The 144,179-nt window shown below is 42.2% G+C and overlaps 2 protein-coding genes across 11 annotated transcripts; both read left to right on the top strand.

The window, feature by feature from the left end:
• Positions 1 to 48,115: 48,115 nt before the first annotated feature.
• Positions 48,116 to 103,947, top strand: FMR1 (FMRP translational regulator 1). Of its 10 annotated transcripts, none has more exons than XM_029067166.2 (17): positions 48,116 to 48,273; positions 64,251 to 64,303; positions 71,998 to 72,091; positions 75,415 to 75,486; positions 75,747 to 75,895; positions 82,412 to 82,505; positions 82,592 to 82,708; positions 86,630 to 86,800; positions 86,902 to 86,980; positions 88,995 to 89,104; positions 89,766 to 89,900; positions 90,543 to 90,605; positions 94,450 to 94,536; positions 95,759 to 95,954; positions 97,734 to 97,913; positions 100,189 to 100,271; positions 101,518 to 103,947. In XM_029067166.2, the coding sequence occupies exons 1-17, from the start codon at positions 48,223 to 48,225 to the stop codon at positions 101,626 to 101,628; spliced, it is 1,845 nt and encodes a 614-aa protein (XP_028922999.1). In that variant the 5' UTR covers positions 48,116 to 48,222; the 3' UTR covers positions 101,629 to 103,947. The 10 variants fall into 10 exon arrangements, with proteins under 10 accessions (XP_028922999.1, XP_028922998.1, XP_028923003.1 ...); XM_029067165.2 differs by having other exon boundaries at positions 101,467 to 103,947; XM_029067170.1 differs by having other exon boundaries at positions 101,472 to 101,553.
• A 7,888-nt stretch (positions 103,948 to 111,835) lies between these two features.
• FMR1NB (FMR1 neighbor) lies at positions 111,836 to 135,339 on the top strand. The gene is made up of 6 exons (XM_029067206.2): positions 111,836 to 112,136; positions 121,393 to 121,503; positions 123,577 to 123,717; positions 124,893 to 124,989; positions 133,225 to 133,355; positions 135,180 to 135,339. Exons 1-6 carry the CDS (start codon positions 111,836 to 111,838, stop codon positions 135,194 to 135,196), a joined length of 798 nt encoding a protein of 265 aa, XP_028923039.1. The 3' UTR covers positions 135,197 to 135,339.
• Positions 135,340 to 144,179: the final 8,840 nt, after the last annotated feature.

The following is a 144,179-nucleotide window of genomic DNA, read 5'->3' as shown; positions in this document are numbered from 1 at the left end:
AGTCACAGAGCAATTCTGAGCAGTCAATCCAGGAGAACTCTGGCTAGGATTATGGCAGCAATGGAGAGCAATAAGATTCCTCGATGACGGCTACAATCTCATCTCTCATCTTTCTTAATTAATTTGGTGACGACAGTGGCAAGTTGGAGATCCTGAGTTGGATCCCCAGTGGTCCATGTGTTGAGGAAGAGTTTGGGTAGATGTTTAACATGCTCCCACCAAGCTTTTTTTTTTAAAAAAAATTGGTACTTGTTAAATGCTTACTACGTGCCAGGCACTGCTGTAAATGTTGGTGTAGGTACAAGCTAACCAGGTTGGACAGAGTCCATATCCCACATGGGGCTCTCAGAGTCCTAATACTCATTTTACAGATGCAGTAACTGAGTCACAGAGATGTTTAATAACATGTTGAAGATTCCACAGCAGAATGTCACCTAGTGGTTAGACAATGGGCCTGGGAGTCAGAAGGAGCTGGGTTCTAATCCTGATCTGCCACTTGTATGCTGTGTGACTTTGGGCAAGTCACTTCACTTCTCTGTGCTCCAGTTCCCTCATCTGTAAAATGGGGATTCAGACTGTGAGCTGTATGTGAGACAGACTCTGTCCAACTTGATTATCTTATATCTACACAAGTGCTTAGAACAGTTTCTGGCACATAATAACAATAATAATAATAATGATGATGATGGTATTTGTTAAGCCCTTACTATGTGCCAAGCACTGTTCTAAGCACTGGGATAGATACAAGGTTATCAGGTTGTCCCACATGGGGTTCACAGTCTTAATCCCCAATTTACAGATGAGGTAACTGAGGCACAGAGAAGTGAACTGACTTGCCCAAAGTCACACAGCTGACAAGTGGTGAAGCTGGGATTAGAACCCATGACCTCTGACTCCCAAGCCTGTGCTCTTTTCACTAAGCCACGCCATTTCTCTAGTAAGGACTTAACAAAAAACACAGTTATTATTACTATATCACTATTATATTATATATATATATATTTACTTTATTTTGACTATACAATTATTTGGTGGAGCCGGGATTAGAGCCCAGGTCCTTCCGACTCCCAAGGCCATGCTCTATCCATTAGACCGTGCAGTTGTAACCCTCAGCCAGTATGATCATTTTTCCCAGCACTTACTGCTGTGGTGAATTCCTCAACTACTGGGACAAGAGCCATGTCTCTGCATGTTGGACCGTCTCTCTAGGTTTCATAGAGGCTCTTCTTCAGTAGCGGAAGGTGTGTTGAGAACACTGATGTTTTGTTGCCGTCTTCAGGATTCCCTCCTTGTCTCTGAGGAGGCTGGAACCAACTTCACTCATAGAGCTGGCATGATGGCAAAGACAGGGCCGTAAGCCATCTTTGATTTATTGGTGGTCTATATAGCCCTGAAGCTCTTTTGCCTTGGCATCCCACCACCAGTTGCTCATCAGTCAATTGGTGGTATTTATTAAGTGCCTACCATGTGACGAGTACTGTACTAGGCACGTGGGAGAGTAAAGAAGAGTTGGTAGACCTGGTCTCTGCTCACAAGGAGCTTACAGTCTAGATTGGGAGACAGGAATAAAGTTACAGATGAGAGAAGCAAGGAGGATAGGATTTGTGTGGATGAGTAGTTCTGTTTCGATCAGATCAGATTTGAGATAACAATAATGTTGGTATTTGTTAAGCGCCTACTATGTGCTGAGCACTGTTCTGAGTGCTGGAGTAGATACAGGGTCATCAGGTTGTCCCACATGAGGCTCACGGTCTTAATCCCCATTTTACAGATGAGGTAACTGAGGCACAGAGAAGTTAAGTGACTTGCCCAAAGTCACACAGCTGACAGGTGGCGGAGCTGGGATTAGAACCCATGACCTCTGACTCTTAAATCCATGCTCTGAGCCACACTGCTTATGTTGCTGGGATATCCAAATAGATGTCTTGAAGGCGGGGGGAAATATGAGACGGCAGAGAAGGAGAGAAGTCGGGGCCTGAGAGGTAGATTTGGGTAGAGATGGAGATGGTAGATAAAAACGGTAGCTGAAGCTGTGGGAGCGAATGAGTTCTCCAAGAGAGTGGGTGTAGATGGAGAGTAGACGGGGACCCAGAACTGACGTTCATGTTCCTTAACTTGATTTCTTTGTCACAACAGAGATTTCTATAAACCTCCCTCCGGTCTGCATCCCAGTGTGCTCAAAGGTGCTGCAAATACAGTAGATGTTCTGCTTCAAGCAGACATTTTATTTCTTACTCATTCACATCAAACCAAGTGCGGTGATTTCACTTGGACATGCCCATTGTCTTGACAGCTGCCTTGTGCATAATATCATGGAGAAAAGCCTGTTTTTGTTCATATTAGAGACTGTGGAATGATTTTCCTGTTCCAGCGGAGCTACTGTGCGTGATATTGCAGCAGAGGTCCTTGCAGAAGCTGAGTACAGTGCTTATTTGTGGTTTAGAGGCCACGTTTCAATGCGCTAGTGCTATAATCAATGAGAGGTTTTGAGAGTACGATAGCTTTCATTCATTCGTTCAATAGTATTTATTGAGCGCTTACTAGGTGCAGAGCACTGTACTAAACGCTTGGAATGAACAAGTCAGCAACAGATAGAGACAGTCCCTGCCGTTGGACGGGCTTACGGTCTAATCGGGGGAGACGGGCAGACAGGAACGATGGCAATAAATAGAGTCAGTTGGGGCAGAGATCTCACCAACAGTTTGCACAACCTCATGGTTGCTCTGATCCGTGCATCCTTGTTTTCCTTGTGCCACACTCTCACTCTCATGCTATCCATAAGAATCCCTGCCATTGTTTGGATGGTGATTGCGTTAGGAATCTTTTTCCTTTTCTTTGGCAGGTGGACGTTGTTTGTGATTATGAGATGGTGTTTACCATAGCCATTCATAAAAATAGGCCATTGTTGTGGAAATGGCCAGTTTGTCAACTCCTTGAGGCACAGACTGTGGCTGCTTACTGTATTGTACTCTCTTAGGTGCTTAAAACGGTGCTCTGCACACAGTTAGTGCTCCATAAATACCATTTTTCTCCCATGTGTTAGGCATCTCTTCCAACTCAACATTAAAACTGTAAATAGGATCTGCACTCCAAACTGTTGTGAGCACTTTGCTGTACTGCAATCCTGCCGGCTTTCTTAAACGTTGCGCTCCATACCCCGACGGGTACGCAACTGTCGGATTGAGAGGCCGCAGCACGACCTAGTGTTGAGAGCCCGGGCGAGGGAGTCAGAAGGTCATGGGTTCTAATCCCAGCTCAGCCACTTGTCTGCTGCGTGGCCTTGGGCAAGTCACTTCCCTTTTCTGGGCCTAAGTTACCTCATCTATAAAACGGGGATTGAGACTGTTGAGCCCCATCTGGGACAGGGACTGTGTCCAACCCAGTTACCTGTATCTATGCGAGAGCTTAGTATAGTGCCTGGCACAGAAAGAGCTTAACAAATACCACAATTATTATTAACAATAATAATAATGTTGGTATTTGTTAAGCGCTTACTATGTGCAGAGCTCTGTTCTAAGCGCTGGGGTGGATACAGGGTAATCAGGCTGTCCCACGTGAGGCTCACAGTTAGTCCCCATTTTCCAGATGAGGTAACTGAGGCACAGAGAAGTTAAGTGACTTGCCCATAGTCACACAGCTGACAAGTGGCAGAGCCGGGAGTTGAACTCATGACCTCTGACTCTGAAGCCCAGGCTCTTTCCACTGAGCCACGCTGCTATTATTATTGTTGTTATCATCAAACCACCATCACTAAAATGAGCTCTTTGCATTTGCTCTTGAGCCTTAAATATTCCTATCAGAAGTTCACTGGTGTGATGGAAATAGGTAGAAGGTATTGTTGGAGGTCCTCCATAAAGCTGTAAGGCATGGACGCCATACTGACGGCATATGAAACAGCTCATCCAGTGCCATCTGTGTTCTCTTAGGAAGATAGTCCTCACAGGATGGCAAGATTGCATCTCAGACAGTGAGCCGATGTCCCATAATGTTGTGTGATCACAAGCCCTGAGGGGATGATGATCAGAGATGAGCTGTACAGTGTTAGAGAGCTTGGCACTGGAGCAGAGCTCCAGAGAATAATGTGGTCATCTCATACTGAATGTCACCTTCAGGGCAGGCTCTGTTGATACCAGTGCCAGGGACAGGTTTCCTCTTGGCTTCCGACTGCCATTTGTCCGTCTAGTGCTCTGAAGACACATTGCCGCGGGGAAGAAGAATCGCACTAGGTAATGATGGTTACAAGGTCTGTAGAAAAGCCAGAGCTGACCTTCCCATGCATTGAATGCACACACGCACATACATCAAAGCACACTGAAAGTGACGAGACCACAGTTTATCCGTTGTTTCCAAAAGGAGATTCCATCACCGATGAGGAAGGATGCAGAGGACCCAGTGTGCTGCCCTTTCCCTACTCCTGTCACCATTTCACCTCTTCGCCTATTACAGACCGGAGGTAGCGGGACATTCAGGGATGGCAAAGAGGTCTAGTGGGGATTCCTCAAGTTGGTGGATCAATGGACCAATCAGCCAATCACTGATATTTATTGGGTGCTTACTGTGTGCAGAGCAAGTACAAAATGCTTAGGAGGGTACAACAGAGTTAGTAGAATCGTTCCCTGCGCACAATGAGATTGCAGCCTAGAGGTGGAGATATATATTAATATAAATAAATAATTTATATATCTGGACATAAATGATGTGGGGCTGAGAGTGGAGTGGATACCAGATGCCCAAAGGTCACAGATCCAAGTGCACAGATGAATCAGAAGGGAAAAGGGTGGATCCTAAGCAACTGCCTATTTTGTCCACTGGATGAAGCTGACCTGATCAACACCACAGACCACCATTCTTCTCCATAAGACTAAATTACTTTTTACTTACTTTTCTTATTTTTCTTGGACTTAAATCTAAACTTAATTAAAACTGGTCCCAATTTTCCCATTCTAGAAGACTCTAAAAATCAATTTGAACCAATATAAGCATAAATTTTATTGAATTGAGCCCTTAATTGATTTTACTTTATGTATGCTTCTCTGTTCCTTCCTATTTTACTTTTTTGCAAATGCCCAAGTAGTTGGTTATTCTGATACTTTTATATCCTATTTACCTACAAATGAGGAGAGCAACCTTCTTGTTCAGCCAATTTGTGATAGTAAAAATATCCATGTGAAATGAAAAATTCCAAATTTTGAAATAAATTCAAATATGCTACCAAATGAAGCAGCAACGGCTGTATACACTACTGAATATAATGTATTCTAACAAATCCTTGGTTTAGAATTGCTAATTAGTATCTAATTTATGTTCGTTGAAATATTTCTCAGTATGTCCCTGTTCCCCCCCACTTTCTTTCCCTCTTCCTCCCCTTAGTTTGGCTTGAAGGCCGTTTTTTTTTTCTTTTGAGACTCCAGGAATATCCTTCATCTCCAATCTCTTAGGCAACAGTTTTTACTTATCAGACTATAAACTCTGTTGAAAAGGACAGAGTCATCAAAGTCTAAAACTTGTCTTTACCTGGTATCACTTTTGCTTGTGAGAAAAAGACACTGAGAAAATCCAGTTATTTGAGAAGGCAAAAGTATTCTTAATATTATTTTGCCACAGTACTTCAGAGTAAGCAGAATATGAAGGATTTATTAATGGGAGACATTTCTAAGCATAATCAATCTATTTTAAGACCAACATTGATAAGTGAAGCCACTGAACAATTGCATCATCTTTGCAATGATGTTTACCCTAGGAACACCATTCTTTAGCGTATCATGTTTATTGACTACCTAGTGTGGGCAATGAAACTCTACTAAGAACATTTGATAAAAGTAAAATACCCTGTCCCTGTCTTCAAAGAGTTTAATAATAATAATAATAATAATAACGTTGGTATTTGTTAAGCGCTTACTATGTGCAGAGCACTGTTCTAAGCGCTGGGGTAGACACAGGGGAATCAGGTTGTCCCACGTAGGGCTCACAGTCTTAATCCCCATTTTACAGATGAGGGAACTGAGGCACAGAGATGTTAAGTGACTTGCCCACAGTCACACAGCTGACAAGTGGCAGAGCTGGGATTTGAACTCATGAGCCCTGACTCCAAAGCCGGTGCTCTTTCCACTGCGCCACGCTGCTTCTCGGTGTGTTTACAGTCTAAATGCAAGAGAAGACTAGAAATGATTTATTTCATTGTTCAGATTTTTGAACATTCCTACGAAGGGTAAAATAAACATGGAATTTGGAGTTAGGAGATGTGGATTTTAGGCCTAAACTTTCCATTTACTACTTCAGAAAAATTTGACATGGATTAATCTCCCTGTTCCTCAAATCATGTCTATCCTATGAAAAAAGGGTTGGGCAGGAGTGGTAGTTTAACAGTGGAATCCTATCTACCCCAGATAAATGGTTGATAAAAAATATTTCAAACTGACACTGCTTCTGCGTGGAGCAGAGATATTGACCAAAGCCTTTGTTTATAACAGCTTATGGAGGCTCGCTTTAATGGGGTCCTTTTTTTTTTAACATTATTTGTTAAGCACTTACTATATGCCAAGCACTGTTCTAAGCACTGGGGTCAATACAAGTTAATTAGGCCAGATACAGTCCCTGTCTCACATGGAGCTCACAGTCTAAGTAGGAGGAAGAAATTTCCCAGTCAGGAGGCGTGAAGAGCCCCACAGTGACCCCAGACAACTGGAAAATGGTGTAATAGCTGGCCTACCCACAGAAATGATATAACCAGCTATGTTATGTAACCAGCTCTCCCCTTTTGGCCAGGAAGTGAGTTAAGTATGAGTCCATCTTAACACCCACTGCCCTTTATGACTCTCTTCTCCGTAGTTACCATTGGAGTCTCTAGTACCGAAATGAAAACCCCAAATATTTAGAGGGGAAAATAGGTTTCTGAATTCCTTTGAATTCTTCAAACTGTTCTAAAAGCTTGCCAGATTTGCACCAGGGCACCATTACGATTTTTAAATACAACATCTGCAGCCTAACCAATAATATCAAGTCATCTGAGAGGGCAAAAGTCTTTTGATATGGCTTCAGCCTATGTCTATTAGCTTTTTTGTCTACAATTAAGCATTAAATGAACTCCCCGGATCACTTTTTTTAAAAAGGCTTGTTCTCCACACATCTCTTCAATTCTTCAATAGTTACATATAGTTACAATAGTTACCCTTTCCTCTAAGCGTCAAGCAGAAACTCCTGGCCATTGGTTTCCAGGACTCTCCCTCTTCTCTGTCCTCTTCACCCCTTATTCTCTACCCCAAGCTCTGAGCTTCTCCCAAGAGAAACTTCCCAGTGTCCCAGTCCTCTCACCTCTCCTGCCCCCTCATTCATGCCCTCCTTTGGGCCTGGAGTGTCCTCCCAGTAGTCGAGATCCTTCTAGAATTCCTTATTCTCCAAATTGCATTCCCATTTAATTTTCCTCTTCCCAGTCTTATCGTTTCATTTCCCACCCCAGCACTTGTGTACTCACAGTCACTGGGAGCAAAGTGCTAGAAAAAGAAACAGGGGTGAAAATTAGACCTAGTCCCCGGCCCCTGCGGTGCTCACAATTGACAAATAAGTGTGGTAAACACCATAAAAAGCACATACATGGCAAGAGCAATGACAAATATAATAAGAGCAATAGGCCGTGGTGGCTAAAGGAGCTGAGTTTCAGATTTCTGTTGGCTTAGAGGTCTTCATTTGTAACAGTCACCGTCTTCCCCAAGTTCTCAAGGTTGAGAAGGCCTCACTCTCCTGGTGTCTCTTCATCTGTTTGGGGCAGGAGCACGAGCTGCTGGTAAGTCTCCATAGGAAGTGGGCTGGACAGTTTGTATCCTGGCCTGCAAGTCTCTGGTCCGGTAGTGAAAGGGATGATCAGGGACCATGTGCTGCTAGTGTACGTGCTGTGACTGTACCTTCTATTATTTAAGCACTTAGGTATTTAGTTTTCCATCTCTTTTTCCTTCTATCGGTAAATTATTTTGTATTTGATTGCAAACTCTTTGAGGGCAGAGAGTGAAGCTTTTACCTTGATTGTGCTCTTCCATTCTTAGAACACTGTTTTGCATAAAGTCGGTATACAACAAATGTTCTCTCTCTTGAGAATAAATGAAGAAATGATAGAGATCAGCACAAACAGTCCCTTTTTGGGGAGAGGAAGAAAAGGTCAATCTGCCTTAGAATCTAATGACAAAAATTTGAGATGATGATTTATGGAAATGTATGAAGACTAATTACACTCATAAATGGACAGTGTTTGATTTTTAACTTGGCAGCAGTTATGTTGTAAAATTCAAATGTAGAAGTTTTCTTTACTCCCCCCAGTTGAGCATGTCTCCACTTGCTCATCCCCAGTTGCAAAAAGGTTAAAAAAGAGGCTGGATACTGAGTACCAATACCAAGAGTTGCCTCAAAAATACCACTGTTTTAATTAACTTGTATGGAAAAATATTATAAAGTAAATTGAAATAGGCCTTATCACTTCTTTGCAAAAATCATACCGAGACTGCAGGCTAAAATATAATTTAACCCTCCGCATTGGCAACATCCTACTGTTAGGTTGTGTACTCGTGCAGTAAGAAATTAATTATGTCCCCTCGTTGACACATAAGGCATTGAAAATTACATTAAATTAGAAATACCATTTTCAATTTCTGCATGAGTTTACAACTGCATTCATTGCATTTTCAATATGTTCTTACCTGAGCTTCTTCCCCATCAAATAAGTAAATTTACACAGGGTTTTTTTATGTGGTTGAAAGATTTGTTTCAGAAAAATAATTAAGATTATAGTTATTTGTATGTAGCAACTAGCAAAAACGTAAAGGAAAGAGGCACATGTCTGTACCTTTTAGGCACTTGTTATTCACCCCACGCTCAGTCTCACAGAACTTATGTATAATTATTTATTCATCTTAATGTCTGCCGCTGTAGACTGAGAGTGCCTTGTGGGCACAGAACATGCCTACCGACTTTAAAGAAGCAGCGCGGCCTAATGTATAGAGCACAGGCCTGGGAGTCAGAAGGACTACCGCTTGTCCGCTGTGTGCCTTGAACAAGTCACTTAACTTCTCTGTGCCTTAGTTATCTCAACTGTAAAATGAGGATTAAGGCTGCAAGTCCCACGTGGGACATATGCTGTTGTCCTACCTTTCATTCATTCAATCATATTTATTGAGCACTTACTGTGTGCAGAGCACTATACTAAATGCTTAAAAGCTGTTTGCTAAGCACTTACTCTATGGCAGGCACTGTTCTAAGCGCCGAGGTAGACACAAGGTAATCAGGTTGGACGCAGTCCATGTCTCAGATGGGGGCTTGCGGTCTTAATCCCCATTTTGCAGGTGAGGTAACTGAGGCACAGAGAAGCGAAGTGACTCTCCCAAAATCACACGGCAATCAAGTGGCAGAGACGGCACTAGAACCCAGGTCCTACCTCCCAGGCCTGTGCTCTATCCATTAGGCCATGCTGTTTCTCTCAGTTAGCTTGCTTAACTGATTAACTTGTATCTACCCCACATAGAGTGCCTGGCACATAGTAAACATTAAACAAATAGCATTTAAAAAAAACACACACAAAACTAAGCAAAACTCTATTGTAGTGTATCCTCCCTAGGGCCTGGTATAGTGCTTTGCACACAGTAAATGCTCATTAATGCATAAAATGCATTAGTGCATAAAATGCACACTGGGAAGCAGTGTGGCTCAGTGGAAAGAGCCTGGGCTTGGGAGTCAGAGGTCATGGGTTCGACTCCCGGATCTGCCACTTGTCAGCTGTGTGACTGTGGGCAAGTCACTTCACTTCTCTGTGCCTCAGTTACCTCATCTGTAAAATGGGGATTAACTGTGAGCCCCACATGGGACAACCTGATTACCCTGTATCTACCCAGCGCTTAGAACAGTGCTCTGCACATAGTAAGTGCTTAACAAATACCAACATTATTATTAAATATCACTGATTGATTATATTGCATTGTACTCTCCCACACGTTTAGTTCAGGGCTTTGTACACAGTAGGTATGCACTATGTACCATCGCTTGATTATTTGACTGAGGGAAAAGAGGCTAAAACGCCACATGCTGCAAACGCAAACCATGAAAATAATTATGGTATTTATTAAACACACTTACTATGTGCCGGGCACTGTGTTAAGCGCTGGGAGGGACAGTCTTTTTATGTACACAGTGTGGTTGGGATTGTGATCTCTACGTTGGCCTTTTAATAATGTTGGTATTTGTTAAGCGCTTACTCTGTGCAGAGCTCTGTTCTAAGCGCTGGGTTAGATACAGGGTAATCAGGTTGTCCCACGTGAGGCTCACAGTCTTAATCCCCATTTTACAGATGAGGTAACTGAGGCACAGAGAAGTTAAGTGACTTGCCCACAGTCACAGAGCTGACAAGTGGCAGAGCCGGGAGTCGAACCCATGACCTCTGACTCCGAAGCCCAGGCTCTTTCCACTGAGCCACGCTGCTTCAGAAACAGACAACTCCTAGGTGAATTTCACCATCATTGGCATTGTCTTCAAATGCCAAAGACAACCTAATAAGTATATATTTTTGTATATTTTGAGTTCTTTTATTCGAAGAGGTTGTTTAACTCAGACTCTGTTCTATCACCTAAGTGATGCTTGAGTTTCCCATTCTGGGTCTCTCAGCTGTTTTCCCGTCTAACTGGAGTATGGAACTCTGGGCAGGACCAAGTGTCACCTGGGACACTCAAAAATGGTTGAAAAGAAAAATTGGACTAGATATTTGTAGGGAATCCTTCCTACCCCATGATTCTGTGCTTCGTGAGATTGAACCATCCAGTTCACAAGAAAAACCCTTTTAAGAGGTTCACATCATCCATCCTCCAGTCATTTCGAGAGAACACTGTATTTAAAAGCTTAAACTCAAGAAGTGTTCAGATTTATGGCGCTGCCAAAATCAACTTGAAATAAGTCATCACAGGTCTGAATTAAAGCTAATTTAATGCCACGAAATGATCCAATCCATAACTCCTTGAAAATGTCCTTTCAGTCATGAAGTCTCTTCTGCCTTGTCACAGTCATTCATTCAATTGTATTTATTGAGCATTTACTGTTTGCAGAGCACTGTACTAAGCGCTTGGGAGAGTACAGAAAAACAATAAGCAGACAAATTGCCTGCCCACTATGAGCTTACAGTCATTGGCAGAGAGGTGATTTGAAAACAGGGGTGATTTGAAACTGGGCAAGTCTTGCCCTGACATGCTCCCGTGGTTCTTCCCCGATCCCAGCCCCACAGCACTTAGGTATATAGCTGTAATTTATTTATTTGTATTGATGTCTTCCCCCCTCTCCCCAAGACTTTAAGCTTATTGTGAGCAGGGAATGTGGTTCTTGTTGTATTGTACTCTCCCAACTGCTTAATATAGTGCTCTGCATACAGTAAGCACTCAACAAATATGATTGAATGAATGAATGAGTCCTTTCCCAGTATCGACCAAGTGTCCTAATCAATATCACTATTCTAATAGCCTGTAAATCAATCCCTTAATAGAAAAAAGGGGTATAAATGGTATTAGGTCAGAAGCAAGGTTGCTATCTGCTTGTGACCTTCTACAGAAGGCATATGTAGCTGCTTGAGGTATTTGCTCGAGTATCTTGTCAGGTTGAACCATAATCAATATCAAATGACAATTTTGACAACCCAGTTTTGCTGGGCAGCTCACACCTTTGAATTAGGTACCTATCTGTGGCTCAGTGGAAAGAGCACCAGCTTGGGAGTCAGAGGTCGTGGGTTCTAATCCCGGCTCTGCCTTTTGTCCGCCGTGTGACTTTGGACAAGTCACTTCACTTCTCTGGGCTTCTGTTCCTCATCTGTAAAACGTGGGACAACCTGATCACCTTAGAACAGTGCTTTGCACTTAGTAAGCACTTAAATACCATCATTATTATTATTACATCTTTAATTTATATATTATAAATTACTTATTTATATTAATGTCTGTCTCGCCCTCTAAACTGTAAGCTCGTTATTGTCGGAGAATGTGTCTGCCTTATTCTGTTGTATTCTCCCAAGTGCTCAGAACAGTGACTGTATATTGTAAGGGCTCGATATATATACACCATTGATTGCTTGATTGATTAATTGTTGGTGAAAAATAGCTGACAGCCAAATGCCCAAGATGGGAAGCATGAAAGCAGGAGAGACTGAATAAATGATTTAAATAAGTAATCTAGAACAATTTGAAACAAGTTGGTATAGTGGTAGTCTGTTTGGAAACCACAATTCAAACCATTCATTCAATAGTATTTATTGAGCGCTTACTATGTGCAGAGCACTATACTAAGCGCTTGGAATGTACAAATCGGCAACAGATAGAGACAATCCCTGCCCATTGATGGGCTTACAGTCTAATCGGGGAAGACAGACAGACAAAAAACAAGAGCAATAAATAGAATCAACGGGATGGACATCTCATTAAAACAATAGCAATAAATAGAATCAAGGTGATGTACATCTCATTAACAAAATAAATAGGGTAATCAAAAATATATACGATTGAGCGGATGAGCACAGAGCTGAGGGGAGGGGAAGGGAGAGGGGGAGGAGCAGAGGGAAAGGGGGGGAAAAGGGGGCTTAGCTGAGGGGAAGGGAAGGGGAGGTAGAGGGGCAGCAGAGGGAGAAGAGGGAAAAGGGGAAGCCCAGTCTGAGAAGGCCTCTCGGAGGAGGTGAGCTCTAAGTAGGGCTTTGAAGAGGGGAAGAGAATTAGTTGTGAGTCAGGTATGCAGCCATTTAATTTGAGAAGGACGGAGACTTTAATGCATCACGTTGCCTAAAGAGGCAGCTAATATACAAAGATGCCAGAGATAAATGTCACTCCTCTTTATAAAAGGACCGCCAAATGATGTTCATGATGTTCAAACTAGCCTGCCAGTCAGCAGTCAGGTAGTTGAGATGATATTGTCTAAGATTTTAGGAACTTATTTAAAGGATTTAGAACATCCAGCTGATATGTTCAGAACCATTCTGAAAAGAAAACTGTCATTCTCTCCCTTTCTGGACTTATCACTATCCTTGTGATTTATGTTTTTATTTTTTTCATCTTTCCTTTACCAATCATTCTGTCCTGTGACCTGTTCGTAGATTGTGAATCCCTTGGGGACCTGGGACCGTGTCTAATTCTCATCCACATTTCTCTCCCTGCTTCACTCCTCCCACTACCTTGCACATAGGAGGTGTTCAGTAAAAACACAAATGAATGAAACAAAAAACCTGAATACACTAACAGATTTATATTCATTCAGAACTATAAAGTATTTGGCTCCAATTTGGTAATCCAGGTCCTTAAGAGGTCCACCTGAGAATGGGCATCTTGGGGTGTCCTCAACTTTACAGTTTTAATGTACTGTAAAGTAAAAATCACTGAACTTCACTTGGTATTAAAACAAAGTTAGCATATTCTTTGAATTCCATAAAACTCCAAATAATCAAGCCAACTATAATATTTCTGTTTTTTCATCCTTTTTTTTTTGGATAACTTAATTCCTAGATTTTGGATTCAGTTAGAGCCAATCAAAATATCATTAAAAGCCCCAAGTGGAATCAGAGAAGTCTCAAGAGTCATTGTATGCCGCTATTCTTGGAAAACAGTAGCACTTTGGTAAATGACATCTTATATTTTCTACCACTTTCAAACATTAAAATTCGAACCATTCTTACAGTCGTAAAATGATATTGATCTTTAATCTGACATCTCTTTGCCAAACTCCTAAAATAACAGCATTAATACCAGCAAGCCTAGCTTTCTTGTGCAAGCATATTAAATCACCTGTCCTTTCAATTTGAACAGTGTCTGAACAAAGCAATAGCACAGGGAAAAGGATTCTGAAATGTTACCGGAAAGGAAGCTTATTGCTTACATGGTTTGGGGGAAGATTGTGTGGGGAGTAGAGAAGCATCAGTACAAAAAAAAAAGTCAATTATAAAAGAGAAAATAAATAAGCCTTTTTAATCATTTATCAAAGTTTTAGTCATTTTATAAACTTTTACCCAGCAGGATATTCAAAATGGATGAGAGAGGAAAAAAACAATAATGGGTATTACTCATTAGCTCATTTTAACATTCTTAGGGTACAGCTTATCAGAAAGGAGACTTTTTGTCCTCTACTAAAGATTCTATTTAGTTGAGCTGTTAAAACACTGGCCATGTTTTCCAAGATGTATCCAATGGCAAATAGAAGAATTTTGAGGGAACCCAGAAGTGCCTTAACAGTTTAGCCAGGTCTCTCATGCACATTACCACTTAACTTTAGGTGGATTTGATCACCGTCGAGTTTCCAATCAGAAATGCTCCTGCATATGGGCAAACCTTAATTAACGAATATCATATGGAAAAGGCATTTGTAATGTTTGAGTCCAGTGGGAATGCCGCTCTCCTAGGGATTTTGCCAACTTGATTAGCAGGGTGTTTGCAAGCAGCCTCTCCCCAATAATAACAATAATAATGATAATAATGGTACTAGTTAAGTGTTTATTATGTGTTAAGCACTGTTCTAAAAGCTGGGGTAGTTACAAGTTAATCGGGTATCCGACGTGGGGCTCACACTCTTAATCCCCATTTTACGGTGAGAAAACTGAGGCCCAGAGAAGTGAAATGACTTCCCCAAGGTCACACAGCAGGCATGCGGCAGAGCCGGGATTAGAACCCAGATCTTCAGACTCCTGGGCCCATACTCTATCCTCTAAGTCACGCTGTTCCCCACTGATGACTGTCCCTCCAGCTTAAAATGTTTTGCATTTAGATTTTCTGTTTTGTTAATGTGATTTTCCCTCCAAAAATATTAGTAACAAAATGATATACTGATCTTATCAACCAACAGTACTACTTCAATACCTGAATGCGAGCCAGGTCCAGAATTTACAATTATGAGGACTTGGCACAGACCTTTCTGAGACTTCTCGAGGAACTCCACCCAAGTCTTCTTAGTGATTATGTGTAGTATACCAAGTCCTAGCAGAGTTTTCTCTGCTGGTGTGAATAGCAGACAGAACTCTACCAATTTCACAGGTCATCAGGGCAGTCCAGAAAGACTGAGCCCTCTGTGTGATCATTCAGTTTCCCTCTAGGACTTTTCCATTCCCTGTGTATGTTAAATAATCCTGATTTTACAAAAGTACATCATTTCTCATTTCAGCCAGTTGGACTCAAAATTCCTAGCAAGAATTTGTGTAGGTGGGATGTTATTTCCTGAGATTACACTCCAAACATTCCTCCTGTTGTTCTTGGAATATGTCCAGTTGATAGTTGTTGACTGAGATTCCTGATTGCTCTATGCAGCCTCGCACACCCACTTCAAAATTGCCTGGGTTCTGAGGGCTCCTCTCAGGTTCTCCAGGGTGACCATGATTTGAGAAGGGAAAAGGAGTCCCTGACTGGCCTTCAAAGCAGAGGATTCTCAGTGGTGCATGATTCCACCAAAAAAGATGAAGAAGCATCATGGCATAGTGGAAAGAGCATGGGCCTGGGAGTCAGAAGGTTGTGAGTTCTAATTAATTCATTCAGTCATATTTATTGAGCGCGTACTCCGTGCAGAACGCTTGGGAGAGTACAATATAGCAATGAAAAGACATATTCCCTGCCCACAAGAAGTTTCTAATCCCAGTTCCACCACTTGTCAGCTGTGTACCCTTGGACGAGTCACTTCATTTCTCTGTGCCTCAGTTACCTCATCTGTAAAATGGGTTCGAGACTGGGAAGCTCGTATGGGAGAGGAACTGGGTCCAACCCGATTTACTTGTATCCACCCCAACGCTTAATACAGTGCCTGGCACACAGTAAGGGCTTAACAAACGCCACATTATTCGAAGGTAACACTGCCTGCCCAGCAGAGACATCATTAACCTTAAATCTCTACAAATGGTTTACCCCATGCAGCTTCAGAAAATTCAAGCAGATTTTTTTTTTTTTTGTATTGGAAGATTCCTTTTAAATGAAACTCTGCCCTAAAGCTGATGGTGAGTGTGGGGCAGAGGATTTCACAGCGTGATTCTAAGAGGCAAGTACTTACAATCTAGATTAAACTGAGTAAGTCTAATTAGTGTAATGGTTATTGACGTGATTTGAGGACCACATCGCTGTTCATCCTAAAACTTCTCCATCTTTCCATTCTTTATAAAAAGTTCCTGAATTAATAGGATCCATCACACAAGGGACCCTCTAAATTTAAATATACTAAATCAAAAGTGGAAAGAAAAATCTTTCTAGGATATGGATGTGAGATATATAAATGGCACCGCTTTTGAAGGGACCCTGAGTCAAGATTAAAAGAATAAATAAATTGTGGTATTTATAAAGCGCTTACTATGTGCAAAGCACTGTTCTAAGCACTGGGGGATACAAGGTGATCGGGTCATCCCCCGTGGGGCTCACAGTTTTAATCCCCATTTGACAGATGAGGTAACTGAGGCACAGAGAAGTGAAGTGACTTGCCCAAGGTCACACAGCTGACTAGCGGCAGAGCGGGGATTCGAACCCATGACCTCTGACTCCCAAGCCCACACTCTTTCCATTGAGCCATACTGCTTCTCTGATGACCTCTAGGAAAGTTAATAGATCATGAATTAGTAGCTATAGCATGAATACCAGCAGATTTCTGGAGACAATCTGGGTTTTAGGTAGCTGAAACCCAGAGCATACCGATCTCATCTGAACTTCAGGGTGACATCGGTGATATTGAAGTTCCTCAGAAATGAGTGACAGCCAGATGAAAAGTAGAACTTCATTTCAAATGATAGGTCCTAAAATCAAAGCCGCAGATAAATCCCTCCTTGTCCCTTCAAGGCCTTCATCAAAGCGGCAAACCATTTTATCCCCTGCCAAGGGTAGGCGATAGTTATGAATGACATGTAGAAAAAACGGTTACTCTGAGTTAAGTCTGTGAAAGAAAGACTCCCTTTTAACCTACCCACCTTATGTTCAAATCGAGAACGTTTAGGGTAAGCGACCGCTAAGTTTCTCAGTTAAAAATAACACTTAAAAGTACCATGAACTTCAGGGCTTCTAGATTATTTGCTAACTTTCAGGCCTTGAGGAAACAAGTTGCCTCCAATGTTCAGTAACCACTGCATGGAAAAAAGGAGCTCCAGATGAAATTCCTCTTGCCATACGTTCATTCCTATTTTGAATTGAAATTTCTGTCATTCGGCCTCATTGTGATTAGAGAAGATTTAGGGCAGAAGTCTTTTCTTGTCTGTCACACGCTTTCAAAAGCGGTGCCATTTATATATCTCACATCTATATCCTAGAAAGAATTTTCTTTCCACTTTTGATTTAGTACGTTTAAATTTAGAGGATGCCAGCAGCCTGCAGTCTAATGAAGGAAGACAGATTGGCATAAATTACTTACAAATAATGCGCGGAGGAAGAAAAAGGGATATAACAGGTAGTAGCACAAATTGTCAGGATGAAATAGCTGAATAGACAATTGAGTATGAAATTGAATAGTCCGTCGTATAACCATAAGTGTAGAAATGAGTCTAAATAAGTAAATGCTAAGGGTGGCTGTCGGGTTGCCACGACTTGGGGTGTTGGGAATTAATAGGTTAAGTGCACTTGGAGGAGAGGGGATTTTAGCTCTGAAGATAGAGGGCTGAGGTATGGTGTATTTGAAGGGAAACGGAGTTCCAGAGAAGGGTATTGGGTGAGTAAGGAGAAGAACAGAGTCAATAGCTATTACCATTAGAAGGTGGGTTTGGGTGGAACAGAGTGCCGGCAGATGATTAGCAGGTGAAGACAGTCTGATAGCCTTGAAGCCAATGGGAAGAAAATTCATTCATTCATTCAATCGTATTTATTGAGCACTCACTGTGTGCACAGCACTGTACAAAGCGCTCGGGAGAGTACAATACGACACTAAACAGACCCATTCCTTGAGGGTTCTGCTTGATATGAAAGGAAATGGGTAACTATTAGAGTTTATTTGAGGAGTAGAGAAAGGAACACTCAACAGTGTTAAAGACGGTGATTCAGGCAGGGCTGTGTAATATAGACTGAAGGCGGGAAAGGGCAGAGTCTCAGAGACCAGAGAGAAGACTGAGACAGGACTCTAATCCTTGTATCACGAGAGCTTTCCCTCTGTGGTGGCTCTTTGGGTGGAGAAGAAGGATTTAGCAATTGAACGTGAGAGTTGAAAGACGGTGAAGGGTCAAAGATGGCACCAAGGTCAAGGATTTCTGGAGCAGGGAGGAGGATGCAATTCCTTTTGCCAACCTCCAGAAATCAGTGAATCATATTTATTGAACGCTTACTGTGTAATAAGCACTTGGGAGAATACAATATAACAGAGTTGGGAGATGCGTTCCCTGCCCACGACGATTTTACAGAGAGTATCATTTGGATATTTTGAAGAGCTCTTACCAAAGACTGACCGTAATAGAGCACTGCCTCATATAAGAGGCCAGAATTATTCACGTGAGACCACAGTCATTTAGACATAAACAAAACTACATCCTAAGGTGACAGGCTTTTATATGAGGGTAGAAGAACCGGGGAAGGGAGCAGTAGGAGTAGGAAAAGCAGGTAAGTGGAGGGGAGGAGAAAAAGTGAAGTGATGGGGAGTGGATAGCTATGGTTGGTCTCTGATCTCTTTTCCCCTACTTAGTGGTCCATTTCCAGTTTAACCAGAAGGAAAGCATCTCGGTGGAAAGGCTATGAGTCTGTGAGAGTAGAACAAAAAATACATTCTGATGAGTTAGCTGCCCCCTCCTGCCCAGATGCTCCTGTTTCCCCTTTCCTATTCACACCCAAACAGGGTCCTGTAGTTTGGATGAAAGAAGAAAACAAGCAAGGAAAAGTGGAAAGAATTAGAAAGACGTAGTTTTAACCTAGTCTTAATTGTTGATTTGTGCCGGGCAGCAGTGGCACGGGAGAGAGTCCAGGGCAGAGACTGAAGTTTACTGCGTGGAAGAAGGCAGTGGTAAACAACTTGCATATTTTTTACCAAGAAAACTCTACGGATACACTGTCGGAACGATTGCAGATGGAGGTGGGGTTTTCTGGGAGAGGTGTCCGTGGAGTCACTTTGGGTCGGAGACGACTCGACAGCATAAGACAATTGTTGATTTCTAGGAATCCAGTCCCTATATTTGATTCCTATAACACTGAGAAGATTTTCAAGTATTCCCCTAGGCCTCACTATCTCTGTCTCTAGAATGAGGATGACATTTGAGTGTATTGGGACAACCCAAAGAGCCTATCAGGTATGCATCAATTTCAGGTTAATAGATAGCAGAGTAGTAGTCGGACAACTTCCCAAACTTGAAATCAGGAAATGTTCACCTTGCAGCAGGGTTTGGCGACACACATTTGGCCCTCCTGAGGAGTGGAAAAATTCGTCTCTCCATCCTGTTCCATATAGTGTCGTGCGTCATGCTTCATGTGCATGGAGCATCCCGTATGATCCGATGTTATCGTGCTGCGTGAGCAACCAGCTTCCCTTGACATCGCCTTTGCTCCCTAGTCATGGTGTGCTCCTCCCAGCCCCACGGCACCTATGTACACATCTGTAATTTATTTATTCATATTAATGTCTCTCTCCCCCTCTTGACCCTAAGCTCGTTGTGGGCAGGGAATGTACCTTTTATATTGTAATATTGTACTCTCCCGAGCGGTTCGTACAGTGTCCTGCACAGAGTGAACGCTCAGTAAATACGATCGACTGATTGATTCACGGGTCCTTGCTCCTAGAGGGGTCACATCCTAGCCGCTTTTAACCGTCCCCCATCACAACTGCCCACCTCCATCCTCGCTGTCTTGGAGCCTGGAATCAGTTTCCTCTCCCGCGGCCCCACAGAACCTTTCCTGGCCTTGCAGGGTTGAATCCAGGAAGCCATAAAATAGAATCCTATTAGTTTGAAAAATGCTTCGTTATCTGGGACTCTCCTCTGATTTATTCCATCTTTGAACATACGTTGCAAACTCACTGTGGCTTATAATTTCAAAGATGAAATTATATTTGACAACCTAAACTTCACACCGTACCCACACACTATGATCTATGCAAATAGAATACAGTCTAAAATACATGTTCACAAATTTCTTCGACCGTTCTCGTCTTGGATAATGCCACGGTATAAAAGAAAATCATGTTTCACTGGGTGATTCCACATCAAAATGAAAATCAATAGTCTTGTCTAGCATCAAAACTGAAGTTTTTCCAAATATTTTAGCTGGGTGTGAATTGCTAATCTAACTCCAACACAATTCTAGTAGTCTTGACTTCTTTCATTTTGAAAAAAAGAGTAAAATAAATATGAATCAAAAAGACAAATGAATTTTGGCTGAAATATGAGGTTATTTCAGATGATAAAACCATAAAAGGGCTTCGTCTATAACACCGAAAAAAGCATAGATTCCAAACAATAACCAATTGAAAGACTTTTCAATACTGATGAACATTTTCCTGAACATCAGCAGCGTGGCCCAGTGGAAAGAGCCCGGGCTTGGGAGTCAGAGTTCATGGGTTCGAATCCTGGCTCTGCCACTTGTCAGCTGTGTGATTGTGGGCAAGTCACTTCACTTCTCTGTGCCTCAATTCCCTCATCTGGAAAATGGGGATCAACTGTGAGTCTCCCGTAGGACGACCTGATGACCCTGTAGCTACCCCAGCGCTTAGAACAGTGCTCTGCACATAGTAAGCGCTTAACAAATACCAACATTATTATTAACTTCTTATTAAAAGCTATACCTGAAAGAAATGGGCAAATATTTAACAGGCTAACACCAAAGTCCATCTTAAAGTAAGGCCATTACTATAATTCACTAGTGAGAACAGGTAAAAATTAGGTTTATTGCAACAAGCAGCACTTTGTGTGCAGTTCATTCAATCATATTTATTGAACGCTTCCTGTGTGCAGAGCACTGTACTGGGAAAGTACAATTCAGCAACAGAGACAGTCCCTACCCAAAAATGGACTCACAGTCTAGAGAAAAATAATGGTGTTTACGTGCTTACTATTTGCCAAGCACTGTTCTAAGCACTGGAGGAGATACAAAGTTATCAGTTTGTCCCAGGTGAGGCTCACGGACTTAATCACAGTCTTGGGAAGCAGCGGGGTTCAGTGGAAAGAGCCCGGGCTTGGGGATCAGAGGTCATGGGTTCAAATCCCGGCTGTGCCACCTGTCAGCTGTGTGACTGCGGGAGAGTCACTTCACTTAATAATAATGTTGGTATTTGTTAAGCGCTTACTATGTGCCGAGCACTGTTCTAAGCGCTGGGGTAGACACAGGGGAATCAGGATGTCCCACGTGGGGCTCACAGTCTAAATCCCCATTTTGGATGGGAGACTTGGAGCCTCACGTGGGACAACACGATGACCCTGATCTCCCCCAGCGCTTAGAACAGTGCTCTGCACATAGTAAGCGCCTAACAAATACCAACATTATTATTATTATTCTCTGTGCCTCAGTTACCTCGTCTGTAAAATGGGCATTAAGACTGTGAGCCTCATGTGGGACAACCTGATGACCCTGATCTCCCCTAGCGCTTAGAACAGTGCTCTGCACATAGTAAGTGCTTAACAAATACCAACTTTATCATGATTATCATTAAATGTTGCTCACATTACCCTGCAGCTTAGTAAAATGAACAATGCAGCAAACTGGAGAGCAACTTGTCTTTGGATGCCCTCATGTGGTGAGAGTCAATATTGCAGGGGAGATCTTGCTGGATTGTTTCATAATCACCAATTATTAGTGTTTCATAATTACCAACTAGTATAATAATAATAATGTTGGTATTCGTTAAGCGCTTACTATGTGCGGAGCACTGTTCTAAGCGCTGGGGGAGATACAGGGTCATCAGGTTGTCCCATAAGCGCTGGAGTATACAAGGTAATCAGGTTGTCCCACAATTCTGTTGCCACACCGTCCATTCCAAGCGCTTAGTACAGTGCTCTGCACATAGTAAGCGCCCAATAAATACTATTGAATGAATGAGGCTCACAGTCTTAATCTCCATTTTACAGATGAGGTAACTGAGGCCCGGAGAAGTGACTCGCCCACAGTCACACAGCTGACAGGTGACAGAGTCGGGATTCGAACCCATGACCTCTGACTCCCAAGCCCGGGCTCTTGCCACTGAGCCAATTATCACCTCCAACAATCACCTACTATTTGGAAAACCGTGGGTGATGGTCAATTTTAACCCTGATGATGTCCTTTATTTCTGAGAGGTGATAAGAACCTGGATTGGAGAAGGCCCTCCCCCAAATCTCTGCCTGCGCCCTTTCTTTCTATAAGGTTTACCCCTTTCCAGTGGGGGCCCCGGCCACCTATGAAGTCTTATCAATCAATCAGTCGTCGTATTTACAGATTTAGTGTTTATTTAATTTTATTATCTATTTGTTATTTATTATTTGTTGATTGATAATCCTAACCACTATTGGTACCTAGTGGTACCCCTTCACGGCATCCTATCGAGTGGGGGATCCATCCACCTATGAAATCTTATCAGTCAATCGTCCTATTTTTAGATCTATAGATTTACTGTTAATTTAATTTTGTTATCTATTTGTTATTCATTATTTATGGATTAATAATCCTAACCACTAATGGTACCTAGTGATACCCCCTCACAGCATCCTATCGAGTGGGGGACCCAGCCATCTTTGAAGTCTTATCAATCAGTCAGTTGTCATATGTATAGATTTAGTGTTAATTTAATTTCATTATCTATTTGTTATTTATTACTTATTGATTAATAATCCTAGCCACTAATGATACCTAGTGATACCCCCTCACAGCATCCTATCGAGTGGGGGACCCAGCCATCTTTGAAGTCTTATCAATCAGTCAGTTGTCATATGTATAGATTTAGTGTTAATTTAATTTCATTATCTATTTGTTATTTATTACTTATTGATTAATAATCCTAGCCACTAATGGTACCTAGTGGTACCCCTTCACAGCATCTTATCGAGTGAGGAACCCAGCCACCTATGAAGTCTTATCAATCAATCAATCGTCGTATTTATAGATTTATAGATTTACTGATCATTTAATTTTATCATCTATTTGTTATTTATTACTTATTGATTAATAATCCTAACCACTAATGGTACCTAGTAGTACCCCTACACAGCATCCTATAGAGTGAGGGACCCAGCCACCTATGAAGTCTTATCAATCAGTCAATCGTCGTATTTATAGATTTATAGATTTACTGTTAATTTAATTTTGTTGTCTATTTGTTATTTATTATTTACTGATTGATAATCTTAACCGCTAAGGGTAACTGTGGTACCCTTTCACAACATCCATGTTGCACTTTTCTTTTTAACTTTTGAGTTATGAAATATTTGATTTGGAACACTGAATTATTAGGTAATCATGACATTTATTAAGCACTTATTTAATAAGCACCATGAGACGTGCTGGGGTAGATGTAAGTATAGCAGATAATAGTAATAATAATGTTGGTATTTGTTAAGCGCTTACTATGTGCAGAGCACTGTTCTAAGCACTGGGGTAGATAGGGGGTAATCAAGTTGTCCATCGTGAGGCTCACAGTCTTCATCCCCATTTTACAGATGAAGTAACTGAGGCCCAGAGAAGTGAAGTGACTTCCCCAAAGTCCCACAGCTGACAAGTGGCAGAGCCAGGATTGGAACTCATGATCTCTGACTCCCAAGCCCATACTCTTTCCACTAAGCCACATTTAATAATAATAATGGCATTTGTTAAGCATTTAGTATGTGCCAAGCACTGCTCTAAGCTCTGTAATAATGATGGTATTAAGTGCTTACTATGTGCCAAGCACTGTTCTAAGCACTGGGGTAGTTGCAAGGTCATCAGGTTGTCCCACGTGGGGCTCACAGTCTAAATTCCCATTTTACAGATGGAGTAACTGAGGCACAGAGAAGTGAAGTGACTTGCCCGAAGTCACACAGCTGACAAGTGGCAGAGTCGGAATTAGAACCCACGACCTCTGACTCCCCAGCCCGGGCTCTTTCCACTGAGCCGCGCTGCACTCGCAACATTTACTAAGAAGCAGCGTGACATAATGAGAAGAGCAAGGGTCTGGGAGTTAGGAGAGCTGGGTTCTAATCTCACAACTGCCACTTGACCTCGGCCAAGTCACTGAACTTCTCCGTGCCTCAGCTGCCTCATCTGTAAAATGGGGATAAGATGCATCTTTTACCTCCCTCTTAGACTGTGAGCCCCTGAGATACCGTGGTTCAGTGGAAAGAGGCCGGGCTTGGGAGCCAGAGGTCATGAGTTCCAATCCCAGCTCTGCCACTTGTCAGCTGTGTGACTGTGGGCAAGTCACTTCACTTCTCTGGGCCTCAGTGACCTCATCTGTAAAATGGGGATTAACTGTGAGCCTCAGGTGGGACAACCTGATTACCCTGTATCTCCCCCAGCGCTTAGAACAGTGCTCTGCACATAGTAAGCGCTTAACAAATAGCAACATTATTATTATTATTCTCTGTGCCTCAGATACCTCATCTGTAAAATGGGGATTAACTGTGAGCCTCACGTGGGACAATCTGATCCCCCTGTATCCCCCCAGCACTTAGAACAGTGCTTTGCACATAGTAAGCGCTTAACAAATACCAACATTATTATACCTGCTCTCCCTCCCTCTTCGACTGTGAGCCCCATGTGGGACAGAAACTGTGTCATTCATTCGTTCATTCAGTAGTATTAATTGAGCGCTTACTATGTGCAGAGCACTGTACTAAGTGCTTAGAATGGACAATTCGGCAACAGAGAGAGACAATCCCTGCCCATCGACGGGCTTACGGTCTAATCGGGGGAGACAGAAAGACAAAAACAATAGCAATAAATAGAATCAAGGGGATGAACAGCTCAGTAACAAAATAAATAGGGTAATAAAAATATGTATAAATGAGCACAGTGCTGAGGGGAGGGGAAAGGAGAGGGGGAGGAGGAGAGGGAAACAGGGGAGAAGAGGGTTTAGCTGCGGAGAGGTGAAGGGGGGGTAGAGGGAGCAGAGGGAAAAAGGGGGGAGCTCAGTCTGGGAAGGCCTCTTGGAGGAGGTGAGCTGTAAGTAGGGTTTTGAAGAGGGGAAGAGAATCGGTTTGGTGGAGGTGAGGGAGGGCATTCCAGGACCACGGGAGGACGTGGCCCAGGGGTCGACGGCGGGTTAGGGCAGAAAGGGGGACGGTGAGGAGGTGGGCGGCAGAGGAGCGGAGCGTGCGGGGTGGGCGGTAGAAAGAGAGAAGGGAGGAGAGGTATTAGGGGGCAAGGTGACGGACAGCCTTGAAGCCCAGAGTGAGAAGTTTTTGTTTCATGCAGAGGTTGATAGGCAACCACTGGAGGTTTTTGAAGAGAGTGACATGCCCAGAGCGTGTCCAGTCTACATTACAACAATACACAGTCATAGTCCCTGCCCACAGTGAGCTACAGTCTAAAGTGAGGGGGAGACGAAATCAATACAAATAAATCAAATTTGAGGCACAGAAAAATTAAGTGCAGCACGAGAGGCCTAGTGGACAGAGTATGGGCCTGGGAGTCTGAAGGACCTGGGCTCCAATTCTGACTCTGCCACTTACCTGAGTGACCTTGGGCAAGTGACCTACATTCTCTGTGCCTCAGTTACCTCATCTGTAAAATGGGGATTAAGACTGTGAGCCCCTTGTGGAACATGGACTGTATCCAATCTGATTGTCCTGTCTCTACCCCAGTGCTTAGTACAGTGCCCGACACGCTCAGTGGAAAGAGCACGGGTTTGGGAGTCAGAGGTCATGAGTTCGAATTCCTGCTCTGCCCTTGTCAGCTGTGTGACTGTGGGCAAATCACTTCACTTCTCTGTGCCTCAGTGACCTCATCTGTAAAATGGGGATTAAGACTGTGAGCCTCACGTGGGACAACCTGATTAGCCTGTAGCTACCCCCAGAGCTTAGAACAGTGCTCTGCACATAGTAAGCGCTTAACAAATATCAACATTATTATAATGGCACTTAATAAATACGATTTTTTTCAAAAGTGACTTGCCCAAGGTCACACGGCAGACCAGGAGCAGAGCTGGATTCTAACCCAGGTCCTCTGATTCCCAGGCCTGTGCTCTTTCCACTGAGCCACTCTGCTTATTATGTGCTAATGAGGTGCCAAGCACTGTTCTAAATTAGCAGCAAGATAATCAGATCTGCCATAATCTAACTTTTATTTTTGCTTAGTGCAGATGATCCTGGGCCTTTCTCCAGGTGGTTGAATCCTGATAAGCATAAGCACCTTAGCATTCACACCCCAAGCAGCGACCTGGCTTAGGGAGGCAGGTAGGAAGAGCCCTGGAAGAGAGCTGGGTTAATTCTGAACTAAAATTAGCGGAGGTTAAAGGGGAAAATGCCTAATAATTCTTTCAGGTTACCTCGTTACAAGGGAATCGATCGATTCATAGGAGGATTTGGGGTGATGGGGAGCAGGGGGCTGAGGCAAAGGAAAGAAACAGATGTGGAAAGCTAAGAAATCTGTGGGAAATCTGGACTGCCTCTGGTCCAAAATCTCAAACCCGAAAATTGAGGGAAGAGCCGCAGTGGCAGAGGGAGGGGCTGAAGGACTAATGGGGGTTAATGGAGGGCCCCTTGATTTAGTAGGAAATTCAAAACTGTTATTGATTTATTTATATTAATATCTATCTCCCCTTCTAGACTATAAGCCCGTCAAACGGCAGGGACTGTCTCTATCTGTTGCCGACTTGTTCATTCCAAGTGCTTAGTACAGTGCTCTGCACATAGTAAGCGCTCAATAAATACTATTGAATGAACTATAAGTTCCTCGTGGGAAGGGCTCTTGTCTCCCAACTCTGTTGTACTCTACCCTCCTTCCAATCTCAGCTACTCCACGTGTCTGCTGTGTGACCTCGGTCAAGTCACTTCACTTCTCTGTGTGGCTCAGTGGAAAAGACCCCGGGCTTGGGAGTCAGAGGTCATGTGTTCGAATTCCGGCTCTGCCACTTGGCAGCTGTGTGACTGTGGGCAGGTTACTTCTCTGTGTCTCAGTTACCTCATCTGTAAAATGGAGATTGAGACTGTAAGCCCCACATAATAATGCTGGTATTTGTTAAGCACTTACTATGTGCAGAGCACTGTTCTCAGCGCTGAGGTAGATACAGCGTCATCAGGTTGTCCCACGTGAGGCTCACAGTTAATCCCCATTTTACAGATGAGGGAATTTAGGCCCAGAGAAGTTAATTGACTTGCCCACAGTCACACGGCTTACAAGTGGCGAATCTGGGATTCGAACCCATGACCTCTGACTCCCAAGCTCGGGCTCTTTCCACTGAGCCACGCTGCTTCCCACATGGGACAGGGGTTGTGCCCAACCCCATTTGTTTGTATCCACCCTAGCACTTAATACGGTGCCTGGCCCATAGTAAGCGCTTAACAAATACCACAGTTATTATTATTCATCGCAGTGCTCCAGACACAGTGAGGACTCAATAAATATGGTTGATTGATTGATTGGGAAGGTTGTTCCTTGGATTTAGAGACTGTTTAGAATAGGTTAGATTAGTGAATTAGGTAGTGCTTTTTGGCAGTATGTAGAATTATCACTTCTTCAGTACTTGTGGTTTTTTCAACTCTTAAGGTGAATAGGTGAGAAGGACTCAAGCTCATTCAGAGTTATACTACCCAAACCAGAGAGTAAGGTTTAAAGCCTCTCTCATTTTCATAAGGTTCAGTCCTTGGGAGAATAACTCGACCCCTTTGCCTTCCCGGAATTTACCATCCCAGCAGCAACTCTGGCTGCAGATTGACCTTGCACTTGTGTGGCCACCATCTTGAAAATGGAATAATAATAATAATAATGTTGGTATTTGTTAAGCACTTACTATGTGCAGAGCACTGTTCTAAGAGCTGGGCAGATACAGGGTAATCAGGTTGTCCCACGTGAGGCTCACAGTTAATCCCCATTTTACAGATGAGGGAACTGAGGCCCAGAGAAGTGAAGTGGCTTGCCCACAGTCACCCAGCTGACAAGTGGCAGAGCTGGGATTGGAACCCGTGACCTCTGACTCCCAAGGCCGGGCTCTTTCCACTGAGCCACGGGAAATGTCATGTCTCAGGAGGGCAGCACCAAAGACCCTCGCCTCAGAGCACATAACATTTTAGGATGGCCCTCACGACTAGAAAGCTGATTTTGAATGGTTTGCCCTCCAAATCCAAAGAGAATGCTATATAGGAATTTGCAACAATGGCCATGTCTTCCCTGGGGCAAGCCTACAGCAAGTTGAAAGAAATTTCACAGTTTCTGCATGTTTGTGTCTGAATCATCAGTCAGCTAACAGCTGGGTGAATTTGCTCTATTACTGTTGGTTCTCTTAAAACATGGTAGTTGTTGTTCCTGAACAATCTCGCTTTACAGAATATAATTACATATTATAATTGTATTATAAATGTTAAGTGCTTACAATGTGTTAACAAGTATATTGCAGAAATGGGCTAAGTCCCTGTCCCACAAGAGGCTCAGTCTAAAGGAGGAATATAGAATTTATGCCTTGAGTAATACCTCCACATTGTGCATCAGTCTTTTCTTTGTATACAAGATCTATTTGCCAATTTATGGATTATGGTCTGCAATAATAAGAGTTTTTATCATCTCTTTTTGTATCTCTTTTTATTGGTTTACTATGTGCCAAGCACCGTTCTTAGCCCTGGGAGAGATACAGAGTTATCAGTTTGTCCCACATGGGGCTCACAATCTCAATCCCCATTTTACAGATGAGGTAAATGAGGCACACAGAAGTGACTTACCCAAGGTCACACAGCAGACAATCGGCAAAGTCAGGATTAGAACCCATGTCCTCTGACTCCAAAGCCCATGCTCTTTCCACTAAGCCACATCTCTCTGAACAGATGTGTGTGGTGGAAAAAACTTTCCCCAATTTTTTCAATAGCTTTCTGTCCAAGTTGTAAATTGAAAACAGTTAGCATAGAACAAGTCGTACAGACATCTGCATGTAGTTTTTGTTGTCATGCAGCACTGAAGGATTGAAGAATATTCAGTTGATCTCGGGTTATGTCCTCCTGACTCCTAAAACTCAACATGTCTTAGACAGAGCTCCTTATCTTCCCTCCCAAACCCAGTCCTCTCCCGGACTTTCCTGTCGCTGTGGACGGCACCACCATCCTTCTCATTTCACAATCCTGCAACCTTTGTGTCATCCTTGACTCTGCTCTCTCCTTCACCCCACATATCCAATCTGTCACCAAATCCTGTCGGTCTCACCTTCACAACATCGCCAAGATCCTCTCTTTCCGCTCCATCCGAACCATTGCCACGTTGGTACAATCACTCATCCTATCCCGACTGGATTACTGCATCGGCCTCCTTTCTGACCTTCCGACCTCCTGTCTCTCTCCACTTCAGTCCATACTTCACTCTGCTGCCAGGATTATCTTTCTTCAGAAACGTTCTGGGCAGGTCACCCCCCTCCTTAAAAACCTCCAGTGGTTGCCTGTCATCCTCTGCATCAAACTATTGGCCTCAAAGCTCTCCACCCCCTTACCCCTTCTTACCTCACCTCCCTTCTCACCTTCTACATCCCAGCCCGCACACTCTGCTCCTCTGATGCTAACTTTCTCACTGTGCCTCATCCTCTCCTGTCCCGCTGTTGACCTCTGGCCCACGTCCTACATCTGTCCTGGAATGCCCTCCCTCCTCAAATCCGCCAAACATTCACACTTCCCCCCTTCAAAGTCCTACTGAAGGCTCACTGCCTCCAAGAGGCCTTCCCAGAATAAGCCCCCCTTTTCCTCAGCTCCTCCTCCTCTCCATGTCACCCCAACTCACTCTCTTTGCTCTATCTCCTCTCCCCTCCCCACAGCAGTTGTGTATACATGTATGTATTTATAATTCTCTTTATTTATATTGATGCCTGTTTACTTGTTTTGATGTCTGTCCCCCCTTCAAGACCGTAAGCCCTGAGTGGGCAGGGATTGTCTCTCTTTATTGCTGAACTGTACTTTTCAAGCACTTAGAACAGTGCTCTGCACACAGTAAGCACTACGATCGAATGAATGAATCGGCCACCCTGTATTTAGTGTACTACGGAAAGGCAGGGAAGCAGGAACTCCATTCATGTCTGTGGAGGGCTCAGCGATCACGAGCCATGAGTAGGGCTCAGGAACCAGCTGCCCGACAAGATCAAAGTCTGGATTTAACAGTTAATTAGTAACACATATGGGGAAAGATCACAACAGAAAATACCAAAGTTAAGGCAAGGTGACACTTTCAGCCACTGAGTTTAAAACTGTCAGCACCAAGGTGAGGATTTGATTACCAAAAGTCAAAAGCTATTTTCCAGGCTAAGGGGAAAAGCTAGGAAATATGGTTTAGGCTAAGATGGCTCCCAAATTAAGATTTTTTTTTAATGGTATTCTTTGAGCGCTTATATGTGTCAAGCACTCTTCTAAGCACTCACATTCTAAGTAGGAGGGAGAACAGGTGTCAAATCCCCATTTTGTAGATGAGGAAACTGAGACACAAAGAAGTTAAGTGACTTGCCCAGGGTCACACATCTCCACCATTTGCCGGGATTAAAACCCAGGTCCCAGGTTCCCAGGCCTGTGCTTTATTCCCTGGGGCACGCTGCTTCCAAATTAACGGCTTCTAGCGTTGTGGCGCAGTGGAAAGACCCCGGGCTTGGGAGTCAGAGATCGTGGGTTCTAATCCCGGCTCTGCCACTTGCCAGCTTTGTGACTTTGGGCCAGTCACTTAACTTCTCTGGGTCTGAGTTACCTCATCTGTAAAATGGGGATTAAAACTGGGAGCCCCACGTGGGACAACCTGATCACCTTGTATCCCCCAGCGCTTAGAACAGTACTTTGCATATAGTAAGCACTTAACAAATACCATTTTTTTTCATTCCAGGTATAATAATAATAGTGTTGGTATTTGTTTAGCACTTCCTGTGTGCAGAGCATTGTTCTAAATGCTGGGGTAGATGCAGGGTAATCAGATTGTCCCACGTGAGGCTCACAATCTTCATCCCCATTTTACAGATGGGGTAACTGAGGTACAGAGAAGTGAAGTGACTTGCCCACAGTCACACAGCTGCCAAGTGGCAGAGCGGGGATTCGAACCCATGACCTCTGACTCCCAAGCCCGGGCTATTGCCTTAGATAGAGAGAAATCCATTTATTTCATGAAGTTCTCTTTCGACTGGGTCTCAGAGGAGCAGGCAGGCAATACCTGACAGCCAACAGGAAGCCACAACTGTCAGATTTCCCTGCGTTTGGCCCTCAGGAGAGCTCAGCTCCACCAGCGGCAGGGGTTGGAGCTCCGTCACTACTGCAGAGCCGCCCTCCAACCTGAAAGATTCAAGTGATCCTGGGGAGTCTCGGGTATTTCAGACATTTCTGGTGGGAGAGGTGTCCTTCTGCCAGGCCTGTGACCTTGTTTCCTAGCAGCCTGGGGCAAGTTCCCCTGTGGGATGAGCCGGGAGAAGACAAGTCAGCCCTGACCTTGCTGAGCTGTGCGCTCACTCTTCTCCTGAGAACCAGGAGGAGAGCTTTTCCTGAGCTAAAGTATGCCCTGCAGTTTGAGATTCATCTGCCCTAAAAACGAAGCATGTGCGAATCAATCTGGGGATTATTTTAGACCGAATCTATTTTTCTTTGTTCGTTTTGTTTTTGTAAATGGCATTCGTTAAGCCATTACTACCTGCCAAGTGCTGGAGTGGATAGAAGTTACAAGTTAATCAGGTTGGACGCAGTCCATGTCCCACATGAGGTTCACGGTCTTAATCCCCATTTTACAGATGAGGAAACTGAGGCCCAGGAAAGGGAAGTGACTTGCCCACGGTCACACAGCGGACAAGTGGCGGGGCTAGAATTAGAACCCAGGTCCTTCTGATGCCCAGGCCTGGGCTCTATCTATTAGGCAACACTGCCCAAGCACAGCTTTTAGGGGAAGCAGAGTGGCTAGGGGAAACAGCGTGGCTCAGTGGAAAGAGCCCGGGCTTGGGAGTCAGAGGTCATGGGTTCGAATCCCAGCTCTGCCACTTGTCAACTGTGTGACTGTGGGCAAGTCTCTTAACCTCTCTGTGCCTCAGTTGCCTCATCTGTAAAATGGGAATGAAGACTGTGAGCCTCACGTGGGACAATCTGATTACCCTATATCCACCCCAGCGCTTAGAACAGTGCTCTGCACATAGTAAGCGCTTAACAAATACCAACATTATTATTATGTACGTGACTGAAGTACTTCCATTAATCAGTATCTCAACTTGGCCCTGACAGTTTTGAACCTCAGTGGCTTTAAATATTACCTAATAAACCTCTAACTTACTATTTTCTGTTGTGATCCTCTCTGATCGGAGGAATTAATTGAACCCAGATTTTGATCGTTATTTTATTGGGGAATTAAGTTCAGCCATGACTGGGGCCTACCCAAACTTCACAATTGGATCCAGAATGGAAAACACATTTTTCCAGGCATTAAATGGTTTTCATTTTACAATTGCAATAAATAGTTCTGATTTTTGAAAGGTTTTCTGAATTTTAAGAAAAAAATAATAAAAGCATCCATTTGGATCAATTCAAAATCAGCTGGTCTGCTCCCTTTTTCACCTCTTTAAACACATTAGTATTTTCACAGGCGAAAATCAGGTGCCAAGCCAGTGAATATTCAAACTGTGCGTTAACATGGAAAATAAAACTGAACACCACTTACTTGTTACTGATTAAGATTAGTATTCCTTATGGGTTTTTTTTTCTATTTTGCACAGGATCTATGAAGTATCATCAAAATCACCAGGAAATAAAATGCAAGCTGTCTAATAGGAGAATGCTGCATAAAGACAGGGAGAGAAAGCTTTACAAAGCATGGAAATTATGTGTGAGTACAGGCAATATCTGTCCCCAAGTAATGATTTAGAACAGTTAGGACAATTATCTGCATAATCAGGCTAAGGAGGACTGGGTTTTGAGCTCATCTCCATAAACACTAGGATCAATCCAGAATATTAAAAGCTGTTTTCCATTTTACAGTGTCCTTATGTTTTTCTCCAGGTTACTTTTCAGAAAACTATACTGAACAAGATTCATTCCTTTAAACAAGAGAGCATTATTTTCTTGAAATTATTTTAATAAATAATATTTTATTTGAATAAATAACATAAAGAAACAGTACTGATCCCACAAATCAGAATCACACCAGCCAGTTCATTTAGGTGAGTAAGTTTGAATCTCCCCATGGGCCACGTGCCTATGACCGATGGAGAAACAGGTGGAGCGTAGCCTTAATGCAGCCCCTTCTCTGCCCAGTGATTCAAGTAGCCATTGGCCTGTCTGAAAACTGAATTCCCCCAGCCCAGGAAACGGCCAGCTTTAAATGAGCCGAGGTGATAGCAAGGAGGAAATGCCCTGAGCCCAAGCCTCCAAGCTCCAGAGCAGACTGAGGCCTGTCTAACATCTGTCTTGGGTTCAGCGTTGCCTCAGGAAGTCTACAGAGTTTCTGAGACACCTGTATCCCAACCACAGTGGCCAGATTTTCTGGTTCTCAAGCAGGAGGGGGCTGGACCATTCAGAAAGTGAGAAAGGCAGAAGGAGAAAGTGAAAGACTGAAGAGGACTAAGGGGGAAAGGAACAGAGAAGAGTGGGCAGAAGTTAGAGTAGTTTTATTTATTTTTCATTCTTATTGGTATGTCCAGATACTAGGTTGGCCACTCACAGCTAAAACTAATAATGGGAAAAAAGACACGTATAAAATAATAAAAATAATAATTACAGTATTTGTAAAGCACTTACTCTGTGCCAGGCACTGAACTAAGCACTGGGGTGTATACAAGCAAATCGGGTTGGACACAGCCCCTGTCTCTTGTGGGATTCATCGTCTCACTTTCCATTTTACAGAGGAGGTAACTGAGACACAGAGCAGTGAAGTGATTTGCCCAGGGTCACATAGCAGAGAAGAGGAGCCGGGATTAGAACCCATGAACTTCTGACTCCCAGACCCATGCTCTATTCATTCTTCATTCATTCAATAGTATTTATTGAGCGCTTACTATGTGCAGAGCACTGCACTAAGGGCTTGGAATGGACAGATCAGAAACAGAGACAGTCCCTGCCCATTGACAGGCTTACACTATGCCACGCTACTTCTCAACGTGTTATACCAGGTGTGTACTGTAAAGTGTTGGTGTCACAGGCTGGGCTTAGTTAACAGAGATTTTAGGGGCTGTAGCCTAGATCCTCAGGCTAAGAGGGGATTCCCACAAAAATGGAAGGGTCTTCTGGGCAGAGATTGTCTCTATGTGTTGCCGAATAGTACATTCCAAGTGCTTAGTACAGTGCTCTGCACATAGTAAGCGCTCAATAAATACTCTTGAATGAATGAATGCTGGAGCATATGTTGCTAGCAGAAGAAGAAGCTGGGCAGGGGCCCACCTGGCCTGGGCCCCTGTGGAAAGGAACACTGGCCCCTGCTCAGAGGTTAAAGGTCTGAAGCAGGGTTGGGGCGGTAGCTGGCTTTCACCTCAATCAATCAGTGGTATTGATTGAGCACTTACGATGTGCAGAGCACTGTACTAAGCACTTGAGAGAGTGCAATGCAACAGAATTAGCAGACACGTTCCTGCCCACAATGAGTTTACAGTCTAATCATTCATTCACTTGTATTTATCGAGTGCTTACTGTGTGCAGAGCACTGTACTAAGTGCTTGGGAAAGTACGATACACCAATAAACAGACACATTCCCTGCCCACAGCGAGCTTACATTCTGGGAGGGGGATTTACAGTCTAGAGGGGGAGAAAGAATTACTATGAAAAAATAAATGATTTATAACATATGATTTAAAAATATGTACATCAGAGCCACGGAGTTGGGTTTGGGGTGAATATCAGATGCCGAAAGGTCGCAGATCCAAGTGTGTAGATGATGCGTTAGGGAGAGCGAGCCAGGGGAAAGAGGGTGTAATCGGGGAAGGCTTCTTGGAGGAGATGTGACTTTAAGAATGCTTTGAAGGTGGAGAGAGTGGTGGTCTGGCGTATATGGAAGGGATTGGGAGTTCCAGGCTAGAGGGAGGATGTGGTAAAGGGGTCGGCATCGAGATAGATGAGATTGGGACACAGTGAGTAAGCTGGCGCTGGAGGAGTGGAGTATATGGAGTGGGCTGTAGTGGGAGGTCAGTGAGACTCTCACCTCATCCTCACCCCAGACCAGCCTCCATGCTCCCAGTGTCTTGCCCGAAGTCCTGAGGGAACAGCACTCAATAAATACAATTGAATGAATGAATTAATTTAGTAGGGCTCCTCTTAAACTGTTTTTCTGGCAGCTAAGGGGTTTGTGGGGAGGGGAGGAGAGGACAGGCGAGGAAGTGATCCTCTGTTGCCCTCTTCTCTCCCGGCAGGTCTGGGGACTCTCTTCTCTTCCCAACTCACCAAAGCAGAGCCGGGGGCTTCTCGGATGGATTGGCTGAACCTGCTGCTTGCCCAAGCTGGGTCCCTACTCCCCTCGTGGCTCCTGCACCCTGTCCCTGGAAACAGATCAGGGCTGCGAAGAGAGGAAAAAGTGACAGCGAGGGAGGGGAGCCAATTGGAAGAGAAGTGTGCTTCATGGAGCTGTGTAGAAGGGCAGTTTTTGGCAGAGGTGAGGCTGGAGCAGTAATCTATCATATTTATTGAGCACTTACTGTGTGCAGAACACTGTACTGAATGCTTGGGAGAGTACGATTTTAGAGAGTTGGTAGAAACATTCCCTGACTATAATGAGCTTACCGTTTATAAGAGGGGCAGGTCCTCTCACATGGGGTCACATTGTGGGGTGTTGGGGCTGGGGGTGGTTAACCAGAGACCCCTAGGCCTCAACCCCATGAGTTTCTGCATTAATCTGGTCCTGTTTGGGATTGTTATTGGATTAGGTGCTCACAATTCCTAGAGGGAAAGTTAGGAATGTTAGAGGATATAGCCCTAAACATTAGGTTGAATGCCAAGAAGGGCGATTATCACTCTGTTCCTACAGAGATTCCGTCACCACTGTGAAGGGCAGAATGATGCACTGAATGGACCAAGCAGCTGATCCAGTGATGTTGAAAATATATTTGAAATGTGACATCACTAAATCATATAAAACCTGAAGGTGAGGAAGTCAATTTTTTTTGTAACCTATATATTAACATGAGGTCCAAGATCCAATTTTCCATCACGAAAACTCTTTTTTGTAATTAAATGCTATTGTGAACTCTCATTACAGATTAAGAATTGATACTTCTGAAGTTGTATGAATAAAATCAAATGTCAGTCCCATATTCATACTAAAACACTGAATTTTTATCTCAATAAGCAGTCTTCATCCATTAAAATAACATTTCTCCCAGTATTCCGAAGGCCTATTAGGGGTCCATAAAGTATAATCACTTTAAAAATCCCTAAAAACAGCTCACATTCCCACATTTAGAATTTGCGATGGACTTAGAAATTTTCCATACATGCCATGGGCATTTTGGCAAATGCACATTTCAAAAAATGCATATAATGTTTTTCCAAAATAACGAGATTCAGTGAACTCTCTGCTTATCATTTCTATTTTCAGCTAGTACAAATACAGCCACTTGTTCTTATTATCATTTTATATATTAAGACCGAGAACTCTGACTCCCAGCAATGAAAATTTTGATCTTTTCAATTTTATAGCAATAAGAATATACATGTTTCCTCTATTCTCCTTGTTACTGGTTTCTCAGTTTCATTTTACCATACAGCAGCTGTAGGGGAATCGCTTTTTATCCCTTTTCCCCTCCTGTCCCACCCAGTGCAAGGGGAGAGGTGTGGGGGGTGGGTGTATCATTCAATCAGTGGGATTTATTGAGAGTTTACTGTGCACTGGGCGCTGTACTAAGCACTTCAGAGAGCACAGTGCAATAGAATTGATAGACACGATCGCTGTTGACAAAGAGTTTACAGTCTGGAGTGGGAGAAAGACATTAAAATAACTTACAGATGGGGGAATGGCAAAATATAGAGCTATATGCCTAAGTACTGTGGGGCTCAGAGTGGGACGAGTATCATTTTGCCTGAGTCAAGTGAATAGGCAACACCGAAGGGAAGATCAACTGGGTAGGGGAATGAGGCGATTATTATTTCTATTGCTCATCTCTCACTCAACCCATATATTCAGTCTGTCACCAAATCCCATCAGTTCTACCTCCACAACCTCGTTAACATACCCCCATTTCCTCTCCATCCAAACAGGTCTACACTGATTGTTAGCCCAACTGTATGTATTTTCATTACCCTATTTATTTTGTTAATGAAATGTACATCGCCTTGATTCTATTTATTTGCAATTGTTTTAATGAGATGTTCATCCCCTTGATTCTATTTATTGCTATTGTTCTTGTCTGTCCCGTCTCCCCCCATTAAACTGTAAGCCCGTCAGAGGGCAGGGACTGTCTCTATCTGTTACCGATTTGTCCATTCCAAGTGCTTAGTACAGTGCTCTGCACATAGTAAGTGCTCAATAAATACCACTGAATTAATGAATGAATGAGTGAATGAATGAATTAATTGGGGTTGGCCCTGAGGAATCCAAGAGCAAACCACTCCAGGATATAGGAAATACAGGTAGCATAACTAGATGTCTGATTCAATTTTGAAATATAGGTAGACCTGAAGGATAAATGCTCTATCCACTAGGTGACACTGACAAGCAGCAAGGGCCTAGGAATCAGAAGGACCTGGGATCTAATTCTGACTCTGTCACTTGTCAGCTGTGTGACCTTGGGCAAGTCACTTAACTTCTCTGGGCCTCGGTTCCCTTATCTGTAAAAATGAGGATTAAGTCTGTGAGCCCTTGTGGGATATGGGCTGCGCCCAACCTGATTAGCTTGTATCAGTACTTAGTACAATGCCTGGAACAAAGTAAGTGCTTGAGACATAAATTAATTAATTAATTAAATCTGCCCAAAGTATAAATGAAGGCAAAGAGCTAAAGTGTAATGGATCGATCTTATTTTGATGTCATTCATTCATTCAATTGTATTTTTGTATCCCCCCTCCCTTTCCCTCTGCTCCCCCTCCCCTTCCCCCCTTCCCCCCTCTGCTCTTCCCCATTCCCCTCACCTCAGCACTGTGCTCATAAATATATATTATTTATTACCCTATTTATTTTGTTAATGAGGTGTATATCTCCTTGATGTTGTCTTGTTTTGTTTTGTTCTGTTTTGCTTTGCTGTCTGTTTCCCCCATTTAGACTGTGAGCCTGTCATTGGGCAGAGATTGTCTCTATCTGTTGCCGAATTGTACATTCCAAGCACTTAGTATAGTGCTCCGCACTCAGTAAGTGCTCAATAAAGTCATTCATTCATTCAATAGTATTTATTGAGGGCTTACTATGCGCAGAGCACTGTACTAAGCACTTGGGAAAGTACAACACAATAAATAATGACATTCCCTGCCCACAGTGAGTTTACAGTCTAGGTGGGGGAGGAGTCAAGAGCCCTCTAGACTGAAACCTCCTTTTGGGGAGGGAACGTATCTACCGACTCTGTTATATCGTACTCTACCAAGTGCTTAGTACAGTGCTCTGCATACAGCAACAACTCAGTAAATACGAATGATTGATGGATTTTTTGGCCTTTATCACATTTTTTCCTAATGAGGAGGGGAAGATGGTGTGAACACCCACTCTTCCCAAGGTTTTCTATAGGCAGGGGGAAAGGGTGAAAACTGGAGGAAAACATTCATGTTTTTTCATAGCTGATTTTACAAAAGGGATCAACAGAGATTAGTTTACAAGAGGAAACTCTATTTGTGATGGGTGGTTGGAAAGCTAAAGTAGGAGAGGTACTAGTCATTATTTTTCAAAAATCATAAACCTGGGATTCAGAAGGACCTGGGTTCTAGTCCCAGCTCTGCCACTTGTCTTTTGTGTAAGTCTTTAGCAAATCGCCTAACTTCTCTGTGCCTCAGTTTCCTCATCTCTAAGATGAGAATTAAGACTGTGAGCCCCACATAGGCCAGTGACTGTGTCCAGCTGATTAGCTTGAATTCATTCATTCATTCAGTAGTATTTATTGAGCGCTTCCTATGTGCAGAGCACTGTACTAAACGCTCGGAATGTACAAATCGGCAACAGATAGAGACAGTCCCTGCCCTTTGACGGGCTTACGGTCTAATCTATCCCAGTGCTTAGTATAGTGTCTGGCACTTAGTAAGCGCTTAAAAAATACTCTAGAAAAAATTAAAAATGATGGAATGAAGAGAATCTCCGAGGACTCAAAAAGCGGGAGAGCACATAGACTCAAAGAAGTAGATGGGGAAGAGAACCTGTACGATCATTTGGCCCAAGTCTCTGCCTGTGAAAACTAAAACATCCAGGACTACCATTGCTTAAATTTTTTTTTTTAAGCTATCCAGTAGTAATAGAAGTTCTATCAATAGCATTTGAACATTCACTGGATGCAGTGCACTACAGTAATGCTGCCAAAGTACACAACAAAGCGAATATCTGGATTGTAAACTCGCTGTGGGCAGGGAACGTGTCTACCAATTCTGTTATACTGTGCTGTCCCAAGGGCTTAGTACAGTGCTCTGCACACAGTAAGCACTCGATAAATACGACTGACTAAACGATTGGCGTGTTCTCTGCCTACAAAGGGTAACTTGCTCCTCCTTGCAGCTATGATAAACTGAATTTTAGTAAATTAAAATTTTATCTGCTTGAATTTGCTGTTTTTTATAGACTTGGGTGGACACCAAGAGCAACTGGTCAACACCCTCCTTCTTCATCCCTACGTTTCACCCCTTTGGTGACTAGAACAAAATTACACCTTACCCTTCTTTCCTCAAAACTGAACCGTGTCCATTCCTTTGACGTTCCTCATGGAACACATTTTTTGTCATTTTAAAATTTGAATAGCTCTTTTCTGGAATCTCTCCAGTGAGTTACTTCACATCCTTTTGGAGGTTAGGCCACAGTGACTAAGACCGAACAATATTCCCCCAAATGACAAGATCAAAGTCAGGATTTCATGAGCACTACAAATTGAAAAAGATCACAATAGAATTCACCAACAGTGGAGGTCCGCAAGCCATTTATGGCCACTGAAGTTGAAGACAGCCAGGGCCAAGGAGATGATCAGGCTACCAAAGTCAGACAACATGTGCTTCGGCCACATGGCTAGAGGCCGGAGAGGTTTGCCGGGGTCGGGGGGTGGGGAGGCGCAGGGGGACTAGAAAATAGGGTTTAGTCTAAAATAATTCCCAAATGAAGATAACCAAATAAACTAATAATAATAATAATGTTGGTATTTGTTAAGCGCTTACTATGTGCAGAGCACTGTTCTAAGCGCTGGGGTAGACACAGGGGAATCAGGTTGTCCCACGTGGGGCTCACAGTTAATCCCCATTTTACAGATGAGGGAACTGAGGCACGGAGAAGTGAAGTGACTCGCCCACAGTCACACAGCTGACAAGCGGCAGAGCTGGGATTCGAACCCATGACCTCTGACTCCAAAGCCCGTGCTCTTTTCCACTGAGCCACGCTGCTCTAGCTTTCTTTATAGCCCGGGTAGAGAAAAATAAATTGCCCCGTGAAGGTCTCTTCTAGCTGGGTCTTAGAGAGAGCAGGCAGGAGTGGCAGAAATATACACCATAGCCAACGGGAAGTTCCATCTGCCTGCCTTTCCCTTACTCTGTCCCTCCTTTGCCCCCAGAAGGATTGAGCTTTCCCACTACTGGCAGAAAAGCCAGGCTTTTTCTCTTGGAATATTCCAAACAATTTAGATAGTAGTGAGAGGCTGTCAGGCCAGGGATTTGGTTGTCTATAATAATAATGGCATTTGTTAGTGCTCACTCTATGCCAAGCACTGTTCTGAGTGCTGGAGGGGACACAAGGTAATCAGGTTGTCCCCCCTGGGGCTCACAGTCTTCATCCCCATTTTCCAGATGAGGTAACTGAGGCCCAGAGAAGTGAAGTGACTTGTCCAAAGTCACACTGCTGACAGATGGCGGATCTGGGATTCGAACCCACGACCTCTGACTCCCAAGCCCGGGCTCTTTCCACTGAGCCACACTGCTATGTTAATCAATATTATTTATTGAGAACCTACTGTAATAAGCAGAGTATCTAAGTGATTAGGGCCTGGGAGTCCGAAGAACCTGGGTTGTAATCCTGGCTCCACCGCTTATCTGCTGTGCAATCTTGGGCAAGTCACTTAACTCCTCTGTGCCTTGGTTACCTCATCTGGAAAATGGGGATGAAGTCCGTGAGCCCCAAGTGGGACATGGACTGTGTGTCCAACCTCATAGCGCGTAGAACAGTACCTGGCATGTAGAAATTGCTTAACAGATACCATGAAAAGAAAATGTAGATTCCAGGATTAAGTTCTAGGGAGAGTAAATTTTAAAATGTGACACATCTCTACCCTCAGGATCTACAATCTAATGGACCTAGGTTATCACTAATGATTCACACGAGTGAGAGCAGGAGAGGGAACAAAGCTACAACTGGTACGAACAGGAGAAGGGAAAGATTAATAGAGGAAAAAATGTGGGTAAAATCAAGCAGTGAATCCTAGTCAGTTTATGCATAAATGAATAAAGATTGTTGAGAATGTCTCTAGTGTTAAGAAACTGGCGTTTGGGAGAGTACATTAGAACAGTAAATTGGGGAGTAAATTCTTGGAGGAAGTTGATTTTAACCTATTTAGTCTTTCCTCTCTCTGCATTTGTGCTGGTTTTGGACTCCAAGTGCAGTCTTTGGACTACTTCTGGTTTAATTTCACTGTTGGCAGAGCTGGGGTTAGAGCCCGGGCCTGGGAGTCAGAAGGACCTGGTTTCTAATCCCTGCTCTGCCACCTGTCTACTGTGTGACTTTAGGCGAGTCACTTCACTGCTCTGGGCCTCGGTTACCTCATCTGTAAAATGGGGATTGAGATTGGGAGCCCCATGTGGGACAGGGACTGTGTTCAACCCGATTTGCCTGTAGCCTCTCTGGCGCTTAGTACAGGGCCTTGCAGATAGAGAGCACTTAGCAAATACCACAGTTAATAGTAATTATTATTATGACCCAGGAAAGGTGGGGGATTAGGAGAAAAATGCCTTCTGGAGATTATGGGTAAGTGTCCTCAAGTCCCAATTTTGAGGAGGAAAATGTAAATGTATAGAAAGCTTTTAGAGGAATGCCGATTACTAGTTCCAAATGATGACGATCAATCAGTCGATGTTATTTATTGAGCGCTTCCTATGTGAGCAGCACTGTACTAAGCACTTCGGAGAATATGATAAAACAGAATTGGCAGACATGTTCCCACCCGTAGCAAGTTTACAGTCTAGAGGGAGGAGTGTAAAAAGATGGCAAGGCAGGTGAGTGTATAAGAGATTAGAGAAGAAGTGTGGCCTAGTGGATAGAGCACGGGCTTGGGAATCAGGAGGACCTGAGTTCTAATCCCAGTTTCACCATTTGCCTGCTGTGTGACCTTGGGAAAGTCACTTAACGTCACTGTGCCTCAATTACCTCATCTGTAAAATGGGGATTAGGACTGTGAGTCCCATGTGGGATGGGGCCTCTGTCCAGCTTGCTTGGCTTGTATCTACCCCAGCGCTCAGAACACTGCCTTGTGCATAGTAAGCGCTTAACAAAAACCATAATTACCATTATTATTAAAGAAAGGAGATTATGGAGGAGGCTGATTCAGTAGACTAACCTTCGGTGTGGGGGTTGGGGGAGTGAGGAGACACTGGACTGGAGCTATAAGGTATATGAAGAGCTCAAACAGTAACACGAGCTGAGAGGAAAAACTGAGAGCCCGTTGTCGGGTAGGGATGGTCTCTATCTGTTGCCGAATTGTACCTTCCAAGCGCTTAGTACAGTGCCAGACTACTTGTTTTGTTCTGTTGTGCTGTGTCTCCCCCGTTGAGACCGTGAGCCCGTTGTTGGGAAGGGATGGTCTCTATCTGTTGCCGAATTGTACATTCCAAGCCCTTAGTACAGTGCTGTGCACACAGTAAGCGCTCAATAAATACGATCGAATGAATGAATGGCATGCACAGAGCAAGCGCTCGATAAGTAAGATTGAATGAATGACTGAGAACTCCATCTCCCCCATTTAATAATAATAATAGTAATTATGGTGTTTGTTAAGCGCTTGCCATGTGCCCTGCACTGTTCTAAGCGCTGGGGTAGATACAGGGTAACCGGGTTGGCCCACGGGAGGCTCACAGTTTAATCTCCATTTTACAGATGAGGTAACTGAGGCCCAGAGAAGTTGTGACTTGCCCAAGGTCACACAGCAGACAAGTGGCAGAGCTTTAAGACTGTGAGCCCGTCATTGGGCAGGGATTGTCTCTGTTGCCGAATTGCCTATTCCAAATGCTTCGTAGAGTGCTCTGCACATAGTAAGCGCTCAATAAATATCATCGAATGAATGAATGGTGTGCAGAGTAAGCGCTCAGTAAGTACGATTGAATGAATGACTGAGAACTTCATCTCCCCCATTTAATAATAGTAATTATGGTATTTGTTAAGCGCTTGCCATGTGCCGAGCACTGTTCTAAGAGCTGGGGTAGATACAAGGTAATCGGGTTGGTCCACGTGAGGCTCACAGTTTAATCCCCATTTTACAGATGAGACCCAGAGAAGTTAAGTGACTTGCCCAAGGTCACACAGCAGACAAGTGGCAGAGCTTTAGAGCTTTAAGACTGTGAGCCCGTCGTTGGGCAGGGATGGTCTCTAACTGTTCCCGAAGTGTACATTCCAAACGCTTAGTAGAGTGCTCTGCACATAGTAAGCGCTCAATAAATACGCTCAATAAATGATGAAGCAGCGTGGCTCACTGGAAAGAGCACGGGCTTTGGAGTCAGAGGTCATGGGTTCGAACCCCGGCTCTACCACTTGTCAGCTGTGTGACTTTGGGCAAGTCACTTAACTTCTCGGTGCCTCAGTTACCTCATCTGTAAAATGGGGATTAAGACTGTGAGCCCCACGTGGGACAACCTGATTCCCCTGTGTCTACCCCAGCGCTTAGAACAGTGCTCGGCACATAGTAAGCGCTTAACAAATACCAACATTATTAAATACGATCGAACGAATGCATGAATGGTGTGCACAGAACAAGCGCTCAGTAAGTACCATTGAATGAATGAGTGAGTGAGAACTTCATGTCTGGTGAGCTTTTGTTGCAGACACCAACCAACTCTGGGTGACTGGTGGGGCGGCCATTGATTTGCCTGGAAAGGGGAATTGAGAAACTGATTTCTGGAGGTACTTTGTGGGAGCAGGAATCGCCTCACCTCCACACGCAGACTCCCTCCCTCTCTCTCTCTCACACACACAAACACACACACACACAATGCCAGTTTTGTTTTGTTGTTTTGTTGTGCCGTGTCTCCCCCGCTTAGACCATGAGCCCGTTGTTGGGCTGGGGTGGTCTCTGTTGCTGAATTGTACCTTCCAGGTGCTTAGTACGGTGCTGTGCACATAGTAAGCGCTCAGTAAAAACGATCGAATGAATGAATGAATGGTGTGCACGGAGCAAGCGCTCAATAAGTACCATGGAATGAATGAGTGACTGAGAAGTTCACGTCTGGCGAGCTCTGGTTGCAGACACCAACCAACTCGAGGTGACGGGCGGGGCGGCCATTGACTTGTCTGGAAAGGGGAATTGAGAAAATGATTGCTGGAGGTACTTTGTGAGTACTTTGTGAGTACTTTGTGTGTACTCCACACACAGACTTCCCCCCCTGCCTCTTTCACACACACACACACACACAAAAACACACACACACACAATGCCAGTTTTGTTTTGTTGTGCAGTGTCTCCCCCATCTAGACCATGAACCTGTTGGGATGGTCCCTGCTGCCGAATTGTAGCTTCCAGGGGCTTAGCACAGTGCTGTGCACATACTAAGCGCTCAGTAAATATGAATGAATGAACGAATAAATGAATGAATGGTGTGCCCAGAGCCATTGACTTGACTGGAAACAGGAATTGAGAAAATGATTTCTGGAGGCACTTTGTGAGGGCGGGAATCTCTTCACCTCCACACACAGACTTCCCCCCCTACCTCTTTCACACACATACACACAAAAACACACACACACACACAAATGCCAGTTTTGTTTTGTTGTGCTGTGGCTCCCCCGTTTAGACCATGAGCCTGTTGGGATGCTCTCTGCTGCGCAATTGTACCTTCCAGGTGCTTAGCACAGTGCTGTGCACATAGTAAGTGCTCAGCAAATATGATCGAATGAATGGTGTGCCCAGAGCCATTGACTTGACTGGAAAGGGGAATTGAGAAAATGATTTCTGGAGGTACTTTGTGAGGGCGGGAATCTCACCTCCACACACAGACACCCTCCCCTGCCTCTTTCACACACACACACACACACACAAAAAAACACACACACAAAAACACACACACACACAATGCCAGTTTTGTTTTGTTGTGCTGTGTCTCTCCCGTTCAGACCATGAGCCAGTTGGGATTCTCTCTGCTGCCGAATTGTACCTTCCAGGTGCTTAGCACAGTGCTGTGCACATACTAAGCGCTCAGTAAATATGAATGAATGAATGAATGAATGAATGAATGAATAAATGAATGGTGTGCCCAGAGCCATTGACTTGACTGGAAAGGGGAATTGAGAAAATGATTTCTGGAGGCACTTGTATCTTCATCCCCCTATTTATTTTGTTTAATGAGATGTACATCACCTTGATTCTATTTATTTGCTATTGTTTTAATGAGATGTTCTTCCCCTTGAGTCTATTTATTGCTATTGTTCTTGTCTGTCCATCTCCCCCGATTAGACTGTAAGCCCGTCAAAGGGCAGGGACTGGCTCTGTTACCCATCTGTCCCTTCCAAACGCTTAGTCCAGTGCTCTGCACATAGTAAGCACTCAATAAATACTATGGATGTGACTGTGGGCAAGTCACTTCACTTCTCTGGGCCTCAGTTCCCTCATCTGTAAAATGGGGATGAAGACTGGGAGCCCCACGTGGGACAACCTCATTCCCCTGTATCTACCCCAGTGCTTAGAACAGTGCTCTGCACATTGGCTCAGTGGAAAGAGCCCGGGCTTGGGAGTCGGAGGTCATGGGTTCGACTCCCGGCTCTGCCCCTTGTCCGCTGTGTGGCTGTGGGCAAGTCACTTCACTTCTCTGGGCCTCAGGTACCTCATCTGTAAAATGGGGATTAACTGTGAGCCCTCATGTGGGACAACCTGATTCCCCTGTATCTCCCCCAGCGCTTAGAACAGTGCTCTGCACATAGTAAGCGCTTAACAAATACCAACACCACCAACAAATGCCAACATTATGGAGAAGCAGTGTGGCTCAGTGGAAAGAGCCTGGGCTTGGGAGTCAGAGGTCATGGGTTCGACTCCCGGCTCTGCCCCTTGTCAGCTGGGTGACTGTGGGCAAGTCACTTCACTTCTCTGGGCCTCAGTTCCCTCATCTGGAAAATGGGGATGAAGACTGTGAGCCTCACGTGGGACAACCTGATTCCCTTGTATCTCCCCCAGCGCTTAGAACAGTGCTCTGAACATAGTAAGCGCTTAATACCAACATTATTATGGAGACTGAGCACCTCACGTGGAACAACCTGATTCCCCTGTGTCTACCCCAGCGCTTAGAACAGTGCTCTGCACATAGTAAGCACTTAATACCAACATTATTATGAAGACCGTGAGCCTCACGGGGGACAACCTGATTCCCCTGTATCTCCCCCAGTGCTTAGAACAGTGCTCTGCACATAGTAAGTGCTTAATACCAACATTATTATGAAGCCTGGGAGCCCCATGCGGGACCACCTGATTCCCCTGTGTCTCCCCCAGTGCTTAGAACAGTGCTCTGCACATAATAAGCGCTTAGAAGAGTGCTCTGCACATAGCAAGCGCTTAGAACAGTGCTGTGCACATAGTAAGTGCTTAATACCAACATTATTATGAAGCCTGGGAGCCCCACGTGGGACCACCTGATTCCCCTGGGTCTCCCCCAGCGCTTAGAACAGTGCTCTGCACATAGTAAGCGCTTAGAACAGTGCTGTGCACATAGTAAGCGCTTAATACCAACATTATTATGAAGCCTGGGAGCCCCACGTGGGACCACCTGATTCCCCTGGGTCTCCCCCAGCGCTTAGAACAGTGCTCTGCACATAGTAAGCGCTTAGAACAGTGCTCTGCACATAGTAAGCGCTTAGAACAGTGCTCTGCACATAGTAAGCGCTTAATACCAACATTATTATGAAGCCTGGGAGCCCCACACGGGACCACCTGATTCCCCTGGGTCTCCCCCAGCGCTTAGAACAGTGCTCTGCACATAATAAGCGCTTAGAACAGTGCTCTGCACATAGTAAGCGCTTAATACCAACATTATGATGATGATGCTGATGAATGAAGGAGATTCTCCTCCCTCTTACACACGCACACACACAGAGCCAGCTTGGGTCTCCCTTTCTCCGGTGTGCCCTGGGCCTTGCTCGAGGCCTTCCCTGAGCCTTTGAGATGTTTTGGGGCTGGGATTAGAACTCGAGGAGGGGCGAGGGCGGCTGGAGAGCGGCCCTTTTATGCTCCCCTCCCGTCAGGCCGCCATGGAAGGCGACGGGGGAAGGACCGACCTCGGGCAAGGACCGACCTCCGCAAAGGGGGGGGGGGGGAAGAGAGAGAAAAGACACCCAGAGCCCATTGACCGACAGCCCCACGTATTTTATTCTTTTATTTTATTTTTACAACCACCCAGTCGCCCCCCCCCACCCCCGGGGCGCTGTGGCGGCCTACAAGGGCTCCGCCATCACTCCAGCAGGCGCCTTCTAGGCCGCCTCGAGGGGGGGGGGGGCCTTGAAACGGCCCCGTCACGTGCCCGCCTCCTCCCCGCCCTCCGCCGGCTCCGGCTCCCGATTGGCCGCCCCGCCGGCCCGTCCCGGCCTCTCATTGGGCGGCGCCGCCGTCCGTCGGGGCGCGCCGCTCGCGCCCGCCCCTCGCGCGCGCGCGCACGTGGCGGCGTCGGGCCCGGGCTCTCCGTCCCCGCCGCGAGGAGGCAGCGCGGGAGGGGGGGGAGGGGGGGGGGGAAAAGAAGAGGAGGGGTCACGTGACGGGCCTTTCAGTGTTTACATTCGGAGCGGGGCGAGGATTGGGGGCCGGACGGCGCCGGGGGCCGTTTCGCTTTCATTTCCGGTGGCGGAGGAGGAGGAGGAGGAGGAGGAGGAGGAGGAGCGGCAGCGGGAGGAGGAGGAGCAGCGGGTTCGAGGCCTGGTCCCGGCGGCGGCGGCGGCGGCGGCATCGAGTTCGAGGCCTTGACGGGCGGGAAGATGGAGGAGCTGGTCGTGGAGGTGCGGGGCTCCAACGGCGCCTTCTACAAGGTAGGCGGCCCGCGGAGGCCCCCCCGGCCCCAGCGACGGCCGCGCCGAGGCCCGTGGGGCTCAACAGGCCCCCCGGCGCCGCACGCGACCCGGGACCCGGAACCCGCGCGCACGCACGGGCCCCACCAAGCGCGCGCTCCCTCTCCGTCTGTGTGTGTGTGTGTGTGTGGGGGGGGGGGGGGGTATAATAATCGGGTGGTGCTATGTGTGTGTTTGTGGGGAGAAAGAATAATCGGGTGGCTCTGTGTGTGTGTGGGGGGGAGATAATATAATAATTGGGTGGCTCTGTTTGGGGGGGGGGGAGGTGATATAATAATCGGGTGGCTCTGTGTGTATGTGGGGGGGGAATATAATCTGGTGGCTCTGTATGTGTGTGGGGGGGAGGTGATATAATAATCGTGTGGCTCTGTGTGTGTGTATGGGGGGGAATATAATAATCATGTGGCTCTGTGTGTTGTGTCTCTGTGTGTTTGTGGGGAGATAATATAATAATCGTGTGGCTCTGTGTGTGTGGAGGGGGGAATATAATCGGGTGGCTCTGTGTGTGTGTGGGGGGAGATGATATAATAATCGGGTGGCTCTGTGTGTGTGTGGGTCTGTGGTGGGGGGTAATATAATAATCGGGTGGCTCTGTGTGTTTGTGGGGAGATAATATAATAATCGTGTGTCTGGAGGGGGGGGTTAATATAATAATCGGGTGGCTGTGTGTGTGTGCCTGTGTGTTTGTGGGGAGGGGGGAGATAATATAATAACGGTGTGTCTATGTGTGTGGGGGGGGAGATAATATAGTAGCTGTGTGTGTTTGGGGGGAAATATAATAATCGTGTGTCGGGGGGGGGTAATATAATGAACGTGTGGTCCTGTGTGTCTGTGGGGGGGGAGATAATATAGTAGCTGTGTGTAAGGGGGGGAAATAATATAATAATCGTGTGTCCGGGGGGGGGTAATGTAATAACCGTGTGGCCCTGTGTGACTCTGTGGGTTTGGGGGGGAGATAATATTGTAGCTGTGTGTGTATGGGGGGGGAAATAATATAATAACCGGGGGGGGGGGATAATATAATGATTGTGTGTTGGGGGGTAATATAATAACCGTGTGGCCCTGTGTGTCTGTGTGTGGGGGGGGAAGATTATATAGTAGCTGTGTGTGTTTGGGGGGAGAAATAATATAATGGGGGGGAGATAATATAACAATCGTGTGTCTGTGGGGGGGGTAATATAATAACCGTGTGTGGGGGGGGGAGATAATATAGTGACCGTGTGGCTGTGTGTCTGTGGGGGGGGAAATAATATATTAATCGTGTGGGGGGAGGAGATAATATAATAATCGTGTCTGTGTGTGTCTGGGGGGGTAATATAATAACCGTGTGTCTGTGGGGGGGGAGATAATATAGTAACCGTGTGGCTGTGTGTGTCTGGGGGGGGGAAATAATATAATAACCGTGTGTGGGGGGAGATGATATAATAATCGTGTGTCTTGGGGGGGGGTAATATAATAACCGTGTGGCCCTGTGTATGTCTGTGTGGCTGTGGGATTCTCATTCTCTAATACTATACCAATCCCACAGAAATGTATAGAATCCCACCGAAAGAGGAAAAAAAAAATAGAATCCCACAGAAATGTATAGAATCCCACCGAAAGAGAAAAAAAAAAATAGAACCCCACAGAGAGAGAGAATCCCCCAGAAACAGAAAAGACACAGAATCCCACAGAAAATGAGTGTCTCTGTGGGATTCTTATGTTATCATGATGTGATAGAAGAATCCCACAGAAATAGGTAGGATCCCTATATTATTATAATGGAATCCACAGAAATAGAATCCCACAGAAATATATAGGACCCTTATTTTATTATAATCTCCACAGAAATATATATAGAATCCCACAGAAACAGGAAAAAAATACATAATCCCACAGAAAATGTGTGTGTCTGTGGGGTTCTTATATTATAATCCACAGAAATATATAGAATCCCAGCGAAACAGAAAAAAACTATGATCCCACAGAAAATGTGTGGGTCTGGGATTCTTATTTTATAATATAATAATCCCACAGAAATGTATAGAATCCCACCGAAACGGAAAAAAAATATGATCCCACAGAAAATGTGTCTGTGGGACTTTTATTTTATAGTAATATAATAATCCCACAGAAATGGAAAAAAATATAATCCCATAAAAATATATAGAATCCCACTGAAACAGGAAAAAAATATAATCCCACAGAAAATATGTGTGTCTGTGGGATTCCTATAACACTATAATATAAGAATCCCACAGTAATATATAGAATCCCACAGAAACAAATATAGTCCCACAGAAAATGTGTGTGTCTGTGGTATATTAGTATAGAATAATCCCACAGAAATATATAGAATCCCACAGAAAAAATAACGCCGCAGAAAATGTGTCTGTCTGTGGGATTCTTCTATTATAATATAATTACAATAATTTTATTATTATATTATAATATAATAGAAGAATCCCACAGAAATATATATAGAATCCCAGAGAAACAGAAGAAATGATAATACCACAGAAAATGGTGTGCCTGTGTGGTTATTATAATAGTATAATATAATAATATTATATGGTATAATAGTATAATATAATAAAATCCCACAGAAATATATAGAATCCCAGAGAAACAGAAAATAATATAATAATCCCAAAGAAAATGTGGGGGGGGGTTATAATAGTATAATATAATCCCACAGAAATATATAGAATCCCAGAGAAATGGAAAAAAAATATCCACAGAAAATGTGTGTGTGTGTGGTTATTATAATAGTATAATAATCCCACAGAAATATATAGAATCCCAGAGAAGCAGAAAAATATAATAATCCCACAGAAAATGTGTGTGTGTGGTTGTTATAATAGTATAATCCACGGAAATATATAGAATCCCAGAGAAGCAGAAAAAAATATAATAATCCCACAGAAAATGTGTGTGTGGTTATAGTAGTATAATAATCCCACAGAAATATATAGAATCCCAGAGAAGCAGAAAAAATGTAATAATCCCACAGAAAATGTGTGTGTGTGGTTGTTATAATAGCATAATAATCCCACAGAAATATATAGAATCCCAGAGAAGCAGAACGAAATATAATAATCCCACAGAAAATGTGTGTGTGGTTGTTATGATAGTATAATCCACGGAAATATATAGAATCCCAGAGCAGAAAAAATATAATCCCACAGAAAATGTGTGTGTGGGGGGGGATTATTGGATTATATTGTTATAATAACCCACCCCCACCCCCCGACACACACACGGTTATGATGTTATCTCCCACATCCCTCCGTCCCCTCCTACAGGCCCGGCTGTGTAGTGGGCGCCTAATCCCGTTTTGGGGATGATTCATGAAAAACACCCAGGGAAAGGGGGGGGGGGGGGGGAAGGGGCGCCCATCAACCTCACCCGACCCGCCGAAAGGCCGTCATGGGGGCGGATTTATTGAGCGCCTCCGAGGTGCAGGACGCTGGTCTAAGCGCCGGGAACGGCCAGTTGGGAGACGAGGGGAGGGGAAAGAGGGGAGGGCCCGGGGAACAAAACGAAAACAAGGCAACGTCGTCCGGATGAATAGAAGGGAGGGAAAAGCGCTGCGGGCCGGGCTGGGCCTCCAGGGCCGCCCCTTTTCCTTCTCCCCCTTCCCGGGCGGCTCCTAGGCGGGATCGGGGCCCGGACGCCCCTTGCCCTCGCCCAGAAATGCCTCCCCCGGGGAGCCCTCCCCGATTGACGCTCCCCTCCCTCCCCTTTCCCTCTCCCGCTCCCCCTCCTTTGTGCCTTTCAAAGCTGCATCCTCTCACTCCGACCTCCGAGGCTCACAATGGTCGCAGGCCTCCTCCCTGGGAAAAAAAAAAAAGCAAGCCACCCCCCCCGCCCCAACCAAAAAAACACAACGTTTTTGTGCTCGTCTTTGGAGCCTCTTCAACTTGGGTAGGAAGCCCGATGCTCTGTCATCTTCAAGCCTCCTCGATCACCCTCCTCCCGAGGTCGTTTCTCCCCCCCCCCCCCCATATTTTCTTTCTTTTTTTTTCCACGACGGTCGATGGATCGTGACTCCATAAGTTGGAGGAAATTTTGGGCAATTTGAGGCAGATCTAGCAAAGGAGTAAGCCCCCTTGGATTAGTAGCGACCCTGGGGAGGCCTCGAGGTGCTTTTAATAGTCATTAATAACCGGAAGATTTTTTTTTTTTCGTTGGAAATCACCTTAGGCCGCACCAAATAACCAGCTACCTGTATCTTGGACACAAAGCGCATTTTTGCAAAAATTCCTGGGGGCCTGTAATAACCAAAAAAAAACAAAAACCGAGGGTGGTTCAGGTTTTTTTATGAAGAGTTCATTTGCTGGTTGTAACGTCAGCAGTATGAATTATTCTCTGTCTCCCCTCCCCCAAAAAAGTATCACATTGGAGTTGGGATATAGTGGAACACCCCATGTTGTGCCTGTTTTTTCCTCTTTTTAAAGCAAAGGGGTTGGATGGGAACTTAAATTTAATTTTACATAAAAGAAATGGTGGACTTAATCAGCGGCACTTAATAATGTTGGTATTGCTTAAGCCCTTACTAGGTGCCAAGCACTGTTCTAAGCGCTGGGGTAGATACAAGGTGATCAGGTTGTCCCGCTTACTGTGTACTCGGCTTTTGGGAGGGTAGGTAGGAGATCTCGGAGTTGATAGTTACGTTCCCTGCCCGCAAGGAGTTTATGAGGTAAAACTATCCACATAAAATAACAGTTTCATATTAATTTTTATTGAAAAATTCAGAAATTAGTAGTAGAGTGATCTTTTGGGCTTTCACTCTACTAGGCACTTGGGAAGTATAGAATAAAAGAAATAACCCGTCCTCTGCCCACCAGGACCTTACACTCTTTTATGGAGGAGAAAAACATAAAAATAGTTACAACTACAGAGGCCAAAAATAAAGTGGGCATGTGTACGAGTGCTAAATCACTAAAAAAAAAAATGTATATGCTTTTACCACACAAAGCTTGAAAAATAAAAAATATTTTATACATGAGCAAAAAGTGTAAATCATTCCAGTTGAGCCTAAGATAGAAAACAACTTGGCATTTGTCATTGCAGTTGATTCCCCTTGCCATAAAAAATTAACCCTTCTTAGACTTTCTCTGGTTCCCTCACCTCTGATTTTTTGTGAAATGTTTTCCAAATAACCATTTTAAAATGATTTTACTTTATTAATCTGTAAAAATGTATTTTTTTTACAGGAGGTTTATTGGGCCTCCATTAGTTTCATTGTGCCTGTAATGCACTTAATTTAGAATATTTGAAATAGTCAACAGGATATTCATTGGGAAATTGGCTCAATCCAGAGAAAAACCTAGTACTTTTAAGAAATAATTTTAACTGTCCAATCACCTGCCTGGTAATAATAATTATGGTATTTAAGCGCTTACTATGTGCCAAGCGCATACGCTTATGTGGATATGCATACGCCTGCGTGGATACGAGCAAATCGAGTTGGACGCAGTCCCTGTCCCACAGTCTCAATCCCCATTTTACAGATGAGGCAACTGAGGCCCAGAGAAGTGAAGTGATTTGCCCAAGGTCACATAGCAGACAAGGGGCAGAGCCGGATTTAGAACCAGTGGCCTTCCGACTCCCAGACCCGTGCTCTGTCCACTAGGCCGAGACACCAACAAATGGCAGAAAGAGAAAATTTTAATTATTTGAGGTAGGTGATCAGGGAGAAGATGGCAGCCGAAGTTGTGGGAGCAGGTAAGACCGGTGAAGGGCAAAGTAAATAGCCGTCAGACTGTTGAAGACATTTTGTGAAGAAAAGGATAAAACTCTTCATTATTAATATTGCATCCTGAGTGCCGCAAAACTTCAGGTGATGTTTTCATGTGTTTACAGCAATAATGAGTCATTTTTAAAAGCAGTGACAAGCAACTCATCAATCGATAGAGTATTTTGACCACTGTACGCACAAGGCTGTGCCAAGTGCTTGGAAAAGTAAATAGAATTAAAAGACTTGACCCCCTCCCCCTCAAGGGGTTTACAGTCCACTGGGACAGACAGACACTAAAATGAATGGCAGGTAGGACAAAGTAAAAATATAAAAATACTCAGACAGGTGGTATGGGGGAAGGCAGGGCTGGGGGGATTTCTGAGGTGACATGGAGTGCTGAAGGGGCAATCTGAGGCTATCCCACCAGTAATTTATTATTGACCTTAAACTGTAAACTCAAAACTCCTTGATGGCAGGGCTAGAGGCTTCTGACTCTACTTCCCGAGCACTAAGCACAGTGTTCTGGACCTAGTAGGCCCTGAATAAAAACTGTAGGTGGCTCTCCAAATCCCAACTTTAGTCTGTGTATGCCACAAAAGTTGATGTGATCTCTCTGGAAAATTACTTTTCTGAATTACCAATATCTGGCTATAAATTTGTAAAGAACTGCATGTCTGAATGCTCTTTGCCCCACGCTCAACCCCATAGCACTTATGTGCATAACTTTAAATTATATCTTATAAATTACTTCGCTTAATGACCGTCTCCCCTTCTAGACCGTATGCCTGTAGTGGGCAGGGAATGTGTCTAACTCTTGTATTCTCCCAAGAGCTTAGTACAGTGCTCTGCACCTAGGAAGTGCTCAATAAATACTCTTGATTGATTATTATTTAACCTACTTGCCTTGGGTAAATGGTAAAAATTACATTCAAGGTTAGGTTTTACAGTGTTAAGGCAAATGTAATGATTTCTCATAGGAATACTGACAAGTCGAAATCAAAGTACATCTAAACCACAGAAGAAGTTCACACTGTTTTTTTTCCTGCTGGCCTTTGGGCTTCAATCAGCCAATCAGTTAATGGTGTTGGACTATTTACCCTGTGCAGTGCTTTGTACTAAGTGCTTGGAAAAGCACAATAAGCTAGTTGTTGTTTTTTAATGGTATTTAAGGGCTTACTGTGTGCCAGGTACTGTACTAAGTGCTGGGGTAAATGCAAGCTAATCAGGTTATTCGCTGTCCCTGCCCCACATAGGGTTCACAGTCTTAGTCCCCATTTTACAGGTGAGGTAACTGAGGCACAGAGAAGGTAAGTGCCTTGCCCAAGGTGTGTCAGCCGACAAGTGGCAAAGGCAGAATTAGAACACAGGTCTTTGTGACTCCCAGGCCCATGCTCTATCCCCTAGGTCACGCTGCGTCTTTGTGATAGACATAGTCTTCTGTGATTGGCATATTCCCTAGTTGAAAGGAGCTTATGGTATATGGGGAAAATAGACATTAAAATGAATTTCTGATAGGGACAACTATAGAGTATAAGGCCCCGTACATAGAATGCTTCAATTTAACAGCGACCAAAGCCGTAGTTTTTCTTCTGATGCATTTTTGAAGAAAACCTCCAACATATGGATTAGGCAATTTGGGTACTTAGTCAAGAATATAAAAGTCCTCAAATACTTTTTGATTTAATGCAATCTGGTATTGACTGTCTCTGAAGGGATTTTTTTTTCACTTTCTCGATTATCTGTAGCTCCTTTCTCAACTCTTGCATCAAGTTTTTGCCTAAGCTGTGGCACCTGAAGAGGTGCTTTCTACTGACATAGGGTAGCAACCCCCCAATGTCAGATTCACTTACTGCCAGATGATATCAAAGCTGGCTTCCTCATTTTCATTTATTAATGATTTTTCTGCATCTTTTATTAATGCAGATGATCCCAGTAGTTTAGAGCCAAAGGTGATGTTTTCAGGATCAAAATTGTATGGCCTGATGCAAGTAGTCTACTTAGTCTATTTATTTGTTCCCAGAAAGGCATAATCATTTTAATTGCTATATTAGACTCTCTGCATTTGGTATTTACAATGGAAAGATACTGCTTGTGATGATTGATTGAGAAAGATGGAAGCTAGTTTAAATGAGACCGTAGAATTCCAGAGATTAATTAACTTTTTAAGCTAAATTTTCTCTGAACAATGAAGGCATTTGCAATGTACCGTCGTCCGGAATGTGGTTTTATCAAAAAAGATGTTGAGAATTGAGTAGCAGATATGGTCCTTAGAAGAAATGCACTTTGCAGCTCAGCATACATAGATTTGACTGTGGAACATCATTAAAATGAATATATAATAATGTTGGTATTTGTTAAGCGCTTACTATGTGCAGAGCGCTGTTCTAAGTGCTGGGGTAGATACAGGGGAATGAGGTTGTCCCACGTGAGGCTCACAGTCTTCATCCTCATTTTACAGATGAGGGAACTGAGGCCCAGAGAAGTGAAGTGACTTGCCCACAGTCACACAGCTGACAAGTGGCAGAGCTGCGATTCAAACCCATGACCTCTGACTCCCAAGCCCGGGCTCTTTCCACTGAGCCACGCTGCTTCTCCAGGTAGTTTGAGTCAGTAAATCAGTGGTATTTATTAAGCACTCACTGTGTGCCGAGCACTGTACTAAGCGCTTGGGAGAGTACGGTACCACAGAGTCGGTAGACACGTTCCCTGCCTCCGACGAGCTTAAAGTCTAGAGAGTTTAATACAACTCATTATGGTTAATTTGCCTCCCTGTTTAGTTCACTGGCAGAAGAACGTTAGGCGGATTTCCAGGGGAAAGAGCTCTGCTCTGGCCGTCAGGAGGTCTGGGTTCCTGTCCCCGTTTTTCTCGTAGCTGGTTAATGGGAGCTAAAACTGTGCCGCACCTCTGCCCTTCTCCTCACTCGTACTCCGCTCCCTAGGAGGAACATGACTGACAGGGATGAGAGAACACGCATGGTGCTGCGCAAGCCACTGGATTTAATTTAGCTATTCCTTACAACTACTTTGGCCCCAGTATTAATGCTGTGTTGAGTGCACTGATGGTAATGCTGGGTTTTTTTTTGGGTCTCAGCCACTTCCTCCTCTCCTATCTATATCCTTTGTACTTACTCAAAAAAACTTTACTTTTTGCATCCTGCTTTTTTTTCCCCCTCATTAGTTATTCATTGCCTTCATTTTGCAGCATCAACCCCAGTTCTTATCTATTTTGCCACTTACATCTTACCCAGGCTTTCTAACCCTAATTCTTCATTTAACCAAGGATTGCACAATGAGATGATTAATGCTCCAATCTCTAGGTATTAACATTCCATTTTATAATTTGGGTGCCCCAAGTTTAAGGTGATTTTTTTATCAATATTTCTGAGTTCAGTTACTTTTATTCTCTCCACTTTTTTGAGAACACTCAAATTAGGCAGAACACAAACTGTTCACTAGGCATCTTTCTTCTCAGCTCATTTGAACATATCTTTAAATTATTTATTATAAATTACTTATTTATACTAATGTCCGTCTCCCCTCTCGCCTGTAAGATCATTATGGGCAGGAAATGGGTCTGCTAATTATTTCGTATTGTACTCTCCCAAGTGCTCAGAACAGTGCTCTGCACATAGTAAGCGCTCAATAAATACCATTGATTGATTAATCTGAATCTTTTGTAGATGCCTTTCTGATGTAATAAGTAAAAACATGGCCATAAACCCCCTTCCCTCCCCCATACACACCTTTTTTTCTTTCTGAAGTGCGTGTTTTTAGAACTCATGCATACCGGAGACACCAGAGCGTCAGTTTAGAAAACCCATGTCCACATCGGTTCCTTTGTAACACTTCAACCTAAATTGGGAATGGGTCAGGATGCTTTGGAGCTATAGGGATTGACTTGCTGCAGTTTATTTGCAGTGACAAAATAGGAAGCATATCCCAACTCCTAGCCTTATTTGGAAATATTGTTGTTGGGCTTTTGGCGTTCTTGATTTGTCGGATGTTTATTCCCCTGATTTTTTTTTTTAGCGAAAATAATATATCCATTAAAATTTCATATGGTTACATAAGGTTTTTTTTTTTCCAGTGACTGCTCTATTTTACAGTGAGCGTTTATGTATGCTTCTGAAAAGATTCCTTGTCAATGCCACTGTAGGATTGACACTCAGAGCTCAAGGATCCCTGGGTTCACTCTTGAGAGAGTAAATCCTGGAAATAGGTGAAGTGATGAAGGAGAGAAGGAAGGATGGCCGAGTGGCAGGACATCTAGGAAAAACTCTCTTCCCCAAACTGTAGAAACCCTAGAAAGTGAGGCACTCTGCCTGAAGTGCCGCGAGTTACCGTAGCGGACACCGCTCTTGCAATGAAGGGGTATCATCAGGCTCTTTGAAAACTGTTAGTGATAACCAAGGATAGCAGGACTGATTCTGTGCTCTGAGTTGAGTAAATTCAGTTCTCTTCAGCACATTTAACCAAGCAACGAGATGTCTGTAAGTGGCGCTATTAAAGGGAATGTCTCTGTTATGATTTGAAATATAAAAACATAGTCCGTCCATCTCCCCACAGAAGTTCATGATACTTTTTTTGTGATTTATAGCAAACCCATTGGTCTTAATTCATGGGGTAAGTTCTCCATTAAGTTTTCTGTAGGTTACCTGACTCAGAACCTTGATCCCATCATCTAATATTCTAACTTCAGTAGGGGCACCAGAGAATACTTGGAGAAAGTGTGATCACTGATCTTAATAATAATAATAATAATGTTGGTATTTGTTAAGCGCTTACTATGTGCTGAGCACTGTTCTAAGCGCTGGGGTAGATACAGGGTAATCAGGTTGTCCCACGTGAGGCTCACAGTTAATCCCCATTTTACAGATGAGGTCACTGAGGCACAGAGAAGTTAAGTGACTTGCCCACAGTCACACAGCTGACAATGAAACAATGAAGATCTTAATGTCTCTTCCCTTGGTTAGGACATACCTACGTTTTCCTACCAGTATTCGTTAAGGAACTCGCATTCTTGAATTTATTGAAATCTCTTCCAAACATACTATTTTCCAACTTCATAAACTTTCTCTGTTAACCAAGTTCAGATATTTTTCCTTCTGGATGAAGATTTTTTCCTTACCTGGCTACCAACTTCAAGCTTCAGTAGGTGTTCCCTAGTCCAAGAGCTAGGTGGAGAGCAATTTGGAGTCTATCATGTCCTCACATTCCATGATTTATTGTTTTTTTGGTCGACTTCAGGCATTCCATTATCTCAGGTATCCATTTGAAGCTTATTATCTCCTCCGGATCTTCCCTCTCTGAAAATACATTCGTTCTTATGACCCATCACAGTACTACCTGGGGATTAAAGAATATTAAAATAAATGCTGAGCAAAATGCTGTCAGCTTAATTTGTGAGCATATTTCTCCTAAACCTTTCGGTTCTCTCGCCACTAAAAATTGGGTGTTTCACTGCTCATTACTGTGGGAGTTGGCTCATGTTTCTTGGGTATTTACAGCTCACTTCCTCCAAGAGGCCTTCCCAGTCTGAGCTCCCCCCTTTTCCCTCTGCTCTTCCCCTTCCCCTCCCCTCAGCACTGTGCTCATTTGTATATATTATTTATTACCCTATTTATTTAGTTAATGAGATGTACATCCCTTTGATTCTATTTATCGTGTTAATGTTGTCTTGTTTTTGTTTCATTCTGTTTAGCTCTGATGTCTGTCTCCCCGATTAGACTGTGAGCCCGTCATTGGGCAGGGATTGTCTCTATCTGTTGCCGAATTGTACATTCCAAGCATTTAGTACAGTGCTCTGCACATAATAAGCGCTCAATAAATACTATTGAATGAATGAATGAATTGTTCCCACAGGTATGGTATTACCTTTTGAGTAGACCTAGAATCCAGGCTGTGGCGAAGTGGAGGCAGTTATTGACACTACATACACTTGGCTGGCCCTCAGTGAAAAGATCTCGCCTTGCATTTTTTTTTTTTTTTTAGGTTTAGGAGCTTTATTTTACTTTATTTTTTGAATCTGCATTGGGTTGTTTTTAAATGTTGCCATGGAAAATATCAGCTATGTTTCTGTTTTACATAAATTCAGATTTTTTTTTGGTTGTGTTCAAATACGTCAGATTTTGTGCAACACACTTCACATGAGAACTTCAAGATGATTGTGCAGGTTATTTTAGCTTTTGAATTAAACAGGTCAACTTTTCTCACTGCAAAGCAAATCTGTTAATGCGTGGCTTTTAACGGATTATGAAACATCACAAAGAAAATGTTTAATGTTGAATGCCCAGATGATTTTCCTGCAAAAACGTTCAGGCCCCGTTTCCTCCCTCCTCAAGAAACTCCATTCACCTCCCCATCAAACCAAAACTCCTCATCATTGGCTTTAAAGCACTCAATCATCCAGTCCTCTCCTTCCTCACCTTGCTGTTCCTCTACTACAACCCAGCTCGTATACTTAACTCCTCCGATGCTAACCTTCTTACGGTACCTTGATCTCTCCTCTTACCGCCTTCCTGCTCATATCCGAGAATCAATTACTCTCCCCCCCATCAAAGCCTTACTGAAGGCACGTCTCCTCCAAGAGGCCTTCCCTGACTAAGTCCTCCTTTTCTCTTCTCCCATTCCTTTCTTCGTCACCCTGACTCGCTCCCTTTATTCATCCTCCCAACCCCACAGCACTGATGTGCAAATTTGTAATTTATTCATATTAATGTCTGTCTCCCCTTCTAGTCTATGAGCTCATTGTGGCCAGAGATTGTGTCTGTTGTTGCGTTGTACTCTCCCAAGCACTTAGTGCAGTGCTTTGCACTCAGTGAGCGTTCAGTAAAAATGAATGAATAAATGGGTGAATTTCAGTTAAATCCCATTTGAGAAAATCATGCCAGTAACAGTGGGAATGATTAGTATGCAGTGATTTATAAATTTGCAAGACGTTTTACAAGAACCACGTTATAAATGAAATGTGGAATGTCATATGTTAGTCACCAGTTGAGAAAACAAACGAAGCCAGACTGGAGGGGAGGTAGTGCCAGGTTTAGGTAGTCTTTGAAATGTCTTTTCCCCAAAATTGTTTTCGGGTGGAACTACTTCTTTTCTTCTTCTTCTTACAGGAAATAGAGAGATGGGTGTGTGTATTGGGATAGCTGTGGTTAAGGGTGATGGGGATTCAGGTCTTGTTTTATCTTTCCTCATTTTCTGGTGGCCAGACGAGATGAGTAGGGATGAAGTGCAGCAGAAAGACAGCCTCTTTACGTGGGCCCTTCCTTGAAGGGAAAGCAGATAGATTTTTTTGAGCCGCTCAAGGCTAAATCCAGTAGTTGCTAATGTGGCAAAGCATGGGGGTGGGAAGGGCGCGCTGGGGGGAGGATATTAGGAAAAATGGTCTGTATGTCCTCTGTCGTTGGTTCTAGATGCAGAGTGAAATATAGGCTCCACGTTGTTGTTCGATTCTACTCAGGCCAAGTTGACATTCCTAAATTTTTAATCCCGGTGAAGAGAAATAGGAGTGATAAATGTTTGTGTGGTTTCCAAAAGTGCCCAGACAAAAGCATTAAGGCGCTGTCATTGAATAGTTTACGTTTATGCTCTAATTGAACAATGAGATGTTTTGTGGGTGGGATGGAGGAATGTAGTAAGTAGTTGGGTTATTAGTAGATCGTCTTAGTGAAGTAGATTCGTTCAGTTGGATTTATTGAGCGCTTACTGTGTGCAAAGCACTGTACCAAGCACTTGGGAGAGTACAATATAGCAGACACATTTGCAGTGAGCTCACAGTTTAGAGGATGATTTTTGAAGCCTGCCAAAAATTAATCTTAAAATGGTTTCTGATTTTAGATGGTTTTATTCATTATAATGTTGGTATTTGTTAAGCGCTTACTATGTGCAGAGCACTGTTCTAAGCACTGGGGAAGATACAGGGTAATCAGGTTGTCCCACGTGAGGCTCACAGTTAATCCCCATTTTACAGATGAGGTAACTGAGGCACAGAGAAGTTAAGTGACCTGACCACAATCATTATAAACATATTGGATGCATTAAAGGGCTAAATTTATATGGATTATTTCTACTAGCTCCTGCCTGGGCATCAGAGGACCTGGGTTCTAATCCCAGCTCTCTATTTGCTTGCTCTGAGAGTTTGGGTAAATCACTTCAATTCTTTCTGCCTCAGTTTCCTAACATGTAAAATGGGGATTTCAGTACCTGTTCTCCCTCTATTTAGACTTAGTCATATGGGACAAGAACTGTGTCTGATCTGATTGTCTTGCATCTAGACACTGGACTAGACTATAAGTTGCTCACGGGCAGGGAATTCATCTACCAAATCTCTGTTACTACCCTCTCTCGAACACTTTGTTAAGTTTTCTTCACCCGGTAAGCACTCCTTAAATGACTGATTGCTTAATATGAAGTTTGGCACAAAGTGAGTGCTTAACTTATTCCTCCTTTTTTTTATTGTCATTATTATTATTTATTGGTATCTAGGATTGGGCATTTTGACTTTTCACTATTTTTGAACTCAGCTCAATAGAGACGGTTAGTTCATTTTAAGTCATAGAGCCAACTTTTAACTTCCTGTTGGATGCCTGACATTTGAATTTGTGGACCTGCAGAATTTAGTTTTAGGAAGACCAATTTTAACTATATCACTGTTCAGAGTCTTCCTTTGTGTGACTTGTCATTGCCCTTTTTCATAAACTAATTTTTTAGGGGTTTAGGGGTAGGATCATGACAATGCAGTAGTGTTTTACTTGCTAAAACAATAGTTAATTCCTGGTCTGTTTATAGCCAAATCTCAGTTATTCAGAAGTACAAATGATCTAATGGTGTATTAGCCTTAGCTTTGGATTTTCTCGATGCCTCCTGATAGGCCTGTTTTAATGGAGTGTTGCTTCTCAGTAACCTGTCCACCAGTTCATCAACTCGGGGTGGGTGGAAAAAAAAGAACTTGTCTTTTAAAACATACATTTCACACCAGTTAGATCATCACAGCTAACTCTTTAGACTGCTATAACACTTCTTTGAGCAGTGAGGCCCATATGCCTTGAGTATTATCACTGTACAAAGATGACACTATTTTCTTCAGCCCAAAATATTTGAAATATTCTGGACGTGTGTTGTTTTCTCCATTTACAAATACATGCTGTTTACTAGCAGCTTAAAATCAAATTCAGTTGAAGACTAGTATCATGTGCACATTGTCATTTTTGTCTGAGTTTTGGGCTAATGCACTACCCTGAAAAATTAGTGTTGTCTTTAAGGAAGCATATATGTGGGTTTGCAAGCCTTCTTTTCTAGATATTCTATGGGTTCTTCCCTATCTAATGGAACAGGTATTATAGACAAGGGACTGCAGAAAATTAGACATCTAATTTTAGTCTCCCATAATTATTTATTTGAAAAAATGTTAAAAAAATTATTCAGTCACTTTAAAGATCAATTGATTGATGGAAAAATCATAGTGGAGTGAACCTCTATGGAGGGAATACTGATTGTCACATCACATTCCTTTGAGAATTTGAAAAACAATAAATTGTAAAAATTGCTATTTTGAGGCAGTTGTGGGCAATAATGCTAGTATATTGGTAGAAATAATGTGACATACTTTTTGTTGACTCAGTTTCTCTGCTGTGTGCTCCTAAGAGCCTATTTGATCAGACATAAGGATTTTATCCCATGGGCTATGAGATGGAGAAATTAGGTTCTAATGCTTTGAGTTTATTATGGTTGCTTCAAAGATATGTCTAATTTTTCAGCAAATCTGTAATAAGAAGACTTGTATTTGGTGGGGGTTGGTTAAAGATTTTAAGAAAATAGGTGTAAAGTCAGAAAACTTTAGTGCATTTTAATGTGCAAATATCTGAATCCATGTACTTGTTTACTGTTTTTTCATTGGGCCACCAAAGATGGTTATTATAAAACTATGAATTTGAAACAAGTCTTCCAACTCCAAATATTTCCAGGCTCCAAAATTGTCAGGTTTGAGTGGCCCAGGTAATAAAATTCAAGTGTTTTTTTAAAGTGCTAAATTTTAAAAGCCTTTCATTCAGATGTGGTTCTTGGGCGCTTACTGGGTGCAGAGCACTGTACTAAATGCTTGGGAGAGTACAATATAACAAAAAACAGACATATTTCCCCTCCTTTAAATGTAATATACGTAATGAACTCTTAATGTAGAAAGTATGGATGAGTAAATGTATTTTTTTTTTTACAGGCATTTGTAAAGGACGTGCATGAAGATTCGATAACTGTTGCATTTGAAAACAAGTAAGCATATTGGAAATCCTATGGTTTACCATCACATTAGTAATTTAAAACTCAAAGACTAATTAACACTTTTGCTGATTATTTTAAAACCAGAGAATTTTAAATGAGGTTGGTGTTAAAGATGCTTAAATTCTTATTTAAACACAGTTTAAGTGTTTCATAACCCTCCTGAAGAAAAGGCATTATTAACGTTTTCCAGTGTTGCAAGTTGTAGTTAAATATCGGTAATCAGTATTATGTTTTATGTGCCATAGGAAATTGCTGAATGTCTTTATTAAAATAAGGAAAAGTCAGTTTTATCTATTTACTGTAGAACAAAAGAAATGCTGAGTAATGAAGTTGTTATGCCCGGTTTTGCCATAGCTTGTGTTGTCATTTTGAGATTTGATAAAACGTTGTTAGGGAATGAGGAGATATTCTGACCGCACAAGTCGGTTTGGATGTAGCAAGCCCTAGTGTTGGTAAGATGGTTTGTGTGCAAGCACATGGCCTGGGAAAATGGCAGGCACCACCATATGAGTTTTTCTGTAGTGTGAAATTTTGAAAAACTGAAATTCCTGCATTATAATAATGTTGGTAGTTGTTAAGTGCCTGTTATGTGCTGAATAGTGTTCTAAGCGCTGGGGTAGATACAGGGTCATCAGGTTGTCCCACGTGAGGCTCACAGTTAATCCCCATTTTACAGATGAGGTCACTGAGGCACAGAGAAGTTAAGTGACTTGTCCATAGTCACACAGCTGACAAGTGGCAGAGCCAGGATTCGAACCCATGACCTCTGACTCCCAAGCCCGGGCTCTTTCCACTGATTTTCTAATCCCCAAAGGCTCTGTAATAATTGTGTATTTGGTAAGTGCTTGCTTTGTGCCAAGCACTGTACTGAGTGCTGGGGTAGATAACAGAGAGTTAAGCCCCACATGGGTCTCACAGGCCGAGAAGGAGAGAATAGGGAATTTTGCAGACCGGGGAACTGAGACACAAAGAAGTTAACTGGCTTGTCCAGAGTCACTCGGGACAAGGGGCATAATAGTACTTTTGAAATTGAAGAATTGCAGTTCTGTAGTATTTCTGTAGTAGTTTTTGTAATTGCAACCAAATCCCAATATAATTTCAAGTTCCAGTAAGAATCTTAGGAACTTTGAAATGATCATTTTAAATTTATTTTTTTAAAGTACAAAATGTGTAATTTTTCCTGATGTCAAAAGACCTATCCACATTTGAACATTTCACTTTGGGGAGCAATTTTTTGCTATTGTTCTCTCTCCTCCCCACCCCACCCCCAAAAAATCGATCCTTTTTAAATATTTGAACCAGTATTGACATTATTTAAATCATTTGAATTAGATTCTGCTTCTTTTCATCGAGGGCTTGGATAGAAATGCTTGGGAGTATTTTTAAATAAAAATAGAAATGCTTGGGAGTATTTTTAAATAAAAGTATGTTTGCATATTAAGTCATTAGGAGAGGTTTATGCATAGCGGAAGTAGCGACTTGAAACCTTGTATTATAGTTAGCCTTTTCTCCTTACTATGTAAGTGGCTGGAAAAGAATTTACAATAGGACCCTGTCAACTCCCAACACTATAGATCTTTGGGTACTCTGGACTGCTGTTTTTGTTGGGGTGAAGAAGAGGAAAGCAGTGCCTTTACCTATGCAAGTTTTCTTTGTGCTCACAGAGGTGACTCAAGCAACCACCACACAGGTATTGCACTCTTCCAAGTGCTTAGAACAGTGCTCTGCACACACAATGCTCAATAAATACCAATAGTTGATGGATGAATTAGATCCATAGGGTCCTCCGCAGCTCCCGGACCAGCAACGAATGGAAGCAGCACCGCAGGAATTCCAGGGAATCATCCACTTGACACAGGCACTCTGCAGACTTCTCTGTGTAACGTTGTGGGCAGCTGCAAGGACACTAAGTGAATCCGCTTGCCTTCCTAAAATTCGTGTGTAACCGATGGCAGTTTTCTTAGGTGGGATACTCCTGGTGTGACCATCCAGGCACCTCAAAGCACACTTTTTTTTTTTAATCAACTGTTTGGATGTCAGGGGAACTGGCAGAAGCAACCGGCTTTCTTGATGGCTTATCTCGATAGTCCTGCTGCCCATGGAGAAGTCATTGGCAAGGGGAAGTTATTGATGCGCGAGTACTTGGGTCCCTGGAACTCTTAGGAACCCGTGGACCTGGATGATCCAGATTATCGTTACTTCACATTGTGTTTGATCAGTCTTAAATCATTCATTGCTCGTACATTAGGAGAAAGCAGGTTTATGCTGATGATCCCTAAAGGTCTCCTTATTTTTCTGAAATCAAATGGATTTATAAGAGTAGTTCATCCTATTGCCATTCCAACCTCGAAGTTGGAATTATGAATTTTTTAAAGTTTAGATTACATTTTATCCTGTTTAAGAGTAAGGTTGTCTCTTTGGACATTCATTTGCTTTTCAGAAACACATTAAGGTCCCTGAGGTACAGCAGCCTTTCATTTGGAAAAGAAACCGTTGTGAAACCTTCTTTGTCATTAGAAGTAAACCACTTCTGTCATTTTTCTACTTTCCTTCTTCAGTAGTTGTAGTAATATTCTAATACAGTTCTCTGAGTATTAGTAGTAACTCATAGAATTATTGTTCCATCTACGCTCACTCCATTTGTGAATATTGTTCCATCTACGCTCACTCCATTTGTGAACTCATTCGCTCCTACGGCTTCAGGTGGATGATACACAAATCTATATCTCCTCTGTTCTCTCTCCTCTCCCTCTCTCCTTCCCTCCAGGGATGTCCACTTGGATATCCTCCCGCCACCTAAAACTCGACATGTCCCACACAGAGCTCCTTATCTTCCCTCCCAAAACGTGTCCTCTCACTGATTTTATCGTCACTGTGGACGGCACTGCCATCCTTCCCGTCTCACAAAACCACAACCTTGGTGACTCCGCTCTCTCATTCACCACACATCCAGTCCGTCACCAAAGCCTGCTGGTCTCACCTTCACAACATCCACAGGATCCTTATTCTCCTCTCCATCCAAACCGCTACCATTTTAGTGCAATCACTCATCCTATCCCCACTGGATTACTGCATCGGCACGGCACCCTTTCCCACCTTCCAACCTCCTGTCTCTTCCCATTTCTGTCCATATTTCATTCCGCTGCCCGGATTATCTTTCTTCAGAAACGTTCTGGGCAGGTCACCCCCCTCCTTAAAAACCTCCAGTGGTTGTCTATCAACCTCTGTATCAGACAAAAGCTCCTCTCTGTAGGCTTCAAAGCTTTCCATCATTTTATCCCCTCCTACCTCACCTCCCTTCTCTCCTTCTACATCCCAGCTCACACACTCTGCTCGGGTGTCAACCTTCTCACTGTGTCTCATTCTCACCTCTCCAACTGGCCCACATCCTCCCTCTGGCCTGGAATGCCCTCACTCCTCAAATCCGCCAATCACACTTGCCCCGCTTTGAGGTCTTACTGAAGGCTCATCTCCTCCAAGAGGCCTTCCCAAACTAAGCTCCCCTTTTCCTCAGCTCCATCCCCTCCCCATCATTCCAGCTAGCTCCCTTTACCCCCCCGTCCCGCAGCCCTTGTGTATATGTACATATCTATAATTCTGTTTATTTATATTTATGCCTGTTTACTTGTTTTGATGTCTGTTTCCCCCCTTCTAGATTGTAAACCCAGTGTAGGCAGGGATTGTCTCTCTCTATTGCTGAATTATACTTTCCAAGCTCTTAGTATAGTGCTCTGCACACAGTAGGCGCTCATTAAATACGAATGAATGAATGATCAGTATTAAGCGTATACTGTACAGAGCATTGTACTAAGTGCTGGGAGAGATTACAAGTTCTGAAGATTTCAGTGTAATAGGGTTAGATCTTAGATCATTTTATGACTAATTTTGTCTTTCAGACTTCCACTTTATGTACTAACTTTTCATCACTTGTAAAATCCGGTGTATATTTTTGGATGGGAGGCCTACCTTTATCATTTATTTGTTTCTCCTTTCTCCTTTGTTACTGTTCATGGTTAATATAGTCTCCCAAGTGCTTCGTACAGTGCTTTGCATACAGTAATTCCAAATGAAGGAATGAAAAGAGGGAGGAGTTGAGGACAGTGCCAAGGTTGCAGCCTTTAGAAGATGGGGAGGATGGTGATATTGTGTACAGTTCTGGAAAGTTGAGGTGGAGGAGAGGGTTTAGCAGGAAATAAGACAAGTTCACTTTTGGTCATACTGAGTTGGAGCTGCTAATGGGACATAATAATTGTGGTATGTGTTACGTTCTGTGTACTCACTGTATACAAAGCAGTAGGATAGATACAGGATAATCAGCTCCTATATAGGACTCACAGTAGGAAGAAGAACAGGGATTAAATCCCGGTTTTGCGGATGAGAGAACCAAGGCACCGGGAAGTTGGGACTTGCCCCAAGGTCACACACAGCATACAAGTGTCGGAGCTGAGATTAGAACCCAGGGCCTCTGCCTCCCAGGTCTGTGCTCTTTCCACTAGACCACACTGCTTCTCATCTGTGTAAAGATATCCTGGCAGCAAGCAGAGATGCAGTAGTGCAGAGGAGAAAGGTGGGGGCTAGTGAGGTAGATTTGGGGGTCTTCTGCAGAGAGCTAGCTGTTCATTGAAGCTGTGAGAGCAAATGAGCACAAGAGAGTAAATGTTGATTGAGAATAGAAAGGATTCCAGAACTGAGAGAATTAGCGTGGCCTCATGGATACAGCACAGGCCTGGGAGTAAGAAGGACATAGGTTCTAATCCTGCCTCCACCACTTCAATCAGTCAGTCAGTTGTATTTATTGAGTGCCTACTGTGTGCAGAGCACTGTACTAAGCTTTTGGGAGAGCACAGTATAACAATAAACAGATCTATTCCCTGTCCACCGTGAGCTTACATTTTAGAGGGCAATAATATAATTATATTGTTAATTAATATAATAATTATGCATTAATGCTAATTAATATAAACAATAAATTACAGAAGTGTACAAAAGTGCAGTGGGGTAGGGAGGGTGGTGAATAAAGGGAGCAAGTCGGAGCAAGGCACAGAAGGGATAGGGAGAAGAGGAAAGAAGGGCTTAGGGGGAAGGCCTCTTATAGGAGATGTGCCCTGAATAAGGCTTTGAAGGAGGGGGAGAATAAATGTCTGTCGGATGAGAAAGAGAGAGAGCAAGTGAGAGTCCAAGGAACAGGTAAAGCGATAGGAGGATCTTGCCCCTAGTGGAAAGAACACGGGCCTGGGAGTCAGAGGACCTGGGCTCTAATCCCAGTTTCACCATTTGTCTGCTATGAGACCTTGGACAAGTAACTTAACTTCTGTGCCTCACTTACCTCAACTGTTAATGATTAAGTGGCATCTGTTTAGAACAGTGCTTGACACAAAGGTCTTATTAAATTCAATAGTAATGTTAATTCTAATAATAACAGACCCAAGAGCGGAGTTTCAGATAAACCAAGATAAACCTACTTGGGAACCATTTTTCTATAGTGTTCTGTAAAACAATTTGTAGTCACCTTTTTTTTTTTAATTGTCTTTCACTTACAGTTTTTCACTATGGGTTTTCAAACCACTAGTTTTTGCTTTTGAACCCCAAAAACTATTAAGTCACCTTATATAAGTAACATACTCTACTACTTCCCCTATCTCTAATATACTTTAAGCTCCATCTCTCCCAATAAGCTCCTTATGGGCAGGGAACTCATCTACCTCTCAACTCTATTGTATTGTACTTTTCCAGATGCCTAGTGAAATTCTCTGCAAACAATAAGCCCTCAATAAATACCACTGACTGATTATTAAATTTTGTTACAGTCATCAATTTAATAGCTTAATTTCATTTTTATTCTCTTTTCCTTACTTAACGAATTATCTGGGGTCTCATGCTGGGTTTTGCGCAGGATTTTTTTGGTATCTCTTAGGCTTTAATTTTTATATAGAAAAGCAAAATGAAAATGATTTTTAAGCTAATAAGAATAATTTTAAAGATTTACTGAATTCTAATCAGGAGGACTGTATTTTATCCATCTGTTACGCTTTCTCCTTCTGCAAAATCTCCTTCCTGGCATGTGTTTCATCCTTTCAGGGGATTTAATTTTCTGCCCTCTTGAAAGATTTGTTAAAAGAATTATATCTCCATTCTTGGGAACCAGCAAAATATGACATGGTTGCAATTTCAGTGCTAACCTCCGTGGTAGATTTCCACCTTCAAAATGTGGAACTTGGTGCTGAAACAACATCTTTCTTATTAAATGCCTGCCAAGAACTCATGGGTTGGTAGAGAGCCTAACCAAAGTTTGAATCTAGGTGGGCTCCAGTCTCATTTCCTGCTCCTTGTGGGTTCACTGCTGACCAAGCAGCAGGAGTTGCGTGCAGATTCCTCTGACTTCCTTTGGTCTGATTATCTCCCACTCATAAATCTTAACAAATACCATTATTATTATTATAAATCCAAATGAAATCTGTATATACCTGCTACTTTCTGCCTGAGCTACCGGGGATACAGTTATGTCACACTGCATGCGTACAGCTCCAGTGCCTGGAAACCATCAAATGGGACTGTTTGCTCTAAATATTTGCAGGCAAGTTTTATTCTTAATGGGGTTTCATCTGTGCCGTACCTCGATTCTGATACCTGCTTGGCGCAGGCTTGATTTGGGCCTGTGCCGAGTTCTATCCTCTGTGGTTGTACTATTCCTTCTCTTTTCAGAAGCCCAAGCTTTGCTTAAGCAACACTAGGCTATATCAGTGGGCCCCTTACTGAGGAAACCGAAAAGAAAATGACACTGTAATGTGGCTATTGGAATTTGCTGTCGAAGCTCCAGCTCGGAGTCCAGAAGCGACAGCTCCTTCACTTAAGACCTATATTGTTCTTGCCAAGTTAATTTTTTTTAACACTTTATATCATTTAAGATAAAAAGAATAATAAATAAACTTAGCAAAACCCTACAATATTGTAAAAAAACCCAAAAAACTAACAAAAAAAACCACGCCACTTACCTAACCACCCCCTGTAGGGTGACTCCATCGGATTTCTGTGGTTGATGTGACCTCACCAGCACAGTGTACGCTGGGGACGTCGCACTGAGCAGCAGCTAGGCATCCATATCAAGGCTTGACCTCGTGGGACCTAAAAATTTAAGGGGGAAAAGTGAATTGTAAGTTGCCAATGTACTGAATGCCCCATTTTGCTTGGTTAATAGGGCATTTAGCACCTGTTGCTGTTGGAATGTAATTTAATTCCACTGCAGGTCAAAAGGTTTTCCCTGCTACTACTAACCTTATTTTACTGCTATTTAACAACTTTTTATTCCAAATTTGTTTGGCCTTAGTTTAGAACTCCCAGGCATTGAATTTGTGGCTAAAGTATTAAAAATTTATGTGATATGTTGATTTATTGTGGTTAGGAGAAATTACTTTTAATGGAACTAAAAGGCTCCTGTGCTGCATGAAGATTTTAATGAAGTGTTTCTTACTGCCATTATGCCTCATAGCATAAAAAAATTAATTGTAAAAACCTGTTTCTGTTTATGCTAGAAATACTGAAGATCCTGATTAACAAGAAATTGCTTATTTGCTAAATAGTGCTGCATTTTTGACCTGTCCTTTTTTGGATTAAAAAAGGAAAGCCCACTGAATGGGTTGATTTTTTTTTTTTTTTGCTTTTGTTTTTTTTTGTTTGTTTTTTTTCAGCTGGCAGCCTGAGAGACAAATTCCATTCCATGATGTGAGATTCCCACCTCCGGCAGGTTATAATAAAGATATAAATGAAAGTGACGAAGTTGAGGTAAGTATACTAATACCATTGATTAATTGATTTTTTTTAGCATCTATTAAACAAGGCGAGAATGGGAGATATTTGAGGTGTGCTCTTGTTTGTAATGTATTTGACTTAAGGGAAAAGTATAAGAAAAGAACATTTAAATTACTTGAAAGAGTATAGCTATTAGGTGTTTTTTGGTTTTATTTTTTTCCCCCCCCAAAAATTATAGATGTACCTCTCTATGTAGTCAGGCAGTGTTCATGAATGGCTGTACTTTGGGTTATTTTCTCATAGACTTACACACAGTTAGGTTCATTCAGTCGTATTTGAGTGCTTACTGTGTGTAGAGCTCTGTACTAAGCACTTGGAAAGTGTAATTCAGCAATAAAGAGAGTCAGTCCTGCCCACAACGGGCTTAAGGTCTCGAGGAAAGCATGCCAGTCACTGTACTAAGCACTGGAGTAGATACCAGCAAATTGGGTTGGACACAGTCCTGTCCCAGGTGGGTCTCAATCTCAATCCCCATTTTACAGATGAGGGTACTGAGGCCCAGAGAAGTGTAATAACTTGCCCAAAGTCACGTAGCAGACAAGTGGTGGAGCTTGCAATAGACGCCATGACCTTCTGACTCCCAGTCCCATTTTCTTTCCACTACGCCATGCTGCTCTTCATAATAATTATGGTATTTGTTAAGTGCTTACTATGTTCAAGGCACTGTACGACGCTCTAGGGTAGATACTAGCAAATCGGGTTGGACACAGTCCCTGACCTGCGTACGGCTCACAGTCTCTCAATCCCCATTTTAGAGATGAGGTACCTGAGGCACAGAGAAGTGACTTGCCCAAGGTCTCACAACAGAGTTGTGGCGGAACCAGGATTAGAACCAAGGTCCTTTTGACTCCCAGGCCCGTGTTCTATCCACTAAGTCATGCCGCTTCTGTACCACAACCAGATGTTGTGGGGTTACCAAGCCCTGCTGGTCAAGAAAAGTGACTTTGTAAATCCCTCCCTAGTTCCAAGTGATTTTCTAATACCTCCACCCCCCACCCTGCAGCATACACAGAAATTTGACAGTTTTTATAATCATCATCATTCGTTGTTCACTTTTGAGCCTGTGAAATTAATACAAAAATTTCTGCTTTGCATAATTTTCTCCATTTAATATCACTGTACTCCTGTGCCCCACAATTGTATGGGCTGATCAAGTAGTTATCAGACTCTTTTGACTGGGGGCATTCTAAATCCACTTTTCATTTATTTCCCTTATTTTATAACTGCAAAGCTTTGGTCACCACACATTTTTCCCTTTGTGACATTTTTAATAGACATCATTTGCTCTAGATATACATTTTTTACCATCAGATATGGGGAGATGATGTCTGGTCCCAGATATTTAAAAATATGAATTTTACGTAAGAAATTCAGTTAAAAAATGTATCCAGTCTCTGACAAATACAGGATTCTTCCTCCCTCTCTATATCTCCGGAGCGCAGAATAGAAAGGGCCTAAATAGATGTGCTGCCATCCAGGCACCCTTAGTGTTCTTCTACTTCGGTCCCCTTTTTGAGCAACTGGAGCAGAACCAAGGGAGGATAGAGTGTAGGAGAGCACCTGGATAAGCAGCATGTTTCCCTAGTGCAGGGAGTCCAAACAATCAGGTGATAGTGGTCAACTGAAAGTATACTGGCATTTAGGTACTTTTAGGAACTCTGATGATTCAAACTTGATTCAATGCAGCCAACACTCCCTTGCCATGTCACTTGAGTGATTTAGCAGGGGAACCCAGAGAAGAGATGCAGATCTTCAGCATTCTTACGTGGCGTATGAATTTATTTCTGGGTTGGTAACAAAATGTGCAACGACTGAGTCAGTAAGTAACCTCTTGTGCTCTCCCAGGACCCTTGTCACCTCTAAAAAGGGAAGATTGCTACAAGGGCATTTGGGATCTAAGGCACTGAGAACTCCAGGTTTGGGAGACTCCCATAGCAATTCCATCATCTTATCCAAACTACCATTATTTTGGAGTTTGTTCTGTGTAGAAAAAAGTGAGACTGAACTGATTTTTATTAGAAAAAAGCAACCAAAAAACCACACAAACTCCATTGGTTTGGTGAGATGTTCATTCATTCATTCGTATTTATTGATTCTGACTATTGAATGAATGAATGATATTAAGCGCTTACTATGTGCACAGCACTGTTCTAAGCACTGGGGTAGATACCAGGATAATTAGGTTGTCCCACGTGGGGCTCACAGTCTTAATCCCCATTTTACAGATGAGGTAGCTGAGGCACAGAGAAGTTGTGACTTGCCCAAAGTTACACAAACGATATGGCGGAGCCGGGGTTAGAACCCACAACCTCTGACTCCCGAGCCCGCGCTCTTTCCACTAAGCCACACTCTTTCTCTAACTATTGAGTGCTTACTGTGTGCAAAGCACTGTATTAAGCGCTTGGGAGAGTACAGTGTAACAGCAAAGAGATGCATTCCTCTGTGTGTGTGTGTGTCACCGATTTTAGGAATAGGAGGGAAATCACCTTGATGTTGTCCTCCAAAGAAAATCCTAAGAAAACCATGTCCCAAAACCCCTGATTATGCTTAAGCAGGAGGTACTTGTCCTCTAAACAACTAATTTTTATTAATCACTGAAGATGTACTTAAAATAGTTGGCTCAGTAGATTTGGCAGTTTGAAAAGAGTAAAGGATATTGCCAAGCTGTATGAAAAGGAGTTTGATTCCCTCTCTATTTTAATTGATGATTGTCCATTTGTTAACTCTAATCAGATATGCATCTCAATGCCCCAGCCCCCATTTTTAAGGAACTCTTGGGCCCCCACAACTTCCTGGTTTACTTTTGAATGTTAATGAGTTTCCAGAAGAGTGTTTCATTTGTAAGTAGGGAACAGTTTAGGCACAGGGTGAAGGTACGACCTGATCCTGAGATGTATATTAGAAACCCTGCATTAACTACAGCTCATAATAGTGAAGTTTAGGTTAATGAAAGCCAAACCAATGTATTGAATGACCTTTAGGGTGAGTGTTTGTTTTATTGTTTATTTTTTGGGGGGTGCTGAAGTAGGTGCACTGTAGTAAAGTGTTGTTTTTTTTTATTCCAGATGGAAAAGAAGGAAGATAGTTGCTATAGATTGTTTTTTAATAACAACATATTGACTTAGAGATGCATTAAGGAGGAAGATAGTTACTGTAGATTTTTTTCAATAGTAACATATTGACTTAGAGATGCATTAGAATTTGATGTCTATTAAGTATGTTTTTTTTCCATTGATTATGAACTAATTTGTCCTTGAAATGTTTACATCTATTCATAAAATAATTTTTCTGGTTAGGTTTATTCCAGAGCAAATGAAAAAGAACCATGCTGCTGGTGGCTGGCTAAAGTGAGAATGATAAAGGGTGAGGTAGGAATATGCTTATACTTTAAAAATATTTCTTGCATTTCTTTTTACATATACATTTGGATAGTATATTTTAGTGGATCAGAGGCACACCCATTTGGGTAGTGTTTTAGATAGTAATGTCTATCAACTCTTTTGCTTTCGGGCCAAATATTTTTTTTCTCATTATCTTCCAAAACCATATTTTATTTGGAATAGGCATACCATGATTCTCTTAATTTCAAAATTGTGACTACTGGTGATTTTCATTTTTTTTCTATCAGTTTTATGTAATAGAGTATGCAGCTTGTGATGCCACTTATAATGAAATTGTCACAATTGAGCGCTTAAGATCTGTGAATCCCAACAAACCTGCAACAAAAGACACTTTCCATAAGATCAAACTGGAAGTTCCAGAAGACTTACGGCAGATGTAAGTACAAAGCTCTGTTAAAGACATCAGTACTCAAATGCAGTCCTTGAGGGATGTTTTGAGATAAACATTTGGTTGAAGTACTGTTGAGTTCTAGGTGCTGTGGCTAGGCGCTGCACTAAGTACGTGGAAGAGTACAGCGGTAGCAAGAGACACACTTGCTCCTCTTGAAGTGTACACTTCAGTGGAGAAGACAGGATAAAAATTACTTTCAGATACCGAAAGCGGGAGGACGAACAAGGATAAATCAGAAAGCAGCATAAACCCATCGGGAAGAAACAGTTGAACAGATAACTGGGAGAGAGGTGGGATCGGGTGGAACTGTTGGGGATGGGGGAGGGGGGGGATGTTCAAGGCTGAAAAAACAAGATAAAGCGAAGAGTCGAGAGCAAGGTACAGTTAGAAGATGACTGTGGGAGGAGCAAAGAGTGCTAGTTAGGGAAGTATTAGATGGAGGGAAGAGGTGGAAAGCCTTGGAACCGATAGCAAGAAGTTTCTGCTTGAAGCTGATAGAGACAGATAGCTTTTGGAGATTTATGAGAAGCGAGGTGAGTGTTGTTGCAAGACAGTCTCTGCAGGAGGCTATAGGCAAAGTGACCAGAAAGGATGTATGAGTCATACTTCTTAAGTAGATACATATATACCATCTTATTTTGCTTTCCTATATATATAAAATATTCTGTTTCCAACTGTGGTTATGTACCAATGAGTCTAGGATTATAGTAGATGCTTGGGGATATTAAAAAGTACCTAAATCGAAGGCATCACCTGCCCACAAAGAGCCTACTTCTAAGATGGAAGACCAATTCAGGAATAACAACTGTCAGAGATAACACCGTGGAGAGCAGCATCTCAGTGCCTCTGCCTCTTCTCCCTCTTCTAGTCCCATCTCAGAAACATTTCCAACTACCGAATTTTTTTTTTTGAGTTCTGCTTCAGTGGATGGGGTTTGATAACAGGTGTTGCTCCTAGGCTGAGTCTTCCAACCTTTGAGTAGTCTAACAATAATGGATTATACTCTCCCCGCTCCACTCCCAACCCTCTTCTCCGAGAGCACTTTAGAGTTGTATTGACACTGCTTTCATCGTAGAAACTGTTAGTGAAAGCCATGTGATTAGAAATAAAGTTCTTCCCACTGCCAGTTAACTGAGTCCTGGTGATGCTTATGTTCAAGTATTTGGTGGGCTACTGGAATTTCAAGGGGAGAATATTTCCTAATCCGGAAAGGAAAACTCCGTAGTGTTGGTTATGCAGCAGCTGCCCCTCAGTTCTCCTAAGACTCCAAAGGGAAGTTATTTTAAAGGCTCCAGAGAACTGCATTCAGTTTAGCTTTATCCATCTCCATTCCCTGCCACTGGAGGAGGATTAAAGCATACTGGGTTTATTGTAAACTCCTGCTGATGGAGGCATTCTCCAGGACAGCCAAGGTTAGTTACGGTACTGGTTAGTCGAACTTGGTCGTTGGTTATGTGCTAGAAAAATCCATTTTTAGTGTATGTATCTGGGTATAGATGGACTTGAAAGAGCTAATACTAATGACTGGCTGAAAAAATGTCCCAGAAGCTGCATATTTTAGCATTTTTAGTGATGGACTTTGGCCAGTTAATGATGGGAGAATTGCTGTTAGAACTTTTTGTTTTAATTCACTGTAGTGGGATTTGATTTTAGAGAAAGAGAGGGTGCATAGAGAGGTGGGTTTTTGTCACGGATTACAGTCTCGTGGCCCAGCATTAATCCCTAATATTCAAATTCAGCAGGCGGTTTTCATTTACGGGGAAGAGCAAGGGTTATATATTTGCCAACCAGTAAGAAACCAGTGTTTCAGGTCTGAGGGTCAGTGAAGCCTCACAGTCAGAAGAACATGCTCCTTCTGTTGTCCCCGTCTCAGTGAGCGCAGGCAACCTGGCGTTTGCGACTTGCTAGTCGTGGTCCTTTTTTCCCATGTTTAGGATGGTGCTGACCACAAGTGTCCTAGCATTCAAAATCCTTTATCTCTATTCAGTGCAGGCAGTGCTGGGCTACAACAGTAGGCCACTGGGGCTGTCTAGAATTGGCCTCCTGTTTGACATCTATTGTTCTGGCATGCTGAGAGTGAGATCCTCCACACTCTATCTAGCCACTATCCCGCCTGGGGTCCGGAATTGCCCTAAACAGCAGCCTGATGGCAGGGTTAGGTAGGAGAGCAGAAAAACCTGAAATACTGTCTGCTAGGCAGACTTGATGTAAACTTAGAGTACTGTACTAAGCACTTGAGAGAGTACAATAAAACAGAATTGGTAGTCACGTTCCCTGCCCACAACAAGCTTACAGTTTAGAGGCAGGCCCTGTGCTATGTGACTCTAAAAGTAGGGTCATGCCTGCACACCGCAATCCCTTTTAACATTAGTTTGGTGCTTAATGTTTGTTTTGTCCTGTTCAGATTCAGTCCAAGTACAGTTTCTAAAGAAAACCTTCCTTTAGAAAGCAGGCTTATTCTCTGAATTTACAGCCTAAGTCAGAAAGGAGTATTTTGAAGCCAGTGCAAAGTTTTAAAATTATGGAAATCTTCAGCTTTTTGAGGTTATGGAAAAAAGAAACCCAGAAAGATGATAAAACTATGCTCTGAAACAATGGTATGTGGAATACTCAATGTAGTTCTGGTTACATCTTTGGAAAGAAATAAGATCTGAGGAAGGTACAGAGAAGAGTTACTCAAGTAATTAAAAGGGTGGTTGAAATTTAGAAAACGGACTAAAAAGATTAGAACTCTTCAATCTGAGGGTGGAGGGAGACTAAAATGTATGTAATTAAAATCTACGAAGTAAGGGAGGTGGGGAAAATAAATCAGCATGAAATTAATTGTTTGCCAGTAGGCATCTGGGGGAGCTGGGTCAATTGGCAATTTTTTCTTATGTAGCAATGTATAAGTTTATTTACCTGTGCATGCAATTTATTTTGATGACTCTGTTTCATTCATTCAATCGTATTTATTGAGCAATTACTGTGTGCAGAGCACTGTACTAAGTGCTTGGAGAGTACAATTCGGCAACAAATAGAGACAGCCCTACCCACCAGCGGCCTCACAGTCTAGAAGGGGAGAGACAGACAACGAAACGAAGCAAAACAAGTAGACAGGCGTCAGTGGCATCGATATAAATGAATAGAAGTGTAGATATATACCCATCATTAATAAAAGGAATAGAATAATAAATATGTACATACATAGAAGTGCTGTGGGGCGGGGAGGGGGATAGAACAGAGGGAGAGAGTCAGGGCGATGGGGAATACTATGTCCATCTTCCCCATTAAAGCGTGAGCGCCTCTTGGACAGGCAGTTGGTCACTTTTTTTCATTCTGTATTTCTTAAACACCCAGTGGTCACTGAATAAATGCTGTTATTACCAATCAGTCAAAAATACTTGAATGCTTACGTGCAGAGTACTGTACTTCATACTTGGGAAAGAACAGTAGAATCAGTAGACATGATCCCTGCCCTCAAGGATCTTACTATCTAGTGGGTAAGGTAGACCCTAAAATAAATAAAAGGAGGAAATAAGATCTATAGATACCAACCTAAGTACTCTGGAAGTGTACTAGTAGTCAGGTGCTTAAGTGCCATGGAAATGCAGAAGTGACAGTTGAGGGGAATATAGGGTGGGGTAATCATAGATTAATCAGAGGAGGTCTCCTGGAGGGAATGTTAGTTCAGAAAAGCTCCGAAGATGGAGGGAGTTTAGAAAGGTGGGTGGGCATGAGCAAATTGTCAGCGATGGATCAGAGGAGAAGGAGGTATACTGAGTAGGTTGGCTTGAGAAGAATGATTTTTGTTTTATAAATAGTATTTAAGTGCTTAGTATGTGACAGGCTCTGCACTAACTCTTTGGGATAAACACCAGCTAACCAGGTTGGACATAGTCCCTGTTCCACCTGGAGCTCACCATCTTAATCCCCATTTTACAGATGAGGATAACTGAGGCACGGATAAATTAACACGCCCAAGGGCACACAGCAGACAAGTGGCAGAGTTGGGATTAGAACCCAGGTCCTTCTGACTCCCAAACCCATGCCGTATCCACCAGGGCATGCTATTTCCCTATTGCAGCCGTGGGGTAGCGGAAGAAGGGAGACGATAAATGGGAGATAGCCGTTTGAATGATTTAAAGCCAGTGGTCAGGTGTTAATGCTTAATGTTGAATCTAATTACTACTTTCCAAGGCTATAGGATCTAGTAAGGGTAATTTGCCATCCAGTACCGACCCATGGTCCAAGGAGCTGCTGGCCTTATATACAGTGAGGCCCCCTCCCCCCGCCCCATGACAGCATCCTGGACTTGTTTTGAGGGGTCGGTGTACATTAACATAAGCATCCAGTCATTTGCAACATATGTCTTTATGTAGTCCAGGTTGCCTGGATGGTTCTCCTTTGTTTTGGGTTTAGTTAAGCATTTGCACTCTGTCTCTATTTGGTGCCCTTTCCAGTCAGTATCACAACCCCGATACTTTCTCCAGGGACTTGGGTCCTGAGGAGAGTGATCCACCCTTCTTACAGTAGCTTCCAGAGAGAATTAAGACATTGGTTTCCAGATAACTCCCTTCCTGAATCCTGCTGGTTTTGGCTGTCTGTATGTCTCGCCACATTCTTGGCTGGCTTCCTGAACTTTCTCAGGTATTAACAGGGGCTGTATTGGCTGTTTTAGTACATTTGGGAAATAAAAGTGAAACTTGTCGAAGTTCATATATCTTTTTTTTTGTATCAAAGTGCTGTCTGCCTCCCCCCAGTCACACACAACTGTCTTCAGAAGGGGCAGCCTACAAGTGAAGGCATCAGACTTCAAAATCTTACCTAAAATTCAATATCCCTCCTATTTTTAATTTATTCAGACACAGCCTAATTATGGTAACATTTTAAAGCACTCAAAGTGCAGGTTTGGTTTATTAAAGACTCAACAAATAATGAAGTTAAATTGATTTTACTGACATTTCAAATGATCACTTCTCATGATGTGTAACTGTTGGATTCTCTCAAGCTGTCAGTGTAATGTGCTGCATATAGTAAGTACTGAATAAATGCCATTGATTGGTGAGAGGGCTGGGTCCCACATAAACACCCTCTGGGCTCAGTTCAGTGCCACCTTGAAGTAGGACCCCAAATTTTATTTGTTCACAGTGATGCCTAAGATGTACAGAAGCCTAAAGCCATACAGCAGATAAAACAAGTAAGCCAACTAGTAAAATGCCAGTCAGGAAACCTTTCTTCCTGAAACTATTTTTGTCTCGCCCCGACTCTCTTTGCCCTGCTAGATTTTAAACTCCTTGAGGGCAAGGATGATGTATTAACTCTGTCTTCAACACAGTGCAAGTGCACAGTGAATACCAATAATTGGTTGACAGGTTGGGAAGAGGAGCATTTTATAGAAGGGAAAAACTAAGTTCTTGCGGATTTGATTTTTTTTTTTTTAAAAAAACTGAACATTATCCAGTTTATACACATACTCCTCTCCTACTTCCATGTACCCACACAAGATTTCACACATATACCTTTTCCTGCCAGGCTGGAAAAAGGGCATTAGCAATGCAAACCAGATGGGCTTGACCGCAGCCAGGACGTTTTTTTTTAAATGGTATTTATTAAGCTTTTGCGCCAGGCACTAGGGAAGATACAAGCTAACTGGGTTGGACACAGTCCGTGTACTGCATGGAGCTCATGGTATTAATCCCCAATTTACAGATGAGGTAAGTGAGGCAGAAAGAAGTTTAGTGACTTGGCCATGGGCACACAGCAGACAAGTGTCAGAGCAGAGATTAGAACCCAGGTCCACATAACTATAAGGCATAAGATCTATCCTGTAGACCACACTGCGTCCGTAAGCACTAAGGATTTCTCAGATGCTAACTGGATCTAGGAACTGGGAGAGGTCAGGCACCTGTAAGCAACTGTTGAAGTTTGGGACTGCTCCTGGTTTGCCCCCTCAGTATTTCTTAAGGCACTTAAGAGACTCCTCAGCTTCTCTGCCCGTTTTCCATCTTCACGCTAAGCCAACCACTGAGAAGCCTGATGGACCTTTAGTTCACTTATGCAAAAGGCGAGTGTACTGGGAGGAGAGCGAGTCTCAGCGGTTTCCATGTCCTTTCTAGCACCACAGATCAATCAGTCCTTGGCTGGTGGGACAGGGTGTGAAACCATCTCCAGAGCCCTCTTTCTTAACCCGCCTCTTTTCCAGCCACCTTCCCACTCCCGTGTCTCATTGTTGTTTCTGCCAGTGTAATGCCTTGGGACTCTAAAACTTCCACTGCCAGCTCTGTCATGCCCACAGTTGGCACCTTTGGAGGCAAGGGAGTATGCCATGCTTAATGGTTTGGTTCCTGAACGGTGTCCATCTTTGGGTCTCAGGCTCAGACAATGGGAGAGGTAACCCAGTTTAAAATTATAAGTATGTTGAAGTCACTGCAGCCTTGGTTCATGCATTTTAAATATTTAGTGTACATTTCATTGGGAAAGAAATCAGGATTTTTTTTTGGTAAACCTTTTTATTTTTAGGTGTGCCAAAGAATCAGCACATAAAGATTTCAAAAAAGCAGTGGGAGCTTTTTCTGTAACGTATGATTCTGAAAATTATCAGCTTATCATTTTGGTAAGTATTCTTAACTTTTTCTCAGTTGAAATCTATTCATTTTATACAATGTATTTACCACTCAATCTTTGCTTATTTCAATGTAGTCAATAAGTGAAGTAACAACGAAGCGAGCAAACATGCTGATTGATATGCACTTTCGAAGTCTTCGCACTAAGTTGTCTCTGATATTAAGGAATGAAGAAGCTAGTAAGCAACTGGAGGTATGTTCCTTTTCCTGCTTGTCGTTTCAGATCTATCATCATAATTATTATGGTATTTAAAAGCTTACTAAGAGCAAATATCATACTAAATACTGGGGTAGATTACAAGTTAACCAGGTTGATCACAGTCCCTGTCCCAGGTGGAGCTAACAGTAGGATAGAAATAACAGGTATTGAATCTCCATTTCACAGTTGAGGAAAAGAAGCCCTGAGAAAGTGACTCGCCCAAGGTCACACAGCAGGCAAGGGGTGGAGCTGGGTTTAGAACCAGGTCCTCTGACTCCCAGACTGGTGCTCCTTCCACTAGGCCATGCTTCTTATCAATGGTTAGGCATAGATAATAATAATAGCGTTGGTATGTGTTAAGCGCTTACTATGTGCAGAGCACTGTTCTAAGCGCTGGGGTACATACAGGGTCTCAGGTTGTCCCACGTGAGGCTCACAGTCTTAATCCCCATTTTACAGATGAGGGAACTGAGGCCCAGAGAAGTGAAGTGACTTACCCACAGTCACACAGCTGACAAGTGGCAGAGCTGGGAGTCGAACCCATGACCTATGACTCCGAAGCCCAGACTCTTTCCACTGAGGCATGCTATTTTGGGTTATATAGACACATTGGGATGGACTTGAAAGGTATTTGCCAGCTATCACCACAGTTAACATAAAAGTTTTCGACTTCTGAGTCATACTTAAAACTCGAAGCACTGAATGGTAATGGAATTATAATATTAATAACAATAGTGGTATTGTTAAGCACTTATGTGTCAAGGACTGTACTAAGCACCGGGGTAGATACAATCAGTTGTGTAACAGTTCCTGTCCACGTGGGGCTCACAGGCTAAATATGAGGGAGAACGGCTATTTCTTATGCATTTTACAGATGAGAAAACTGAGGCATAAGGAAATTGAGCAACTAGCCCAAGTTCCTACATCAGGCAAATGGTGCCTGGATTAGAAACCAGGTCCTCTGACCCAGACCTGTACTCTTTCCATTAGGCCACGCTGCCTAGTGGACAGTTAAGAATAAATTGCCTAGGCATGTTGCATTGCTTCCTATTTATGTAGTAGTTGTCTTTTAAAATGTAATATTAAGTCATGATCTGATGGGGTATACCTACTTTTCTCCTCCCTGGTCCTTCACTCACCTAAACTGGAAGTGAAGTAATGAGCATCCGATAGTTTGGGAAGGGCTCAGAAGCAGATGGGAGATCCTGAGAAAGAAGAGGTATGCAGAAGTAGAGCCTTTCTGTAAGATATATATTAATATATTTTAAAATGACACTTGAAAGTAGATTAGTTGGGAAAGAAGCCATTTGGAGATGATTGTCTAAATATGCAAACATTCCCAATTTTTATGGATATTCACCTAGCTTGGGAGTAGCCATTCACATACAGCACCAGTTTTAATATGCAAAATTGATGCGGCTTTGATATTTTTCTCTTTTTTGAATTTAGAGCTTGGTAACTTTTTTCTCACTTATAGAATGAAGATCTTATAAAGATCTTTGTTTTTTAATGTAAGTGCTTTGACCAGTGACAATGAGTAATAGTCCAGGGATTGAATAAAAAAGGTAAAACATTAACATTTAGTAAACCTGACATCTTTTTTAGCTTCTCGTGCACGTCTAGACTGTAAACTCATTGAGGGCAGGGATTTATCGTGATATTGTACTCTCCTAAATGCTTCGCAAAGTGCTCTGCACGTAGTAAGCTCTTAATAAATGTGAATGAATGAATACCAAATCTTTTATATAGTACTCTCCCAAGCTCTTAGTACAGTGCTGTGTACACAGTAAATGCTCAATAAATGACTGATTTTTTTTTTTTTTATATCCCATCACAGGAAGTATCCTGGGTAGGTCAAAAAGATGTGGGGAGCAAACTCCCCCATTGCACCCAAGATGCAGACAGCTGTAATCAAAGTGTTCACTTATTTTCCCCATCATCCGTTAGGATCACTTGTCTTTAAACATTTTCACATTATGCCCATTGCTCTGTATCTTATTTTTGCCCTTGGTGATTCTCTCTTTTTTTGGAAAAACTTTTCATCAGCAGCTTCATACTCTGTGAACTCTGTAGCTGTCTAATTGCAGGGGTCCTGTTTATTATTCATTGTGTTAGGGGTGGAGAGGAATGGAAGGCAGGGAGAGCGCTTGTAAACTGCAAACCGGAGGAATAGTGAACAGAGGAAAAGAATGAGACTTCATTAAAGAATAGCTGTGATGAGGCTCTGTTCTTCCTCCTAAAAAGCTTCTACTTACTTCTTGCCTCCTACGGTGGGAAATCCTTAAAAGTAGAAGCCTTAGATAGTGATCATGGACCCACCATGTATTTTTTTCTGTGGAAAATTGGTTAGGATTTTGAGGCAACTTAATACTTGGTATAATGTATAGGGTACTTTTGATATTATCTTACAATTTTTAGTTTGGGATATATCTACTTAAAAGCTTTAGCTTGGGTTTGTTCCTTTTTATGGTTTATACTCAGATTTTTTACCTTCCTTATTTATAGAGCAAAACCCCATTAAAACCCAAAATTTGTAAGACATAATCAACATTCTTACAGCATTTTTCCCACTGCAAAGACTTCAGTGGATGAAACATCCCTTTACTAGTATTTTGTTTAATATTTTAAAAATCTCTTGCACAAGCATTATGCACACTGGTTCCCCTCTATGCACTGCAAAGAACTTCAGCATATTGACTAATAAGTCATGATTTTATACTCAATAAATACCATTGATTGATTGATTTCCTATTATACTGTGCTATCTTCCTCTTAATAGTTACTCAGTGTTTGCTGATCTAAATTGATTATAGAGCCTCAGTTTTTCCAGGTTAAGTGACTTGCTAGTGTGTAATATTCAGGTCACCCTTTGAACCTGTCTTGTAGATGTTACATTGGCTATTCTATCACTCCTTCAGTATATTGGTGATTTGTAATGATGATTACCCAGTCTTGCTTGAAATTCCACAACTTCCCCAGTAAGTTCTTTCAGAACTCTCAGGTAGTTGCTGTCTGGGTTAGTGTTTTATTTATGTGCACTTTTGCCACTTGATCTAAGGTATATTGTGTATTTCAGTTTGATATATTTCCTCTGACCTACACCTTCAACCAAAAAAAAAATTTGGGTGTCGGACACGCGTTTTCTGTGGTAAAAGCTGAATTTAAAAAATGAAACTTTTTAGTTCTTTTCTTTTGAGTGCTCTTTTTATAACACATAATCAAGTAGTCCTTAACCATATTGCTTTTTTTGATATGTTTGAAGAGTATTTTATTATTAACCTTGGAGCCCCACTCAAAGTCATCTTCATATTCCCTTCTGGCCTATCTAATTTCCAATTTGCACTTTTCTTGCTACCTTTTTATGAGTTTTCCTGTTCTCATTCCAGTGTTTCATTTCTTAAAGTGTTCATTCTTCCTCTAATTACTTTGCTAGTAAACCTTAAGTTTAGTTTTTTCCCCGCTAGTTTGAAAATTAATTTTATTTGTTAAGCACTGACTATGGGCTAATCACTGTACTAAGTGCTGGGATAGGTAAAAGTTAGTCAGGACAGACACAGCCCCTGCCTTACATTGAGCTCACAGTCTAGAGGAGAGAGAGAATAGATAGTCAATCCTCATTTTACAGAAGAGGAACCGAGGCAGAGAGAAGTCAAGTGGCTTGCCCAGAATCACACAGCGAGTAAGTGGCAGAGCCAGGATTAGAACCCAAGTCTTTCTGCTAGGTCATGCTATAGCTACCTTGTCCATTTTCAGTGGAGTTCTTTTCTGCAACCTCTTATGTCTCCTTGGGATAGACTGATTTTTAGGCATTGTGTTTTTATGTCCATGTGAGGTTTCGTGGTAAAATCAGCCAAATATAGATGGGCTGATTTTTTACCTTATTTGTTTATTAACCTGTGTTTCACCCCTTGTCAGAGTTCCCGGCAGCTTGCCTCAAGATTCCACGAACAGTTTGTTGTACGTGAAGATCTGATGGGTCTAGCCATTGGCACTCATGGGGCCAACATTCAGCAAGCAAGGAAAGTCCCTGGAGTCACTGCTATTGATTTAGATGAAGACACCTGCACGTTTCATATTTATGGAGAGGTGAGAACTGAATGTTGGATCGTATCTGAATCCGAGTGCTTCTTTCTTGGGGCCTGAAAAGTTCTCTCTCCTCCCTTGTAATGGTCGTTTTCATTCCGTAGGATCAAGATGCAGTGAAGAAAGCTAGAAGTTACCTTGAATTTGCTGAAGATGTAATACAAGTTCCAAGGAACTTAGTAGGTATGTCGATTTTCAAGTGGCTAAAAATGTTTTTATATGTTGGATTATAACGAACGTTTAGCATGGTGGGGATCTTTCAAGACAAAAGGAAGAGAAGAAGGTTGACAATTCACCAAGGAAGTTCAGTAGGAAGTTAATCAGTTTTTAGCTTTGTTATGAAAGTGTCACTGAAGATAAAGCAGGCCTTTATTAGAGCCTTTTGTTTGTTTGGAGAAGCACCATGGAAAGGGGGAAGAGCACAGGCCTGGGAGTTGGACCACTTGGGTTTTAATCCCAGAACCAATCAAACAGTGATCTATCTTGAGCGATTCTTGGGTGTAGGACACTGTAATAAGTGCTTGAGAGAGTACAATACCATAAAGGTGGTAGACATAATCCCTGCTCATAAAGGAGCTTACTGTGTGACCTAGAGCAAGTTATTTAACTTCCAAGCTTTGGTGTCATAGTATGTAAAATGTGAATGAAAAATCTGTCCTCCCTCCTCCTACACATACTGTGAGCTCCTCGTGGTGCAGGGCCTTTTTCTTCTCCAATTATCTTGTATCTACCCCAGCTGTTAGTAGAGTACTTGGCACACAGTAAATTCTTAACCAATATCAAAATGAATTTTTGTGTTAGAATAGCTGACTTTTAAATCGTCTCAGAACATTTTCCACTTCAGAATTGGAAGGGAAAATGCCATGAGGCAGATTAATAGAGTTAGTGCTGAGAGGTTGCATCTTCTCCATTCACTCCAAGGTTCATGAATGTGTGTCATAAAATATTTCTTCAGTGAGATGACACAAAAATAATAGTAATAGCATTTGGCTCAGTGGAAAGAGCCTGGGTTTCGGAGTCAGAGGTCATGGGTTCAACTCCCGGCTCTGCCACTTGTCAGCCGTGTGACTGTGGGCAAGTCACTTAACTTCTCTGTGCCTCAGTTCCCTCATCTGTAAAATGGGGATAAACTGTGAGCCTCACGTGGGACAACCCGATTACCCTGTATCTACCCCAGCGCTTAGAACAGTGCTCTGCACATACTAAGCGCTTAACAAATGCCAACATCATTATTATTAAATGTTTATTAAGTATCAGGCTCTCTCGTTAGCATTGGGGTAAGTTCAAGTTAATCAAGTCAGACATGGTTCCTGTCCCTCATGGGGCTCACAGTCCAAGTAGGAAGGAGAACAGGTTTTGAATCCCTATTTTACAAATGAGGAAACTGAGGCATAGAGAAGGTAAGTGACTTGACCAAGGTCTCACAACAGGCAGGTGATGAAGCCGAGAGTAGAACCCAGGTCCTCTGACACCCAGGCCTGTGCTCTTTCCACGAGGCCACGCTGCACCTGAAATATTCGGCTTTGCAGTCTCGCGATTATTAATCTGGTAAATTGTTTGGTGGGGGAATCATCATAGAGTGCTTAGAATATGAGTAGCTGTGAAGTTAGTCACACCTGTCCCCAAAGTCTCACTCTTTTCCAGTTGTCCCAATCAAAAATTCATTTTGTTACTTGTACAAGTAACATATTCACAGTAAACAGTAAATACTGTTGTAGAGAAGCAGCGTGGCCTAGCGGAAAGAGCACAGGCTTGGGAGTCAGAGAACTTGGGTTCTAGTCCTGGCTCTGCCTCTTGCCTACTGTGTGACATTGGGCAAGTCAGTCAACTTCTCTGTGCCTAAGTTACATCTTCTGTAAAATGGGGATGAATCAGTGCTATTTATTGAGCACTTACTGTTTGCAGAGCACTCTACTAAGCACTTGGGACAGTATGGTACAACAAAATCGGTAGTTACGTCCCCTCTCCACAACGAGCATACAGTCTGGCAGGTATTAAATAAGTAAATAAAAACGTGGACACCCATAGCCTCAATGGGGCTTTAAAGATATTTGACGATAATTTTAGTTTTGTAGTTTTTATTTCAGTAATTGAATATTAGTACCCCATTGTAGTAGAGTACACCTTCAGATGAGTGATATATGATTTGTTTTTCAAGGCAATTAAAGGTGAAATATGTTTCATGTTCTTTCTTCAGGAAAAGTGATAGGAAAAAATGGAAAACTGATTCAGGAGATAGTGGACAAATCAGGTGTTGTGAGAGTGAGAATCGAGGCCGAAAATGATAAAAATATTCCACAAGAAGAGGTATGTTAATCTAAAAATGGCTGAATGTATTGTAAGGTTAAAATCCATTGCTATTCGCTTTATATTCATTTAATAATATAATGTAAAACTTGGATGCACAAGTAAATCCCACATGCTTTTAATCTTGATGTTATTTTGGCAGGGAAAAGAAATCTTTAGTTAGCTTTTATGACTTATATAATTTTATTTCCTTTTAAGTCACATTTGTGCAGATTTTCTTTTGGAACAATAATACCTTTCCCAACCAGATATCTTTTTATATTAAAAATCTCTAAAAATCTGTTTCATTGTTATATTTAAAGTCTTGAATGTAATGAAAAATGCTCGTGATGAAATTTTTCTTATATCCAGTATAGGGCCACTCTTTAAAGGTAATTACAAAGGAAGAAAGATAAACATTCCTTTTTTTATAAAGATGTCTTTGCCTTAAACCGTCTCAATTTGCATGTCGAAGAATCAGTTTAAAATTCACGCCGTTCGGTCTGTCTCTTGTTCGGTTAGTTACATAACATGTTTACCTCCGTTTTGAGGCGTACTGCTTGTTGAAATACACAAACACTTGAGGCAAACCAGGACATTGATGTAATATTAGAGTTAAAGAAGGTCTTGAAAATTGGTCCTTTTTCTCTCTTTCTCTCTCTCTCTTTTTTTTTTCGCAAAGGAAATTATACCACAAAATTCCCTATCTTCCAATAATTCAAGGGGTGGACCTAAACCCTCAGAAGCAAAGAAACTCTTAGATATAAAGGAAAGCAGCACCCATTTTTCTCAGCCCAGCAGTACAAAAGTCCAAAGGGTAAGAAATATTTGTCACGTTAAATTAAATTAAAAATGCCTCGATTCAAGTTCAGTTCACAGTGATTGTTTCAGATTGAATCTGTTTAAGGAAAAGAGGCTTACAGGCTTTTCTGCTGGGCCCTGTGCTACTCAGTTCCTTTTCCCACTCGGATCGATAGCTTTTGAACTGTCCCAACCTGGAAAAATAGGTATTTCACAGTGACAAATTTTCTTACCGGATGACTGCTGGGTTTAGCTTAATGGGTACTGTTTTCTTTTGAGGCTAGAGAGTGTCCAGTCGGTAGTATTAATGACCGCTTTGTGCAGTTCACTGTACTAAGCGCCTGGGAGAGAACACTAGTTAGTTGGCATGAGCCCTGTCATCAAGGAGCTTACAGTCTCATAGAGGAGGCTCATCTGTCTCAATAGGAAGAGCATCCATATGCAGTTGTACACATAAGCGAGTACTCGAAACCCAACAATAAATACCTATAACCACATTTACAAACTGGTTTAGGTGACCTTTTCTTTAATCCCATAGAAGAGTTGAAAACGGCCTGGCAGGCTTTTTTCCTCCCCTCCATCAAATGTTCAGATTTCTGTATTTCATTTGTTCTAGTTAATGATATCACTAACACTTGCATTCCTTACGCTGCTTTAGGTGTTAGTGGTTTCATCAACTGTAGCAGGGGAATCACAGAAACCTGAAATCAAGCCTTGGCAGGTAGGAAAAATGACTTAATTTTTAATTACTTTGGTTTGGGAAATGCTAGTCATCACTGAATGGATAAAAGATCCAGAATTAGAACAGTAAAGTACTGGGGAGGCATTTTTATGATGAATACAATTCTCACAAGAAGATGGGGTGTTTTGTTTTTTTTAAGTTTTAAAGTGTGAAATGGAGCCCAGGTTCACTTCCATTCTTCACTCCAGTCTCTAGGTCACCGTTAGTTTCTATTAACATATTTCTGAGAGTGCAGCAGAATTCTAATTATATTAATTAATTGTGACTGAAGCTATCCGAACAAGTCGGATATGTGCCTGGAAGCTAAAGTAGTTTCCTTTGTGGCTGCTCTTTTGGAGACCTCTGATCACCTAATTATATTCCTCTTAAAGGCAGTGGTTGCCTGTGAATGGAGATATGAATGAACCATCTTTCCAAGCAAACATTTGACCACTTTTGTTTCCTTATCCAAATTAGCCTTGGTTTATATAACTGACTTGACTTTTCTTTCAGTGCACTTCAGATTAAATGATGGCTTTGGGCAGTACTTTTCTTCAGGATTTGCCATATGCACAACTCTGAACTTCTCACTAATCCAAGGAGAATCTTCCTCTGGAAGAGATGATTTTAAGGCCAGCTTTTATTTGGGCCCTTCCCTTCCCTTGAATATTTGAAGTTATTAAATTTACTTCTAGTCTTCAATTGATGAGTAGCCTGGCCTAGTGGAAACAGCACAGACTTTGGAGTCAGATCACCTGTGTTCTACTCCCAGCTCTGTCATGTGCTCGCTGTGTGACCTTGAGCAAATGTTGAAATTTTCTCCAGAAACCACCAGAAAAGCTTTTAATCTTGTTTTGCCATCCTTATCATCTCTGTGATTCGGTTCTTTAATCTGCAAACTGGGGATTCAGTCCCTTTTCTTTCTCCTACTTAGACTGTGAGCCCCATGAGGGACCTGAAGATCTTGTACCTCTCACAGTGGTTAGAACAGAGCTTGGCATGTAGTAAGCACTTAAATATTATTATTTTGCCAAAACTTTCTAAATTTCAAGCATCAGATAATTAGCAAGAATAGTGTTAGAAAATTCAATGAATGTCCTTTTTAATGTCATTGAATTTGGGGGTTTGATAAATTTGGGAGCTGGATGGGTATTGTAAGGTTACTTATCTAGCCACTCTTTCCTCGTCAGATCCAGAACTGTATGTATTTCATTATTTGAGGACATTTTCCTTTTTCCCCATACTTTACATTCCACCTTTCCCCCCAACCCCTCTTCTCTTTCCCTTTTTCCCCATCCTCCGATGTCTTCCCCTCCCCTCTCAACATTTGATCAATAGACAGACAAGAAGCAAACATTACTGGGCATCTTTATTAAACAAACCTTCCCATTTATTCAAGGAACCCTTAGAATTGAAGACAACCTAGGATCTTTAAAATAAATGTTAAGAAATTAGAATTTCCTAAAGTTTTGGAACACCACTAGGGTATTAAAAAAAACTATAGAGAAATTTTATTTTGTGTATTTTTGAATTTTTTTTGAATTATATATTTTTTTAAATAAAAGCATTGAAATATTTTTTGTTCATGAGGAAAGAACTAAGTTGCAAACCAGTTTGTTCTTGTGATTTTGTGTCTTCTTGAAAGAAGTGTGAGTCTGGGAGTCAGGAGACTTGATGTCTGATCAGATCTGCCACTTGTCTGCAGTGATCTAGATTAGGTCACTTAATTTCTCTGTTCCTCAGTTTCCTTATCTGGAAAATGGAGATTAAAATATCTGTTCTCCTTCCTGTGAGCCCAGGTGGCAAAAGGCCTGTGTCCAATCTGTTGGTCTTTTATCTACCCCATCGCTTAGCCTAGTTCTGGGCTTTTAGTAAGGGCTTAATAAGTAGCATCATTGTTATCATTTTACTAGGATAAGTCTGAGGAAGGTTTCAAGTGGTGTTGACAACATAGTCCAATTAGCACTTTACTCTGTAGAGTACTGCAAATCAATTATCTATGCATTTGAATCTCAATCTAACTCAGTGTAAACTCATTACCTTTAATTCTAGAATAGGCCTGGTCTAATCTTTGATTTTTCAGCTGATGATTGTATACCTTGGTAAATTATTCAGGCTCTTGTTCTCCATGAGTAATCAAAAAGATGGCTGTATAAAGTTATTCAAGTCTAGATAGCATATGTTCATTCTTGTTCATTTTATACTCAGTTGACAGGAGGTCATTTCTGAAAGAGGATTTTTTGACACTAATTACTTGATGTAAAACTATTTAAATCTGGGAATAGGGCTTAAACCCATTCTGTCAGTTGTCTTCTCATCCCATTTTCCTAAGAAAGAGATTTCAATTCTCTTTTGGAAAAAAATTATATCAAATGTGCCCAGGTTTTAGTCACAAAAGACTGATACTTGTAGTCAAAGCATTGGATGAATAGGGCTATTTTCTCAATTAGGATAAACAACCTCTTGGTAGCAGATTGGTAGCTTCTTTTTCATCTGTGATTTGAGGTGAGAAAATTTGTTTGATGCTTTTTAAAATTTCTTCAGAAAGCATCAGAGACCACCAAAAAAGCTCTAAATCTTGCTTTGCCATCACTTTACTTAAGGTTAGGAAGTGCATCCCAACCATTGCTAAATAAAATCTTTGAACAAGACAGAGTTCAGTGTCCTGTCCAGGAAATCAACATCTGTCCTTTTGTCAAATTCAACTTAATCCAATGCCTGAATGTATTGAGCAAAATCATGATCATTGTATATGTTGTAGTCATGTTGTTTTTTTGGTCTTTGGTTCTGCCTCAAGATGAAATGTGTGTTCATTAAGTAACCTGAGTGAATTCTGTAAGTGTATATTACTGGGGATACTTGCTATATGGAACACATGTACCTCTCTTTGTCCTCCATTTCTTTAGACTCTTACTGCAATACCTGTCTCATCCTACTTCTCTTCATTTCCTAATAGTTCTACCCTGGTCATTGGAAATCAGTTATTTGTACCATCACTCCCTACTTGAGATGTAATTTTCTTTTTTTTTAATGTAACTGGATTCGTACAAGGCAGTACAATTCTCAGTCTTTTTTTAATGGTTCTGTAAAGTTTGAATATCCACTTTTCCCATAATCTGGGATTGCATTCTCGCGGTGCCTCGTTTTAAGGATGACACCACGTCTGCCATGTGCATGTGCCCAAGAGTTTCTTCTGTCACCATGTTCCACTGTACCTAGACACACACATTGTCATAAGAACACTTCCTTATGTTGCCAGTGTTTTCTGCCAAAATGCTTACTGAAAACATGTGTGTTCTAAGAATCGAGTGCGCTTTTTGCTACTTTAAAGTCTCATTCGTTACCAATATTTTTATCGTGTACTTTGAATTAGTAGGTAATACATTCCAACAGTGTATCTAGATTGAGCACGAGTGAGTATAATCTAAATAAACAAAAAAAATCCTGGTTATTCAGAGGAATAAATTGAAAATGAGATTCTAATAATGACTTGTTTACATGCAATACAGACTAGTGAATCTGTTACTGGAAGCACTTAATTACCTCTAACCTTGGAACACATCCCAGTTGCAAGTGAAAATGAAAGCACCCAAAAGATAGGAATAAAACAGTGCTATATATTCAACCTAAATTTAATGTGTGGGACTGGCTAAGCTGGGAAACAAATGTCTGAATATTTTAAGTGGTTACTGATTTAGTGTTCTAACAGTCAGAATTCACCTAATGTATAAACTGTAGTGGCTTGTCTATAATTTGTCAGTTACTTTAGCTGCATTTTAATGAAGCTTTGCCTTAAAGTTTAAACTTTGGAAAAAAACACATGTTGCTTTAATTTGTTTTTCAGGGAATGGTACCATTTGTTTTTGTGGGAACAAAGGACAGCATCACCAATGCGACTGTTCTTTTGGATTATCACCTTAACTATTTAAAGGTAAAAACCAAAATGATTCTTAATGTAAAGCTTTTTATTACTATAAATATTGGAGATTCTTCAATGGCCTTTGTTATTTAATAATTATCTGAAGATTTTCACACCTTGTGGATTTTTCTACACATAGGTATACAATGGTGTTCAATCTGCTTCCTCATTGTACAAACTTCTTGAGAGCAAGGACCTCGTGTCTTGTTCTTGCTTTTGAAATTACCCATAGAGCCCAGCTAAGGACTGGGGACAGTGCCCAGTGAATATTAAGCAGTTACTCCTTTCTGAACACCTTCTAGAGCTTTCCCATTTTCTTAAGCACCAGATGTCATTAACTTCAAGATCCTATACCCTGATCATTCTGGTTACCCCAGAACTCCTAATCTCCCTTATATTCCCTTCTTCTGTTATGTCTGTCTCCCTCCTTCCCTGACAGACTTTGCCTATCCTAGACAAGGTGCTCTCTACTTCCTCCTTAATTAAATTGTTCTAATCTTGTGTCCATATTCTTTGTGGCTCGGGTTCATTGAGCAGTGCCCCAGAAGATATTTGGAACTGACCCAGAGTCATTAATGTTAGTAGTAGGGTCGAGCTGATCTGGAGCATCTGGACCCACTGTCTTCTGGGAAAGTCCTGGATCACATCTAAAAGGTTTAGAAATCACAGGGCTGGTTTGGGGATTTCAGTGAATTAAATGGCCTTTATGACGTGCTGTTTTCGATGTCATTATGTCTCATTTTAGCTTCTACCTCTGTAGATGGTGATGGGAAAATTAGATGGAGGAGAGTATTTCACAGTGAAGATGAAGTGTTGGTCTTGTCCACATTTGAATCTAAAAAAAAATTAGTGGTTTCACTTCTAATTCAGTGCTTTACTGGTTTATTCATAATCCCATTAAAGGCTTAACCTTTAAACCAGGTGTTTTGTATATAACTCCAGGGGTATTTTTCTTTCCAAGAAAGCTTGGTGGCTAAAGAAACTAACCCTAGGTATCCAGGGCAGGAGACTAGGATTCTGGCTGTACTTTATCATCAGTTAACTGGTAGCCATAAGTTCTTTGAAGAAGACTATTCCCATCAATTTTTCGAGCTGGGTTGTCCATGTGTTAGGTATTATTCATATTAGAAATGTGTATATGAGCTTACCAGAAAACTTATGTAATGAAGAATACTGAATAAGAGAATTACTTGACAAATTGTTTTAAATTCTGTCTTGCGTGTCTTTTAAACAGGAAGTAGATCAACTCCGCTTGGAAAGGTTGCAAATTGATGAGCAGTTGAGGCAGATTGGAGCTAGTTCTAGACCTCCACCAAATCGTACAGATAAGGATAAAGGTTACATGACCGACGATGGTCCAGGACTTGGGCGAGGGAGCCGACCTTACCGAAATAGAGGACATGGAAGGCGTGGTCCCGGTTATGCTTCAGGTATTGAATCAATCATTTCTTCACTCCTAAAAACCATTTCTTGCATTGGTGACACGTAATTAGGGGCTTTTCAAGGCTTCTCTTGGCCTTGCACTTAAAATTTTAAGAATAACGATGATGAAGTCATCAGATGTGAATGTGGAGTCTCTTGTCCAAAAGTCTGTCTACTTGAGACTTCATGATGGAAACCTACACTAAGGAATTGATTACAGTGCTAAATGGTTTGTGCAGCATCTCTTCACTCTGTCTTTCCAGCCAGTTATGTTTTTCTTCCTACTTAGGTGAGGCTTTAAGGAGGGAGTAGGTGGGCAGGAATGTAGTATGTATGAAGGTTTTGTTATGTCCAGGCCCCATTTACACCTAAGTGACCACAGCATAGTGCCTCGACACTGCCGTAGCGCCATGACCTGGAAGGCAATTGGTAGCTGCTGGAGTCTCTGCTCAGATTAGCCTGCTATTTTTCAGGATTCCTTCTGGGCCTCTCTGCCTCACAGGACATCCTAGGTGGGCCTTTGGACAGAGGCCAAATGATAATAATAGTAGTAATAATAATAATAGTATAAAGCACTTACTATGTGCCCACCATGTTAAGATTTGGGGTTGATAAAATGCAGTCCAGTCACATGGGGCTCACAGTCTATCATTACAGCAGTCAGAATCAGTACTATAACAGATCTCCTGATTATCAGAGCAGTGCTGAAGCAAAGACAAAGACACAGAAAAAAGATATATATACATATGTATGTACATATGTGTATATATATCAGAAACCTATAAAGGATGTCTGTGAATTGGAACGAGTTCTAAGGCATGGCTGGAGAAATTGGAGTAACTTACAGGGGTGACTTGTTCTCCCTCCTTAGATCTTAAGCCCCATGTGGAACAGGAATTATCTGACCTGATTATCTTGTATCTGCCCCAGCACTCTGTACAGTGCTTGGCACATTGTAAGCACTTAAAATCACCCCAATTATTATTATTAGTATGATTTAGTAAAGGAGAATTAGGGAAGGGCATTCCTGGTGTACGGGAATGGTTTCTGCAGTGGAACGGAGGCAGATGAATTGGGTGTTCGATAGTAGCAGTTTTCTTGGCTGGAGCAGAGCCAACCCACTGGGAATGTATTGGGAGATGGAGGCAGTTAGGCGAAGTGAAATTTTGAATTTACTTTGTAAAGGTCATAAAAAAACCCACCGTTAAACTTCTGTGTACTTTGAAAAGCCTTGTTAAATTTGAATAAAGATAAATTGCTGTTTTTGTAAGAGACTAATTTAAAGTTGTAGTAAGTCTCAAGATGCACTCTGTTTTGTGGGGTTTTTTTTGTTTTGTTTTGTTTTAAATATGTCTTTTGCGCTTACCGTATGCCAGGCATTGTTCTAAGCACTGGGGTAGATACAGACTAATCAGGTTGGACATAGTCCATGTCCCAAATGGGACTCACAGTTAATCCCCATTTTACAGTTGAGGTAACTGAGGCACAGAGAAGTTAAGTGATTTGCCCAAGGTTACATAGCAGAAAAGTGGTGGAGCTGGGATTAGAACCCAGGTCCTTCTGACTCTCAAGCTTGCGCTCTGTCCACTAGGCCTCGCTGCTTCTCAGTCTGTTAAAACCTGAATTTGAAACTGTAATGTTTTGGTACAAAAGTAAGAATCTGTGTTCTGTTAACCTGGATACAAGTTTTCTGTTCAATTCTGGAAAAAAAAAATTATCTTTGTGTTAACTTTATGCCTTAGAAAAATGAAATCAGCCAATTATGTATAACTTTTAACTCTTGATAGGGACTAACTCTGAAGCATCAAATGCTTCTGAAACAGAATCTGACCACCGAGATGAACTTAGTGACTGGTCATTAGCCCCAGCAGAGGAAGAAAGGGACAATTACCTACGCAGAGGAGATGGGCGAAGACGTGGAGGTGGTGCACGAGGACAAGGAGGAAGGGGTCGTGGAGGTTTTAAAGGTAATAAGACTTTGATTAGGAAAGAAGAAAGGGAAATTAAACCATCTGAGCAGTTTTTTGTTAGAAAATCTTCCTGGACCATGAGGTTGGTCAAAGTATGTAGCTGTATATCTGCTGATTGATTTAAAAACTTAGCATTCAGGCTAATTAGTGGAGAGTTTAGGGTTGGACTGCCTTTCTAGTTCATTCAATCCCAAGTATTAAGCACTTGAGTTCAATACAAAAGAATTGGTAGACGTGTTCCTTGCCCACAAGGAGCCTATAGTCTACAGGGGTAGACAGGCATTAAAATAAATTGGGGATGAGAAAATAGTATTGTATAAGAATATTCATGCAGTATAATGGAATCGGGGTGAGTATCAACATACGTAAGGGATAAGCTGCCAGCTGCACAGTTGATGTGAGGAAGAGGCTGGATAGGGGAAATAAAGGGCTTAGTCTGTAAAGGTGTTTTGGAGTTGTGATTTTTTAGGAGGGTTTTGAAGATGGGGAGAGTGGTGGACTGTCAGATGTAGAGGGAGTTTCAGGCCTGAGGGAGAATGTCATTGAGCAGTCCATGGTGGGATGGATGAGATGGAGGTGGAGAGTAGCATGGTGCTCGAGGAGTGGAATGTGTTGGTTGAGTTGTAGGAGATCAGGTAGGATAGGTAGGAAGGAGAGAGGTGATTGAGTACCTTAAAGCTGATGATCTGGAGTTTCTGTTGGATGCAAGAGGTTTTTGAGTGAGGAGGTGAGGCTCAAACGATTTTTCAGAAAAATGTACCGGGCAGCAGAGTGAAGTATGGACTGGAGTGGGGAGAGAGAGGGTGCAGAGGAGGTCAGCGAGGAGGCTGCAGTAGTGGGAAATGATGCATCCTTCGATCATTGTGGTAGCAGGCTGGATGGAGAGGAAAGGGCAGATTTTAGAAATTTTAGAAATTTTGGAGATGACGTGAAGATATCAACCCACAGGATTTCGTGATGGATTGAATGTGTGGGTTGAAAGAGATATGGTTGAGGATATTGGCAGGGTAATGGTCCTGTGAGACAGGGAGGAAGATGGTGCTGTCTACAAACCTAATTAGCTTCAAATCAAGCTTCCAAGTATTGTTTCTCCAGGTGTTCTATGAATTTCATGTGAAGTAAATCCTAACTAGATGTTTAGTAATAAACATTGAATCAGCATTAAAAATAATTTCTTCATTTAATTTTCCCTATTTTTTTTTGTCTGTATTTACCATTTCTCTGGGAGTTCTAAAATAAGGGCAGCCTGACACCATGAGCACTGCCCACAAATTTAAGGTCAAGACTGTATGTACCAAAGCTCACAGTTGCAACTTGTTTTGAAGAGGAGGAATTGCTCGTGAATCCCATCTCCAACTCATGGACCATGAGGTTGTTTCCTGACTCCATCAAGTGGGCCACTTGTGCCGCTTCTCTAAATAGGATTCTGGCGCTTTATTTTGAACCACATCCTTAGCGGTTTAACTTCTGTGCGAGTGTCTGGACCGAGGCACGCAAGAGTAGCACTAATCCAGCCCTGTTAGGAGAGGACACAGTGAGCTAGCTGTGGCAATTTAGATTAAGAACAGTTATTCCGTCTCTTCGCCCATATTAGAACCACCCAAAGAACCACATGAAGATAAGATCTGAGAATCACCATCTTTTTTGACAATCACCTCCATCCAGCGTAGATTGTGAGCTCCATGTGGGACAGGGACTGTCTGACCTAACGAACGTGTACCTACCCCAGTGCATGTAACAATGTTTGAACATAGTGAGTGCTTAACAGATGCCAAAAATATTAGAAATACACAGCTCTAAACTCAGACATTGGTTCTGAGAAAGATGAGCATGCCTTGATTGGTTATGTAAGAAATTGGAGGAGTCGGTCAAAATGTTGAAGACCAAGATTTTGAAAATTACAAGTAGGGTCTTTTTTCAGTTCGGGAGATGTCGGGGAAGTTGTGTGACAATAATAATGTGTATAACTTGACAGTCTTCCGTACCTGTTCCTACTGCACTTTTAACTGGCTTCGGCTAAACTCAAAAATAAGTCTCACTTGTCCCACTCAAATTCCTGCAATTATTTTAAAGTATACTCGGCTGTATAATTGACTGCCCCAAGGCCCTAGAATTGCAATACTCTTTTTTTTTTTGGCTCACCAGATCAATTAACTAATGTAATGAAAGTGATGCATATTCAAGTATTTCAGACAATGAATAAAGATTGCAAAAAATTCAGCATGTATAGCTATTTCTTGTCTACTGAATCTTTTTATTTAATTCCCTTTAGGAAATGATGATCAGTCTCGATCAGATAATCGTCAGCGTAACACAAGAGATCCTAAAGGAAGAACAGCAGATGGATCACTTCAGGTAAATCTGTGTCGTGTGTTGTCTTTGAGTAAAGTTATATAAATATTTATAATCATGTAGCAACTGTAAACCACCATACCTGTAAATATTTCTTTTTTTTTTGGTTAGCATTCCCTTGATTAGATAGAAGTACACAGTCACTTTTTATATAGAAATCTGTTCTTCTAATTTATGGGATTATTTCATTGTATAGTCTTAACGTTGTCTTAAATTAAATCATAGTGTGCATTTGAAAAATGCTTTGCAAATCTGATTTCAATTATCCAGTGGTGTCATCCTATTAATTACACAATTTCTAAATGTTCACAACTGTCTTGTGTTAGTGAAGATACAGCAGTAGAGAACTGGGTTACCCTCACAGACTGCTTTTCTCCTTGAAACACTCTTTGGAGTAGTCTCTAAAGGGAAGGAGCTTCATTGGCTGTAAGGAGCATCTGGAATCAAATGTCCGATTTACATTCAACTCCATTTTCACCGATCCTTCCATTTCATGGGCTGTAAGGGCAACTATAGCATACTCACTATATAAGTTTGACAGAAATGACTTGGGAAGCAGTAATCCCAAAGACAGAGGACAGGGATGTTCAGATTCCTTTCCATCTGAAGTCCTCCTCTCTCAAGATCACAGGTTCCTAGAAGTTTTGGGCCTCCTCTTGATTTCCCATAATATAAGCCAACATCAAGGCAGAGATCGAATGGCTAGGATACATGTCGGCATTCATTACATTTTCTTGAGCACAAATTTTTCCAAAACCAGCTTTTTTTGCTTATTGCATCTTGAGATGCAAGACCCTCTTGTGGATTTTTCTGAATCCTACCACATTCTCTGTGTCCTTGTCCACCACTTCATTTCAGGTATGAGCTTAGAAAGACAGAACCGTCTCTCACGCCTAGAAAGATGGAAAATACCTCTCTGCTTCTTGTCATCTTATATTTTTGATTCAGTGTAAGAGATATGACAGCTCACTTTTTTGGTACAGAAAAGGTACATTTTTTAGGTTTCCAGTGCTATAGGGGGATGTTTTTTAAAAAAATTACGATTAAATTGATCACATTTCTCATCTTATCCTTTTTTTATTATTTCTCTACTTTCCCCCTTTAACAGATTACATAAAATCTCAATCTTAAAGCTCCTCAGCACATAAATTGGGGGTTACATTAGGGTAAACTTTATAACAACTGTAACTTGTTTTAGATCAGAATTGACTGCAATAATGAACGAAGTGTCCACACTAAAACATTACAGAATACCTCCAGTGAAGGTAGTCGGCTGCGCACGGGTAAAGAGCGTAATCAGAAGAAAGAAAAATCGGACAGCGTGGAAGCCCAGCAACCGTTGGTGAATGGAGTGCCCTAAATGGAATCATTCTCAAGTCACATTTCCTATACTGTTTCAGTAATTCTTATTCCACATTAGAGAAACTTTGTTAGGCCAAAGACAAATAGTAGGCAAGATGGCGCAGGGCATGAAATGAACAGAAAAGTTCTATTACCCTTTTTTAACATCAGCTGTAAGCAGTTGTTTTCAGAATAAGAAGTTATACAAACATTTGCATAAAATATCTTGTACTTCTGAAAAATGCTTTCAAGTACATATTGCACTTCAAAAAATAAGAGGTTTTTTTGTTATAAAAATACTGACTGTGCATTGGTATATACTTTCTGTTCAGTTGTACCATTTTAATGCATTGGGTCAAAATCACTGCTAAAATTCATTTTTTTCTGAATAAATAGTGTTTGCAGTAATCAAATTGGGCTTCTGTTTTCAATCTAACTTGGAAGTTCTTCATGAAATGCTATGTCGTTTCATGTCCTGTGTCAGTTCATGTTTAGGTCCGCTTTTCCAATATTTTAGTGGACCCTGAAATATGTGTGATGTAACAATTGTCATTTTCATTAGCAAAAAAAAAATAAAAAAAGTTGTATGATCTGTGCCTTTTTTATATCTTGGCAGGTAGGAATATTATATTCGGATACAGAAATCAGGGAAGATGAGTTGGAAACACTAAATGTAAAATATATGTAGCAAACCCTGTCAGACATTAGTACTTTATAGAAGAATGCATGCTTTCCATAATTTTCTTTACATAAACATCAGGTTAGGCAGTATAAAGAATAGGATTTTTTTTTTTTTTTGCACTGAAGATTGGCAGATAGTGTTATCGAGGGGGAAGTGTAATTTTTCTTTATAGACAGGATGAGAAATAACTATCTTTCCTTTTGAAAGAGTCAGAATCCTTTGACTAGGAACAAATCTTCCTGCTCATGAGCTAGAGGAATATGCCTGCTGTTTGGCCAGATGACCAATTTAAACTTAGAGCCTTTATTATTTCACCCTCCCAAAATAAGTGGAATTGTTTTTCATACTTTTAATTTCAAGCTTATCTCAGGGGAGGTAGGAAGGTAATTTCCATGTGTGATTGATACCCTTTGCAGTGCAGGTGTATTATGTCTTAAGTAACATTGGGGGCAGGTTAAATTTAAGTTTTGAAGTACAAGGTTTGATCCACAAGAAGAATTAGAAGGCATTCTAGAATTTGACAGGTCGATAAATAAAGCGGGAAGGGGTGTGGTATAATTATCCTTTTTCATTTTTCTTCTTTTGGATCAAGATTGAAATTTACTGGGGAAAACTGTGAGAGGGCCTTCATTTTAAGATGTTCTATTTTTCTTAAAATTACTCCAGTAGGGGAGCCACTGATTATGTACAGAGCTGTACAAACCTGAACCTGCCTCTGATGTGTTTTGTGAGTTTTGTTTCTTTGCTTTTTCATTCAACTGTTACTTTTCCTTGCATACAAGTAAGCATATAAAAAATGGCAACAAACTGCACATGAATTAACAAATATAAAAATGTCTTAAAAAGTATTGCCAAACATTAATGTTGATTTCTAGTTATTTATTTTGGGAATGTATAGTATTTGAAAACAGAAATTGGTACCTTGCACACATCATCTGTAAGCTGTTTGGTTTAAAATACTGTAGATAATTAACCAAGGTAGAATGACCTTGTAATGTAACTGCTCTTGGGCAATATTCTCTGTACATATTAGCTACAACAGATTGGATTTTATGTTGACATTTGTTTGGTTATAGTGCAATATATTTTGTATGCAAGCAGTTTCAATAAAGTTTGATCTTCCTCTGCTAACTGATGTTGATGCAATCTTTATAAATGATTGCTTTTAAAAACAACTTATAAAATAGGGAAAGAAGCCTATAAAAATATATTCTATGTTACAAAGTTTAACTGTAACCGTTGCTATTTAACATGTTGTAGAAAGTTTCCAGTTGCCTACCAGTTTTCAATAATCCGGCAGAGTGCTCAACGAAATAAGATGTCATTGGTGAAATGGTACAAAACTTTGTCCCATTACAATATGCACTATATGTATATTTTTTACACTCCAAGGCTGAAAGTTTAGTAAGGCGCTATCTAGCTTAAATGTGAATTACTACAACTGTAATTTGATAGGTTCATCACATGCTGTTTTAAAATGGAGGTGGGGTAAAGAAACATTTTACAGTATTTGTGTGCTAAAGTTAAACATGTATGTCATTCAGTTCAAAATCCTGATGTTTTTTAAGTCTTATTAAATAATTTCAAAAATCTGAAAATTGTAAATCTAGATGTAAAAATTTATTAAAAAATCATGCTTGTGACAAAGCAAAAAAATAAGCTTGTAAAATGCCTGATGCTTGGTCTCAGATCTCAGCTTAAACCAGAAGATCAAACGCTTGTCAGTTCTGTGAGTAGTTCCTTTATGCCTTGATGATGTGAAAACGAGCTCATCTTTTTGTATCCGTTTCCTGGGTTCCTTAAGTGTAAAATTGCTTAGAATCCGAGTAGTCAGATAAAGATTGTACCTGCATCTACATAATGGAAAGCATGCACTTCATTTGGGAATATTCCATGGCAAGAGAAAAATGGCCAGGATTTTTGTGAGTGGTGAGTTTATAGCTCAAATTCCAGAGTGGGTCTGTTGGGGCCTGGCGGGGGGGGGGGGGTGCAACAAACCCTGGTCACATGGGGAAGGATTTATTAGATCTGAAAAATCGAAAGGGTGGCTATAAGTAGGGGTGAAGGAAGATACTTCACCCCTCCGAACAGAAGCAGTGTGGTCTAGTGGAAAGAGCACGGGCCTGGGAGTCGGAGGACCTGGGTTCTAATTCTAGCTCCACCACTTAACTGCTGTGTGACCTTGGGCAGGCTACTTGTCTGTGCCTCAGTCTCCTCTGCAAAAATGGGGATTCAGACCCTGTTCCACAGCGCTTAGAATAGTGCTCGGCACGTAGTAAGCGCTTAACAAATACCAACATTATTATTATTATTGTTATTCTGCTTAGACTGTGAGCCCCATGAGGGACCCGATTATCTTGTATCTACTCTAGTGCTTATATAGTAAGCGCTTAACAAATACCACAGGTGTCATTACCCTCAAAAGGCAGTTGGAACTGAAAGCTATAGGGGACATTCAGGGAAAGTGTGTCTGTCTTGGTGAAACTTTCCCCGATACTGAATCATCTTGTCTTGTCCTACTTCACCTGTTATATCCCTCCCTAGATATTCTGGCATATCTCCAGGGTCTCTCTGCTTGACTTTTTTGCCCCCCGTTTAGAGCTTTCGCACTCGTCGGGGAAGAGCTGGGTTGGGTTGCCAGAGGAATTAATTCTGCACCGTGCCAAGGGAGCTGCATAGTTGGTAACATCTTCACGGTACCTTAACCCTATCTTCTCTTATTCTTAGCTGCCACTGAACGGGCAAGTTTTCACAATCAAAACAAAACGTTTCTGGATCAAGACCATTTCACCATTAAGTCCTAATGGAATATCATTGTATGCAAATTGTTCAACAAAGCATTTGGACATCAGCTTACCTTATTGTGTCTCAAAGTGTGGCCTGCAAGAGACTGCCAAGTGGTCTGGGGCCACGCTGCCAATGCTGCTCCAAGGAACCTCCCCTCTGATCAGAAAGCTTGAGGAATGCTGACTCTTAGGTTTTGTAGGAGAATAGAAATTAAACTGGATTTGAGTTTGCCACACTTTTCTTAATTCCCAGGTAAGTCTTTCTTTTGTCCTAAGTGGTGATCAAGGAAATTTACGTATCCTTAACTTGTGTTCAGATATTCAGTAGTTGGTTCTAATAATACAACTTATTTCGGACACTACCTTTCCTTTAATGTCACGTTTCCCTGGAACTTTTAGACTGGGGGTCTTGGGAGCCTTTTTCATGGTAACATTGAAAAAAAAACCCAAAGGTACCAGGATAGAGTTTATGATGACATTGAGGTCTTTTCACTTTGCTTAAAGTCTAAACAGTATTTTCTTCAAGCCTTCTTCCTCTGTTTTGTGGGAAAACTCAAAGGGGCAAGGGAATTTTATTGCAAGTATTCTGTTAGACTGTGAGCTCACTGTGGGCAGGGATTGTCAGTTTATTGTTGTACTTTCCTAAGTGCTTAGTACAGTGCTCTGCACGCAGTAAGTGCTTAATGAATATGATTGAATGAATGATGAATTAGAATGGTTTCGCCACAGTATGTAAATTTTCACTTGCTAGCTGCTGTCCTGAAATGAAGTGAAGAAGTAACTTGTTACAACTCTTCAACTGCCTTCTAAAAAGAGAACTCCTTTAAAAAAAAAAACTGCAAGGTCTCATGCTTATGTTCATTCTCTTTTACGAAAGCTGTTTTGATTTAGCAGTTTTAAAGAATGCGTTGGGTTTTCACAGAAGGTATTTTACGTGTTTCGGTAGAGTTTTCCTAAAACGATTCATCTTAACCAACCTTCTCTTCTACTTCTTCGAAGCCTAAGTGCTGCATCTGATGCCGGTTAACGTGCATATCTAAGGGTATATAATATGTTGCATAGTTGTGCAAGTTTATAAAGTTTCTTTCTAAACTGTTTTGTGATTTGAATAATTCCATCCAAGATCTGAATTAGTTTCCATGGTTCACTGAAAACATTCTCCAAATATTATCATTAACTAAGATAGAATTGGCTTAGGTCATTGGTGGTGGGGAGAAGATTCAGGTAATTTTTTAATAGGCTATTAGATTTTAAGTCTGAATTAAGAGCATGCCCAAAATCCTTTTTAAGGCTGTAAATATCTTTATTAAAAGATTAAGCAGTTTTTGCTGTTGCAAGTGGTGTTAAAAGGAGCCTTATTGTTCATTGTCTTAACTCAGCATATTATCCAGTCAACAGCATAACACCTGTGGGCACAGTCGTCCCCCACCCCAACTCGGGAGACTACAGAAATGAAGTCAGTCTTGATACAAAACAATCCGAGAGGACTTGGATCTATTTTGGCTAATGATAGGACTAATTATTGTTCAGTCAGTCAAGGGATTAACCTGATAATTGTTCTGCATATCGAATATGGAGAAGTTGTAACATTAATAAAGACTAGGCTGTAAATTCTAGACTGTAAACTCATTGTGGGCAGGGAATGTGTCTGTTTATTGTATTGTACTCTCCCAAGCGCTTAACTATAATAATACTGAGTAATTTTGGTATTAAATGCTTTCTGTGTGCTAGGCACTGTATTAAGCGCTGGGGTGGATACAAGCAAATCGAGTTGGACACAATTCTTATCCCACTGAGGCTCATAGACTCAATCCCTGTTTTACAGATGAGGGAACTGAGGCCCAGGGAAATGAAGTGACTTGCCCAGGGTCACAGAGCAGGTGGCAGAGCAGGGATTAGAAAGCATGACTGTGGTTTAGTACAGTGTCCTGCACCCAGTAAGTACTCAATAAAATACGATTGAATGAATTCCCAGTTTAAGGCGATACAAGTTTGTTTTAAGCAGCGTGGCTCAGTGGAAAGAGCACGGACTTTGGAGTCAGGGCTCATGAGTTCGAATCCCAGCTCTGCCACTTGTCGGCTGTGTGACTGTGGGCAAGTCACTTAACTTCTCTGTGCCTCAGTTCCCTCATCTGTAAAATGGGGATTAAGACTGTGAGCCCCACGTGGGACAACCTGATTCCCCTATGTCTACCCCAGCGCTTAGAACAGTGCTCGGCACATAGTAAGCGCTTAACAAATACCAACATTATTATTATTAAGCAGTGGAGTGGCTTGTGCCTTCTATTCGGGGAGGTTTGCATGCTTTTACTGGTAAAGCACTGGAGTTATATTCTAAATGTGTGTGTGTGTGTGTAAATATTTTTATACAAATACTATACATGCTATAGGGTATGTACACTTTATGCACACATTTTTTATACAAATACATACGAATAATGCTATAGCATATATATACTCTGCACACTTTTTATACAAATATATACTATAAATGCTAGAGCATATGTACACGCTGCACACATTTTTTATACAAATATATACTGTAAATGCTAGAGCATATGTACATGCTGCACACATTTTCATACAAATATATACTATAAATGCTGCAGCATATGTACTCTATGAAACACTGTGGCTCAGTGGAAAAAGCCTGGGCTTGGGAGTCAGAGGTCATGGGTTGCAATCCTGGCTCCACCACTTGTCAGCTGTGTGACCTTGGGCAAGTCACTTAATTTTTCTGTGCCTCAGTTACCTCATCTGTAAAAGGGGGATGAAGACTGAGCTCCACGTGGGACAACCTGATCACCTTGTATTTCTCCCCGCCCCCAGCGTTTAGAACAGTGCTTTGAACGTAGTAATCGTTTAACAAATACCACCGTTATGGTAGCAGAAGCCACGTGGCTCAGTGGCAAGAGCCCGGGCTTGGGAGTCAGAGGTCATGGGTTCTAATCCCGGCTCTGCCACATGCCAGCTGTGTGACTTCAGGCAAGTCACTTCATACACTCAATAGTATTTATTGAGCACTTACTATGAGCAGAGCACTGTAGTAAGCGCTTGGAATGGACAGTTCGGCAATAGAGAGAAACAATCCCTGCCCATTGACGGGCTCACGGTCTAATCTTCTCTGAGCCTCAGTTCCCTCATCTGTAAAACTGTAAACCCCCTGATTAGACTGTAAGCCCGTCAGTGGGCAGGGACTGTTTCTATCTGTTGCCACTTTGTACATTCCAAGCGCTTAGTACAGTGCTCTGCATATAGTAAGCGCTCAATAAATACTATTGAATGAATAAAACGGGGATGAAGACGGGGAGCCCCAGGTGGGACAACCTCCCGTCAATGGGCAGGAATTGTCTCTATCTGTTGCTGAATTATAATAATAATAATAATAATAATGTTGGTATTTGTTAAGCGCTTACTATGTGCCGAGCACTGTTCTAAGCGCTGGGGTAGATACAGGGTCATCAGGTTGTCCCACGTGGGGCTCACAGTCTTAATCCCCATTTTACAGATGAGATAACTGAGGCACAGAGAAGTTAAGTGACTTGCCCAAGGTCACACAGCTGATTAGCGGCAGAGCGGGGATTCGAACCCATGACCTCTGACTCCCAAACCCGCGCTCTTTCCACTGAGCCACGCTGCTTCTCTGTACATTCCGAGCGCTTAGTACAGTGCTCTGCACATAGTGAGTGCTCAATAAATATGAATGAATGAATGAAGCTGCTCACTTTGTGTCCCCCCCCAGCACTGTTGTGAGCGTTGGGGTAGATAAAAATTGACATGCCATCACACGTTTTTAATGCAAATATATCCTATAAGTATACATATATTTATAGGGAAGCAGCGTGGCTCAGTGGAAAGAGCCCGAGCTTGGGAGTCAGAGGTCATGGGCTCGAATCCCACTCCGCCACTTGTCAGCTGTGTGACTGTGGGCAAGTCACTTAACTTCTCTGGGCCTAAATTCCCTCATCTGTAAAATGCATGGCTCAGTGGAAAAAGCACGGGCTTTGGAGTCAGAGGTGATGGGTTCGAATCCCGGCTCGGCCACTTGTCAGCTGTGTGACTTTGGGCAAGTCACTTCACTTCTCGGTGCCTCAGTTACCTCATCTGTAAAATGGGGATTAAGACTGTGAGCCCCACGTGGGACAACCCCATTCCCCTGTGTCTACCCCAGCGCTTAGAACAGTGCTCGGCACATAGTAAGCGCTTAACAAATACCAACATTATTATTATTATTATTATTAAAATGGGGATTAACTGTGAGCCTCACGTGGGATAACTTGATTACCCTCTATTTACCTCAGCTCTTAGAACAGTGCTCTGCACATAGTAAGCGCTTGCAAATACCAACGTTATTATCATCTTATAAATATATGTATATTCTATAAATATATAAGATATAAATATGTATTTATATCCTATAAATATATATGTATTTATATCCTATAAATATATAGAGAGCATACACACAGTCTTTATTGTCTGCCTGTCCGTCTTCCCACCCACCCTTGCTGTTTTGCTGGCCCTGTAAGGCCCACGTGGCCCTCGAAGGGTCGAGCCCCTCTGGGGCAGGGAGCCCAAGTGCCCCCAGCACCGTGGTGTAGCCTCCCAACCGCTCAGCACAGCGTTGCGCACATGGTAAGTCCGTCAATGGGCAGGGATGCTCTCCATCTGTTGCCGAAGTGTCCATTCCAAGAGCTTAATACATTCATTCATTCAGTCAATAGTATTGATGGAGCGCTTACTATGTGCAGAGCACTGGACTAAGCGCTTGGAATCCACAATTAGGCAATCGTCCATTCCAAGAGTCTAGTACATTCATTCATTCAATAGTATTTATGGAGTGCTTACTATGTGCAGAGCACTGTACTAAGCGCTTGGAATGCACAATTAGGCAATCGTCCATTCCAAGAGCTTAGTACATTCATTCAATAGTATTTATTGAGCGCTTACTGTGCTCAGAGCACTGTACTAAGCACTTGGAATGCACAATTCGGCAACAGATACAGTCCTGCCCAATGATGGGCTCACAGTCTAATCAGGGAAGACGGAGGGACAAAAACAATAGCAATAAATAGAATCAAGGGGATGGACATCTCAGTAACACAATAAATAGGGTAATAAAAATATAGACAAAGGAGCACAGTGGGGAGGGGGAGGAGCAGAGGGAAAGGGGGCTTAGCTGAGCGGAGGTAAAGAGGGAGGTAGAGGGAGCAGAGGGAAAAGGGGAAGCTCAGTCTGGGAAGGCCTCTTGGAGGAGGTGAGCTTTAAGTAGGGTTTTGAAGAGGGGAAGAGAATACATTCATTCATTCAATAGTGTTTATTCTGCGCCTGCTATGTGCGGAGCACTGTACTAAGCGCTTGGAATGGACAGTGCTCCGCACAGAGTAAGCACTCACTAAACCGTGGCTCAGTGGAAAGAGCATGGGCTTGGGAGTCAGAGGTCATGGGTTCGAATCCCAGCTCGGCCACTTGTCAGCTGTGGGACTGTGGGCAAGTCACTTCACTTCTCGGTGCCTCAGTTACCTCATCTGTAAAATGGGGATTAAGACTGGGAGCCCCACGTGGGACAACCTGATTCCCTTGTGTCTACCCCAGCGTTTAGAACAGTGCTCCGCCCATAGTAAGCGCTTAACAAATACCAACATTATTATTATCTGTACAATGGGGATTAAAACTGTGAGCCCCACATGGGACAACCTGATCACCTTGTATCCCCCAGCGCTTAGAACAGTGCTCCGCACATAGTAAGCGCTTAACAAATATCTGTAAAATGGGGACTAAAACTGTGAGCCCCACATGGGACAACCTGATCTCCTTGTATCCCCCAGCGCTTAGAACAGTGCTCCGCACGTGTTAAGCGCTTAACAAATACCAACATTATTATTATCTGTAAAATGGGGATTAAAACTGTGAGCCCCACATGGGACAACCTGATCACCTTGTATCCCCCAGCGCTTAGAACAATGCTCCGCACGTAGTAAGCGCTTAACCAATACCAACATTATTATCTGTAAAATGGGGATTAAAACTGTGTGCCCCCCATGAGACAACCTGATCACCTTGTATCCCCCAGCGCTTAGAACAGTGCTCCGCACGTGTTAAGCGCTTAACAAATACCAACATTATTATTATCTGTAAAATGGGGATTAAAACTGTGAGCCCCACATGGGACAACCTGATCACCTTGTATCCCCCAGCGCTTAGAACAGTGCTCCGCACGTAGTAAGCGCTTAACCAATACCAACATTATTATCTGTAAAATGGGGATTAAAACTGTGTGCCCCCCATGAGACAACCTGATCACCTTGTATCCCCCAGCGCTTAGAACAGTGCTCCGCACGTAGTAAGCGCTTAACAAATACCAACATTATTATTATCTGTACAATGGGGATTAAAACTGTGAGCCCCACATGGGACAACCTGATCACCTTGTATCCCCCAGCGCTTAGAACAATGCTCCGCACGTAGTAAGGGCTTAACCAATACCAACATTATTATCTGCAAAATGGGGATTAAAACTGTGTGCCCCCCATGAGACAACCTGATCACCTTGTATCCCCCAGCGCTTAGAACAGTGCTCCGCACGTAGTAAGCGCTTAACAAATACCAACATTATTATTATCTGTACAATGGGGATTAAAACTGTGAGCCCCCCATGGGGACAACCTGATCAGCTTGTATCCCCCCAGCGCTTAGAACAGTGCTCCGCACATAGTGAGCGCTTAACAAATACCAGCATTATTACTCAACGCTATTGAATGAATGGAGGGAGGGAGCGCTGGGGCCTGGGGCCCAGCTCGGGGTGGGTGGGCGCCTCCGCCAGGAGGGCCCCCGGGGCTGGACCCCTGGGGCGAGCAGGAGCAGAACGTCCCGCCACTGTGACGCGCCCGGGGAGGGGGTGGGAGGAGGAGGGGGTCGGGGGCGGCCGGACAGAAGGCTGGACAACAGGCCGGACGGACAGCAGGGCAGGACTGGCCGCCCCCCTCCACCCCATGCAGGCCGGACCGCGGCTGGCGGCCGGCTGGGCCATGTGGGTGCTTTGCTCCGGCCTCCTTCCAGGTGAGAACTGACCCCCTCTGACCGACCCCCTCTGACCGACCCCCTCTGACCGACCCCCTCTGACCGACCCCCTCGAAGACCCCTTTTCCCCCGGTCGGTCCCGCCCCCGCCCTCCCACCCTCGGGCCGCCTCACTAACCGCCACGGTGGAGCTCCCTCTAAAAAGGAAGAAAAACCCAAAGCACTCGGAATCGCAAAACGCCTTGGAGGCAGGCTTCGTTTGCTGTTGTCGTTTTTGCTCCTTTTTCACGGCGTTGGTTAAACGTTTATCGACGTGTCAAGCGCCCTTCTAAACGCTGGGGGAGAGACAAGTTGAACAGGGGGGAGTCCCTGATCCCACGGGGGGCTCACAGTCTTGCACGGGGATCGTTGGGAGGTTTTACTCTGTGGATGGGCACTTGGTACCAAACCTCTCTCTCTCTCATAACTAGAATGTGTGTTGGGCGCTTACTATGGGCCAGGCCCTGTTTTAAGCGCTGGGGTAGAGACAAGTTGAGCAGGTGGGACTCTCAGTCCCTGTCCCACGGGGGGCTCACAGTCTTCCACGGGGATCGTTAGGAGGTTTTAGTCTGTGGATGGGCAGTTGGTACCAAAACTCACTCTCTAATAATAACTAGGATGTGTGTTAGGCGCCTATTATGGGCCAGGCCCTGTTCAAAGCGCTGGGGTAGAGACAAATTGAGAGGGTGGGGATCCCAGTTCCTGATCCCACGGGGGGTTCACAGTCTTGCACGGGGATCGTTGGGAGGTTTTACTCTTTGGATGGGCATTTGGTACCCAAATTCTCCCTCTAATAATAATATCTAGGATGTGTGTTCGGCGCTTACTATGGGCCAGGCACTGTTCTAACCGCTGGGGTACAGACAAGTTGAGCAGGTGGGACTCTCAGTCTTGCACGGGAGTCGTTGGGAGGTTTTGCTCTGTGGATGGGCATTTGGCACCCAAATTCTCCCTCTAATAATAATATCTAGGATCTGTGTTAGGTGCTTACTATGTGCCAGGCACTGTTCTGACTGCTGGGGTAGAGGCAAGTTGAGCAGGTGGGGGCTCACAGTCCCTGTCCCACGGGGGGCTCACAGTCTTCCACGGGAGTCGTTGGGAGGTTTTAGGCTGTGGATGGGCACTTGGTACCAAAACTCTCTCTCTAATAATAACTACGATGTGTGTTAGGCGCTTACTATGGGCCAGGCACTGTTCTAAGCGCTGGATTAGATAAAAGTAGAGCAGGTGGGACTCACAGTCTTGCACGGGAGTCGTTGGGAGGTTTTAGTCTGTGCATGGGCACTTGGTACCCAAACTCTCTCTCTAATAATAACTAGGATGTGTGTTAGGCGCTTACTATGGGCCAAACACTGTTCTAAGCGCCGGATTAGATAAAAATTGAGCAGGCGGGACCCACAGGCTCAACACGGAGTTATTCGGAGGTTTTACTCTGTGGATGGGCGTTTGATACCAAAATTCTCCCTCTAATAATAATAACTAAGATGTGTGTTAGGCGCTTACTATGTGCCAGACACTGTACTAAGCGCTGGAGTAGATAAAAGTTGAGCAGGTGGGACTCACGGTCCTTGTCCCACGTGGGGTTCACAGTCTTAACACGGGAGGCCTTCGTGGAGGTTTTACTTTGTGGGTGGGCACTTGCTACCAAAAGTTTCTCTCTATTAATAATAATTACGGTGGGCGTTTGGCACTTTACTATGTGCCAGGCACTGGTCTAAGCGTTGTGGAAGATAAAAGTTGAGCAGGTGAGGCTCTCAGTCCCTGTCCCACGTGGGGCTCACAGTCTCAACATGGGAGTTATTCAGAGGTTTTACTCTGTGAATGGGCACTTGATAACAAAATGATCTCTCTAATAATAATAATTGGGATGTGTGTTAGCGGCTTACTATGTGCCAAGCACTGTTCTAAGCCCTGGGGTAGATAAAAGTTTAGCAGGTAAGGACTCAGACTCTTAACGTGGGAGTTACTCGGAGGTTTTATTCGTGCACGGGCACTTTATACCAAAATGAACTCTCTAATAATAATAACTGGAGTATGTGTTAGACGCTTACTTTGTGCCAGGCACTGTTCTAAGCGCTGGGGTGGATGCAAGCCAATCGGATCGGACACAGTCCCTATCCCACGTGGGGCTCACAAGCTTAACCCTCATTTTACCGATGGGGGAACTGAGGCCCAGAGAAGTGAAGTGATTTGCCCAAGGACACACCGCAAACAAGTGGGACAACCGGTATTAGAACCCAGGATCTTCTCTGACCAAACTGCTGCAAGTAGGTAATTTGGAATAATACACATACATACACACACATACACTTTTACTTGGATTGTTTTTCCTCCATCCCTATGCATGAGCGTGGCTCAATGGAAAAACCAGGGGCTTGGGAGTCAGAGGTCATGGGTTCGAATTCCAGTCTGCCACTTAGCTGTGTGACTGTCACTTCACTTCTCTGGGCCTCAGTGACCTCATCTGTAAAATGGGGATTAAGACTGTGAGCCTCATGAGGGATAACCTGATTACCCTGTATCTACCCCAGCGCTTGGAACAGTGCTCTGCACATAGTGCTTAACAAATACCAACGTTATTATTATTATTATTATTTTGACTGGCCTATGAATTTTTCATTTCCATACCCCCTTACTTTTTATCTTAAACCAGTTTTAAGGCCTGCTGTTCTTTTTTTTCCCATGGTCTCTCTTCTGTCTTTCTAGTAGCCCATTTTACAGCCACACTCCAGGCAGGACAAGATGGAAAAGGGTTTCTGAAAGAATAAAATGCCTTCCTTTTTGACATAAATGCGTAGCCGTAAACCGTAAACTCAGGCAGCCAGCCTGGTGACAATCAGTGAGGAGTGGTGCAGAGAGAAGCCCCGGCGGGCTGGAAAAATGCATGTCCTTTCCCAAGAGCTTAAAAATGAATTCATTGTAATTTCTCCTGAGATGCACTTCCAGCTAGTTTTCCTAGAGGTATAAAAGTCAGGCGGTGCATTGCCACGGAAGATCAAAGCTGCAAGGGCAGCTTCCCGCTGATATTTGGAGACCTGAAGTCTGATAAGATCTTCCTGCTTCTTGCTAACACATTCACCCTTTGTGGGATCACAGGGTAGGGGAGAGAATGAGGAACTACTCACTTGGCAATTCTGGTCGGAATACCAAACACAGAGCTTCCTTCACCCTAGGAAAGGATCCTTTGGATAGACAATTAAGGACTCACCTTCTTCCTGAAATTAAAGTATTCTTTTTAAAAACTCTTTTAAACTAAGTGAAGAAACTAGCTGAAGATTAAGGTAGATCATGCTTAATGATATACATTAACTACCATTGATAAACATCATAACAAGGTGTAATGGACTCTGTGCTATTCCCCTATCTGATTTTCCTGAGCATTTCCTAAGAGGATAAAATTATTAATGATTTTACAATGAGCTACTGTATTTGGAGATAGTAATGTTGCTAGCCGTGGTTCCTGTTTGAGGAAGGATATTAAAATACTTAAATTATCCTGACAGTGAGGAATTACTCGTATAGCACTTTTAAAATGAACTCATGTGTTCTACGTTCCAAAATATTGGTAAAATTAATATCGTGAAATAACACGGCCCTGGGAGTCGATGTTGTTCGCTTATTTTATTTCTGAAATATTTTTCTGCATAAAGTTTTTTTTCTGGGGTAGTTCTCCTGGCACTGTATTTATTGTTATTTCCCCTTTTTTGACCATATTCATTCTGTGCTCTTTTTTAAATGAGATAGCAATAAAGTTTTCAAGAGGCATGTTGATGATATATTTTTATCATGCGATTGTAATATTTTCCTACTAATCTCTAAAGTTAGGATTGATCATATATTTTTAGGTATCTTCTTTCATTCAACCTGTTTTCCAGCCTATGGCAAGACTTTTTTCCCCAAGTATTTTTTTTTTAAATATATTCTGGTTCCCTGTTACTATTTTAGGAATATTTAGAATTCTTGAAAGGAGAGTGGAATGTCTCTTTGCCTCATATAAATATGCCAGATTTTCCTTTATGTTTTTACATTTTATGTTTTATAACAGTACCTTAAATTATATTTCATGGCTATTTTTCCTGTAACTTTTCTAAAGCTCAGAAATCTTTGATTCCTGAAATCACTCAGAACTCATTTCTTAAGGAGGGGTCCAACACTGGCTGTCTTCCAGTACTCTGCGGTGGATAAATCTTTTAATGATAAATTATGCATTTTTTTTTTGCTTAGTAGGTCATCTTTTGTTTCTCCAGTTTAGTTGGAACTCTGTATTATCTCTTTGTAGAATATGACTTCTTTATTTCCATAGCCACCATTTTCTCTCATGCTGGCTCATCTTTATTACTTTGACATTTTAATTGCCCAGAAATTGCTTCCCTTATTAAATGAACTCATAATTATATTACCTAGTTTTGTAAGGTTCATATTTTTCCAAGAGCAATATAACTGAGCATTTTTTGTGTATATCTACACATCTGTGTGTATTTTAAGAAAATCTGTTTATTCCAGCACTTAGCTCCATGCTTGGCTCATGGTGTTTAATAAATACCAATAATAATAATAACAGTCTACTATGTCGACTTGTCTAGTGATGGACCAAAAAGATATTTAACAAGCTTGATCCAAGTGTAGAAGATTCTGATTCATGTTGTCTATAACCACCCCTGTTTCTCTTACAACAAAGATTCCACTAAAGTCTACATTTACAGAAAAAACCTGTAAATTTTAAATCACCAATTGTAAATCCCCTTGAATTTGGCATGGCCTAAATCCATTTTGGATTGGCAGTGGCAGGATTTGAGCTCAAGTTTGCACCACTGAAAACAACAGCGTAGACAGGCGTTAGGCATCCTAGGATCTTTCAGTAATATGTCCCTCAGAGCTCTGGATGTATTGTGAGACGTAATAATAATGTCGGTATTTGTTAAGTGCTTGCTATGTGCAGAGCACTGTTCTAAGCGCTGGGATAGATTCAGCGTAATCAGGTTGTCCCATGTGAGGCTCACAGTTAATCCCCATTTTACAGATGAGGGAACTGAGGTACAGAGAAAGTAAGTGACTTGCCCACAGTCACACAGCTGACAAGTGGCAGAGCCGGGATTGGAACCCATGACCTCTGGCTCCCAAGCCCGGGATCTTTCCACCAAGCCATGCTGCTTCTTCCCATAGGCTTAAATGCAATTTGTTAGTTCCTGTTTCAGAACCAACAATAACACGATGACTGGGTCCTGCAGGTAACCCAAAATTCTCTTGAAGACTCCTCTCTCTTCACCCCTTCCTCTCCCTCATTTTTCTGACAGATTCCTTTAATGACTCTCTTGCTACCTGGGACTCATATGCCATCCTTAACTTTGCAGCTCCTTATACCTCACTGGAATTTTCTTTTCTATTTTGAGGAGAGGGGTGGGTGTGGAAATCAGTGAAGTGTGCAGGGCCACTTTCAAACCATGCACCATGGCTGGTGCCAGAGGGAGACAAGGCCCTCCTCCCAGGAGTCCAACTCCTGTGTCTCAGCCCTGCTTCCTTGCCTCAAGTGGCAGGTAGGTAGCTGGATTTAATAATAATAATAATAATAATAATAATAATAATGCTGGTATTTGTTAAGCACTTACTATGTGCCAAGCACTGTTCTAAGCTCTGGCCTGGCTCCCTCACTGCTCTCAGGACCCCATTTCTATCCTCCAGGCTCCTTGGATTCTGTTGTGCTTCCCTCCTCAGCCCCCAGCCTCCTCACACCTCTCTGTCCCTTCCTTCCTCCCCTCCCCCCTCCTACAGCTATAGAGATGAACCATTCTTATATTCACAGTGACTCGTCCTGGTTGTTAATATTAAAGGCTTAACAAATACCATCATTATTAATACAGACTGGCCCAAACTGGGAAGGAGGTGACATTTTATTAGTGCAACTTTAAAATGCACTAATTTTAAAGTTAAATTTAACTTTAAATTAAACTTTTAGTTTAAACTAAACTAATTTAATTTAATTAAGGTGCCGCTGTTACTGTTTTTTTTTAATTAAAATGAGGGGTTGAGGGTGGGGATAATAATAATAATTTTGGGAATTGTTAGGTGCTTACTGTGTGCCAGGCACTGTACAAAGCACTGGGGTGGATACAAGCAAATCGGGTTGGACAGAGTGCGGGTCCCGCATGGGGCTCACGGTCTCAGGACCTGAAGGGGCCAAGGTCAGAACGGCTAAGTCAGCAGGGATTTGGGAGGGGATTGATTTTATGCAGCAGTTGGATCTTGGACTGGGTTGACACGTAGTGAGAGCCTGACATAGCTCTGGATTTTATATTTTGTGGTCTTCTGGAACCAGAAGGGTGCCTGTATTTGGCTCCATTTGAACCAAGGCAATACCGATTAAATGGGGGAAACTTTGGGATGTCTAGATTTTTTAAAAATCCTAATCTCATTGCAATGTTTTATGTGATCCTGGTTGATCACTATATTTATCTTTACGTGTCATATTAAAAAATGAGGGTGATATGCGATATTCTTCAGAAAAATGCAAGGGATAATATTTTCAATTGTAAAAGTTTATATTGAGCCCTATTAATGGAAAAATCATATAGGTATAATAAAAAAAGTGAATAGAGATGTTCTTCATATTCGAAGATGACACCGCTGACGGTAAAGTTTGCTTACCTGAGGGTGTGTGGATGAAAAAGTATCCAATGTAGGATCCACGGTTCTGGCCACACTGTTGACACAGAAAGGTCTCCTCTTGTCCTTAATGTTTGCAACACCTGGTGGTGTTTTCTCTTTTGCCTCTTTGTCTCGCTTTCCATTCGGAGCTATTGCTCAAAACTCCTTTCTTGATAGTGATACACTCTGCTGATCTAGCCTCAACAATTAACTCCTTGTTTCCAGCTGGGATGCAGTATGATCTGAAGCTTGGTTTTTTAACATGTCCACAAAAACCTTCCTCTGTCCTCTTGGTTTTCAGTTTCCCATTTTCAGCTCCATACAGCAGGTGTTTAGTTATCCTGTTGTCGCTCACAGTCTCCTCCCTCCTGCTTAGTGTAGCTGTGGCCACAGCAAAGCTATTTATGTGGCACCTGGCTTAGGCATTAGGCACTAGCGAATCAGCGTGGCTTAGTGGAAAGAGCCCGGCCTTGTGAGTCAGAGGTTGTAGTTTCTAACCCCAGCTCCGCCCCTTATAAGCTGTTGACTTTGGGCAAGTCATTTCACTTCTCTGTGCCTCAGTTACCTCATTAGTAAAATGGAGATTAAGACTGTGAGCCCCAAGTGGGACAACCTGATTACCTTGTATCTACCTCAGCCCTTAGAACAGTGCTTGGCATATAGTAAGCACTTAAATACCAAAATTATTATTATTATTATTACCTGGCAGTTTACCCAAGGATAGCTAATCATCCTCTTGCCCCACTGTTGGCTTCATAAGTGTCTGGCACTCTGAAAACTCTCCATTTTCCCATTCCTAGCAAGTGGCTCCAGCAGTGGGAAGAGGAATGGGATGGACCCACCTGTGGGTCTCTGTGTCCCGCCCAAGACTTGGCCGTGGCTTGAGCAGTAGGACTGTGGGTCATTTGGGATCCAAATCGATCCAGCCCACTCACCCAGGAGTCCCCTTTCTTGTCTTCAACTGGGTCTGCAGGGGTTGGGGATGATTAGGGAAGAGAATGATGGGAGATGCTGTTGAGGTACTTACCCCAGGGTGGCAAGCCCAGGAAAACATTGCTCAGTGGAAAGAGCCCGGGTTTGGGAGTCAGATGTCATGGGTTTGAATTCCGGCTCCACCGCTTGTCAGCTGTGTGACTGTGGTCAAGTCACTTAACTTCTCTGTGCCTCAGTTCCCTCATCTGTAAAATGGGGATTAAGACTGTGAGCCTTATGTGGGACAACCTGATTACCCTGTATCTACCCCAGCGCTTAGAACCGTGCTCTGCACATAGTAAGCACTTAACAAATACCAACATTATTATTATTATTGTTATTAATAAAACTATCCTTTGGAAACAGCGTGACCTATTGGAATGAGCACGGGCCTGGGAGTTAGAGTTATAATCCCAGCTCAACCACATGACTACTTGACACCTTGGGCAAGGCACTAAACTTCTCTATGCCTCAGTTTACTCATTTCTAAGGGGATTCACTCCCCCTTTGATAGTGAGCCCCATGTGGGATGTGGGGAGAGGGAAAGGAGTCTGGGATGTGAGGGGGAATGGATGCCTGGCACTTCAAGGAAGTCACTTCTTTGGTCCTCAGTTTGCTCATCTGTAAAATGAGGATTCAATACCCTTTCTCCCTCCTACATAGACTGTGAACCCCATGTGCGACAGGGACGGTGTCCAACTTGATTATCTAGTATCTACTCCAACACTGGGTATAGTAATTGGCACACAGAGTTCTTAAATATTATTGCTATCGATATTATTGTTATTGATGATTTTATTATCTGACTGCCCTCTGTCTCCTTGCTCTGTCTTTCCCTTTTATGTTTTTTTCCATTTTATTTTGGATAACTGATTCTGCCCCCGGGTTTCTGGCCACTGATACTGTGTTTGTAGAAATCAATAGAAATAATTTTAGGTACCAATTTCACTTCCTTTCATTCTCTCTAATAATATTAAACGCTTACTACATGTCAAGCACTGTACTAAGAGCTGTGATAGATATTAAGTAATTCTGTTTAGATGGTCACTTTACAAGTAATTTACCGGTAATTTGTGAAATTTTTAATGGGTGGCCTACTTGGGAATGTATAACTATGGAAGCAACTTAAAGGACTGAGTGTTGCATGCCTATCCTACTGGATGCCGGTAATGCATAAGTGTAAATGTTATATTGCCCTTATGCCCTTGAAGCCTGACCTTCAAGTTAAAGGTTAAGGTAGGCGGTCAGATTGGTGGCTTACGTATTATATAGAACCTGATTTTTAATTAGTGCCGATCTAATTGTGCAATTGTCAATTAATTGTTCTCTTTTAAAGCAGCGAATTCATTTCACAGAAATCCATTTTTTATGTGAGCAATAGCTAATTTTAGTCTACAGTCAATAGATTTGGAACTATCTCTTAATATATTTTATTACGATAATACACTGCTCCATAGACTCCTGAAAAGTAATAAAAGTAAAATGTAATTAAACAAAACATTTTAAATCTGGTAGCTATTAGTAGAGCCTGTATAATCATTTTAAATGTCCTCATAAGGAAGGGTAACTACGATTAAACTGTCATCAAAAGTAATAAATACTTTATGTATAGGGGTAATAACCTAATTCTTGTGAGCTTTCAGGTTCTACATCATCAACTGAGCATACTTTAAGAAGCAATGAGGAAGACGTTGAAGGACCTGTTAAACCGCTGGATGGTACAGCAGCTCTATTCGATTTCTTCAATCCCACAAGTAAGTTTTTGTTTTAGATCTTCACAGATTTTAGGGAAAATCATGGCAAAAGGGGTTGTGGGAAACACGGAAGTGGCCCTGCTGATTCTATTCATTGTCTCCATTTAGCCAATGCCCTTCATTAACCACGTTGGGTTTTGTAAAATTGAACAGTCAGCCATCTTCAGACTCACTGAATGCTTCTGAGGCATTGTGGTCATGGATGAGAGCAGATGTTTCTTTAATTTGAAGTTCTCATTTCATCTCCTATTGTAGGGTCTTGTATTGAAATGAGAATTCTTCACTATTGCTGCACTTGCTGTTTGGGCAGCAACCTATGCTCTTTCAGCTGGTCAACACATATAATAATGGTACTTGTTAAGTGCTTCTTCTGTGCCAAGCACTGTGCTAAGCACTGGGATAGATACAAGATAATCGGGATGGACACAGTCCCTGCCATCCCAGAGGGAAAGGGGCCTAGTTCTTCATATTTTTGGTTGTGCACCTAGAATGAATTCCACTTTTAGTGTAGAGTAAGTTCCTTGTTTTCATGTGGAAAGTCAGGGGTCGGAACTGACTGGCAGGAACTAAGTCTGGCAGGGCTTAGAAAGAGGAGCCACAGACTTTGGAGCAAGACCCAGCACTGGCTAGCTGGAAGGCCCTACTCCCTGTGACCAAATCTCTTATCTGCTCCTCTTTTTCTCTACGTGCTCCCACCCCACCCCACCCCAACCCCTTGCCCCTCTGTCATTTGACTGGTTCTTTGGAGCGTACCTTGTTTGTGAAGCACGTGGCCTAGTGGATAGAGCACGGGCCTGGGAGTCTGAAGGATCTGAGTTCTCATCCCAGCTCTGCCACGTGTCTGCTGTGTGACCTTAGACAAGTCACTTTACTTCTCTGTGCATCGGTTCCTTTACCTGTAAATTGGAGATTAAGACTGTGACCCCGATGGGCGACAGGGACTGTGTCCAACCCGGTTTGCTTGTATCCACTCCAGCACTTAGAATAATACCTGGTACATAGTAAGTGTTTAACAAATACCACAATTATTACTATTGTTGCTGTTGTTGATTTTGTTGTTACTATTATTATTATTCTGATGGAATAGCAAAATTTAGCCCTGGTTCATGCAGCCTGCATTCCAGATACGCTTGCAGATTTTCTAAAATGCCACACAATTTCCTTATTTGTGACCTCAATTCTGTACCTAAAGAATTAGGGACCATCTTGGATTTGTTTTGTGTTCATCTTTCTGTTGTGCTAGGAACTCCCATCCTTAGCCTGGAAGAACCAGTTCCGGCACAGCCGAGAGTTCTCTATTTCCTCTCATGCTTAGCATTGGCCACCATCTCCAAATGGAGAACTCGGTAAACTGAGGAAGTAGACAGATAGTAAATTTGTAAACAGGCATTGTGCCACAAATAACTGATGACATTTTCAAAATTTGGAGGTACTTACATTGTTTTCTTCCTGTTGTTATTGCCAAGATGCTTGTTCATTCAAAGTAGATATGCTAAAAAGAAGTTATCCGAGTTCCTCCGTAACATTTGATCCCATGAAGTGTACTTATAAATGAATCAGATCTCCACTGCCCTTGGATTGAGGGTTTTCTACAGTTCTTCACCTAAGTGAAGTAATAATGGCTCTGGGCTCTGACTCTACAAAATATTTTAATTTTAAACGCTTACGGTTTAAGGGGTTAGCTATTTATATCTCCCTGCATCATCGTGTAATCATTCATTTCATTTTAGCAATTTCTCCCATGTTCTTTCTGTTGTTAGTAGTTTTCTTCCTAAAAATCCAATAGTAATTCTTGTTTAAGGTGTGGAAATAATGAAGTAAAATTATTTTGAATAATATACATTATAATTTTACTGCTGGTGTATTTACTACTTTCACATTGCATGTTTGTTATTCCCTGTGATGTGTGAAATATTAAAAAATGATTCCTAGGTGTTTCATTATTAACATACCAAGTTCTCCACGATGATTGTGTTCTAAATATTGCGGAATTTGAATAATGGAACAAGTTGACAGTAACAATCATTGTGCGGAAAAAGTTCCATTAAACTTCTTTCTTGTGTTTTCTGGTAGCATGTCGTCCAAAACAAGGACAGACAGTAATACCTTGCCGTGCAGGAATGGATCTTAATAAGACTGAATGTTTACATCACAAGTGTTGCCACTCTTCATGGACTCAAAGCCAATTAAAGTGCTACACCCCACTAAAGGATAGTACGTATGTCATTTGGTTTCTTTCATATCCATCTTGGAAAATGCGCCATCTATTCAAAATTAGCAATAGTATGTTTTCCTGCTCTGTCTCTCCCTTTTGCCAGTAAGTCGCTTCTCGTTTCTTTCCGAGCTTTAATGGGCTGTAACCCTGTTTGTCCACCAGACGTCCCTTTTGTAGCATGGATCCGTTTCCTTTGCACTTAGCGTCTAGCCGGCTAGCGTCTTTCTTTATGGAATCTGGATTCCAGATTTGTTAGGCATTGTTTTCTGATAGTTTGATTTTCATATTTGTTATGCCAATTTTAAGTGACAGGCTTTTGAGATAATCCTATATCTTGACCTCCCATTTTTTTAGCTTTTGTTCTGGTTTCATTTGAATGATGGGTACATATAGTATATTGCTTCCTAATCTAAATTTTTTGACATAAATGACATAAATAAAAAACAAAAACAACTGAACAGGTTTATTGTAAGTGAACTCAGGAGCAGGTATTCTTTTAAGACAGTATGGTCATTCTTTAACAGTTCTTTCTTAAAGATGCAGTATTGATAAGGGAAACCAACCCTAACTATGGCACTGCAATTTGACACTAATGGAAATTGTATAATATTCATCAGTTTGGTCTGGATATGTTTGAAAATACATTGATTTGGCTCAATAGAGAAAAAAGTGATACTGTGAATGGCAATTCTCCCATCACAATTCTGCCATCATTTTAGAATGTGCTTTTTAAATGAGGGCAAGATGAAATACACTCATTCAGCTGCAACTTCTTGGTTCCTTGTTTAATTTAAGGCTTTATAGTTGAGAAGTAAACATTCAAGAGCTTGTTATTTTACCAAGCTAACTATTGAAAGATTAATTACCTACTTGACTGCCCCAGGATATGCAGCATATGTCCAAAGAAAAAAACTCACTTAGGTCCTTGTGAGGGAGTACAGGCTTTACATCATACTGGTCTTGTGTCAGAAGAAATATTTGAAGAGGGTTAGAGTCTACGTGTCCAAGTATTTGAATTTTCAATGGTAGTTCAGCAAAGACCTTTACTTTTCATTAGGTAAGAAACCTCTGCCTTATCCATCTCGCTACTTTTGCAGATGTTTTTTTCTATGAAAGATGCTCTCATTTGCTGTCTTTCGTAATCAAGTAATGGTGGTTGTGTTTGAACCAACAGGGCCTCAGCTGACGATACGGCTATTTGCCCTCGGAACAGGAGCCATGATTATTCTGGGGTGTTGTCCACTTTGCTGCTGTTCTCTTTTGCAGAAAAGGTAGGCAATGTTAAAATCAGATAGTTCGAGTTTTTCATGATGCTTTAGCTTGGGGAGGGGAGGGGCCTCATGGCAGCTCCCAGAGTCCAGCCTCACCGTATTGTACCCACGATAGAGTTGCAGGTTGGGTTAGATCATCATTAAATCCATCAATGGAATTTATTGAGCACATATTGTGTGCAGAGCACTGTACTAAGTGCCCGGGAGAGTGCAGTACAGCAGAGTTGATAGACACATTCCCTGCCCACAAGGAGTGTAGAGGGCGGGGAGGGTATGGGTTGGATGTGGGTCGGGTTAGCTGGTCCTGGATCGAGTGGATGACTGAACGAATGGAGGGATGAAAGAATTACTGGAAGATGAATTAATAAAAGAGTAGCAGCTGGCATTTCCTTCAGGTTGCCCAGGGCAAGTAATGGCTGGGACAGCCCTGCGGCCTTTCCTGGGGTCAGTCACCCCATCCCTTCCAATCCCACCAACCTCTCTTGTCTCGGCCCCTCCATACACTCTTTTGCCCCATGGGGCGGATGACGAAGTGGCCACATATGTCCCCTCCTGCAGATATAGAGAGGACTGCTTCACCTGCAGTTCACCTGCCCAAACTGTGGTTTCCACAACTATAGGAGACAGTGTTGCAGGTTGGTCCAGAAAGTAGAAGGTAAGCATAGATGGCCTGGATAGCCCCCCTTGCAGAGCCCTGGTTTAGGCTGGCCCAAGTGAAGGGAAGGTGTGCAGAAAACCCAGAGCCCCTGTCAGGCCGATTCCCAGTTGGTACGGACTCTCGTGCGGGAAGGCGAATCCCTTGCCCGAAGGGCACACCTAAGTGACCTAACTCAATATTTTTCAATTGATCCTGAAATACTGGAACATTTCTTTTTGCCCATTCCCCTTTTTGTATGTTTGAAAAAGTACTGGATGTTGCATTTGCACCTTTCTGAAGCAGATGGATTCAGTATTTGTCTTAGAAGTAAGGGGGGTTTCACCCCTCGGAGAGATGACCACCTTCATTTCTGTGGACAAATCTCCAAGCCCACTGCCATTTTTTTCCTCTACTGTCAAGAGGTCACTGAAGAATATCAGGACCTCAGATCTTCCTCTTGAAGGCACAGTGTCATTTCCTCAGTACCACCCAGGAATACCAGGGAAGTCATTTCTCCTCAAGAACTGTAAATAAGTAAGCAACAATACACATTGGCAGACCACAAGAATCATGTATATAGTAGGTGGGAGGTACTTGTTTGGGAGAATGAAGCGAAGACAGTAATCTGGGTTGGAGGGGATAATAAGGTCAAAGCATATGGCGAGGGGAGGATAAATTCAAAGAAGAAAAGAATTAATAGTTCATGGAATTAGAACGTATGTTAGGGTCAGAAAAGAAAGGGAACTGCACTGAGCATAAGAAAAGTGAGAATCAGTGTTGCCTAATGACCAAAACACCAGCCTGGGAGTCAGAAGGACCTGGGTTCTAATCCCAGCTCTGCCACTTGTCTGCTGTGTGATCTTGGACAAGTCATCAGAGAAGCAGCATGGCTCAGTGGGAGGAGCCAGGGCTTGGGAGGCAGAGGTCATGGGTTTGAATCCCGGCTCTGCCACTTGTCAGCTGTGTGACTGTGGGCAAGTCACTTAACTTCTCTGTGCCTCAGTTACCTCATCTGTAAAATAGGGATTAACTGTGAGCCTCATGCGGGACAACCTGATTTCCCTGTATCTCCCCCAGTGCTTAGAACCGTGTTCTGCACATAGTAAGCGCTTAACAAATACCAACATTATTATTTAACATCTCTGTGCCTCAATTATCTCATCTGTAAAGTGGGGATTAAGATTGTGAGCTCCAAGTGGGATGGGGACTGTCCCACCCAATTTGCATGTGTCCACCTCACCTCTTAGTACAGTGCCTGGCATATAGTAAGTGCATCAAGTACCACAGTTATTATTAGATGCAAGAAGCAATTGATAAATGTATTCTGATTTAACTCTGATAGTTCTTGTGGGGGTCCATTACGTTAGCTCACCAATATTCGGGAAATGCATGTAGTTTATTGGAAGAAGGAAGATTGGAGAAACACCCTTTTCAGATTTGGCCCCAGTGTACTACTGTTAAAAATTCTTTTTATCCTCGTTATGCACGTTACCCAAATGTTATGTGGTATTTATGGGCCTTTATAGGCTGGTGATATTTTTGGAAGTCTCTTCCATGAATTATCTGTTTCATACTGATAGGTTGACTACTTCTGTATACCTGTAGTAGGTGGAAAAGTCACACAGAGCAGCGTGATTGTTAAACTCAGATTCAGTACATTGAAATAATTCAATTTTCTTCTTAAACAGTTAAATTATAGGTAGGATTTGGGAGGTTTTTTTATTGGGTAGATGCAAGTTAAAAAGTTCAAACTGAGGGGAAAATAGTTTTTAAGTACTAACAATCAGATGGACAAACTTGTAGTTTTTTTTACTACCCAACAAAAGCTTTGATTTCCAAGTTTATGATTTCTTGTACTCTGAAGGGATTAGAAGGCTGTGTGCATGCACATTTCCACAGATATTTTCAACACCATCACTTGCCAGATAGATATTTTCTGAGAATTTTCACATTTAGAAAAATCCTACTGTGAGAATCACTTTAATGCAACTTATTTTTCAGTATGCAGAGAGCCTTGCTGGTGCATACTGGCTTCTTAGAATGGGAAGAAAGACATTGCTATCAATGTGTCAAGAAGAAGAGTCTTTGTTAATTCATTTGGTGACAATGGGATTCCTCTTGTTTGGGTTTTTAATAACACAGGATAACTATTGAAAAAGCTTTGTGCCTTTGCCAGTGGCTTAAAGGCTAAATTTTCTGGCATTATATGGTGGAAGGCAGAGTCAAGAAAAAAATTCAACATCAATTTAGTGTAATGTTGCCATTTTGTGAGCAATCATCAGACAACATGTGCTACCAAGGCCAAGATTAGGTTAGGAATGATCTAGAATAAAATATACTTGAGTACCTTCTCTTGGCGAGGGTTACCCCAAGACGTCAGCTCCCGGCTGCATTGAACGTCACAACATCAAAATGTCATCTGTGGTCTGAGAATTGGAGCAGGGTTGAAAATAATTCAGCACTTGAAAAGAGTGAGGAAACAGAGGGGATTGCCTGAGACAGAGGAGGCATCCTTTGTTCCCTAACTATTCTGGATTTAGGGTGGAAGATAGTTAAATCAGCCCGCACTCCAAATCCTGAAAGCCTGGTTGGGTAACAGTCACTGGATGCTACATCCAGATCATCTCCCAAATCGAGACTTTTTCAGACTGAATCAGTACAATCACCACCTTACTTTTGGGACTCCTCGACTTACTTTGAGACTTCCCAAATGACAAGCTAATTGCTCTTCTCTACCTGACAAAAACCAGACTGTAATATTTTACCACCTGAAGAAGCAGTCATGTGGCTGAGTACTTAGGGTGCTTTAAGTTGTTCAAGCTCATTTGCCGAAAGACAGGATTTTTATGAATGCTAGTGAAAGCTGACCTTAGGTATTAGTCGTTTGAAGTGATTGTTCCCAGGCTTAATGCTCCAGCTTTGCCAGATGTGCTCCAGGGTGTGTGATCTGGCAGGTTCCTGAATGTGCTCTTTATTCTCTTCAAGACTCATTCCCTTCAAGGCACACGGAAGATCTGCGAAGCTGCACGTGAGCCGCCCCGCCACCCTTTCTCGAAGGTTTGGGTCAGGAGTGGGCGAGCACACACTAGGCTTCATGTTTCCTCTGGGCCTTGGACCCAAATTTTGAAATGTAATTGCGGCACGTGAGCAGCCCCACCACCCTTTCTCGAAGGTTTGGGTCTGGAGTGGGCAGAGCACACACTAGGCTTCATGTTTCCTCTGGGCCTTGGACCCAAATTTTGAAATGTAATTGAGAGGCAGACTCAGAATGGGTTTCCAACTTCCAGGCCAGAAGATGACTCACAACACTCTGCTCCCTCTCAGTATCATCTCTTTTTAATACATCATTTTGTATAAAGAAAACTTTAAAGGGATTAGACCATCTGCTTTCAGGTTTAACAGCATTTACCATAATAGAGTAGTTGAAATTAAGCCAGTGAATCTGTGATTAGGGCAATAAGGCATTTGCATTCACAATTGCTAATGTAAGTAATAGGTTACTTCATTAAAATATTTGCAGTGTGTATCGTTGCACAGTAATTTGAGTGTTTGCATAATTGGGCCACAACTTTAATGATAATTTTGCCCCTGTTGAGTCTTGAAATATTAGCATTCAGTGAGCACTATTTGTTTTCCAATGCAACTGAAGTTATTGAGTAAAGTATGTACAGTAAATTGAGTTATGCACAGTGCTACATTAAAATACAGCATAAAAGTCAGGGTAATTAAGTATGTTATTTACAGTGCAGTTAATGCAACTAGAAAATCAAATCTCCAGGTAAATTACATTTTTTTGCCTTCACTCACTGGTTAGAGTAGCTCTGGAGAGTCTTGTGATTATTTGGGAAATGCTATGGACTTGGGAGTGAGAGGTCATGGGTTCTAATCCCGGCTCTGCCACTAATCAGCTGTGTGACCTTGGGCAAGTCACTTAACTTCTCTGTGCCTCCGTTACCTCATCTGGAAAATGGGGATTAAAACTGTGAGCCCCAGGTATGGCAACCTGATTACATTGCATCTGTCCAGCGCTTAGAACAGCGCTTGGCACGTAGTAAGCACTTAACAAATACTAAATTATTATTATTATAATGACCCTCCTAAAACTCCACCATTTCATAGTGCATCAACCTTTCTGGAGGCAGAAGCACATGCAGGATTGTAGATGAGGGAAGAGGTCAGTTAGTCTATTGTATTTGAGCACTTAACTGTGTGCAGAGCACACGTGGACAAGCTTCTTTTAGATTGTAGAACTCCTTGAAGGCAGGTACCATGTGTGATTACTGTCTCATACTCTCCCGAGTGCTTAATACAGTGTTCGGCAGCTAGTGAGCCCTTAATGAATACCATTTATCGATCATTATCTAAGGAAAATCTACTAATGTCTTTGCCATGGCTTTGTCCTCTGCGTGACTTTAAAGTCACTTAACTTCTCAGTGCCTCAGTTATCTCATCTGTTAAATGGGGATTAGTACTATGAGCCCCTTGTGGGATATGGGCTGTGTTCAACCTGATTAGCCTGTGTCTATCCCAGCGCTTAATATAATGCACAGCACTTAAGAAGTGCTTAAATACCATAGAAAAAAGCATATTTTATCAGTGGCAATAAATGTCCGGAAGGTTGAGCCATTGAACTGGGAGACACAGAATTTGCGGTTTAAATATATAATTTCAAAGTGAATAATTAGGAAGTACAGTTAAAACTTGCTCTGAGAATTCACATTTCATGGGACAGCCATGATGAAAAAGTCTTTAGGGACAGACCTGTGTCCCCTGAGAAAGTTTTTAATATAGAATGAAGAAAACCTTCTCCTGCTCCTGCAGGGAGGGGAGAGGCTCAATTGGCTGTCTTAGATTGTGAGTCCTCCAAGAGATAGAGACTGTGTCTGAATTCCTTCAATCATTCAATCGTACTTATTGAACGCTTACTGTGTGCCGAACTCTGTACTAAGCACTTGGAAGGTACGATACAGCAATAAAGATCCCACCTGTGTGTTCTCTCTCAGTGACTGTGACACAGTAAATGTGTAATAAATACTATTACTACCGCTGTATTCTGGGTGGCTGAATGGAGCCTTGCAGAAGCCCAGGTGGACATTTTCAAAAGATCCCTTGTCTGTGTGTGTGCTGGGGTCTTTGCCCATCTCCCGTGTCCATGTCACGAAGGAGTTATTAGGAGGCAGGCTGGCCTAGGAGAAAGAACATGGAGCTGTGCTCTGTGCTTTGGGAATAGTCCCTTAACCTCTCTGGGCCTCAGCTTCCTCATCTGTAAAATAGGCATGACATACCTGCGCATCCTCCCTCTTAGATTTAGAGCCCTACGTAGGAAAGGAATTTTCCCTGATTTGATTGTCTTGTATCCTTCCTAGTACTTACCATGGAATTTTGTCACCTAATGATTGCTTAATAAATTCAAAAAAAATGAGTACGTGCTGGTGTGGCTGTGGAAGAACCCCAGCCTAGTGTTGGCTCTTTGCTAAGGGGAGGCAGGTAGAAGGTGCACCTCTGAAGGGGAGGTTGAGAGTCACTCAAGGTGCCCAACTGACTTGGTAGTAGAGTAGATAGCTCCAGCCTGTGCCTACCCTGGGATATCTCAGAAAGTTTTCTCCATTTGTCCCATCCCAAGAAAGGAGGGATAGCTTTTGCTGCTCGGGAAGCACTGTGGCCTAGTGGAAAGAGCATGGTTCTAGGAGTTGGAGGACCTGGGTTCTAATCCCGGATCCACCACTTGGCTGCTGGGTGACTTTGGGCAAGTCACTTAATGTCTCTGGGCTTCAATTCCCTTATCTGGCCAAATGGGGATTCCATACCTGTACTTCTCCTACTTAGATTGTGAGCCCCACACCTGATGTTTCTTGTGTCACTCCCAGTATGTGGTTAAGAAAGTAGCATATAGTAAGTGCTTAACAAATGCCCCAAATTGCTGTTATTATAATAATAATGTTGGTGTTTGTTAAGCACTTACTATGTGCAGAGCACTGTTCTAAGTGCTGGGGTAGATACAGAGTAATCAGCTTGTCCCACGTGAGGCTCACAGTTAATCCCCATTTTACAGATGAGGTAACTGAGGCACAGAGAAGTGACTTGCTCACAGTCACACAGCTGCCAAGTAGCAGAGTCTGAATTCGAACCCATGACCGCTGACTCCCAAGCCCGTGCTCTTTCCGCTGAGCCACGCTGCTTTTGTTAACCTGGACCTAAGGCAAATGGTGGTGTAATAGCTCCAGAGTACTGGAGCAAGGAAGAGGGAGGGGTTTTTTGTTCTTTTGTTGGTTTTTGTTATCATTGTTTTTTTAATGGTACTTGGCTCAGCACTTATTATGTTCAAGCATTGGGATAAATATAAGTTAATCAAGTTGGATACAATCCCTGTCTCACATGGGGCTCACAGTCCAAGTAGGAAGGAATGGGTTTTAATCTCCATTTTATAGATGCGGTAATTGAGGCAAATTAAGTGACTTGCCTAAGGTCACACAGGCAAGTGGTAGGGCTGGGATCAGAACCCAAGCTTTCTGACTCCCAGACTCATCTACTTTCCACTAGGCCATTGCTGATTTTCCCTAGTTTTCAGTGGAAGAATTCATTCATCAACCTTGTCCTGTAGATCTTCTTCCCTTATTGTCCTAACTGCCCAATAATTGGGGTGGTTTTTTTAGTTTGTGTGTATGTGTGCTTTCACTTATATTTAGTAATGGATATTTAGCCTTGCCATTGGTCCAGGAGAAAGAGCAGAGCTCTGGGAATCAGGAGACCTGGGTTCTAATCCTGATATTGCCTCTAATGGCTAATGTGGGTTTAGACCTTACCTGCGTTTTGCAGTGTGCTACACCTCTAACCCTCCTACTCACTTGTTGCACTCTATGCCTCAGCAGGAATCTGCCTGGCAGAAATGAGGAAATGATTGCGGCACTGCCCCAAACCACTGTCATAATAATCTCTTTCGCTTCACATGTTCTCGGTCCAGAAGTTTCATCACCGAGTCTCATTTGTCTCTCCCTTTGGGTGACCTCGTCATCTCATCATCATCAATGCTATAAACAGTCAAAAGGTTTTGGTTACAGGTTTATAAAAATGTGAGGCAGAAATGTTTCCTTACCTGTTAGTGGGAAAACAGCCAGTAGGAACTTGGGAAACGTTTACTGATCCAAGGAGAGAGCAAACACATAAGCCAAGAGAAGCCAGGTAGATAAAAGAGGCTGCTCTTCTCTTACTATCCACCAAATACTTGTCCTGCCTTCGCGATTCTGGGGCTAACGTTACTGAGGCATGTTAACTCTCCCAGTTATTTCTGGGATCATTTATTAGTGTTGGAGGTAACCTATTCATGCTCTCATAAATCACAAGAACGCTCTTGCTTTTGGGGAGATATAAAATGCAGAAGAAAAATGCAGTAGAGATTAAAAAAACCCGAGAATCCCTTTTTAATGGCATTTAAGGGTGTACTGTGTTCCAGGCACTGTACTAAGTGCTGGACCTGAATTAAGTAATGCATTAAGTTGTTTGGGAAAGTGGTCTTTTTCCTTAGGCTAAATTTGACTATTGATTTATTTAAAGAACTACTGAAACGGTAGATGGTTTCACCTGTAGTTTTAATGTTGCAGTAAATGTGCCAATCCTTTACAAAGACCAAGGAAGAAAGTTCAGATAAAATTGCAGAAGTTTGACAATTCAGAAACTATAGATGAACTTTTAGAGAACTTATTGAAAAAGAACAAGGAGAAAATCAAACAAGGTAACGATTTCCTAATTGTCAATTTGAAAAAGGTTGATTATCATTCCACAGATCTGAAGCGTAGATGTGTCTATTTTAGAGGTTAAAAAAATTGCATGCTTTGTCATTTGCATTCTGTTTAAACCAGAACTGGAATGGGGTGAAGAGTGAGGAAAGGTGTGGCAGGAGAGAGAGAGAAGAAAGTAGGCATGCCAGAGGAGGAAAAGGTCAGGGCCAAAGGGCAGAAGTTGCAGTTGTCCCAAAATGGTCTTGTGACATTATCAGGAGACACAATGGAATATGCCCAGTATTTGTTTTGGGGCGACCAGGCACCCCACAGTGATATGGAATCATCTCTCTATCGTTTTCTAACTTGCCTGTTTTCAGGAAACATGCCTTTTTTCACCTGCCACGTTGTCAGCAAATAGTCCTTCTTGAGGTCGTCTTTCATCCTCAAAAGAGGGAAAGCTCAAATTAGAGGACAGCTAAAATTCATTCAATACTATTTATTGAGCACTTACTATGTGCAGAGCACTGTACTAAGCGCTTGGAATGTACAAATCGGCAACAGATACAGTGCCTGCCCATTGACGGGCTTACAGTCAAAGCTAATATGTGAACAGAAGCACTTATCCATTCCATGGTAAACCAGGTTTCTCTAGTAAATATACGCTATGCCAGGTGCAATCTGGGCTCCCAGGAAGGCGTAGTTTATAGAGCACGGGCCTGAGAGTCAGAAGGTCATGGCTTCTAATTTCGGCTCCACCACTTGTCTGCTGTGTGACCTCGGGCAAGTCACTTTACTTCTCTGTGCCTCAGTTATCTCCCCTGTAAAATGGGGAGTGAGACCTGGGACCTGGACTGTGAGACACGGACTGTGTCCAGACTGATTTCCTTGTATCCGCCCCAGTGCTTAGTACAGTGCCTGACATGCAGTAAGTGCTTAACAAATACCACAATTATTATTATTAGGTGAACCTAATTCTTTTCAGGGTACTGAGTGATTATTTGGAAGATTAAGTTAGAGTGTAATGAGTACCTTGAAAAAGAGAAAATAGGCTTAAACAACCAAAGAAGGTCATGGCCTTTGATTACAAGGGGGGAACGTTTCTCACTGGATTCTGTTGACCCTGATAGGAAGTAAAGGGAACTTCTCCCTAGCTCACCAAGATTAGGTGAAACCCTCCACTCGCCTGCTCTTATCTATGAGTTGAAGATGTTGCCTGCATTTTGATTTTATTAGATTTCATTAGTAGGCTGAAATAGTTGTGGCAAGAAAATAGGTGCCACATGTCATTTGAATTGGGCTGGAAAGGAGGCAGAGGTTTTAGGCAAAGGGACCAAGGCTCAGAGGAGGCAAGGTTCAAGGAGCTACTAGCCAAATCCAGGATTTGCGTGGTCTTGGGTGCCCCAGCTTGGAAACTCTCAGACTTAGGATGAGCCTGGGAATTCGGCTGAGAGAGCTGTCGGGCACTTTTTACTGCCCCCTTGCAATCTTATTTATTGAGCGCTTACCGTATGCGACAATCAATACGACTAAGTTTTTGTGTATAAAGTACACAGTTTTCATGCGTAAAACTCCTTTTAATTTGCAAAGTGGGGAAAATGGCTATTTTCTTTTTCTATTCTTGGGTATATTTTGGTATGTCTGTCACAGCATTAATGCCTCTTAAGCAATGTGATAAAGTGTTGGATTGCAAAGATAAGTAAACCAGTTTAGCAGTTCCGTGGTTAGCATCTGAGGCTTCTCAGAGCTGCAGCTGGTAGTCATTGTATAATCAAATGTTCTGTCTCAAGCATGTCTTTTATTTGTTTGATGTTTGGAACTTTGCCTTTCCTTCCTAGGGAAAATTTCACAATGAGCTGTCTCTTGACCTTGAATTGCACCGAGGCAGGAAGTTTTAGGAACCTAAAGTTTGTTTTGGAAGAAGAAATTTACTTATTCCAGTCATGAATATGTGTGGTGGAATCTGAAATAAATGTTAGATTTTATCTCAGAAGTTTCCTATCCATACTGATTCTGTTTTTCTTTGAACTGTTATCTAGACTTTTCCAGGTGGGCCTTGCTTATCCAATAAATCTGAACAGTTACATTCTGTAGTTCAGTACGTGAGCAAATACCAGTGTATAAAATAAATACCAGTGTGTAAAATACTAAATATTGCAGTTGAGGAGTGACACTTTAGGGTGTTTTAAACACATCTGTGCATGGGGCAATACTGAGTATAATTTCAAAGACTCTATCAGTCCATTCATCCAATCGTATTTATTGAACACAGCACTGTACTAAGCACTTGGAAAGTACAATTTGGCAAAAGGTATAGACAATCCCTACCCAACAACACGCTCACAGTCTATCAGTTTAAGCGCTTACCGTGAGCAGAGCGCTAGTCTACGTTCTTGGGAGAGTAGAATTAGTGGACTTGAACCCTGTTCACATGGAGCTTAGTCTATCTACAGTAGCCACCACATATGTAACCTTTCATAACCAAAGGATAATATACTATAATGATGGACAACAGTAATATGGATAGTAATAATAGTATTCTCATGATGAGGAAAGTAAAAGTGATATTGTGCAGGTTTTTTTTCCTGAAAGATTACATAAGTTAAACCCTATAGTAAAGCTAATGTCACACATTCTGCAGGTAAAAATCTCACCATGGTAGGAATACCCTAGAGAAGTAGCATGACTCTGTAGAAAGAGCACAGGCCCAGGAGTCAGAGGACTTGGGTTCTAATCCTGGCTCTGCCAACTGCCTGCTGTGTGACCTTGGGCAAATTATTCAACTTCCCTGTTCCTGTTTTCTCATCTGTAGAATGGGGATTAATTGCCTGTTCTCCCTCCTACTTAGACTATGAAGCCCCATTTGGGACAGGGACTGTCCATCCTGATGAATCTGTATACATCCCAATGCTTAGAACAATGCTTGACACATAACAAATGCCGCTTAACAAATACCTATTAAAAAATAAAAAAAATTGGCCGGGCAAGATTTTACAAAGGGTATGTAACTATTGTTTTCTCTCTGGAAACTATCTATTGCTAGACACTTTTGGGGTTTACTTCAAAGAGAACAGCCTTGGCCTTGTTCTTCTACTCCAGGAGTTGCTTGGGTTACTGGCCTCTTTATTCTTTAAACCAAATCACTATGTCCTGGCATATTGGGCCAATTGCTTCCAATTCCTAAGCGGCTTTGGTCATAGCACCAAGTTCTTTAAGATTATCTCTAGTTTTCTCTATTCCAAAGAGGGTGTTGGTTCTTTTCACTTACCATGATATTCTCCCAATATTTGGATTCTCGTGGTCTCGTAACCCTTGCGATCTTGTTGAAAGTGTTCTGTGAATTTGAGTCAGCAACTACATTTTTCCTCTCCAGCCTACTGCTTTTTCTAGGGTTTATTGGACCTTTGGTTGTGCTCCTGATTGATATAATCATTTTTACTTGGCTTTATGCTAAGGGGGATTGTATGGCCACATTGAACAAATGGGTACGTTTGTAAAAGTACACTTAAGGTTTTAATTTTGCAGGTCATCATCTTATTTCCAGGTGGTGTAAACATACTTCAACAAAAAAAGGAAATACCTAATCAGTCAGTCGATTGTATTTATTGAGTGCTTATGGTGTGCAGAATACCGAACTAAGCGCTTGGGAGAGTAGAGTAAAGCAATATAACAGTCACATTCCTTTCCCTCAACAGGTTTATAGTCTAGAGGGGGAGACAGACATTAATATAAATACATTGCAGATGTGTATATAAATGCTGTGGGGTTGGGAGCTGGGATGAATAAAGGGAGCAAGTCAGGGCAATGCAAAAGGGAGTTGAGGAAAAGGAAAAGAGGGCTTAGTCAGGGAAGTCCTCAGGAAGTAGATGGTATCTTCAATAAGGCTTTGAAGGAGGAGGGAGTAAATGTCTGCTGGATATGAGAAGGGAGGGCATTCCAGACCAGGGGCAGGATATGGGTGAGAGGTGGGCAGTGAGACAGATGAGCTCGAGGTTCATTGAGAAGGTTAGCATTATTCATTGTCATATTTATTGAGTGCTTGTTGTACAGAGTACTACTAAGTGCTTGGAAAGTACAATTTGACAACAAAGACAATCAGTATCCAACAACGGGCATTAGCGGAATGAAGTGTGTGGCCTGGGTTGTAGTAGGAAAGTAGTGAGGTGAGGTAGGAGGGGGCAAAGGTGATTGAGTACTTTAAATTCATTCAATAGTATTTATTGAGCGCTTACTATGTGCAGAGCACTGTACTAAGCGTTTGGAATGTACAAATCGGTAACAGATAGAGACAGCCCCTGCCCTTTGACGGGCTTACAGTCTAATCGGGGGGGACGGACAGAAAAGAACAATGGCAGTAAATAGAATCAAGGGGAAGAGCATCTCATTAAAGCAATAGCAAATAGATAGAATCAGGGTGATGTACATCTCATTAACAAAATAAATAGGGTATTGAAGATATATACAGTTGAGCCAATGATGAGGAGTTTCTGTTTGATACGCTAGTGGATGGGCAACCACTGGAGGTTTTTGAGGAGTGGAGAAACATGGCCTGAACGTTTTTGAAGAAAAATGATCTGGGCAGCAGAGTGAAGTTTGGACTGTCGTGGGGAGAGACAGGAGGCTGGATGCCGGAGACTGATCCAGTGACCTGTTCATATCTCCATATATTTAGGTAGGTCCTGGTCCCGTATACGAACAATAATTTCATTTCTTGTTCTATTTTATATTTTAATATAAATCTGAGTGGAACGATTATTCACCACAATACGTGTATGTCAAGTCTGTGCATTCCCTAAGCATGTGTTTTCAGTGGTAACAAATTGTGATTTTATGTTTTGTTCACTGTCTTGGAAAACAGAACTAAATTTGATCATATTTCATTGGATTTGATGAAATACATGGGTAAAAAATGTTAGAAGAAACAGTTGGTTGAAGCAGTATTTCAGTGCTCCCTCTGATTCTAAACATTTTCTTTCTCTAATCAGATTTATGTTTATTAAAGGAATAATGTCTCTTAAAGCAGGCACGTAACTTCCTTGTTCATAGACTTGAGTTTCATTAAAGATAAAAGACGTGTATGTCCTTTCCCTAGTAAGACAGGTACCGTTTTTTTCCCTGCTTAACTTAAATTTTAAGTAAAATTTGCCCTGGAAATTTTCTAACCTGAAAAGTTACCCATGTCCTCCTACCTTTACTTTGTCATTCAAACAACAGTTCTGTTGATCCTCAATGAGTTATTACTAATCTTAGGAGGATGATAATATAATTTATTAGATTTGGTGACTACGCTGAATTCTCTATTCCTGAGGAAATCTCTGGTTGAGTGTGGGGTTTCCAGTTTAGCCTGTAGATGTATTTTCAGATCATAGTGTTGTGGAGCATCTGCAAAGAGAAGCATTGTGGCTTAATGAATAGAGCACAGGATAGAGTCAGAAGAACCTGGGTTCTAGTCACAGATCTGCCTCTTATCTGCTGCGTGACCTGGGGCAAGTCATTTCACTTCTCTGGACTTCAGTTACCTCTACTGGGGATTAAGACTGTGAGCCCCGTGTGGGACAGATTAGTTTACTCCTGCCCCAGTGCATAGAGCAGAGTAAGTGCTAAACAAATACCATTAAAAAATGAGTGATCCATAGTCATTTGCCACTCCTCCTTGTGTATATTCTTTTTGGGGTGGCATGTTTTTGCTGGCTTAGGGATGACAATGGGTAACCCCTCTGTCAGGAACGATGCTCCCAATTTGGCATCCACGTACGTGAGCTCTCAAATGTGAATGGTAGCTTGTTGTCATTCCAGCCTGGCATTCCCAAGCAGTTCCTTAATATTTCTTACAGTTTTGCAGCCACAGTGATGGGGACACTTCTCCCTCTGCCTTCTGCACTGACTTCCTCAGCTTGGACTGTGCTGGATTTCACGCTTGCATTTGCCTACAGCATTAAAACCCAAGGGAAGACTTGGATTTTGATGACTTCCTGCCTCAAGGGATGCTTTTCTTTCCATTTCAGTCCTACTGTTCTACTAGATGAGCAAAAGATCTGATATTTGGGTAGTGAAGTATAATTAGTAATGAGCCATAACTTCAGAAGGAGCCCAAATTTTCTAATGGTAACACATTTTTCTTTTCAACTTAAATGGGATTGATTCTAATTTCCTACTTGACATTTCACTGATGACTAATAGTCTAGATACTGTTCTCCCTGCCCCTTCTATTTGGGACTCCCATGTGGGGCAGGGACTTGGTTGGGTCAGCTTATATCGTATCTACCTCAGAGCTCAATACATTGCGTGTCACATCATAAATGCTTAACAAATACCACAAAAAATAAGTAGACATCCAAACTTCTTTCGACATTCAAAGTTTGTAACTGTGTCATCTCACTTTCCCCCATATGCATCCAACCTTGATATTCAAGAGGTTTTTAATGTCTCACTTTGCCTCCACTTCACTTTTTTCTTTCAAAAACAATCAACTTCGATCAAGTGTCAGAAAAAATGCCACCTATGATGAGCGGTTGGAAAGCTAAACTATCACAGGGAAAGGAATAGGGTGCCTGAAAGCCTGGATGCATTCAAATCAGCAGGCCATAATGACTTGCTGCATCCTTGGAGTTAAAGAATTGGCGAGGGCTATTGCAAAGCCACAGGTCATTTATTTTTGAACTTTACTATTGAAATATTCCTGAGAAAAGGGAAGAAAGAATATGTTTATGGTGATTTTACACTGGTCCACTTTTCAATTTGAATCCCAGGGAAGATATTAGATCCAATCAGCTATCAATTTTCAACCATGAGATACAAGATATTAGAAAGCATGGACGTGGTTTTATGAATGGCAAACCATGACATTTCCCTCTGTGAGAGGGATAGGTCATTTAGATGAACAGAAAACAATAGATCTACTCCTCTAGGTTTCTGAAAGACGTTCAATTCTGTCCGAAATAATATTCCAATAGACCCGATAGAAAGGTATAGGCTTGACCATGCTAATGTAAGGTCAGTGGGGAGTTGACTTGAGCATAAAGGTCTTGGCATTAGGCTGGAGGAGCTTACTGAGTGGTGCTTCCAAAGACTAAGCCTGGGATGCTATTCCTCAATATCTTTATAAATTGTCCTGGGCATAGGGATTGGGAGTGTGATATACTCATTTAAAATGTGGGTGCCCTGAAGATTGAGTGGAGCTATTAACACTTATTACTAGCTATTTGAGATGTTTAATCTCCCTTCCCTCCACTCCTGGCTCTCCCATCTCTTTCCCCTATGACCTAGCCATGGACTTTACTAAAATTGCTAAAATTGAAACCATCAGGCATCATTTCCCTAAAATCTACCCTGCTCCTTTCCCATCCATCCTTCCTTTTTCCTCTTATTCGATTCTCCCATGTTTCCCAGCAGTATCTCGAGATCTCCCACCTCTCAAAATTGACCCTCTCCACCTGTGCCTTCTCCCCATTCTTTCACACCTTGTCCCCTTTCTTCTTCCCTCTCTGACTACCAACTTCAACCTTCCACCATCTTCAACTTTCCAATGGCTTTGTCCCCCCTGCTTTCAAACACGCTCATGTATTACCTATACTAAAAAAAAACCCTCCCTTGACCCCATGTCTCCTTCCAGTTATCACCCCATCTTCCTCCTACCATTTCTCTCCAAACTCCTTGAGCCAGCTTTTTTTAAACTTTAGGCCTGTGCTCTATACACTAGGCCATGCTGCCTATCTAGTTGTCAACACCCCCTGCCTCTACTTCCTCTCCTCCAATTCTTTCCTTGACCCCCTCCAATTTGACTTCTGCCCCCTTCACTCCATGGAAACTGCCCTCTTTAGACACCTTCTTTAGACACTGCTGACCACCTGCTTCTCCTTGAAACATTGTCCAACTTGGCTTCACTGACATCATCATCTCCTGGTTCTCCTATTTCTCTGGCTCTTCGTTCTCAGTGTATTGCATGGGCTCTTTCTCTAGCTCCCACTCCCTAACTGTGGAAGTCCCTTTTGGCCCAGATTTGGGTCTCCTTCTATTCCCCATCCATACCCACTCTCTTGGAGAATTCATTTCCTCCAATGGCATCAACTAACATCTCTTTGCGGATCACTTCCAAATCTACATCTCCATCCCTGATCTTTTTCCTTCTCTGCAGGCTTGTATTTCCTCCTGCCTTCGGGACATTTCTACTTGGAGGCCCGCTGGCACCTCAAATTTAACATGTCCAAAACAGAATACCTCATATTCCCACCAAAACCCTGTCCTCCCCCTGACCTCCTGACTTTCCTGTAGTTCTAGACAACACTTCCATCTTCCCTATCGCACAAACCTGTAAACCTGGGGTTATCCTTGACTCATCTCTCTCATTCAACCCACGTATTCAATCTGTCACCAAATCCTGTCGGTTCAACTTTCACAAAATTGCTAAAATCCTCCCTTTGTTCTCCATTCAAACTACCACGTTAATCCAAGCACTTTTTCTATCCTGCCTTTATTACAGCATCAGATTCCTTGCTGACCTCCCTACCTCCTGTCTCTCCTCACTCCAGTCTATATTTCATTCTACTGCCTTCGTCAATTTTTTTTTAAGTGCTCAGTGCACGAATCTCTCCACTCCTCAAGAACCTCTAGTGGTTATCCATCCACCTCCTCGCAAACCGAAACCCCTTACCATCGGCTTTAAAGCACTTAAAAAACTTACCTCACTGATTTGTTATTACAACCCAGCACACTCATTTTGCTTCTTTAGTACTGATTTTCTCACTGTGCCTCAATCTCATCTATCTCACTACCGACCCCCTGCCCACGTCTTCTCTCTTACCTGAAAATCCCTCTCCCTTCATATATATCAGACCACCACTCTCCCCACCTTCAAAACTTTATTGAAATCACATCTTCTCCAAGACCCGATTAAGCTCTTATTCTCCCTACTCCCTCTCCTTCTACTTCACCTATGCACTTGGATCTGTACCCTCTAAGCACCTTATATTTTCCCCCACCCTCAGCCCCACAACATTTAAGGTTCATATCTATAATTTATTTATATTGTCTGTCTCCCCTCTAGACTGTAAACTCCATCTGGGCAGGGCGGAGTCTACCAGGTTGTTATGGGCAGGGAAAGCGTCTGCTAATTCTGTTGTATTGTACTCTTCCAAGTGTTTAGTACAGTGCTCTGCACATAGTAAGCACTCAATAAATATGATGGATTGATTTTTATTGTACTCTCCCAAGCGCTTAGTATTCTGCACACAAATGCTCAATAGAATACTATTGATTGACAGAAATATATAGGTTGGAATTTAGGAGAAGAAACGAGTAACACAATCCAGGGTGAGGAAGTCTACCTAGTACATTAACAAAGGACTTGGAAATCATAGCTGGAAAGAGAGGAATGAATCAGCATTGTGCAACATTAACATAAGTGATTCCGGCAGCATCTGTGTATTCTCTACCAGGGCCTAATACAGTACTTTGAACCCAGTAAGTGCTTAATAAATACCATTATTACTATTACTACTCAGAGAAATGTGAAAGAGCTGAAAAATAAACTTCTCTCTTCTCTTTGTCAGGCTGTTGTATACAATATGACAGCATTTTTAAGAGGAAATGGTAAAGCTGGAGAAGGCTTTACCATGGGAAAAGCATCCTATGGGGAAAGATAAATGAATTAGGGCTTTGGAGCCTGAAAAAGGGAAGGCAAACAGGTGCTTCCCTTAAGCTTTTTTATATAGAGAGGGATAGTGACAGTGGTATTTGTTAAGCACTCACTATGTGCCAGGAACTGTACTAAGCGCTGGAGTGGGTACAAGCAAATCAGGTTGAACAAGGTGCCTCTCCCACGTAAGGCTCCCAGTCTCCACCCCCATTTTAAAGTTGAGGGAATCGAGGCCCAGAGAAATGAAGTGACTTGGCCAGGGTCACTCAGCAGACAGGTGGCTGAGCCAGGATTAGAACCCATGACCTTCTGACTCCCAGGCCTGGGATCTAGCCATGAGGCCACGCCGCTTCCCTAAGGGTGATGACAGGTTTTTCATATCCACAAAGGAAAGACCCAAGAAAACAACATTTAATTATAGCAGGAGAGACTTTGGTTTGAGTTAAGAAAAAACTTCTTGACTGAAAGGATGATAATGCACGGAACTAAGCCTCTACGGGAGGCTGTGGAGGCTCCATCCCTGGAGATCTGTAAGAAAAGAAGAGACAACCATCTGTCCTGGATGGTTTAGTCATTCGCCTTTTTGGAAGCAGAGAACTGCTCTAAATGTGCTCTTGAGATCCCTTTCAATTCTTCGGAGCTCTAACTGCTCTTGGCAGTGAAAGGTGCTCTATAAATCCAGTGTATTACTAGGGCACAATGGTTCTTCTGGGCATTCTCTAACCAAGGAAATGAAAATGGTGTGCAGGGAAGAGTTGAAGCTGCTTAAGGATTATTTCTGTTAAAAAAAAAAAAAAGTGCCTTAAAGTGCTTTAAGAATGGAGAAGCAGAGCTGTTGAAGGAAATTTTGCATTTTTAGCAGTCAAAATTTTATTGAAATGAAATCTACCATATCACATCCACTTTCCAGTGCCCAGATATTATATTTTGACAGCTACAGTAAAGCAGTAACATTCACTGCACTCTAATTTACTATTTTATTTGAATACTTTCTTCTTTTGAGCATTTCTCCTCTGGGGAAGGAAAAGTGATTTGTTTCAAAGCTACCATATTTTTTAGTTTTGTGAAAGAGGAGGCCATCAAAATCTTATTATTGAAAAATAGTCTTTTAGCTTCCTTTCCCTTTGCAAAAAGAAAATTGTTATGACATTTTACTGGGGTTCTAACTAAGCTTCAGAGACATTAAATTATTGCAAGCTCAACT

The sequence above is a fragment of the Ornithorhynchus anatinus genome, chromosome 6 (genome assembly GCF_004115215.2).
Source record: "Ornithorhynchus anatinus isolate Pmale09 chromosome 6, mOrnAna1.pri.v4, whole genome shotgun sequence".
In the NCBI taxonomy this organism is placed as follows: Eukaryota; Metazoa; Chordata; class Mammalia; order Monotremata; family Ornithorhynchidae; genus Ornithorhynchus; species Ornithorhynchus anatinus.
Note: the sequence above shows the minus strand (reverse complement) of the source record. Positions and strands in the feature narration are given on the sequence as shown.

What these genes read in the sequence shown, in the direction of transcription:
- FMR1NB (XM_029067206.2), top strand. Translation starts at nt 111,836, where the DNA reads ATGAATGGAGGGAGGGAGCGCTGGGGCCTGGGGCCCAGCTCGGGGTGG. An exon ending in TTGCTCCGGCCTCCTTCCAG is followed by an intron (nt 112,137 to 121,392) that starts GTGAGAACTGAC and finishes GTGAGCTTTCAG; the next exon opens with GTTCTACATCATCAACTGAG. An exon ending in CTACACCCCACTAAAGGATA is followed by an intron (nt 123,718 to 124,892) that starts GTACGTATGTCA and finishes TTGAACCAACAG; the next exon opens with GGCCTCAGCTGACGATACGG.
- FMR1 (XM_029067165.2), top strand. Translation starts at nt 48,223, where the DNA reads ATGGAGGAGCTGGTCGTGGAGGTGCGGGGCTCCAACGGCGCCTTCTAC. An exon ending in ATCACCTTAACTATTTAAAG is followed by an intron (nt 94,537 to 95,758) that starts GTAAAAACCAAA and finishes TCTTTTAAACAG; the next exon opens with GAAGTAGATCAACTCCGCTT. An exon ending in CAGCAGATGGATCACTTCAG is followed by an intron (nt 100,272 to 101,466) that starts GTAAATCTGTGT and finishes AACTTGTTTTAG; the next exon opens with ATCAGAATTGACTGCAATAA.